Source organism: Opisthocomus hoazin, chromosome Z (genome assembly GCF_030867145.1).
Source record: "Opisthocomus hoazin isolate bOpiHoa1 chromosome Z, bOpiHoa1.hap1, whole genome shotgun sequence".
In the NCBI taxonomy this organism is placed as follows: domain Eukaryota; kingdom Metazoa; phylum Chordata; class Aves; order Opisthocomiformes; family Opisthocomidae; genus Opisthocomus; species Opisthocomus hoazin.
Window position 1 is genome coordinate 38837222 of NC_134454.1, and position 121896 is coordinate 38959117.

At 44.1% G+C, this 121896-nt stretch overlaps 1 protein-coding gene across 2 annotated transcripts; it reads right to left on the minus strand.

Annotated features, from left to right (window-relative positions):
• Positions 1-17744: 17744 nt before the first annotated feature.
• On the minus strand, positions 17745-116516 carry DGKQ (diacylglycerol kinase theta). 2 transcript variants are annotated; one of them, XM_075447246.1, is made up of 24 exons: positions 116309-116516; positions 91582-91661; positions 80158-80257; positions 74762-74847; positions 73917-74042; positions 72356-72509; positions 67828-67896; positions 54654-54754; positions 52925-53148; positions 51996-52086; positions 48207-48261; positions 46991-47052; positions 46583-46733; positions 45691-45729; positions 43898-44013; positions 37007-37158; positions 35477-35625; positions 34709-34890; positions 33840-33940; positions 30294-30440; positions 28996-29107; positions 27005-27157; positions 25702-25839; positions 17745-20496 (listed from the first exon to the last, which is right to left on the minus strand). In XM_075447246.1, the coding sequence occupies exons 1-23, from the start codon at positions 116514-116516 to the stop codon at positions 25741-25743; spliced, it is 2757 nt and encodes a 918-aa protein (XP_075303361.1). In that variant the 3' UTR covers positions 17745-20496; positions 25702-25740. The 2 variants fall into 2 exon arrangements, with proteins under 2 accessions (XP_075303361.1, XP_075303360.1); XM_075447245.1 differs by having other exon boundaries at positions 17745-25839.
• Positions 116517-121896: the final 5380 nt, after the last annotated feature.

Sequence of the window (121896 nt, forward strand, 5' to 3'; positions counted from 1 at the left end):
CCTTCAATTTCTGCGTAATGACACAGAATTGAATTCTATGGATGCATCTCTCTATTGACACCTGTGCAAAACCATTGCACGGGTGCACTCAGTCAAGGCAGGGCTGGTAGGTGCCTGGGCATCACCTGGGCCTTGCCCACAGTCGCAGCCTTTCAGCGGGGCTGTGCCTGCTCAGCCTGTACCCAGGCAGCTGCTGAGACACTGCATGTCTGCCTGGGCATCTCAAGAAATGCTGCATACTTTAATGCTTAATATCCCACAGGTTCACCTTTCATGATGTCCTCCAGTGTTACAAATAGGTGGCTGATTAGTGCTCCACCCGCAGGGGCAGAAGAGGGTCACTAGCTGTATGCCATCAGGCCTCGTGAAGTCGGCTCTGCTGCTGGCTGCCAGCGATGGAGAGCCTCTCACCATCCTGCCGTCAGGGCATCCTGCCACCCTGCAGCTCGCCTGCAGCACCATTCCCTGCTTTGCAGATGTCGTCCACTCCTGAGAACCAGACTGCATCACAACAAGCTGCACAGTGGCGGAGCAATGGAGGGCTGCCAAAGCCAGGCCAGAGGATGGCCCCATGGAGGGAGGCTGCAAGGGCACATACCAGGGCAGAGGTGGAGATGCTGAACCTCACCTGGGGTGTGCCTGCAAAGGGCTCCTGATGATGACTACCAGCAAGACTTGTTGACAGCTTTCTTCTGCCACGACCATGACAGCTTCCAGCGACTGCTTCCTGTCAGAGTCCAGTATTCTCTGACCAGGCTTTTCTAGATTCTCCACACGTGGAAGGTCCAATGTTTAATACAAAGTTTACAGCTGTTTGCATTTACAAGGTTTTCCATTTGGTAGGGTGACACAGCAATCACACCGTAAATACATGTTATATTTTGCAGACTATTGCATTCCAGTATGCTGTGGAATCACAATATAGTTGTGAATCTCATTACTGGTCTCTAGAACACAGTTATTGTCACAACACTGGCTGCCCCGAATTGCCAGGAAGAGATATGCGGGTGGCAGCCAGCCCTTTCTTGAATCTTTTTGACATTTTTGTGCTTGTTGTTGGGATGAGCCACTTACACACTCTCTGTGCTAGTCTGCTTGAGTTTACTGCCATGGAGTTGGTGATATGAAGTCTATGTCTCATCCTTTCCTACTTCATGCCTGTACTCCTCTGTGCTCCTTGCTGTAACTTCTCAAGGCCTTCAGTATCACACCACACCTGTATTTGTCTCACCCCATCATTATGTTAGTGTTGCAAAGACTTCATTTGACATAAAACAAGTGCTTCTAACTATTCTTCTTACAAAATTATGGTCACACTGGGCAAAGATAAAGAAAAATCAAACAAATAGCCATATCAACCCTGTAAGTTTAGCTGTCACAGCTAAAACAAGTAAAACAAAGTGGCAGACAGGGCAAGAAAAGTTCACACAGAGCAAGCTTCACGGCCCCCAGCCTGAGGCCTGGTAAACTCAGTACAGAGTTGAGCCATTACTTGTTAAGTCCTTCACATAATGCATATCAAACACAAAACTATTATACTTGCTAAATCACTGTGATAAAGTGTAGAGCCAAGCTGAGAACTTGTGCGGCTAAAGAGACTTGTCCAGCAGGCACCCTGGTGGGGAGCATATTTCTTCCCTCCTCACCCTCTGGGTCTGGCGGAGCAAGCCATATGTACGTGGAACTTGAAAGTACAGCCATGGTGGAGTGAGGTTTTTCTGGAAGAACACGCATCTCAGCTCCTCAGCCTTGCCTCGGAGTTTGTGGTGTTCGCACTGCTCCAGCTCATAGCTGTAGGTGGAGCCACAGCAGGCAAAGTCCCGTGCTGAGAGAATGACAGGGCTCTACAGGAGAGTGTAAAACAATAAGCTAAATACCAGTTGCGGATACCTGTGTTTAAAAAAAAAAAAAGATTGAAGTCATAGCCTCATAGCATTGAGCAGATCTAATGCATACACAAGCTGTGTTATTTAGCAACAAGTATACCCCTAAAACGAGTTACATTGTTCTGCTTAAAGTCTGTATTTCTTTAAGTCAGGGACAGACAGTTATACAACTGTTCTTTACGCTTAGCTGATTCAGCCAGTCTGCCTGAAACAAAGGCATCCTTTGGTTCCCTCTGGTACTGAAATAAGTTTGGCTGCTTTTGCAACAGTTGTGGTCAATCACTCTGTTATTGTCCGCTACGCCTCTAGGACATGGAGCCTCTCCTTAACTCTTCAAAGTGTGACTCCCCTGCGTGTTGGGGGCAGGGGGGAGGGATGCTTGAACCAGTCACAGTCCTGTGACTGCAGCAGGAATTGAGAGCCTTCTTGGAGCCTACCAGAAACAGCGAAATGTCCGGAAGCTTGCTGTCCTGATGAACATGAGGAGATACAACCTGGACCACCAGGCCACTGCTGGGGACACACAGCTGCTTCTTTATGAGTCGTACCAACCAGCTCCTCCTTGAGCTTACCAGCTTTGCCCAGTCCTTGTGCAGCATGGATGCCTACAACCGCATGCAGCTGCCATGGTCTTGGCAAGCATGAAGCAAGTCCCTTGACCTCACTGAGCCTGGCTGCTGCCACAGTGGCGGCCACACCTCCAGCACCAGCCCAAAGTCCATCCTGGACCAGTAGCCCTCAGATCCCTGGGCACAGGGAGCTTCCCAGCACTTCATACATCATCACCCATGAGATCCCTGCAGCACCATGGTCTACCCAGCAGCTGTGGGGAGGCTCTGATAATGGACCGTGTCCATGTGTCCAGCTGGAGCCCTGGCAGAGCCAGTGGGGTCTCCTCCTCGCAGGCCCCTCCTTGATGAAGGAGACCCTCCGGAGCTGCTCTAGCAGCTCCCTCACTGCCCCTGAAAGGAGATGGAGCCATGGGTTAGGCTAAGGGAGGACATGGCTGGTTGCTGTGTGGGAGGCTGCAGCCAAACTTGCTCCGCTCCCAGCAGGAGCAGGCAGTGCTTGCCTGGAGTCCCCAGCTGCCCAGGATGAGGAGGTCGAGCAGTTCCAAGGCTTGTTGCCACCATGGCAAGAAGTAGCTGTGACTCCAGCACGAGGAGGGAGTGTGGGATAAAAACCACCAAGCCAGCGACAGGAGCAGGCAGAGGAAACAAAGAAAAGGGCAGAGGAGGGGGTCAGGACACTGGGAAGTCACAAAAAAAGTCAAAGAGGCTTTGAAAGTTGTGAGAGAGGCTGTCAAGTCCCAATGCTGCAGAAGGACTACAGCAAGAGCTCCTGAAGGAACAAAGACAGAAACCAGAAATCTGGAAGAAACAGTGCCCAAAGCAAGTCTGGAAGGTGGGAGTGAGGGAACACTCTGATGGATATGGGGCACTCAGGGCGCAGGGTCAGGGACAGAAGACGTAGAGAGGATTGTGTTCAAGGAAGAGTGAAGGAGCACCCATTGCCTCGGTTTCCCAGACAGTGTCTTTGTCTTGCACACCAAAATCTTCTTTCTCGTGGCTCCTCAAAACTGTGCATAGGAATTGGCCTGAACTTGGTGTCTGCAGGGTGCAGCTCAACTCTGCCCTTATCTGTCCAGTGAGGACCTCCTGTCTCTCTCTCTCTCTAAGTATTTAGTGCAACTTGGTCCTGAAGTCCAAACAAAATCTTAGGGAAAGACAGGAAAGGGAGGCGTTTCTTAAATGTGAAATAATTGTTTTCTGTTTCTTGGGCATATCTGCACAGTTATAGTCGTGAAGCCCTGGGCACCGAGCAGAAGCTTAACACTTTCACCATCTGTTCCCAGTGCTTTGCTGTAAGATGACCACGAGATAGAGAGCAACCTGGGCAGACTGCTGAGGATGCTTGCAGCATGCAAACCTGAACAGCTGAGAGAGACAGTTTAGGAAGCTGCTCCTGGATGTTTACAGCTGTTGGCGAGTGAGCCACAGAGCTGGGAAGGCTTGCCTTCACCCTGATCTGAACCATGGTCTGCCTGCTGGCATAGTGGGGAGTGGGCAGGGGCTGCTTCGTGAGCTGTCTTGCTCTACAGATCTCTGGGAACACATCTGTTTGTGCAAGTCCCTGGGTTACGTAGCATGAGCTTGCTGCAGACCAAGCCTAACACAAGGAGCAAATAGACAGTTACTTGCCTACAATCATTTGGTTATGCTCCGTATGTTCTTTAGCCCTGTGCAGGCAGCTGAAGAGCAGTGGAGACCTGGGGGAGATCTCACCACGCTGGGTAATATCGAGCACTTGTTATACAGGTGGCTCTGTATTTGCCCACACTTTAAAAGGCTTGCCCATTCTCAATAAACACACAAAAGAATCAATAAATGTGTGAAGGTAAATGTAAGGTTTGGTTTGCAAAGGCTGGTGCTGGCCCTCTGCCAGCCTGAGCAGGTGAATAGATATGTTCACCCAGGGCACAGTCTGTTGCAGGCTTGCATTTCTGGGACTCTGAGACAAAAACCCGGAACAAAGGAGTTTCACAACACTGACCTTATGCACCCTGGTAATCAGGTACACCACCAGTACCAGGTCTGACAGGAAGTTTCTGCTGTGGGAAAGGCACTCGGCACAGCTGTGGGAGTAGCTGCTTCACCCAGTCCCCTAAGCCCACCATGGCCGTGGTTTGTTGGAGAGCACAGGACTAAAACGCGCACCGACAGCACGACAGCTATGCAAAACTGTTGCCAGTGATAGTGCAGTGCCAGTTGCCTCATTTCCCTTAATGTTGCAGCGTTCATGAGATCCCCTGACTATTTCAGCATGGGGTGATGGGCAGGCAGATGCAGAAAAGGACTTTGGATGCTTTTTACCGTTGAAGCTCTAATAACAAATTGAGACTTATGCATTTGTCTGACACAACCGTGAGGGGTGCGGGGCTGCTTCTGCAGAGAGCAGCACAGACCGAGTTTACGCAGAAGCCCACACAGCGGTACTGCGGCTGCAGGCAGCTGCCTGGTGCTGCCGCCATTTGGAGGGAGCACCTCGCAGGTACGCCAGCGGCCGTTGCTCGCCTTGGTGTGCTTGGAGGTGAGAGGTGCTCCTGCTGTGTCCTGAGCTGGAGAGGCTGGAGGAGAGCACGGTGGCCTTCTCCCGAAGCACTGGCTCTGCTGGTGCTCTGCCTTAGTTGCTGGGGGTGAAGACGAGGTGATTGACGCAGACGAGCGTGCTCGGTGTCAGGAGTCGGCCCTGTGTGCAGCCCACGCTTCGAGAGCGGGGCTGGTCGTGGGTTGTGCGGGAGCTCCGTCCATCTTGGGTCCACGGTCATGGCGGGGAGGTTTCTCTGTCGAGACTGCCGGTGTGTGGAGCGTGCGTCTGCAGGGAGAACGCCCGCCCGGGAGCGCAGAGTGTGGCCGGCAGCACTGGCGCCTGGAGCTCCCCAGCGACTGCCGAGTGCCGCTGGCTGGCACTGGAGAAGGCCGGAGTGTGCGCACGCCTGTGAACTGAGCGGGGCCGGGGGGCTTTTGGTGGCTGTGGCGCCCGCTTTGAAACTGCCTGCGGTGCTGCCCGGCCTTCCCTGGCAGGAACCCTTCCTGGCAGGTTTCATGGAATCATAGAGCAGTTTGGGTTGGAAGGGACCTTTAAAGGCTGGGAATGCAGATCTGATGACAGCAGCATATCTTTAAGCATTGACTCTGTTCCTCTGCTCTTTTCTGTGCCTTTGGAGCAGCTTCACATTGAGGACTTCACAGAAGTACCATCCCCTGTGGCCCAAACTCCTGGGCAGTTCAGCTAAAAAAAAAAGGATGCAAGAGAAGAGCAAACATTTTTTGCAGTCAGCAGCATTTTCTGGCACCTAAACCAACTGACTTGTTTCTGGCACCATTTTGTGGGAGGGACGTGCCATTTTGTTCAGTGTCACAACCCCTGCTTCATTTGTACCAGGAAGTGTTCAGATATAAAAATATGTACATTTATATACAACACATACAATATGTACATAGTTAGAAATATATATATAAAGGAGTGTATTAGTATGTCTTTTTATTTATACATAGATACGTTAATTATATTTATAGAGGTCTATAAATTAAATATTTATAAATGTAAAATCATAGGTATGAAGTAGATAAACCGGTCTTTATCAAGAGCTAATAGAATGAATAGAATGAATGAATAGTAGTCCTGCGTCCAGCTCTGGAGCCCTCAGTGCAGGAGAGACATGGAGCTGTTGGAGCAGGTCCAGAGGAGGCCACAAAAATGGTCAGAGGGTTGGAGCACCTCTGCTGTGAGGAAAGGCTGAGAGAATTGGCTTGTGGCACAGGCTTTCGACATTGCATGGCCCTACCAGATATGGGCAACATAGTCTGCAAAAACAGAAGGCCAGAACAAAATTCCAGTGTCAGAGGAACATGTGCATGGGGACGGTGAGGAAAAGACCTGAAGAGGATCCCAAGAAAGACCGCATGTGCTTCTTTATCCTTAGGTCAATGCCATAGATACAAGCCAGAAGACTGAGCATGCAATCAAGACTGTCCTGTTAGGCAATAATTACTGCAAGGCCTTGGGGCACAGACCGTAGTCCTGTGCCCTTAGGGACCAGAGCTCCTGCAGAAAGAGCAAGTGGATCAGTACGAGTCCTGGGGTGTGGCAGAGTTTTTCATCTCAGAGCAAGATTATTTTGGGGCCCAGAGGATCAGGGTGATGGTGATAGAAGGACTGGTGGGGCTTTTAGGTTTGAGTAACAGAGATGATACTCTGCGTTTTGCTGGGAGTCTCATGGTGTGTACGGCTGTGGGGAATGTGACAGATGCACAGCTGCTGAGCAGGACGAAAGGGCTGCATGGCAGACTAATGCGGTCTGTACATAGGAGGGTCATGCCAAGCCACATCCCCTCGTCTGAGGATGTGCTACATGTTCATGCACACAGCATCCTTCTGTCTGAAGGGATTTTTAGGGAAATTACAGTCTTAGATATCCCAAGGCTGGTTCCCATCCATCCCTTGAAACACATGCTGAAGGAGTGTGTCCTGGGTGGACACTGCATGGGGGTACTGAGTGCAGCTGTGCATTAGCGTGGGCTGGTCACAGCCTGGGACTTCTCCTGCATGTTTTGTGCAACTCTGTGAAGCATGGAGGGAGGCAGAAGAGGGAATTCTTTGCCTCCCAGGTCATACTGCATGTGTGCAGTGTGCCTGTCGGCATTTAAGCACAGACAAATCTGCCCGTCCAAGCTCTTACACTGCTGGTGAGCTTTTTGCATGAGTGTTGACTGTGCAGTGGGTACGCTGTCCAATTCCAAAGCGGGAGCTCCTCGGATGGGAGAGCGGTCCCTCAGAAGGAGAGGACCTCCCTCCACTGGGTATATGCTGAGACAGCCTGGTGCAGATGCTAGGTGCGAAGTGGAGGAGGAAGAGGAGCGGAAGGACGAGCCAGAGGACACGGCTGGAGGCCAAGAGTGTTACCTTGTTCCTCATGTTGTCGTCCCTTGCCCATTATTTCCTTGGGCTGTGTGGGTCAGCATTGAGGGACTGAGGAGAGCTCTCGAGCAAGCTGTTCCTGCTTAGCAATTGCTTGCTTTCTTTCTCTTGGCACTTGGTTTTTCTGCTTTGCTTGCCATGTCTTGTATGTGAGTAAAGTTTCTTTCTGGAGCAGCTGTTTGCTAAATTTTAGAGGTGCTGGCCAAATGCCTGAGTGTCCCGTGCCCCACTCCTGTGCTAAACTGTCAACGGCTGTGCTTGTCACGGGCCAGGGTGATGAGGGTAGCGGTGCTGTGAGAGAGGGCCCTTTTTCAGCCCCTGCCTGACCACCATATGAGCAGAGCTGGGGTGTGGAGAGTATAAAGTGTGGGGTTTTGGAGCATAGGGCCTGTGTGTCTGTGAGCTGTGGGCACTGGGTGGCTGCTGGAACCCGCATAAGCTGTGTACGTAGGCTATTTTTCCTGTCCCTGTGGAGTCTGTTGTGTTGGCTTGGGACAGAAGGGCACAGGGCAGTGTTGTGAAGCGAGATGGTGGGCCTGTGGGATGGGAGTGAGAAACCAGGCGGTTGCCCCTTGGGGCCCAACATAATGGGGGAAGGTGATGGAGAGGCTGTGGCTGTCTGCTTCGGTGATTTTGGAGGTGCACTGCGGAAGGCGAGGGAGGTCTCCGGGGTCTGTGTCTGCTGCTGAAGCCTGTTGTGAGCTGCCCGTCAGCCCACACGACCCAGCAGTTGCAGGCGCGGAGATGGCTGCGAGGCCTGGTGAGGGTTGTGGATGGGCTTGGGGCTCACTGGCTGTTTTCCTCCCTGTTCCCTTCCTACTCCAACAAGGTCGTTTGCCACGCTGTTGCTTGCAGCGAGACTGTGTCACTTGCTCAGCTGGTGGCCCGGCAGAGGAGTTCCAAGAAGAAGATGGGAAGGCAAGTGAACTGCCAGATGAGGCTGAAGAACACGTCTCCAGTCACGTTGACAGGTAAACCCAGGCAGCTGTGGCGGGCCTGCCTTTGTGAGAGAGCTGTGCATCTGCTGAGCGAAAGCCTTGGCCGTGAGGGTGTGTCACGAATGGGCGGAGGTTGGGTGGTCCCGGTGGGGAGCTCCTGGGAGTGGGGAGTGTTGTGGAGGAGGATGCTTGTGCTTGCAAGCCATGGTCAGCGAGGCAGCCCTTCTGGAGCGTGTGTGTGACGTGTGACTGATCTTGAAAAAAGTGCTGTGGGAGGATGCTTGGCTTCACTTCCGCCTGGCCGTGCTTGTGTGAGAAATTTGGCTGAGCTGTGGGTAGGAAGTGTGGCAGGGAGCCTGCTCGTTCTTTGAGGCCGAGGTCAGCCCATGGTGGAGAGGCAGGGCTGAGCCATCGACCGCAGCGTCGTCTGTGATTGTTGCTCCTGTTGCTGCGGCGAGTGCCCTGATGCCACGAAGCTGCTGATGCCCAGGGGCTGCCCTTGTACCTGTGTGCCTTTCTGCGTGAGCTGCTGCAGCAGCAGCATTTTCGCAGAGGGTGGGGGTCAGCTTTCCCTTGTGGCGGTGCTGCTGTTGTGTTGCCGTCGGTGAGGTGTCCCAGGATCAGGCCCAGGCAGGGCCCGCCTGCGTGCAGTTTGGCAGCGTGGAGCAGCAGTGGGTCTCGCGGTTGGATTGTATTGCGCTGTTCCTGTCTCTAGCGAAGGGCTGGCTGCCGCTTGCTCTCCTGCAAGCGTGCCAACAGCCGCCCCTGTAGCAGGGAGGCTGGGCTGGTGAGCTGTAGCCCAGGTAAAGGAGGATGAGGAGGGTGCTTGCAAGGCAGGGCAGAGAAGCAGCCCTCTGGGCGGCGGTGCAGGAGGTGGCGGAGGAGGGGGAGTTGGGCTGGATGTGCTGCACCTCTGGGAGCTGCTGCTGGTGTTGGGCGGTAAGGGGCAGCCTGAGCGTGGGTTGCATGGGAGACGGGACCTGCTGTGGCAGGCCAGAGGTGCGTGGCTTTCCCGAGAGTGTGCGAGGAGATGGGTGTCGTGTTTGTTTCCCTGCTGCAGCGTGGTGGTGAAGACTGTGGCTTGTGAGTCCGTGGGTGCGAGCCACGATGCTGTGGCTGTGACTGAGAGCATCCTTCGTAGGAGTGTTTTGGAAAAGCAGGGTCTCCCTGGAGGGAGTTGCCTGCGGTGCTTGAAGTCTCTGTGGGTTGGGCGGAGGAGAGCGCGACTCACGGCTACGTCTGCAAACTCTTTAGGAAAGCCCAAAGGAACTTTGCGACAGCCCAGGTCTTTGAGCGTGCCAGAAGAAGGCAGCAAGAGGCCTGTTCCTCGCCCGCTGCGAGGCAGAGGAGTGGCGTGTGGAGTGGTGAAACCCAGTACGGAGAGTGCCCGGTCCACCTTGCCTCCAGCCACCGGGAGTGGACCGCCTAAGGAAATTCCCATGCAGAGGCACGTCACTGTGGTAAACAGGTCAGTGTGTGCACGTCTGCATGCGTGTGAGCGAGGTGGAGCAAAGTGTGGTGGACCCTCGGGTGCTGCCGTGCCAGCAGTGCGGTGGGAGGTGGGAATGCAGGCGCCCACCCTTGCGGAAGGTGAGGTGTGAAGGTGGGCCGTTACCCAGGAGGCGGACGGGTGCTCCTTTGCCTTTCTGGGTGCCGGCATAGGTACGCGGTGCTCTGGGCCTGCTGCCGTGTGTGCTGGCAAGAAAGGTGCAGGCAGGTGTCACCCCAAGGGTGTGTGGGGCTGTCGCTGCTTCCCAGGCCCAGGAGAGAGCTGTTGTGCCCAGCGCGGTGGAAAGCAGCAGGAGGTCGGTGTGTAGGGGAGGGGCAGTGCTGCGTGTTCAGGGTCGTGGTTGTCTGCCGGTGGCTGCTCTTCACCTCCTGCCCTGCGTCTGCGTTGCGGCGTTGGTGTTTGTGGCCCTTCTGGGCGTGCTGGGAGCCAGCGGCTGCGCAGCGATGTGTGGGTGAACTGGGACGAGGGCCAGAGCTGTGGTTTTGCGGGGTTAGCGGTACCTGCTGGTTTTCAGGCTGCCTTGAGCCTCTCTAATCCAGGTGGCTTAGCCAACTGCTGCCCTGTCATTTCTCTTTGTGTGTTGTTTTCGGATGGCGCGGGCCGTCAGCTGACGGTGTCGAGAAGGTGTTTGCTGTTCGCTCATTGTGGCTGCTCTAAGTCCACTGGAGCTGTGATTGTGGTGGTAATCCTCTGCGGGTCACCGGGGTGGGGTAGGAGTCAGCCTTGCACTGAATGGACATGGCAGCAGCGTGCCGCTTCCATGGCGGCGTGGCTGCAAAGTGACACGGAGCAGAGTGACAGCTTAATCCTGCCATGGTGCCTGCTCTTTCTGGAAGGCCCGTGGAAAGCAGGCGCATCCGGCCCCGGTCACCTGCGTGAGTGCCTGTGCGAGAAGGGTCTGGGTGCGGGAGGGGCAGAGGAGGATGCGCTCAGAGCACTCGTGAGAGCGGCAGCCGCGTCGGCTGTTGTGCCTGAGAGTGTAGTGTTTGTGTTACTGAGGGCTGATGGCCCTGGCTCGTGACCTTGCTGCTGCACAAAGGGCCCTTTGCCATGGCAGTGTTCTGCTGGCCATGCTTTTTGGGCAGCTCCCCGGCGTGCTGGTGGGGTGGGCAGGTGCCCCGGGGAGGGGGAGGCAGGCTTGGGGCTGCCAGATGGATCTGCTGGGGCTTTGCTCTGGGACAGGGCTTCTCTGGAGGGCGGGAGAAGCTCCTTGTGTCTGTGGGCAGTCGCAGTGGGGCTGTGGCCGCAGCTGCTGGGACGTGCCCAGGCAGAGATTTGGAGGAGCTGAGAGGTGGGTGGTGATGGCGAGCAGCGGCAGGAGCAGCGAGGAAGCCGTAGGAGCTGGCAGGGGCCGTGTGAGGAGTAGCGTGTTTGGAGGTAGATGCCAGGGAGGAGAGATGTGCTGCGTGCGGCAGGTGAGGGGAGCGAGGCCAGCGCCCCGACAAGAGCGGGGAGACTCGAGTTGGGCCCTTCTGTCTGCAGCACAGCTCCTAAAGACACGAGTGTGGGCTGAGCCAGCCCCTGGTCTTCTGCTTCTGAGCGAGCTGAGTGGGGCTGCAGTGGAGAAACGCGTCACCAGCTCTGTGCTCTATTTTGTGGAGGAGGCTGCTGTGGAGAGGATAGAAGGGCTAAGCCATCCTGCTGTGCAGGACAGATTTGTTCTGCAGGTCGTTCCACCTCAGGCCTCCCTTGAGCCAAACACTGTGCAACCAAGTCCTCATACCATGCGGGCTCTGCCCCAGGAGCTTCCCCTTGCCTGCGCACCCAGGGGCCCGGTCGTCTGGCTGTTGAGGCCTTTGTTCCCCACCTGCCTCCATGCTAAGGCCCCTGGTGTCTGGCTTGGGGTGGTGCCATCACTGTCCACCACCTTGCCTTTAGCCATGCTGGGCTGTGAATTTCAGGTTCCAACTTGAATAGGACAGCAATGACTCCTGCTCTTGAAGGCAGGCAGACCTTTGCCAGCAAGGCTGCCCTGGCTTTCAGCACCCTGGGACCTAGCCCTGGGGCAGTGCCAGGCTTTGTTCCCCACTGCTGAGTGCTGGGGCTGGGCCCTCAGGCTAATGACTGAGCTCCGTGAGGCCTGCTCCCCGTTGGCTGTGCAACACGGTTCCCCAGCTCACCCCAAGCCCACACCATGGGGCCTGGCTGATTTGCCGTGCCTTGGGCTGCCCTGCGTCCCTCTGCAGACAGGTTTCAGAGAGCCAAACTCCCTGTGCTGAATGTTCCCCCATAGGGGACCAGGTCCCTTGTGCCCTTCCTGTGTGGGGATGCTGGGTGCAGGTGGGCCACCCCCAGGGCACAGCTTGCCAAGATGTCCCCAGCATGTGTGCCCCGCTCCAGAGGGGAACAGCACCTGCAGAGCAGCACCCCACACCTTCCTGCTGCTGCTCCCAGCTGTGCTGCCTGCTGCTCTGGTGCGCGGGCCACCTTGCTGTCCAGTGAGACACAGGAAGACCCGCTGGTGATGGACTCCTCAGCAGCAACAGTCCCTGGCAGGGGCAGGACAAAGCAGGAGCCTCTGGGGACGCTACTGTGGGAAAAGGTTCAGCTTTCTGTCTCCACCAAGGCACAGCCCCAGAACCTGCTTTCTTCTTGGGGTGGGATCAGAAGAAGCAGGCCAGCCCACACTGTCCACGCTGCAGCATGGTGTGGCACCACCGCTGCTCCCAGCGTGGGTGTCTGGGTTCAACAACATGTGCTGGTGTAGGGAAGCAACCCATGGCAGGGACGGAGAGAGGCGCCATGGAGAAGACAGCATGAGGGACCATCAAAGAAAGCTCTGGAGATGCTGGGAGAGCAGCCTCAGAAACCTGTGCCCTCAGTGCCCCAATCTACTGCATTTTTTTCCCTACCCAAACTGATGATAATTTCGGAGGAGGATGACTTAAAAAAACAGAGCAAGCTTTTTTGATCCATGAACAAAACAGTTGCAGTATAAGCATCTTTGCATAACTATACCGTTTCTCTTACAATAATTTTTAACCCACAGCACTAGCACACCCAGTGCCTGGGCGGGTGTTCCTGGGAGCCTTTCTTAATTCCGTGGAGAGTTTTGCTGTGCTCAGTCAGAAAGCAAGAGGGCAGCAACCTCCAGTTTAACAGTGAGCGCAATTAACTAGATAGCAAAATGGTAAAGGTGTGCCCAGCAGCGAATGGCCATTTGTTAGAAAAGAATTGCCGGAACTAAGGTCCCTGTTTTAGTAGTGTGTAGTAGTACTTTAATGACACTGCTTTGTTGTGTGCCAACACTCAGCATAAAACTTGGCAGGGTATTTGTAGTTAACAAGCTAAAGCAGCTCCCTCTGACAGGCAGATATAACTGAGACTTTGCACAAGTTTTAGCAGGCTGCAGTTTAACATTCATGACCAGAGCTGCTGACACACCACAGTTATAAATTTAAAGAGGTTGAAAAAATGTCCACACAATGCTCACTTACAACCCAAAGAAGCCTGAAAAAACAAATGTTTCTAGAGAAGAGGGAAGAAGGAAATGGCTGATGAGGAGTTAGGAGGAGGGTGGAGGTACGAGCAGGAGCCAAAGGGTGGGAAGCTGAGGTGGAAGAGTGCAGAAGAAAAAAGTGTCTCCCAGTTGACTGAAGCAGTCTCCTCTCCTCTAACAGGGCTGTTAGAGGCTCTTCAGTTCTGGCATCTCCTAGGTGACGTCTGTTTCTGCACCTTAGTTGCAGATGTGCTGAGACTCTGTCAGACAGCCCCCTCAGCACCCAGTAGTTCTGTCTGGACAGGAGATGTCAGAGGCAGCTGTGAGGACTGTGGCTTGTGAGACTGAGAGTTGTAGGAGACTTGCTACCAGCTCTGCTCTGTGTTTTGTAGAGGTGGTTACTGCAGCAGAGGAGAGGACACCAAGCCATCCTGCTGTGACACAGAGATGTGGGAGCAGGACCTTCAATGCGAGGCTGTGTAGTGGTCCGTGTGATTGGTGTAATTAGTTTCAACTTGGCCAATTTGAAGCAGGACCGGCAAGATCCACGGCTGATGTCCTTGCTGCTGGGGATGTTTTGTGCCCCCAGAGCCGCTGTAGTTGCTTGTGCTTCGGGAACTGCAGGAGGGAAAGCCACTTTGAGCCAGGAGGTCCTGACCTCCAAGCAGTGTGCCAACAAGCAGAGGTGTGAGCAGCGTCCCCAGAAATCCTGGGCTCACAGCAGCCTCCTAGGTAGGCGGCACAGACTTGGGGCCACTGTTCCAGCAATAGTGCCAGCGCTTGCCGGTGAGAGTGGCTGCTTGTGTAAACGTTCCAACTGTATCCTGGGCTGCATCAGAAGCAATGTGGCCAGCAGGGCAATGAGGTGATTCTGCCCCTCTGCTCTGCTCTGGTGAGACCCCACCTGGGGTCCTGCATCCAGCCCTGGAGCCCTCAGCACAGGAAAGACATGGGCCTTTTGGAGCGGGTCCAAAGGAGGCCACAAAAATGGTCAGAGGGCTGGAGAACCTCTCCTATAAGGAAAGGCTCAGAGAGCTGGGGCTGTTCAGCCTGGTGAAGAGAAGGCTGCGGGAAGACCTTATTGTGGTCTTGCCATATATAAAGAGGGCCTATAGAAAAGATGGGGACAATCTTTTTAGCAAGGCCTGTTGTGATAGGACAAGGAGTAATGGAGGGTAGATTGAGACTGGATATAAGCATGAAATGTTTTACACAGAGGGTGGTGAAACACTGGAACGGGTTGCCCAGAGAGGTGGGAGATGCCCCATCCCTGGAAACATTCAAGGCCAGGTTGGATAGGGCTGAGCAGCCTGATCTGGTTGAAGATGTCCCTGATCACTGCAGGAGGGTTGGGCTAGATGACCTCTAAAGGTCCCTTCCAACCCAAACCATTCTATGATTCACAGCACAGGTTGACTGAGAGAAGCTCTGAATGTGATGGAGCTTGTCTCTGCCCCATGTCCCCGTCTGGGGTGAGGCACTGTCCGTGTGCAGTTTCCCTGGGTGTGCCTTCTGACACGCACCCTGACCCCCTTCGTGTTACAAGGGCCCCATGTTAAGCCAGCAGGCTCCTGGTAGCAGCACTTGTCTGGCCAGACTCTGCGCCTGATCCTTGCAGGCTGTTCGATCTCCTTATCAGGCTCTGTCTGTAATTGGTTTTCTGTTGTTGATGTTGGTTTTCGTCTTTGTGTGATCCCCTAGCAGACTTTTAGAGCTGGATTTCTGGGTTCAGAGGTGTGAGAGCCAGGTTCAGGATAGACAAAAAAGAGTATGGTGCCAGCTACAAGAGGCCTAGTAAAATTGAGAGAGACGAGAGATTCATTCAGCACTGAACTTTGAGCCCCGCTGGTGAGAAGGCACAGGACTGGCACATTTGTATTAAACTCATGTCAGTGCTTCTTGCCTGTATGTGGGTGCCTGCAAAGGCATTGCTCTATGCCTGTGTTGGCCTTTTTGCAACAGGCTGGTCCTGGGGATGAGGAAACGCAGCTGCCACCACCGTGCATTCCAGCATTTGATCATTCAGCTGCAGCAGAAGGAATCCCCTGGGCGCTACAGCCCACCAGTTGTCCGCAACAAGAAAGCATCTGTTTTATGGGGCCAGAGATGTCATCTGATGATCAATTTGATGTCCAAAACGGCTCCAGCTGCCCTTGAATTTAATTTCCTCGTGACTTAATTATTTGTCTAAAAGCTTTGTGCTTAGCTGTACTTCAAAATGTATTTGTCTAACTGGTGACTAAATTGACTTAGCAGTCAAACTGGGATTTATCACAGGACACAATCTTTCCCATTCTCAGACACCAGTTTCCCTTGACGGGAACGTGGCACAGCCAGATTGCAAGGCACAGTCCTACATGAGCAGCAAGGGAGGGACTGCTGGAAATCGTCCACCATGCTGGCAAACCAGATCCTTGCTGTCCTCTCAGCTCAGAGGTGGGCAGGGGTAAAATTCACTGGAGGTCACCATCGATACAGGCAGAACATCATCGTATCTTGGAAGTACCCGAGTATGTATATGGAACTGTGCAAATGCGCCACTGAAGCCTATGGTGCCTCACCCTGAAATGGCAGACAACTTGACCTGGTGTACTCCATGCACTTAAAACATGAGTGCAACCCTCTGGATATCCAAACACCCCCTTGTCCGCCAAATATCTCCAACAGTGAATTTGTGGGTCATGTGGAGCCCCAGCTAGGATGCTCCTCCACTTGCATTTCTTTCCTTCTTTTCCTCTTTCCCTCTGGCAGTCAGAGCACTTGCATTTAGGGGTGAGTAAAGGTTTTGAGGCCTCCCTGCACATGTGTGGGACTGAGGATGTGCCTTTACGCTCGCCAAACAACTTTCCAAGAAGCCTCACATGCCACCGGCATCACAGCGTAGGTCTGCTGGCTGCCTCCCGCGGACAGGTTGCGGTGAGATGCCCACAGCTGCCAGATGTCTGTCAGGCGTGATGCCAGAGCCTCTAGCAGTGGTCTGCTAAGGAGCACGATCGTGGTTTCATCACTGCCTGCTTCTTCTCCATTACTGGAGAATTAGATCATATTCCATTTCTATTTCAGGGCTATCTATGTACAAGGATGAATTTTTTGGTCACGTGTAATGAAAAACAAAGTTCACCTAGCTCACTGCATGCTGTTGTCTCACAAAGGTGCACCACAAGCGCACGTGCAGCATTTGGAAGGACTTCACCGCATTCAGCACCTACAGAGCTTTCGCAGGTCCTCCAGGTACACGTGTGTTACCCACTGGACAGCCTGGCTGGCTCCTGTAACTGTGTATTGGAAACAGGTGCTGGATTGCAATGTGTAAAAGTTGAAAAGAAGTGCATACAATGTGAAGAGCAGTACATTTTAGCGTGCCCCAACACGACTGGGACCTGAAGAAACAGTAAGTGGAAGATGCTACTTCGCTTTCCCCAGTCAACAGCAAAAGGGCAATTTTTCTTCCGTTTTTAAGGCAAGCTATATAGGCATAAGGCTCGGTTAAATCATGAACACTCCACGTCTGGGTGTTTCACGGTGGTTTTTTTTCCCTCTACATGAAGGTCAATATTTTGTTTGCTTCCCCCTTTCTCCCAGAACAGCAGTCCTGAACTGAGTTTCAATGTTTTTAAATGTGCTTGTAGCTGCTTCAGAGCTTGTTGATTTGCAGCCCAGCAAGGAACAATAAGGTTTACCCTGAGATGCTAGGGCAAAAACAAGCCCTCCCCTGTTCTGCAATCAACTGTTGAGCAGAGTGGGGAGGAACAACTGCCCCATGCCAGAGGATGGGTTACTGCAGCAGGGCCATCCTAAGCGGAGGTGTCACGCTGATAGACCCCGTCAGCCGTGAGAGGCAGGCCAGGAGCTGATGGGTGTTGACCTCCGGGGAGGGGTGGGCCGTCGACCCACAGCAGGACAGCTTCCATCTGGGCTCTGCTCCCCGGACAGCCCTTCCTCTTGCCCCAGCTGAGTCCCTCCAAGCCAAGGCCCGTGGGGTCTGGCCCTTGGCATGTGCAGGCCAGCTCCACCACTGCTCACCCGAGGCAAGCACAGTGGGGCTACGCGTGGGCCTCTTCCCCACAGCCTGAAAACACCAGGCTGTGTGTTTCCAGAGGAGTGCAAACAGGACAAGCAATGGTACAAAACTGCCACGGAAAATCTGGATAATCGTTAAAGTAACTCACAGAACAAAAATGCTTAGCACTCTATGGTGCTATCACAGAAAGTTTTTACCAGTTACAGTAAGCACTGCCCACAGAAGTAAGGGTTCTGTTAGTGCTTCAGTGTTGCAGGGGGTCAAGCTTAGTGTGTAGGTGTCATCTCAGAAATGAAAGCCTATGAAATAACACTGCTACAACACAGCCACCCTCTCATGGAGCATGACCCGATCTCAAACAGCAAGGCTACAGTATACCTGTATAAGTAGTGCCCAGCTGGAATAATGTACGTCTGTCTCTGCAGAAGTGTATTTCACTATTTTTAAAGCACTGACTTCTCCACAAGCATTCATGGTAGAAGAGATGTTGTATTTTTCACAGACAAATTCTAGTTACAGATCTCTGAAACTTGTAAATAATACTTAGAATAGAGAATTTCAAATCAGTGCAAAATGTACAACCAAATTAAACATAAAACACATATTGCAAAATATATACAGAATTGTTCTAAGAACATAACCCAAGGACAAACAGATGTTTAAATACAAGAGGAAAGTCCATCTTTTATAAATGACTTTTTTTTAAACCAATTAGTACACCAGGTATGTTATTTGTAGACAAGTTACCACAGCATAATGATGCATCTCATTTGCAAGGCAGACATCAAGAAACAAGTTACATTATTAAAAGCCTGTTTCTGAGACCAATCCACAAGCAAACATGGGTGATAATGCATTACTAGTTTGAGGCACACAATGTAGAAACAGTTTTCAACCACTTTAATGCTTATGCTTAGGCCTTTTTTTTCTGAGAATTACTAGGCAGATGCACAAAGAATAAGCACTACACAATAACTAAACTGTTCAACGGTTAGCTTACCTTAGCTTGCTGGGCCAAGGTGGTTTATTACCAATGTACTGGAACATTCACAAGAAATGCTATAAGACATATTAGAGTATCTTGATATTAAAATAGCATTCATAAAACTGCTTGAAGTTGGATGATTTAAATAAGCAGAAGTGAAAACCAGTTATTTAAGCAATAGTTGAACTATCATTTGGGAAGAGTTAAGACCTCACGGGTAGTTCCTAAGTAGGAGGGACGCTGAAATCTATAGTGAATTACAAACTCTGTGATGCTTTGCATTCAAAGCAGAGATGCTCCCTTCCACTAATCAGAACTTGCAGCTTCAAGGTCTTGATTGCTACCATCTACACAATTGCTAATTAAACTATCCTAAGGATAACTTTGCTCTTGGGCACGTTCAGAAAGCTGGACTTATACAGCTACTGCTACGCTACAGATCCCCATAATTTTGCTTTAAAATAGCAGTGAAGGCTTTATAAGCACCTAAAATGACACAATAAATACTCAGTAATTCTTCAAGCACCTCTTGCTACCCATTTTGGCAAGACCAGCAGCACAAAGAAAGGGATGCCATGGCGAGGCAAGCCGTTAACTGACACAGGCACACGCCGATTCGTGCCTGCCTTCCTTCAGCAAGCTAAAGGACTACTGTGTGGCACACCCTGCTGACAGTGAGGGACCACTGAAGTGCCAGACAGCCACCAGACTTGCAGCATTCCTGCAGTCAAGCACAAGGGCAGGCTCTCTGCTCTCTAACCTGCAGCGATTTGTAGAGGGAAAAAGTTCTGCCTTACACAGCTGATGTTTATATTCGGAGCTGCTTCCAGAGGTGCGATACAGGATATGCACAACATAAATGAAGCCACATCTTCTGAAATCCAGTCGTCTCCTAAGTAACACACAGTGCACAGGGCTGTGCACAGTGACTTGTTAATACTGTGTTGCTAGGAGAGCTCAGAGGGGTAACTACACCAGCAACAGTGCCCTATTAAAACATACTTTGCTTTGGGATACATCTTTAATATCTACACACATTTATTTCAAGACTTCAGACCAACTTTTTCAACAACACTGATCTGCTTATAAAACATTCTCATAAATTATCTTCACTAAAAATAAAGTCAATCTTTCGGAAAACATGTTCAATACAACACTTGTATCAGTAGAAATTCTGTCCTATGAGTCCATGGCAGAAAATTTGTAATCCAAATTTAAATCTCTCCAAAAGGACATAACCAGGAATCTAAACCAGAAGGCAACCATTTCATTGTCAAGGGAAGCAGAAACAATGCTTCCAGAACACAGGAAGAGTGCGCTGTTTCAACTGACATGTATGGGTTTACAATCAATAGTCACTGTCCTGTAAACATTGAAACTGCTGGTCTAATTGCAGGTTAAGATTAGTAATTTGCATTCATTTCACTGCATTCCACACATACAATGGCTACACTGTTAAAAAAAATACATTAAATACCAAAGGAATGAAGGCTTCGAGCTGGATCTCTCCTACAAGCCAAGTGTCAAATCAGCAAATGTTGACATTATAAATAAAACTTTAACATTACTTTTATGCATTATAACATCACTCTAATAAACCTAAATCTTAGAATAGCAGCCAATTTGTAATTGTTTAAAAGTATATATGAACTTTCAGTCAGTCAGCTATAAATACAGACTGCGACGGGAGGAAGACACCATCTCTCATTCCCAAGCAGGCTTTCAGGGAGAACACAGTATTAGAGATGGAGAATCATCAAGGAACGCTGCAGTCAGAGAAATTCCTAACGGTTGCATTCTACAAACTTCTTTTCATCGTTACCTGAAAGTGCATCTTTGTATCTGTAGAATCATCCCCATATTTACAAAAAAGTACAAACATTGCAATTCTGCCACACCTTAAGCCTATCTAAGCTGCATTTTCTGTTAAGTGCAAAAAGTATATGAAGGATACATGCACTGGTGCGTATAAGATCAAAGGCTGAAGATGAGGCAATGCTGTCACCATTGAGTCCAAGGTAGTTCGGCAGTTGTGGAGTCTTTGCTGCACAGCTGTTAAACGGCTGAAGTAGAAGCTGAAGTAGAAATTAATGAACAGTCCAAGCCCAATAACCAGAGCGGTGTTTTAGAGCAGGATCTTCATTCCCCCGCTCCCCACACATGCCCACCACCACATACTCATGCCTTTGTCACCAGTTTCAGTATAAAGGCTGGGCCCAAGGGGCAGGAAGGCAGCCTAGCAGAAGAGGGAAATGCACAATTACTATGGAGGTTGTAAGGAAGAGGTATGAGGCGCAGACTGACAGAGGATCTACTGCCAGGTCTCTCAAGTGCACAACTCCAGTGCCGGAGTATGGACCGGTGGCCATGCAACACAGGGCACACCTGCCCACACAGTCAGTATGTTACAAAATACCTATGTGGCTGAACCTGTTGTGTCTTCAATGTGAGTTCTTTTTAAGTGTCGCAACAGCTCCTCTTACCTTCTACTCCCACAAAATGAGGCTTCATCTGATGACACATTTATACGCCAACAGACTGCTGCAGAGTAATGTGCACGTGTAAACGCTTAGCGATTCCAAACAGCTGATACTCAAAACAAGTACATTACTTGCTCTTTCACGAAATGCAATGGGTGCAATACTTGTAAGAGGGTAACTGTGAAGATTAATGAGCAATTGTCTATAACAGTTCATTTAATTTTGTTCCTTAAGTCTTGCAATGGACTATGCTACAGATTCTCCTAGTTTTTAAAATGCTACAATACCCTCTGCCACTGATTGCACACATAGGCTTGACTAAAACCTAGAAAGAGCAAGAGGAGCTCAAACTGTACACATGCAGAGACTGCACTCTAAACACAGCTGTGCTTTCACTATATTGCCATCACGTCTTGTTGGAAAGCACATGTCCATTAGAAATGTGCGCTGGGAACTCCAGTGGGACCAGTAAGAAAGCAAGCTCTGCCTCCTGTCCAAAACTGGTGAAAGAAAGATCCAGAGGTGAATGCTATCAGAATGTAACACAGCAAAAGCTGTACAAGTAGGCACTGCGAAACGAAATACAGTAAGGCTTAGAGGGTGTGCGCATATGAATGTATACACCTACACGTACACACACATATACACACGTACATAAATAAACAAAGTTTTTGGCAAAATAACACCTTTTCATTTAAAAATCAATGCAATGAAGACATCAGCAATTTAAACTACAAAAATCATGTGTAAAAGCCATGGGGAAAAAGCAGCAAATTTTCTGAAGTAGCACCTGTATCTCAGGGACGAGCTTTTGAATTTCGATCTCCTAATTCAAGACAGAGGTAATGTGCTTACCCATCAAAACAGATTTTAACTAGCTGACCACCTTCTCTTGTATGCAGTAGCAGCGTATCTGAAATGTACCACGATTTTCAGGACCCTTCTCTCGCCTGTGATGGCAAAACCTAGTAGGACACTAGTAAAATGTCAGGACCACATATCTCAGCAGAAGAGATGCTAGCTGTGCTATCTGTGCCTGCCATGGTTTATAGGCACAGTAAGAAGGCGGGCAGTGGAGAGAGGATGAAGGAGCGTGCTCTGGATAGCAATGAGCCTGCATCTCCTCCCTGCTGATAGATTCTGGTTCTTGGTCCTATGTCCCTGATGTTGATTAACATCTGCCTTGACAAAGCTGAGCCTCTTCCCCAACTTTTTTGTTATTGCATTATTTAAAGCACTTGGCCATGTGACCACTAGGTTCTCACACAATGTTAGTTGAAGATTCAGTGCCAAGAATCATTTATCTGCCCTCTACCATATAAACTATACTGCATTGTTTTGTTCAACTTAAAGGCGAAGTCAAAATGTCTCATAGTAAGTGCAAACAGTTACCTCCTCTCTTCAAGGAAGTCTTACATACTATGGAAGAAAATACTGGGCCTTCTCAGATACTATGTGTGGTGAAAATGTGAAAAAAAAAAAAAAAAGAGTATATACGTATTCTTGATATACTGGCCTTTACAGTATCTGAAACTGGAACATCTTAATAGAGGGGTTAAATAATGAGTTTCTCCTTTTAAAAGCTTTATAGGAGCTTTCCTATCAACTGCTCAGGAACCTGTTTTGTCTTCAAAACACACTAAGCATCATTTTATGAGGCACAGAGACCTGAAATGCCAAGTATGTTTTTCTTAAGATACATTTTCATTCCACTGTGGCACTCATCTGCTCAAACAACATGTGGGAGTTTGTTTCTGGAAAAAAAGAAAAGGGAAGGAAGAAAGAAAACTCAAAACCTTTCTGTCCTCCACCAGGATCCCCTCTGGCAGCTGCAAGGAGAACACATTCATACCTCTGTGACACCTTGCTACCAGGACTCTACCCCAAGGCAGGCTTGTGCAGGGTTCCACGGATGGAAAATCCCCATGGGAGGATACACCACAGTAAGGGGCCCTCTGATTAAACCGCTGTGACCCAAGAGTTTTGTGTTATTTCACGTAACAGATATTGAGCAACAGAGAGAGACAGTCAGGCCTTTAATGAGCCAAGAACATGAAACACTGCCAGCTGCATGCTGCAGGATTACGTGTGTCTGGAAAAATAGTGAGACAGGTTTATTTGCTTGGGCTGAAGAAGATGGTCAGTACCAGCAAGCTTAAAGCTTATGCATGTATTCTGTAACAGAAAATCAAGTTTTCTTCTCCATTACTCAGTTAGCAACTGGGAAGAAGAACAATGTGTTCTTTCTGCTGACCTGGAACATAAAGCAGTTTCTCTGGCTCTCTGGACAATTATAAGCAGCAGTCTATTTCAGATTTCCTCTCTAATTTGTGAGCTTCATCCTGAGAGGGCATACCCTGAAATAGAACACTTGACCCTTCCTACTTGTAATGCTGGTACCAGGATGCCAGAGCTCCTTCATGCCCAGGTTCCAAAGCAGAGACAATTCTGCGTTAAATGATCAGGAGATGAGGACTATCCGTACTATCTCCTCCATAGCATGAGTCCAGTCTGCATGTTGAATAAAAAGATAAGTTGTAGTCCACATGGTGGTACCTGAAGTACATCCCTAATATTAAATCAACAATTTAAACAATTAATAGCAGGCTCCATTGAAAGCAGGAGTTAGTCCTCCAAATGCATCTCTACCAGAACACCAAGAACAGAACGAATCACTGGACAGGAAGGAGAGGCTGCAGGTGGCTGCCATTTTTGCATGGCTGTTTTGACTGTTTATAGCTTCAGCTCTATCATTCTGTTTAGCATCTTTGTCCGGGACATGGACAGCAGGATCGAGTGCACCCTCAGCAAGTTTGTGGACAACACCAAGCTGTGTGGTGCAGTTGATGTGCTGGAGGGAAGAGATGCTGTCCAGAGTGACCTGGACAGGCTTGAGAGGTGGGCCTATGTGAACCTCATGAAGTTCAACAAGGCCAAGGGCAAGGTCCTGCACTTGCGCTGGGGCAATCCCAAGCACAGATACAGGCTGAGTGGGGAACGGATTGAGAGCAGGACTGAGGAGAAGGACTTGGGGATACAGGTTGATGAGAAGCTCAGAATGACCTGGCAATGTGCACTTGCAGCCCAGGCGGCCAACTGTATCAACAACCAGATGTTGCTGAAGCTGGCACAGTGCTTAAGAGTACAAGACTGATCAACAAGACCCAGCAAGAACTGCCTTAGCACCTAATTAGCTCCAACACAAAACGGCTTTTGCAATTTTCAAGTTACACTGAAGTTCCCTGAAGCTGGAGATGTTTTTCTAGACACACTGGCAAGAGGAACACTCCTAAAGCTGCCACTTGAGTGATGAATTCATGCCATCCATAGCTGAGCTAGTCATTACCGCGCAACAGAGGACAAGTAAGCCCACTGCCTAGCCAAGTGGGCTCTGGCCATGGCTTAAATAGCTGCCAGCAGTAGATGCATACAAGTGGCAAAACCATACAGGCCTCCTGCACTGCAGCTGGCTCAGAGGGCCGCTTGTGCATAATGCTGACCTGAAGTGAAAGGTTCTGTAGGTTCTGTCACCGGAGAACTATGGTGAGATGACACCAGCAGAGATGTGAGTGAAGACCAGCACGACTACATCCAAGGGCAGCAGACACAGGTAGTGCATGACAGGACCAGCATGTCTGCTCTAGTGCCAGTCTCCAGCAGGAAGCTGTAAGAGAAAGTATTGGATCTCCACATCTTTAGCAGATGGGTAAGCACAGAGAGGTGATCTTGGTCTCAAAGCAGCTCTCAGAGGAACAGCCTCTGAAGAGCACACACTCATCCAAGTGACAAAAGACAGTCACTGTGTCCCCGGGCCCATGCCTGATAACAACACCCACCCAGGACTTGAGAAGGCTTGACCAGGTAAATGAGTTTTCGTGATGGCTATCGCATTCCCAGTTATCTGAAGCCTACAGCACATGCACACTACAGGCTTCAATAACTCCTATGGCTCCTCAGTGAAGCTACACTGTACTTCAGTTCAGCTCTAATATATGACTGTGCTAATCTACTTAAGTGAACGCTAAATGGTATTTCTTTTACCCTAATTAGTGATGCTTCTTTCAGTCTTTGAGCTTGTTGTTAAATAACAGTCCGACTGTGACAAATTAATGAAAATGAAACAGCACAAGTGAAGACAAGAGGAAAAGTCTGGTGTCAAAGATAATGGTTTCAATGACAGAAAAAAATCAGTATAATGGAACACTGCCTCAGATATTCTTGTTCCTGTTTTATGTTACAGTGATATCTGCTGAAATTCAAATGCCTTTTAAAACAGCCTTTGGCTGAATAATACAGGAGAAACTAAGCTGCAGTTGAAAACTTGCTCTACAAGCTGTTTCCCCTTCATTCACACTGTCCAAATACTGTTGAAGTAAACAGCCTGAAATAGTCTGACTCAACCGTTCTAGTACTTTCTGTCTTCTCAGTGCACGGGGCTCCTTTTACACAAATCATCTCCCCTGCATTTTGTATTTTTCTCTTTACTGCAGTACTGCTTCAGCTGTGCTGTTCGGACCGAGCCAAGGAGTTCTCAGCAGCTCATGTCTTTGCCTTTTTTTGGTTATGAGTCTACTGTGAGCATTAATTTAAAGGAACACATTTTCATTTATGGAACAATGCACCAAAATTTATCTATGGGATGATTTTCTTTAAGAAAAAGCTGGGAGGAGGTGAAGAATCTTTGTGAAGGTAGATGCAGAAATCTCAGCATCTTGGAATTTCTGTTTGGCCTCAGTTGCTATATATGTGAAAAACTGGGAAATGGCTTATGTAAAAGCAACCCAAAGTAAACTTTCAGATGAGACAAGTGGTACGTAATAGTTACTTCTAACAATGAGGCACTATCTTTGAAAGACGAAGTAGAACCCAGTACTATCAAAATGTAATGAAAGGCACGCTTATAAGCAACGCTCTTCACTAGTTGTCTGCACTCAATTTTACTGAACCATCTTGGTATTTACAGTAGGTGTGCTGCATCACTTCGGAGCACAGGTCTCCCCTCAGCGTCCTCCTTCAGAGACTGACATGCTATCCACTCTCATCTCTCTCAGGCTTCCAGTTTTTTTCTGTTTCTGCTTGGATTTTTTCAACATATGGACCTAAAGTGGAAAGTTTTAAAAGAAAGTGAGTATTAAAATATCTGCAGTCACCTATAATTAGATCTAAGGCAACTAATAAACAAGTAAAACGTTGGAACTGCCACAGAAAAACATATAATACACAACTATCTGAAGCACCTGTCCTTATAAAGCTATAGGATTAACTGCTTTTTTACATGAACATATATAGACATGTATGTATATGTATATAGACGTATATGGGTATGTATGCGTGTGCATGTATATTCATGTACACACACACATATACATACACATACATACAGATAACACTGTTAGTCACTAACCTGACAGAATGATAGAAATATTTCTCACTGGAAGGACAAATTAGGTTTGTTCTCTCTCTCTTTCTCTTTTTCCCCCTTTCTCTCAGGAAAAGAACAAAGTTTAACATATTCCAAAACATTTGAGGTATGACCCTCTTTTTCACCCATTTTTCCTCTGCAAGGGCCATTGTTCTGGTAGCCCTCTTGGCAGGGCTACATATTCTCCAAGATTGCCTGTAGCAACAAATTTCTGTGAGTTAAAAAGGCATCCTTAAGGTAGCAGACAAACATGTAGACTGGTGTGCACCAGAGTCAACTACTGCAAAGCGATGATTTCACAATTTCAGTGTCAACAGAGAAGTCAAATTCTTAGGTAGCAGATGCTCTTTTCCTTCTACACATACGTTGAGGTATCAAGGAAAGACAGACACTGATTACTCCAAAGTCTCTTTTTCTAAGACCCTCCTCCTCCATTATTCAGTCTTCTCCTTTGCTGCCCTCCGACAGAGCTTCCCTCCTCCAGCACTGACAGCAGACTGCTTCCTACCTCGCACACCGCAGTACTACCACGGCCCTCGTAACTGTGATCTGCTTCAGTGCAAGCAACACTGCCTGGAGATCTCAGTACAGGGGAAAAAATTAAGTCACTAGGCTGAAGCTCATGGACTATCTTTTTAAACAAGAGCCTCATCTGAGCCAGTGGAAAGGGCCCTCAAACCATCCTCTGCAGAAACTGCTATGTATTTATCCAATAGTTACCACACTGTTCCTGCTAGCTCCTCTAAAGTTAAGCATCAGAAGACAACAAAAAAGCAGGATAATACGATAACATCCTCTGGAGAAACAAAGTCAGCTTGCTAAGACAAACCTATAGCCAGTACCTTTGGTCCTGCAGCAGAAATAATAATCTGGCCAGGGGCCTGAATCCAGGGCTCTCCATCAACTTGAACTGGAATTGGCTTTAGGAGTGTTACACGAAAATATGAGCCTTGGGCTATGCGGATTCCTGATCGAAAACCACCTTGGACTTGACCCTGTTATAAAGTAAAAGCCAGGAATCAATCACCCCAATAAAAGAGAAGCACAAATATTAGCTGCACTTAAACTGCGTCGACAGAATTTCATTCTCACAAGACATTTTACGTTTCAAGTAAAAGAACTGCTCAGGCAAAATCTGCATAAGATGCCTTTACTGACACAGCATTAACTATTGAAGTTAGTGTATGAAGAACTGACACCCCTGCAGGCTGCCAGAGGCAAAATGGCAAAATACACAGTGAAGTCGTTAGTACACCCAGGTTGGCCAAGGCGCAGGCACTCACAATGGTTTGCTTCTACTTCTCCCCTCCACAATGTAGTAAACACATTTTCAGAACAGCTAACCGTGCATGCAGACTTCAACACAGGTGCAACTCAAAAGTCTAAAAGCACTTTATCAATAGGGAGAGTTTTGCCAAACTCAACTTCATATACACACAAATATATACTCAACTACATATACGTACACATATACTCAACTATAACTAATGGCTGAGTATTAACTGTAAAAAGTGAAGCAAAGTGAACTTTGCTGCTACATATTCTCTTGGGGAATGTGTACAGACACCAAAGGCAGGGGTAAAAACCTTGACAGAAGATCACAAAATCAGAGCATGGGTTTGTTAACATCTGTGTCCCAAAGCAATGGGTACACTCCTTGTTGCTTCCAACTTCACAAAAAATGTAACGGTGTCTACCAAACCACTTCTTCTAAAGGAATGTTTTATATCTGTTTTCCTTAACAGATCTAAATTACAAAACAGTAAAGTTGCCCAACACCAAAGATCGAGCTGTGCAAACCATTTTAAGCACCCCCCTTTCCATTTTTGGTGGTTGCATGGATTCGTTGTCTCTAGTTACTTGACCACATGCACTTTTTCAGAAGCAGCTTTCTTAAGGCAGTGAAAGAAACATGAAGAAAAGACAAAAATAACTCGCCATCCCGCAGGACTGTGTTGCTAATAGCACACCATTGTAAAAATACGTAATACATGGCAGAATTAAATTGCATAAATTGAGTCATAATATTCTTTGCAGAACTGGCGTATCATCTGCTTCACACAGCATTTGGATAAAGAGCAGCTAGCATCAGATTGTCAGGGACAGGTGTTGGAAAGCCTGTGGCAGACAATTATAAAGCCACCCGTCTAGAAGGCATCTCTGCCCTGATTGTGATGAGGTATGGCAAGATTTTTTGCAAATCTGCTAAGTGAAGAGTGGATCATTTTGGTAATATTAAAATAGAATCTTGTTTTCATCCCAGGAACTGTGTGGTTTTGACACCATGATACCTGTTACAAGAAAGCTAGTGCATTCCATAATACATATATATATATATATATATTTGCATTTCATATATATGTATGCGTGTATGTTTCCGGCCTTGGTTCAAAGCCCACTTAAGTCATGAAGCATTAGCCCATGCACTGTTAACAAGTTCTCCACACTTCTATTACTTTGCTTATCCAGCCACAGGTTTCTTCAGCTTCCATTCCACCTGTCATAGTCTGGCACCTAAATGTGGATCTTCAGTGCAGGACAATAAGCAGACAACAAGAGGGCACTGCAGTCCACGAACAGGCACACCAGCTGCAGCTGAACTCCCACCATCCGAATGCTTTGTCCACAGACAGCTGACGCTGCCCATGAAATCTGTTTATGGTCTACAACCATTTCTGCATGACAAAACAAGCACCTGAACAAATGATGGTATAACCTCAACATCGATGCACACTTCTTAGGACTGTGCACTTGCAATGCACTGTTCATTACAAAAATAAACCAGCCTGAGAAAACATGTGTTTTCTCTGTTCTTACTGGGATGCCCACTTACCATGTGAACGACGCCGGTCACACCAACAACCTCCAGCAGGCCGTCATCAATGCGCGGTTTCTCAAAGCGGTTATCACTCTCGGACCCCCAAAGATCGGCTCCGGACCCCCAGCTGTGCAGAGAGCACACCACAGTGACCTGCTGCCTGTCACGGAGCAGGTATTCATGCACTTCACTGCTCTGAAACACTTCTGACAATTTAACACCGTGTTGCTTTTTGTGCAGTATTGACTCTCCTTACTCAGATCACTCACTCACTGTTTCAGTGCCCTGACTGCTCAGTACTAATCGCCATCTTTTGTTCTCTGCAGTTCTCATGTGCAGCGTATACTTATGTCTATGTGCATGTGCACATACGTGTGTGTACATGTAAATAAATACAGTTTAATAAAAAGTTGAAACACTTTCAGACTAAAATGGAAAGAGATACAGGTAGTTTGAGATATGGGTGTACTTGAAAAGATACTAGTATGGCAGCACTAATTACCTGATGGTATTGAGCAAACAAAATACCTGCCTCTATCAACAGCACGCCTAAGGAAGCCAGATTTCCTGCAGATCTGCCTTCCTTCCTCCCACAGCAGTAACTCTAGCTTCCTGTGGGCGTCAAGGCAGCCCCAACAACCCCGCGAAAGGCACCTGAGCCATAGGTTTTCCACAGCCACCCGGGCAGCATCACCCACTCCACATATACTGACCAGCTGGACAGTGTTTGACAGCTGAAACCTGGCTGGCCTTCACTGCAGGAACTGCTCAGGCACCTGGTCTCCAGCACGCCAGAAAGGGTGTGCATCTCCGATTCTTCTACAAGCCACGGTGAAATCCGGTGGAGCAATCAAACAGTTTCGGGGACAGGGAAAATGGTAGTGGACAGAAGCCACAGGCCTACAGCCATGCCTAAAAAGTCATGTTTTACTAGAAAACTGGTCCAAAAGAAGTCTGAAGACCTTTGGTGAGGAAATTATTCCAAATTACTCTTAGGACACAGAAGAAATAGCAAATGTATGGGGTTTGCACTGGGAAAACAAGATTGTACCACCTTCAAGCAGAGTGAGATCGTGAGTTTCAAAGAATCAGAAAAACAATGTCAAAAGGGCATTAAGAGCTAGCTCCTTAGGCACAGTTGCCAAGCCAGTGAGTGAGGCAATAATCAAAAATACCCAGTAACAACCATCTATTAATCTAGACCATTTAACATTGTATCTAACCATTTGACATTTCATGCTCAAATACCAAGCAGCATTTCCACACACACAGCCAGATGTGCATCCACACAGGATCCCTCCTCTCCTTTTTACCTGGGTATATTAATAAAAATGAGTCCTTCTATACTTGGTAACTCCACCTCGTGCTGGTCCACTTGAAGCTTTATGTCTTTGTGAAGATTTCTGGTATGACTTATCTTCTGTAGCCCAACTTTCACGTAAACTCCTTTGTTGTGAAACCTAGGAGCAGACAAGCATCCTCTAACTAGAAGGTAAGGCCCAGCACAGCACTTCTCCTCCTACGTATACCAGTACTGTCCTCTAGCAGGCACCTTTAAAGAGTTTTTCAATTAAAACCCTCCGCAAACTCTTCTAGCTTTACTGCAGAAACAAAGCATAAGCCACAAAGTGCCACCTTACATATCTTTTACTTAAGGGATGTTTGTGCTGTTGAGGCATGTGGATATCTGTGAAATTTCATGATAGAAAAATCATCCCTTCTTAAAAGCGTTGCCTTGATGCAACGCCTCTTTGAAATGTAAACTTCTGGGCAGGAAAACTGTATTTTTAATTAAGACCTAGATGTCTTCATGAAACATTTAAAAATGTTTCCTGTTGCAATGCTAAAATAATTAAGGCACAAAAACTTTGTGAGTCTGCTTTAGGTATCGCTAATTCATTTGAAATATACTCAGAAACTTAAAACATGCTTAGTAATGTCACCCTGTGACAGAGCTCTAACATCTCTCATTTTAGAGTAAAAGAAGATGAGGAAGCTTTTATGGCATCCTTAGAAACGTCAAAATATTTTAAGACTAACATAAACAAATGTTAGTCAAACACGCAGAATATTTTCTTCTATAATGGAAACCTTTGGATACATGGCTTTCAGGGCAACCTCAACACAAAAAGCATAAATTTCCATTATTTGACCCTGCTAGCACATGGGTGTCAGTGGAACCCAACAATGCAAAATCTCTCTGGCATTATGTCTAAATGCTGTAGTAATTGAAGTGGGGAAGACAGCCAGTTTAGCATGTGGGTTATAGTCAAGTCTTCAGATAGAGACTGTTGAGTTCTTTTAAGTCATTACATTGGGAATGAATAGTCCCACACGCTAACTGTTTTAACAGCACCGTGTTAAGGGTACCTGATGTAACACCATTTAACATATGCTTAACATACGCTTCTACCCCAGACAAGACAGTAAGGTGTGTCTATGCTACGACAGGTTTTGTCTAACTTGCATACAACTGAAAAACAATGGAATATGGGTAGGCAACACAATACTTTAAATATCCCCGAAAAGTATGAATTTTTGCTGCATGAAGAAGGAAGCCTGCAGAAACCGAAAGACTACAACACAGTGCCGTAACTGCAGACACAGTCCTGAACTACATGACTTCTAAGAAACACTTACGGACCACTGAGGTCCACCGGATCCAGAGACATTGGGTACAGCACCCCGTGATGCACAACAAGCGGTAAATCTGTCAGAGATTAAATCCTACCACTGCATTCCTGCAGACACAATCCATTCCACCTACGTATCCTATGCAGACACTGTCACTGTTCAGAGCAGTGAACAGAGTGGCAGATGCTCTCTGTCAACCCCAGCCCCCCACCATGGAAAGGGAAAAAGGAGGAAAAGGGAGAGAGACTTACTAATTGAATATTAAAACAGCTTTACTAATAACACTGACTGGACTCAGGAATGCAGTGATCAGAGTCTGGATCAGGATTGCAGGCAGGACAAGGAGCAGGGACCTCCCTCCTCAGAAGCCAGCCATGGACGAACAGAGCGAGACCCTCGTGTTCCCCCCAGTAAAGAGACTCCACAGCATGAGGCCAGAGAGCACGCAGCTTTTCCACCAGCTCATGGCCCCGCGCCCTTCAGAAGAGCACCCAAGCCCGCTTTCCTTCCAAGGACCACCTGCCATTTCTGTTGCGACTACCTGAAACTTCCCGTCCTGCACGCAAGAGCAGACAGTTCACATGCCAGCAGCTGTTGCATCTGGCATTAACCAGCCACCCTTTGTAGTTAATTTACTGAAAACAGTAATAGAAAAAGCTAATCTGGCTGGCAAGAGCGTGTATTTGCATATGCTGGGAAAGGGTAAAGCCAGCAATTTTAACAATCATCATCACAGGCAGCGACAGGCAACATTCATGCATTGGCACTGTTAGCCTGCACAAGCTGTTTGTCTCCTGCAAAACCGTACCTCAGCACCAATTCATTATTTCATGTTTCTTTTCCAGATCTTGAACCACATAAACATAAAGCCCTTCATATTTACAAAAAAAACCCCCCAAACATCTCTCCTTTCCCACACGCCCTTCAAGACACCCTGCGTGCATGGTGTCCAGATATGCACGTAGAAGGTCTGCAGGAATGGTACTGAGCCATCGCCCGCTGCACTGCAGGCACTGCACACTGTGAACTGACTGAGATAAAGATTCAAGGAGTGAAAAGCACACAGGGCAATAAAAGTCAAAGTATCACCCTTAAATACAGTGCAATAAGAAAAGGATGTATCTTTTAAAGTGCTGCAGCTTTGCAAAGTCACAATAGTGCATTTTAAAGGAAGAATGAACGTAACTCTTCGATTATATTAATGGCACAAGTAAATCTAGAACAGCTTTACAGACTAGAACAGGCACTGCTACACGCAAACATATTGCCCGATTTACTACCTATGATGTCTTTAATCCAGTGGCTTGAAAATGCAAACCAGTGCCTTATAGTAACTTACGTACCATGGACAATACCCTGCATTATTCCACTTTTTAGAAAAAAACATGAGCAATGCCTGTAATGATAGACAGAACACTGCAAGACAGGTGGGACTACACATCACTCCACTTACAACTGCAATACTCAGAAAATATTTTTAACAGTTAGGATTTGAACACTGCATAGCTGTAACTGCATGTAACTCTCTCCGGAAACCCAGAGACAACTTAGAGGACATTCACTCACAAACATCGGGGAAAGCAGACAAAAACAGTTTCTACAAGGAATTACTGATTAAGTACAGAATTGCGACCTCTTTTTCTCATCAATTTCAGTGATTATGGGAAGAAGAAAAAGTACTATTATTGATTGATCTGCATGCCAGGAAGGAGGAAGGTGTCTCTCCATACCTTTTTAATCGCAGTCTCACTGAAGAAACAGGGATCTTTTTTCATCCTTATTACCAGCACGCAGGTGCTACCACAGCATTATGCAAGGGTGGGAAATACACAAAAAAGTTCTGAACAGCGTGTTTCTTGCTCACATAGCAGCACTGCCCTCCCTCCTGCTAGAGGCTTTGAATAAGAGGTATTTCCACTACCTCAAAATTTCACTGAACTCAACGTTGTAGTTACTGGCCAATAAGTACACTGAATAATAATGACAGGGCTTCCAAAAACTGTTTTGGTGCTCTTTCTTGCGAGGGTGGAAACAAAACAAACAAAACCCCTGAATTCTGTGTCTTTCAGTTCCTGGCTAACTTCCTTCATCCCTGTGCCTGCTGTGCCTTAAGCAATATTGTTTGTGCATACCTGTAGCATTTTAAGATAATCAGCCATAGTGTAAGCTCGAAGTTATGCAATACCACAGACTTTGCCCTTCACCCCTGGTTTCCCCAGGATTACCTGCTATTAAATTTCCCTGGTTCTTCTTCTCTAGCATGATGAAAGTCCAAGCTCAACTCTGCGTCAATGCCAAGACCACAGTAATTGTTCATCTGTACAATCTGACAAAAAAAATTTGTATTATTTCCTCCTTATGTTTATAAAAGATAAGTGAAGAACTTGAATTCACATACTCAGCTGCATTTTAAATTGCTCCCTATATGCCAATCTCAATTTTCTACAGATTTAAACCATTTCTGCAATTAATTCTTCCTTTGCATGCCACTTCACTCCCTATCTTTTCTATCCTACTCCTTGGCTCTCCCACCTACCACGTTTAAACAGCAGATTAGGCACTCAGGGCAAATCAACCCGTCTCCACCAAGTGAAAAATACCTGGAACCTAAGTAACTTTAAAATCCTCCAACTGACACATAATGCCTAGGATTTTCTAATAACTAGGATAATACCTCAGACAATCGCTACCACTGTTACAAAATCCTACTTTCTTTTTGCCACCCCTTTGTCCGATTTCTTTACTTTGTGTGAAGATAAACAGAAACAGGACTCACACAAAGCTCTGAAGTCACCATGTACAACCAACATTATAATTCTCCTAAACAGAAACAAGTAACACGAACCAAGAGACACTGACTTCCACTCCAAAAAAATAAAACAGATGCCAAAATAAATGATGCCACATACACACACACGCAATGGCAGTAAGATGATATCTAGATGCATGCTGTGTTCACAAAGGAATAGCTCACTAAGGCCCAAGCTCAAAGACAGGTGAGCAACAAAAGGTTAAACTAAGTTAACATCTTTCTTTGTGATTTTCACTAGAACAACGGTTCCTAAGAATCAAAGCCAAACAGTGTTCAGCTCACCTTTGGAGGCTCAGGGTCTGCAATGCCATTCTCTGCACCTTCAGCTGGCTCTTCTGCATCCAAAAGGATAGTCCAGCGATCCATAAGAACGTCATCTGCCTCATCCACAGAAACCAAAATCGAGTAGGGGTCCTCCCCACTGTAGCCAGCTCCCCAGCGCAAGACCCTCCCTAGGTCGTTACCTGGGCAAAAAAGAACCACCCCAAAATATGACTGCATTTCGTAAGTTAGCCAAAAGCGTCAAAAAGTGCATCAGTCCTGTTCTACAAATCAAATCGCATTAAGGTGCTCCAAACAAGTCACGGCAGTAGTTAGACTGGACTCAAAAGTTAACAAGTAGCAAAAATACCTAGATGCTCCTGTGGTTGCACGTGTCCTTAGTATCACACACAGACATGCTGTCTCTTCTGAAAAGTTTTCACAAAAAGTGATACAAAAACCTGTCACAGAGTTGAGAAGTCAGCGAGCAGCTGTATTCACTGGTTTACCGCAAGGGCTGATGCACGTATGGTTGTCCGGGGAGAGCCGTCTCCAACTCCTACTCACTCACACACACCCATACCAACACTCCCACTGCATGTTCCTCCTTCAGAAAGCATGACTGACATGTCCTTGAAAAGCTGGTACTGCATTTGGTCTCCAGCCCCGTCCAGAATGGAGTCATGGCATCTCTACTGCAAAACTGAGCTGTTTGTCAGATGGATAAAGATAAACCTTCTGGAGGACTTGTGCCCTCAGAAGAAGAATGGTGCTCGCTGTGATTCTCACCTGTTCCTAAAGGTAAGATGGCAACTGAGGGTTCTGAGCACACCAGCTTATGCCTGATCTCCTCCAGCGCGCCAAGGACCCAGCCGACAGTGCCGTCCCCTCCGCACACCAGCACTCGGAAGGAGGGGACTTTAGAGAACGTGTGAAACCTTCATTGAGAAACGAAGCAAAGGGGAAAAGAAACGTTACAACACAATATAGCAAAAGCAACGCCTCTTAATAGGCTGTTTAAGAAAACACAGTATTATTGGATTCTCCCCACCCCTTACCATCACTTTCGGGATCAACTTCAACAAAATGAATGGAAAAATAGCAACTTACAGGTAACGCTGTTTAAAAAGAGTGAAAACCACATTCTTCTAAGATTCTTCACAGCTAGAGTTCAGTTGTTAAACAGTTCCTTCATCACCAAAGACACAGAGATCTAACTATTCACAATTTCAATGTGAACATCTGTAACTCTCTAAATCCTAGTGGAGATGCTGATTAGTGGTGTTTTTTTCTTTTTTTTTTCACTTAGTCTTAGGACTCATCGTGCATTTTCTTCTTCATAGTACTATTTTCCTGGTCACTCTTACCTTTTGTGGCTTTTCATCCTACATACCAAGATATCCTGCAAAGGAATTTTTACTTCCCATTGCACAAGAAGCAATGAACAACTGGAAGCATTTTGCCACACAGCTACAGAAGGATTCCATGGGCAAAACAAAATGAACGAATTACCGAAGTTGCAGCTTGAACTGCATTAGAACAACAACAGAATTATACAGTTCTGACAAAAAACTTAGTTTGTACAGCCTGTATTTCTTGCTGCCTGCATAAGCTGTGTTTCTCCCACAAAAGCTTTTGCTTTGAAGAGCTTGTCACGACAGTTCTTTGTTAAAGCAGTGCTGAAGGAATGAGGCTACTCCGAGAAGGCTCAACCATCACTTTCAGTTTTATGGAGCTGGCAACAAAGTGGTCTTGATTAAATCAAGTAATCCGTTCCTGCCTCCCTACAAGCACATTATGTTCTGTTCCTTTTATTTAGAAATGTTGCAGCTGTGACCAGGCAGGCCCTGTTAATTCTGCAGTTGTGGCCAAGTTTCAAGAGTCAAGATAAAAAATTTTATTATGCTTCCCTGTTAAGTTCCCATTAAACATTAGAGGAAACAAAAGCAAAAACGAGCCCTCATCGGGCAATGTGACATTTCTCTTTCCATCCCCATTTGACTACAAATTTTTTTTAATTTTTAATCATTATTAAAACTGTGTTACTGTAAACTGCATACGACTTTCCCAGGACTGGACCCTATATCAGACTTGATACAGGCATGTACATCTGGAGCTATTCTATTCGCTTTTCTTTGGCAAACCTCAACGTTTACACCTGTTTTCACAGTGAGAATCAGTCAGGAGTAATCCATTGCTCAGGTCTTCAGGCACAGAACAGAAGCAATTTAGATCTTCATAACAAGTGGATCTGATCCATTCTTTCAAAAAATAACAAAGCAACATAAATAAAAAAGAATTTAAAATACGATGACTTACCCAGGCAGTGGGCCACCATTGGTAAGTTCAAAGACCTGATGTGGGTTTAGCAGCTTTCTAAAACTGTACAGTAGATCCCGACCTTTTAGACCACCACTTTTTGGATTGACAAATACAAGAAGTGGGCAGCAGTTCTGTGGTATCTTGGACGCCTGAAAGAAGACAAGAAAAAGAATTATCCAAAATCATGACTAGGCAGGAAAATTACTGCTGCATCTCAGAAGTATTTCCTGATGCTTCCTTGATGCCTAATTAAAAAATCCAGATTCAATAAATAAACAGATTCATTGTCCAGACAATGGACAGGTTAGCTGCTGATCTTGTTTGCCTGGTAACTGAAGTTTCTTTAACCCAATTACAGGTAAGCCTAATTTTAAAAATAAAAGCACTGCAAGTAGTCCTTCCTACACGTTTTCAGCAAACGGTCTATGCCAAAAAATAGTGTGAGGGATAAGGCACCCTGCAGAGTCACGTACAATTCAAACACTTTCCTTGCAAAGAGAAAACTTCTTCCAAAAACAACTCAAACATTTGTCTTAAGTTTTGTGGTCATCATAGAATACATGTTAATTTACAAAAACAAAACATTTCAAAACGAGGGTGCTCGGGGCAGACACTGAAATAAGAGGCTTCCCATGAAATAAGAGGCTGAAAGCTTCTTTTAAAAAAACATATTTAAAATTTTTAATCAGGAGGATTTGGTGCCAGTATCTCACGGTCCTCCGCACCTCTACTGAAGCTGCTGCTGAAAGGGCTCTCAAAGCACGGCTGTGCTGCAGGGGAGCCTGGTACCCATCCAGACACCGCTCCAAGGGAAGCCATTGCACACGGCAGAGGAGAGACTTCCTGCGGTACTCCACGGACCGCATGGCAACGGTACCTGCAGCCTGAGCGGAAGTCAAAACTTCCAGTCACCACAAGCACCCCCTCGGGACTGGCTTTCAGCCAGCCAGTCTGTAACTGGTTCTGTAAAACAATTTGTAAATGGTTCTAGCAAGATCAGAAAACGCCAGCACACCGTTCATCTGCCTGCCATGGGGGTGTGGGGCAGGTACATGCCAGAAAAGTCCATCTGGCACTTCAACAAGCACGCTTTCAAACAGAAATGTTTGCCACAGTCCCTAAGTCGCGGTAATTTGTATTTACAAATTGGACAGCATTCAGGGAACAGCAATTTGTCACGCAGCTGACAGGATGGATTCAGGGAACAGAACAACAGTGCTAAATATAAGTCAATTTAGACAAGAATGATTCAGGGGGTGGTGAGGCAGCAGCATGACTGCAGCATGCAAACATGCAGAGAGATACCAACCGCTACAGAAGGGAGGCGACAGCACTCCCAGAGCCCATGGCTTTCCTACCAGAGCTGGGTGCTAATCCTCTGCAAGTCACACCCTGCCAGATGTGTCAAGATACCCGCAAACACATTAAAATCCTTCTCCTCTCTGTCACGACCTGTGTGAGAAACGCCCTCTGCCATCCAGCGCGACACGCAGGCACAAACAGAAAACACACCGGGAAGGGGAGCGGTAAGCAGGGAAGAAGGCTGCTGGAGCCGACACACACTTCTCCTCTTGCCCTCTCCTTCCTTGTCCTTTAGATTCTACCAGAGACACTCAGTTTGAAAAGGCACATGTTTTCTACAAAAAAAAAAAAAAAAAAAAAAAAGCAAGCCAAAGAAGGGCTACTTTGGCTGACAAAGAAGCCAGAAGAGCCTCAAAATTTTATTTTACTGGAAAAGTTTCACTGCTGGCAAAACAACTAGGTTGGTGAGACAAGAGGCTGCAAAGCTGTCCACACCGCTTTCTCCAGAGGAGCCACCTTCACGCTACACTGTACTAGGTCAAAACCCCTCTCACCTCCATATTCTGGCTTTACTGGGAAAGGTAAACAACTATTCAAAGCGTGCCCAATGTATAACAAGGGTAATGCATTTAGTTCTGTTCAGCACCAGGAGAGGCTATTTGTAGCCAGCAAAGGAAGTCCAAGGAAAACAATGCATGCCACTGTCATGAAAAGGAAGGACTTCTTGAGTTGTAAGGTAAACAACTCAAGGATCTACATATCCCAACGAGACAAGTGTATTTCCTCCCCTCAAGCCATCACAGGCATTAATAAAAACAGTAAGCAGAGCCCTCACTTTTCCAGAAGTAAAGCCCTTCTTGTTACTCCAACAGTTCCTGCGCCATCATCTGCCATGACCCATTATGACTGGTCCTTTGAAAATCCCACAATCAATGAATGGCAGAGCAACTCCGAAAGGAAACGCCACGTCCCTTGGGGCAAACTGCTCCCTTCCTGCATCCCTTGTTCCAGCTTCTACTCCGCCCTACCTTCCCACCTGACCACTTCCCATTTCTTCCTCTTCAAAGCTTTTTTACTACCTCAATTTCACCAACAGTCATTTCAAGTTTCTGAACCATACTGGCTGTCTGAAACCTCATGCTCGGTCCAGGGCCCGGAAACTTGTGGGGTTTATAAAAAGAAGAGTAAGGGGATAAGAGGAAGAACAAATACTCGGTTCCGCCACTCAAAGGAAACAAAAGTTTTTTCAAAAAAGAGTAAGAGAAAAGAAACCAGCCCAACATTCAAAAATACCTTACTTGAATGTGGACAAGAACATTTGATTACCTTCTCCAGATAATCAGTTTCTAAAAATACTGGTTTTGGACATTGAGAAGTGATATGTTGAACATATGTTTTATATTACTTGCTTTTGCAGGCAAGTTCTAATGTACCGGGTTTAAAACCAGGTAACTAAAATAATTCACAAGGAACTTTTGGGAATCACAATGACTTTTGCGACGTGGTAAGTTCCAAGGCATTCAAAAGCACAGCTGTGTTTTGGAAAGTCCTCTGAGATCTTACCCACGTAAATACATATTGTTGCAAATATGTATTTACAGTTTCTACAAAACTGCGATCTAAACTTCCTACTTGTCAAGTGTCAATATCACATCAAAAAAAGAAAAAAGTGAAAAATTTACCCTGAATGTTACTAAGACTCACAAGCAAATGTGGAGAATGCCTGGAGCTAACAAAATAAACTGAGGAGAATTACCACTCAAAGTCATCTTTGTTCAAGTATCTTCTAATGTAAATCGCTAACTATACCTATTTAGGACTAAATGGACCTACGCAGAACAAACATAAGTATTCCAGAAAGTGCTTAGCCTTACAGCTAACTTTCTTCCCATCATCACTCTTCATTACAGGAGTAAGGAACAGTGCTAAACCCCTAGGTAAAGGCCAGCTTCTCAGAAAATAATTGCTTTTCAGTAGGGGTTAAAAACTCTGTAACAGTTTGTACAGCAGATCAGGGCTGCTGTGTTGCTTTCTGAAAAGTACACCCTCCGCTACAATTATAGATGGCCACAAGGGTGGTACTCTTATGCTGCACATTTTTTTTTTAATCCCTTAATAAAGCCCCAGTGGGGACGTACAAATGAGCTTGTTACTGGGCAGAGGGGTTGTGTGACTCTCAGCCTGAGGACTCCCTTCCCCCTTTAGCCCTGCCTTCAGTGCTCTGCTTGAGGAGTGAAATCTGCAGAAGGGTTTTGCGTTGGCTGGTGTTCAGGAAGGAATTTATTGCTCGTTTCTTAGAGACAGCTGAAGGAGGCCGTGTGATTTAGACACTCCGACAGTCACTCTGGATTGCTTAATTTGTCAGGATTAACGCAACGCAGCTTTATTTATTATCCACGCTAATCCCCTATCTGTTGAGTGCATTGTGTAATCACATCTCACGACGATGCAGAACAAGGCGTTCTGTGCCACAGGCCTGCCAGCACGACAACCACAGTGCATCTTCCAGGGTGGTGGGCTGTCTCCGGTAACCGCGGAAATCTCTAAGCAAGAAGTAAAATTCAACATTTGCAAGCAGGCTGTCTGCAGCATCTCCCGTGTGCAAGGACTCAGAACGACCCAAGCACAAACCTCCTCCACGCTGGCCAGAAAGGAATGATTGCACCTGATGAGGAATGATGTGCAAGGTGTGTCAATGCAACTGGAGTAGCAGCTGGGTCAACACAGCAGGAGCTAGAGCCTTTTCTTTACTTTCTGGGGAAGGGCAGCAGTGGAAGAAGGGTGGAAAGCAACTCCTCACGGTGTTTTGGCTATAAGAGGGTCATTAAACTCCCGCTTTTAAGTTGGACACATCTGTGTGAGGAATTAGTGGAATGAATGAAACAGAACGTTTCACCCATTTGGGAAACTCTCATATCTTTTTCTACTACTCTTAAGGAACCTAAATACAGTAGGTCAGAGGGCACTCCATTTGCAAGTGGCATTAGTGCCAAAGCCACAAAAACTTGTCACCTTTATGCTGATATTGGCCTCATACAACTCTCTGTTCACTTCCTTGTTTGCCAGTACAGAAAAAGGAGTTTTGGTAAACTAGCTTTCAATCGAAAGACTCAGCCCTGCAATGTCTGTCACTCTGACACGCTACCAAAGCATCATACCAACTGCCCCTGCAGGTCCTCACACACAGCAGCAGAGCAGCTTTGTAAGAGACTGTATTCTTTTCACACTCTAGCAAAGAAAGCATTTTAATTTATTTGAATATTGTGAAATGAAAAAGTGCCTGATTAAATTCTTAAAGGTCTGAGATCATGAAACAGCAGAACAGATCAACACATCTGATCACGCTAACTGCTTGACTTTCTAATAAGCAGTTAGTGGAAACTGATTCTGCGTTCAGACTTTTCAGTAATGATAGCACGAGGATGAATTGCTTCTGGCAGACCTGACCATGCCAGAGTAGAACTGGGCCCCCTCCTTAGAAGTTGCATCAAACACAGAGTACGCGAATTTGACCTTGGGAAAATGCAGGACTAGCAAAACACAGATGAGATGCTAACCACCAATTTACTTCTGTGATTTTAATGGATTTTAAAAAGGGTTGTTTTGTTTGGATTTTTATGTAAGTTGCAAACTGGAAAAATCACTCATTAACCAAAGCACTGTGGCCTTTGTTTTATCACCCATTCCTCTTCTGAGACTACATATTAGACCTTCATTCCCAATTTTGTTGTATTTCATCAACGAGAGGAATGTCAAATACAGTATAAATTTAATATTGTGCTCAGTTCCTGTATAAGTATTTCCTGGAGCTGTATTTAAATAGTCACATATATAAAGTATAAACAAAGGATAACAGTATCACAAGATAAAAGGATAATCTAGGTTGGAAAGTACCTCAAAAGGTCATCTAGTCCAACTGCCACCCAATGTAAGGTCAATAATCACTCAGCTTACTCTGGGTAATTAGTGAATGGCATAAGCTGGGTGGCCAAAGCACATATGAGCAACACTTGAAATATTATTTAAATTAACTCTCAGCTCATTTCAGTGAGATGAGCAGATATAAACAACCACGCTGAAACAAAAAAATGTGTGTGCACATGTACAGCCCCCCCTCTCCTTTTAACACATTAGAAATTCATCCCTAGCAGGCTCTTGAACTGGATTTTCTAAAAAATATCTTGCATCAGATAACAGACAGCATTATCCGTATTCTCCTGGCATCCAGAAGTTCACTTCAAACTTGTCTACTGTCAGAAAACCAGACACACATGATCAACAGCGGAGTACATTCTACTTCACATACCGTGCACCAAATCTAGGCTCACAATGCATTTTCCTGAAAACCACTGAAAACCAGCTTCCAAAAGCAGTCCCATCTTCTTGCTGGCTTCTGTTTCTGATAACAGAAACTCTGACACCTAGTTTGGATGAGGGGAGACTTTGATTTCTAAGAGTCTCCCAAAACATAATGCCTATGCACTCACTTTTTTTGGAGGGTTAGTTTTTAATCTTGCCAGTTTCACCTAAGCACTGCCACTAGTATCTGCTCATATAACAAAGTAGTTCAGAAAACCTTGACAAACATAGGACTCTTTAAACGCTAAAAGCAGCCACAGAAGTATGCAACTATGACTACCGAACTTGAGACCCTCCCATCTAAAGTTGTTTCATAGTTCCCACTAATCATGTCTTTTTTCAAGTCTTCAACCTTCTGTGAAGTTCTAGGAAGTCGAACCAAGACCCTTCTCACTTCACTTGCCATAATGCAACTCCAGAAAGACAGTAACTGTAAGATACACAAAAGCTCAGCAGAAAGTAACTATGGCTACAGTCTCTTTTGGACAGAACCTACATCATCCTCATTAAAAATCACTTTGCTCAGTGAACCATTTCCCTCTTTTCACTTTGAATCTGCTTTGTTAACGTAAAACCTATTATTAAACCAACTGATTCATAGGAAAGTTATTTGTAGCCATAGTAATTAATAAATCAGAATCAAGACTGAATTTGTGAAAGGACCCTTGCACCAAGTTGTCCAGAAGGCTGTTTTCCTCTGAAATCCACAATGCAGCATTTAAACAATTCAAAATAATTTAAACAAATTCAATCTCTGCTACAGAATAGGGGAAATGAAGATACCGTAAATGTGAAGATCAGCAGTAGTACTTTACCTCATGGTTAGTGAGGAAACACACAGTCCCCTAAACAAAAGCTGACGTAACCATTTTAAGACAGGCCAGCTAAAACTAAAACCCCGCCTAACTTCTTGATCATTGAAAAAAATAAAGAGGAAAAAAACCACATTTATTTTGCTCCGCTTTATAATTGTATAGCTCTGTAGTTATATAGTTGTACAGTTATTCCTGACAACTAAACAGCCACAGGACAAGTGACAACTCACAGAAGTGTATCACATACATGAACTACGGGCCCTCAAGTATTTATTTTCATCACACTACTTACAGAAACTCACCACAGGGCTCCTTTGCATAAAACGTATTTTCATTTACTTCCAGCAGAAAAAGTTTTAAGGTCATTGTTTTTCATTTAAAGACATATTTTAAATTCAAACCCATCTCTTACCATAACTTCAGGAATCACCACGGCATTCAGAGGCTTGTCATTGACAGTTGTATCTTTAACTAGCATATATATTCTTTCAGCTTCAGAAAAGCATGAAATTTCGAGTACAATAGCACCTGTAAAGAGGCATCAGCACTGTTTTTTACATTTTATATTATTATTAGGAAATCAGTATCATCATATCACAGCAAAAGTTTACTCAGTTTTCTCAGGACATTATTCAGTAAAAGTTACTCTGCAATGCTTGTGTTGTTGGTTATCAGTGAATTGGGCTGTTGTGCATTTTAAGCCTTCCTTCATACCCCCAAACACAACGCAGATTTTTGCTAAAGCAAAGCAGATTGAGGATAAGAACTGCAGCACAGAACTGATGCACATTTAAAGACTTCCTCTGGGCTTCAGAAGTATGGCCTATCTCCATACTCTTTATCATGACTAACACGCTGTTCTCATCATGTAAAAGTCATAAAGGTATTAGGCTTCATTTTGTATCTCATTATTAAAAATCCAGTAGTTCCATTCATTGACAATAGCTCAGTAAGACTTATTACAAGAAAAGATTTGGTCTGAGAATCAATTTAAGATCTTTCTATCTGCTTAGGTCCTGTATGGGGAAGTTGAGGAAGAAAGGAAGACAAAAGGGAAAAATAAAAGCAAATAAAATACTGACAGGTTAGTTTAAAGTAAGGTACTTCGTGAGGAGGAAAACGGGGCAGGACAAGATCAAAGGGTATAGCAGACAGCATATGAGATGGAAGCTGGTCACACAACCTGGCTGCGACCAAAAGGGAGAGTCAGAAACTTAGCGGAAACATAAAAATACTCATGAAGTGAAAAAACACAAAGAAAAATAAAATCGCATACAAGCAGAAACATCTAAAAACACACGCAGGTAAACTTGGTTAAATGAAGCTGTGACATAAGAAGAGTATCACAAGAGCAACTATCGTCCACTGACAAATATGACAAAGAGGCGGCACTTCTGAAAGATTTAACGTTTTCCTGATGAAAAGTCAGTATTAGCCAGCCATGTGTATACAGCAAATACACAAAGGAAGCACACATCAGTCTTCAAACCCACACTACAGAAAGATTTCATTTAGCAGTCATGTGAAAGTTAAGCCTGCCAAAGGACGCAAAACATCTTGGATATGAACATCTAAACATACAAAAGATAAACTCCACATTTATAAGCTTCATCAAACACAAACTTCCACCTGACCACTGCACCAAAGCTGCGTAGAGCCACTGCTCCTCCGTCCCTCAGTAGCCTCACAGCTTCTCTGACCTTGCTGAAACAAAATTCATACAGCAAAAGCAAAGCAACAGCTCAAAGGATGAATGCAGAGATGAGCATACTGATCTTACTCAGACTTCCAGCCACTAAATCCCCACTTCACTCTGTGCTAGGAAACAGTGACTGTGAAACAATCCCATCAAGTCCAAATGCAATATCAAATTTTAGTATTTTAGAAGTCAAAGAGAGACAACTTCAAGGGTTCTTAACAGTTCAGTAGTGTTAGACTATTCAGCTGAAGTGCAACTTCAAAACTCATTTTTATGACGAAATATTACCACTTTCTGGCACATGAGGCACAAAGCCAACCTTTTCACTTTTTTTAATAAGGTAACACTAATCCACTGTTCTTCACATATACAACGTGTTACATTTTATCTGAAGGGATTTTTGCTTATGCAGTAAAACTAACACATTCTGAGCTTAGACCCTCTAGTGTCAGGCTGTAGTTTTGAAAATAGACATTGTTTGCAAGACTAAAAATGTTAATGCTTACCTTGTGCTTGATAAACATGACTCACAGATACTACATTCGCTGCAAAGGGTAAAAATATAAACACATAAAACCTTGGGTACATTTAGAGTAAATATTTAAAATATTTTTTAAAGTTACATAAACACAATATAAATAAATATTAAAAGTTATACAAATATAGGGAGAATCTTCAGCTAACACTTTCCCTCTCTTAAGTTTACTTTGCAAGTTAGAAAAGCTAAACTGATTTTCATAAAAGGTGACTATGAATTCCTTCTGGCATATAAAGTTTAATTCCTCTTGAAGTTACATAAATGACTGGGAAAAATGCTTCGTTTCCTGAATCAAAAAGCATGACACATTCCTGATGCTGTTTATAGAACACGTTGGTTGAAAGAGTATTATGAAAAATCGATTACACTTCCTTGAAAAAGAAAAATAAATTCTTTTCACTGAGTGCTTGTCCATATGTGTGTGTGCACACACTGCTCATAATTCTCTGTGACCAGGCACAGAGCTCATGAACAACATGGAGGACAGCCCATACAAAAAATGTCAGCGGTTAATACAAGGGGAGGAATACTCATGCACAGTGAATTAAACTGCACTGCCATAATTTCAATGGTGTAAGGTACGTAGAGCTCACTTCTAAAAAGTGATGCTTTTTCACTAAAACAAAAAAAAAATGTTGTGGTCACATATAACTTATGTAATGAAATAATAATTCTGTGAATAATCAGCTGTTCCATCTCTTATGCAACCATTAAAAAAGCCCCCTGTGAAAACACAAGGCAGACTGATTTTTCACATAAGGGCAGAAAACATTAAGAAAAAAAAATAAAACGAGCAATAGATACTACTACTTTTTAATCTGCACAAGCGAATATATTTGAGAATGCACCTGTTCACTTACTTTTGACAGCTAATTCATCCTTGAGAATGTTTGTGTATTCTTCAGGGGAAAGCTGAGGTGGGAGGCCACCGACAAATAAATTTACTCTTACAATAGATTTACTGTTTTCTACAATGTAAAATCTTGTTTGATTCATCTGACGTATTGAAGTCTACCAAAATAGAGAAAAATACATGACGAGACATTTGGCAAAAAGACACGTGAAACAAAATCCCAAATAGTTCTGAACTTAGCAATCAAGTCCTCTATGCCTAGAGAACATCACGAACAGAAACAAACTTCAATTCAAGCACTTAGTGTCTCTACAGATGAGCCAGCTGGAGGTGTAACTGATTACTTAATTTTTCTGTAAGAAAGGGGACTCCCTACTTGCTATAAAAAACGATCATGCTTCTTTTTCAGATTTACCTTTCTTATGTCCTTCAGTCTGTTAAGAATCAGTTCCTGATTGTCCAAGACCATGCGCTGAACTAGAGACAGCAAGAACATTAAACATGTTTTAAAGCACTGTAAGTAATTATTTGGCTTAATTAAACAAAAACAACACAAAACGTTTTAGGGAAAATTCACAACTCTATGTGCAACTAACATTAACATAAAGGACCACGCAGACCTGAACTACTCATTATTCAACAGAAAAACCACATAGGTGCTTTGAGCAGTCTGATTTTGTTCACAGTTCTTAAACACTACCCTCCTTTAAAAAAAGGCAGAAACAGCTTAAAGCCACTAAAAAGACAAGTGGTACTTTGATAATAAGCTAACTGTTTGACAGAAGCCTTTAAAACTACATTCCCTGACAACTACAGTAATAACCAACTTCCATATTTTATTAAAATATTAAAACAACTGTAACAACTTCCAGCTGAAGCGAGGTTGTAAATGATGCTTTAGACCAGCACCAGAAATCAACGAAGGTAAGACAGTCACAAGGCTACAATAACCTAATAAATCAACTTACTGATAATGCTCACAAAGCAAGTCAAATATAAGGCCAGTATTTGAACTACAAAGATATTTACTCAGGTGTGGCCAGGGCATCACCTGACTACTTCAGTGGCTTTATTTATCTCTCCATGCAGCCTCATAAATAATGAAGCACAAAGGGAGGTGAACTTGGAGAACACTAGCTCAGCTCCTGCAGGATCACCAACCTCCTGAGCAGTGCTAGGACTGCGTGTCATAACGCACACACATACTCCTCGGACTATCTCAGGACTTGAATTTGCTCTGGGGGCAGTGTCAGAGGAAAGAGGACAGAAGGAAGGGATCCAACCGAACTTTAAAATTAATCTTTACTAAATAACTGCGGTTAAGTCAATTATGTCAGTTAAAGGCAGATCCCAAAACAGGGCTCTCTGCCAAAGTGCCAACACCCACCAGAAACCACTGTTAAACCTTTTTGTGATGATGAAAGAGGGAGAAGGGAACCGTGTTCCCACAGGACACACAGACCAAAAAGAAACAACATCACTTCTGATTAAGTATTTCAACATGATAGTGAAGTTTCATTTGTGAAGACATTCACTGTAAAAAATTAACTGTGACTGTGTTAAAAGTGAAAAAAAAAAGAGGCTAGAAGATCAGTTACAGATGTGCCTTTGGCCAATGCTCCTTCACTTACCTTGCTTACTGCCCATGAGCACTTCCACCAATTTGAAATTCTGGAGGCTCTCCGTCTGCCAAAAGATGCAACATGTAAATGTAGTTTTTGAATGAAACATAATTTTGCCAGATGTTTACATTAAAGTTATGTTAGAGACAGCACACACAGAGCATGGAAAATTAAACATTTGAAAACCAACCACGATGTTCTTCCCCTAACCCACTCCTCTTGAGCCAGGAATAATCTTCATTTTACACACTCCGCCTCCCACACATGGCATCAGGCTCCTGTGCCCCTAACTACATCGGCCTCCTCACAGCCCCATGGTGAAGGGGCACCTGTAAAGCATGGTTAACTCTGTTCGCCTTCAGTGACCAGCAGCTCAGCTAGGATATTTCCAGAGCGTCCTTCCAGAGAAAGTGTGCAGGACTGGGAATGAATCTGCTCTTTGAGAAGATGGCCCAGGAACCAGCAGGTCAACCAGACCCCATCTCCAGGGGCACTCCACCAGCATTGATGGAACGAAACCCTCTTCACATGTGCCACAGTCCCTTCTCCAAACTACACTGCCAGGGACCACCCGAGTCCCTCACAGCTGGACAAGAACAGCTGGCACAGCCAAGAGTTGAACCATTTACTAGGACTATTGCAACCCTGGAAACATGTGACACTCAGGATTGAGGAAGTCTCTTAATTTTTGGCCTTGAGACTCAGAGGACAAATTATGTTGTTTCACATGTTATGAACAGGGGTTTTAAAAGCCTCAAATGCCTACATTTGCTTTGCCTGAAATTTGATGAGGGCTACTTGGAGAGGATTGTCAGCACAGGCAGTTCTGGGTACTAAAAAGAGATATCTTGTATGTGCACCTACACACTGAAAAAGGAGAAAACCCTTTAAAAAACTATCAATATAAAAAAAATTGCAATTAGGCCAAGGAATTAAGTCTCTGACAACATAAAACTAGCTTCCTAAACACAGAGATGTGAAGATCTTTCCCAAACAGGGTACTCGCCTATCCCCTTTGACAGTTGCTTTTTTTAGATGAGACAAGACTTCAGACAAGGTTTTTCAAGTTTTGTTACAGGGTCCACAGCACATGAGGAAAAGGACTGAAATCAAATACTAGAACCATCCAACGGCACAACATGAGCCGCATGCACTGCGTAGCTGCATACACCTGGACAGACACCGACAATTATCACCTACCACCATCACTAGCCACATGCATGTTCCTATGTAGCCTGTAAACAACTGTAAAAGGCGGTGGTCGCCCTCTGTGAGCATGGCTGTTCCCTGGGGCAGCAGAAGCGTGCTGATCTGCTGTTGTGCTCACAAGCCCCAGCTGCTGAATGAAATGCTCATGCTATAGCTTCATGCATCCACACCTGTGTGTCGGACTGACACTGCCAGCGCCTTGGCACACTTGCAAATTCTACTAACATGTTTCCTAACAGTCATGCTATCTTGGCACCAACTGTAAGAAAGACAGGCAGAGTGATAAAAGATCATCTTCCAAGGAAAACATGCGCGTCTACACGATTACAAGACGTATCTAACAATTTCCAATGAGTAGAAGGAATGCAGATAGTAAAGAACATGGGTCATGCAGCATTGAGTCCTTCCTTGTAGCCCTTGAGGACTACAGAAATGCTGTTCGCCACTGTAGGGAGAAAATTCATGTGGCCAAAGCTCGATTACAGCACTGTGAAGGACAACAAAAAGGGCTTATTAAAAAAATATTAACACCAAAAGAACGATCAGAGATAACACTGGTCCCTTAATTGATGAAGTTGGTCACTTCACAAATAGGGGTGTAGACGAAGCAGAGACGTTTAATGCCTTCTTCGCCTTTGTCTTCAACACCGATGATGGGCCCTGGGACCCCTAGAACTCTGTGTTGGAAGACCGTGACTGGGGGAGCGATAAACTGCCAGCCAACCCTGAACTTGTTCGAGGTCTGCTGCTCCAGCTGGATGCGCATAAATCTATGGGGCCTGATGGGATTCATTGCAGGCTACTGAAAGACCTGGCCACTGTCACTGCAGGGCCTCTCTCCATTATTTTTCAATGGTCTTGGGAGTCCGCAGAGGTCCCAGGCAACTGGTGTCCCACTTTTCAAGAAGGGTAAGAAGGAAGGCCCTGGTAATTACAGGCCTGTCAGTCTCACTTCAGTGCCTGGTGAAATTATGGTGAAGGTTATTCTGGGAATTACTGAAAAACACTTGAGAGACAACACAGTCATTGGCCATTGGCAGCATGGGGTTCACATGGGGAAAGTCCTGCTTAAACAACTTAATTTCCTTTTATGACAAGGTCACCCATCTAGCTGGACGAGGGATGCCAATGTATGTGGTGAGTTTGGATTTTAGCAAAGCTTTAGATACTGTCTCTCACAGTGTCCTTCTGGATAACCTGCCCAGCACATGGCTAGACAAGTCCATAACACGCTGAGTGAGCAGCTGCCTGAGAGGTTGGGCTCAAAGGGTTATGCTAAATGGGGTTATATAAGGCTGACTGCCAGTCACCAGTGGGGTTCCTCAGGGCTCAATTTTAGTGTCAGTGATCAGTAATGTTTTTGTAAATGATCTGGACACAGGAATCGAATGCACATTAAGCAAGTTTGCTGACTATACTAAACTAGGAAGAGCTGTGGACTCCCTTTGGTTATATGTACAAATTGGAGCACAAGAGGCTGGAAAGCAGCCCCGCGGAAAGAGATCTGGGGAGTTGGGTTGATGGCAAGTTGAATAGTGTGCCCTGGCAGCCAAAAGAGCCAGCCATGTCCTGGTGTGCACCAAGTACAGCATAGCTAGCCAGTTGAGGGAAGTGATTGTCCCACTCTACACGGCACTGGTGTGGCCCCATCTCTAGTGCTGTGTGCAGTTTTCGATGCCTCAATGTAAGAAGGACTCGAAACTATCAGAGTGTGTCCAGAGGCTGACCAAGATGGTCAAGGGCCTCAAGGGCAAGACTTACGAGGAGCAGCTTAGATCACTTGACTTGTTCAGCTTGGAGAAGAGAAGGCTGAAGGGTGCCCTCATTGTGGTCTACTCTTCCTCAAGTGGAGCAGTGGAGGAGGAGCGGATCTCCTCTCTCTGGTGACCAGCAATAAGACACGAGGGGATGGAATGAAGCTGCGTCACAGAAAGTTCAGACTGGACATTAGGAAAAGGTTCTTCACTGAAAGGGTGGTCAGTCATGGAACAGGCTCCCCAGGAAAGTGGTTATGGCACCAATCCTGTCGGAGTCCAAGGAGTGTATGGATGTTTAGCTCTTAGTCATATGGTTTAGTTTTAGGCAGTCCTGTGAGGAACACGGAGTTGGACTCAGTGACCCTTATGGGACCATTCCAACTTGAGACAGTCAATGATTCTATGATTTCCTTCGCAGAGCAGCACAAAGAAGTAGGAGACAAACATGATCATTCCAACAGTGATTGCCAGTTTCCCAACAAAGTAAGATTAGCAGTGTAGTTACATACCAGTGTATCTTACATATCTCAAGACATAAACAACCAGAAAATAACATAGTGTATACCAAGAATCATTGTGTTCATACAAGTAAATCTGCTTGACCCAGTAAGACTGATGGTGACTTCCAGTAAAGAGCGACCAGGTCTACCACCAAAACTGCAGAAAGTTTTGAGCATCGCACCGGTCACAAGAGATCATCTACCAAACATTAACAACATTCACATTAACTGCCAATGGACCAATTAAGAATTTTTCTAACGAGAAAAACATACACACTCCATTTCAGGGTCACTCAGGTGGTATACAGACATGCTTATCATCTTTTGTTTACCTGCCTTCCAAGTAACGGAAGCACTTCTTTGATCACAGTCTGCGCAGTGCTATCCTTATTTACGCGTAGAGAAACATATGCCATTCCCACTCTAAAGAGAAACGAAATACTTATTTTAGGACAATCATTTGACATATCCTGTGTGTATCTTTATTACCTAAGTGGCATATTTTCTACAGGGGTAGGCAGAAATTTGTGATAGTTGAAGAAGTTGTTCACTGAGGCTCATGGCAGATGCAGTGTTAGCCCCACAGACAAGCAAAGACTTTCCTCTCAAGGAACTGGTCATTACAATTGTAGCACTGCAAGTTAGTTTCTTCCTATACGCAGAATTACCTGCAAGTCTTCCAGGACATCTGGCCGTGTAGTTGCATTAGTAAAATGAATAAATGTTTAAATTTTATCCCATCGCTCTTAAGAAATGAGCAGGTCACCAGTCAGTCTTGTTTCCACTGCTATATATGCCTAAAATGTATATTGTCTCAGTGGTAAACAGAACAAATTTTTTTTTCTTTATTTTTTCCTCCTATTCTCACATCAGAAGCTACACTGAATTCTTCCTACTTAATATTCCTTAAAAAAGCCCATCAAGCTTTCAAGTGACACATGTACGTAGTCATTTGTTTATAGATGTCATTAATGTAAAGTTGCATCTTCTTGGCCAAACGCACGATAATAGAACTGCACAAGTTGCACAGCATGTTCCATATGTAAAGAAACCCACGAGCATATTTCCAGACATGGAAATGGATAATATAAATGTTACTAATTCAGAAAAAAAACCCAGAAGAATGTGGAAATACAAAAGAAGAAACTACGTTCTCTGTTATACTTGTGCGACTTCCATAGCTGGAACACACAGGGCTAGACTACAGAGGACAAATGTAGCCAAGCAGGATAGCCGTGTGATAAAGGAGGAAAACACTCACTTCAGCCAGGCAGGATAAATTCTGATCACTTCCTTGTCCTTTGGTCTGGCTCTGATGATCCAAGCTTCAGGAACAGATTCTCGGAATACCGCGCCCAAGTTGCTGTCCTCTGCAGCATCGTTCCTGTTGATAACATCATCGGACAACAGTGCCTGCTGTGTAAAGGTCTGAAGCTCATATTCCTGCTGGTCATCATTTATGTAGTACGCTCTCAAAGCAGCCTCCTACAACACAGCAAGATAAATTAACACTTTCTTGAAAAGACACCATTAATGCCTGTATAGCCATAGACATTTACAAATACCTTCTTTATGGAACCAATTTTTCATGCATGTTGTAAGTGCAGAACAGTAGGTAAATAGCAACAGCAAAAACCAAAACAAGAGTGAAGCTCTGAAAACAAATTTTAGTGGAAGATACAAAAAGAAAACTTGAGATATCAATGGATTTCAAGACAGCCCACAGTATTTTTGTCACGTGATAGTGATTTTAACTCCATAGATCAAATGTAAAAATTTAGCACCAATAAAGCTACGCTCACTGTACGCAAAATTTACTCCACAAGGAAAATGGTAAATTCCACTTCATTGTGGCCCACTCTGCATTTTCAATCTTCTTGCACTAAGAGGATGCTGAAAATTAGTGAGCTTCTCGGCCACAAGGCTGCCCTGAACCCACATACCTGTGAAGAGGAAAGGCAAGGGCTGTCCTCGGAAGATGCAAGCAGTCACAGGAATTTTACATACGCTACTGGCCCATGCCTGCAGCACCTCTGCTAACACAGACGCTGCAGTAAATACAGCCCAGTAAGTCACTTATGAGAACTGCTAATAATCTGCATTGGTATTATATGCAGCAGCCTGACAAAACGTACTTGAACGGCAAGTAGTACTCCTAAATAAGTGTTTTCATCACTGTACACAATTTTCCTTGAAGATCTTTGACATGCAGAACACTACAAACAATTTTCAAAACTGCTGTTGATTTTGAGCGCAGTACCAAGACAAAAATCTTAATGAGCTGTAGGTTTAAATTCTCAAAATTCTGATGTAATAAATTCTCCAGACTCCTGTGTCAAGTCTTTTATGACTTTGAGTCCTCACCATGCTTAATTCTACTATGCGTCACCCCATACCTTCTCTGGGCTTCATTTCTGTACAGTATGTGGGTCTCTGCCCAGCCCAGTAAATTAAGTTCTCTACAGAACATTTTATTTAGTACTGAGTCATGTTTCCACCCCAGACGTAGCACTGGCAAAGCTAGAGAGTGGCTGCTATGTGACTGATAAGTCATTACTTTCACAGCCAAGGAGTGGAGATAACTATGGCATGCTTCAGTCTTCAAAGCCGACTGGCTGAAGTGCAATAGCAGTGGCCGTCCACGATAAACATCAAACCACTAAATACTATAGGAGAGAAGCAAGATCTAAGGAGCCAGTTATCCAGTATTGCTCACATCAGTAAAATCAGACTTCAGTGTCACACAGGGAAGGAGAACAACTGCTTAACATGTGATATGCCCTGATCCCCATTATGGCCACAACTCTTCAGGTGCTCTAAAGTAAAACCAATACATGAAGAAGTCAAATTATATTGCACTATTACAGCCCATTTACAGATTTTGTTCTTGTTGAGTTACATCTGTAAAACTGCCAGCTTTTGACTACTGTAATATACAATCATGTGCCCCTTTATCACACTGGAATATTGACCTTCACCAGGTATCTTACCACAACTTCTTCATTTTTTGCAATCCTTGGAACTGAAATCAGTCGAAATTGATTGCGTTTCACTGCATCATTCCCATCAAATATCTTTAATGTTTGTTTACCTGAATGAAAACAATTATTGTATTTCAATGACATACCCCTCAAATCATAAAGCTATCTGAATAGGAAGCATATAACAGAGCTATTAAAAACCTGCTTTTAACCCACTGAACTGTTTCTTCATCACAAGCTTTGAAGCTGAATCTTTTCATTTTTGTTTTGTTACTGTTCATTTAAAACAGGGGTACATTCGTGGAGGAAAGTGTGCGAAGTACTTCAAGTAATCATAGTTTTATCCTGATTTTTGATATAACTGCTTATATATAACTATACTGCTTATATTATTGCTTCTTCATCCTCATCATTCAAGACTGCATTTATTATTGACCAGTTCAACCACCTGAAAACCAAGACAGAGTGCCATCACCTTCCTAACAGCTCCCAAAGCACTGCCAGTTCTGAGAGCATCCTTCCAAAGAAATACCCTGAAGTACCTGGTCAACACGACAGACAACAGGAGAAAATATAGGAACAACAGAAAAACTAGGAGAAAGAAGGTACTTCAAATGAAGAACTATAACCTTCTGCTATGATTCATTTCAAAAATGCTTCATCAGATCAACCCATGCTCACACCGTGGAGCACAGGTTGTTGCACAGATGGCTCTGCAAGGGTGAAGAGTTAAGGATTTCAGGTTCATCTTTCACAAAGATGAGTTATGACTTAGTCTGGTACAGTCCACTGTATGACAAAGATTCTCTCTTATTTAAGCGACTACTTTAAGAGCAATAGCAAAGTGTAACCAAATTCTCATAGAATGGGCCGTTTTTTGAGACATTTTAAGAAAAAATGAATGCTATCAGTCCATTATGTGTATCCTTACCGCCTATGGAAAGGAATCAAGTTAATCAGTCGAGACCAAAAAGGAGATTCCAGCAAGACAGACCTTGTGTCCTCTCCAGATCACATCTGTATGCAGGGACTTGACGAGCTGTTCAGTTTTGCAGGTTCTTTCTGGTACTCCCCAGAATGCCTGTGCTTTATAACAGACATGACTGTTCTTCACAGACAGAATTTAACCTTTTTATTGCAGTGTTTGACTGAACTGTTAACAAAGTTCACTCTTTGTATAGCACAATGTTAGACTCTGATCTCATTTGTTAATCTGTACACCTGCATTCATCATGTAGTAATAAAATCACTAGAAGCTATCGCTTGCAGACTTGAAATGTTAGAAATGTTAACTGAAAGCCACATACACCAGCTGTAATGTTCACACAACTGGCTAATCATGCAGTCTGCCAATACACATTGTAAAGGAGAGACAGATCATATGCTGGAGTCTACATCCATCTTTCTCTCACAACTTGGAAATACTTTGTAGTACAGTAGAAAGCACTGAAAGACTTTTGCTCTCAAATAATATTGGCACTTAGGTTTGAAGAACCACATTAGCAAACTACCATTTGTCACAGAAGGATTGAAAAGGAGGTCTGGAACTGGAGGAACAAAAACCCAATCCATCCCTCACTGGTGGCTGAAAAAAGCAAGCCAGAATTCCAGGCAGAGAAGTGTATCATTGGGTATCTCCATGCTGCAGTGACAAATTGTGAGGAAAGACTGCAGCGAGTAACTGCTTTGCAAGGACACATCAGCGATGCTCTGCTAGCCTTCTAGAGCCACCTGAAACTCAGGTATGTCATGTCTAATCCACTTTTTCCTGTTTCAGTGTATATTCTGTCACTTCAATCAAAGGCAGACACTGTGCAGAACTAAAGGTTCATCCAATACAATGTTTGAAAGCAGCCTTTTTCAAACAAGACTAACCCTCAAGGAAAAATCCTGCTACCTTCATTCTCATTACCTTTATTAATCATTATTTTGAGGTAAGAGAGCTATACTTTAGACTTGTCCACTTACTAAAGCCTTTCTTCATTAACGATTCCACTGGGCATGGCACAATGTGTATGTAACGACATTGTCATCAGGTAACACAAAGATCTAATTGCACAGAAAAGTAATCATCAGCACAGCCTTCCATCCTACTCCAAACTCATCTTAGTCTCTCCTGGGACAAAAGTGGCTATGTTGATCAGTGGGCAACTTCATCATCAGCAGCACGTTCCCTTACAGGAGAAGAAAAATGAATGGGATCACTCCACGAACAATCACTCCTGACATAGTATTTGGGCAGTAATTCAGTATAAACCTTTGCTCTTCTTCTGCATTTACAGAACCATGATAAACTGCACAGGAGAAAAAACCTCTTTTATGTGAAGACCTTAAGAACAGAGCATACAGTCAAGGATTTCAGGTTCACCTTCCACAAGGATGCTATGACTCCGTCAGGTGCTGTCCACTCTGTGACAAAGTTTCTCTCTTACTGAAGTGACTACTTTAAAAGCGAGGTTGCAGGAGGCAAACAGGGATGATCAAGGAGCTCCTGACTTAACTCTACCAGTAAAAGCATGTGCATAAGAGGCAGAAGCAGAACGGGCTGAGGTGGAAGAAGTATAGAGACACTGTGCAAACATGCCGGGATGGGCTCTGGAAAGCTCAAGCCCACATGGTGCTGAACGTGGCAAGGGACCTGAAGGGCAACAAGAAAGATTTCTACAGGCACGTCATCGGCAAAAGGATGACTAAGGAAGATGTGGGTCTGCTGATGAATGGGAATGGGGACCTGGTCTTAAAGGACATGGGGAAGGCTGAGGCACTGATTGCCTTCTTTGCCTTTGTCTTTATAACTGGTGAGACTAGCCATCAGCAATCCTACAGCTCCTGAGACCAGTGGGAAAGTGCAGGGCAGGCAAGACTTACCCTCAGAGGGGGAGGATTAGGCTAGGGAATGTTTAAACAACCTGGACATGAACAAGTCCGTGGGTCTGTTGCAATGCACCCACGGGCTCTGAGGGAGCTGGCTGATGTTGTTGCAAGACCACTCTCGATTATCTTGGAAAGGGCGTGGTGGTTTGTGGGAGGTTCCTGAGCACTGGAAGAAAGCAGCTATCACCCACACCTTCAGGAAGGGTGGGAAGCAGGATATGAGGAACTGCAGGCTGATCAGCCTGACCTCGATCTCTGGGAAGGAGATTGAGCAACGAATCCCGGAAACTACTTTTAACCGTGTTAAAGAGTGAGAGTAGTCAGCACAGAGCTATCAAGGGAAATCATGCTTAACCAACATGGTAGCTTTTTATGATGAGACAACTGGCTGGGTGGATAATGGAAGAGCAGTGGATGTTGTTTTTATTTACGTTAGTAAGCCTTTTGATACTGTCTCCCTTAAAAGCTTCATAGACAAATGGCTGAAGTGCAGACTAGGTAAGTGGAGAGAGAGGTGGACTAAAATCTGGCTGTACTGCTGCGCTGAAATTATGAAGTCCAGCTGTAGGCCAGTCACCAGTGGAGTCCTCTTGCAAGTTGATATTGTTTAGCCTCTTCATTGATGACCTAGATGAGGGGGCAGAGTACATGCTTAGCATGTCTGCAGAGGACACAAGACTGGGAGGAGTGTTTGACAGACCAGATGTGTGCGGTGCTACTCAGAGGGACCTTGAAAGGCTGGAGAAATGGGCCACCAGGAACCTCATGAAGTTTAATACGGTGAAATGCCAAGCCCTGCACCTGCACTGGAATAACCCAGGCAAGGGTCTGACTGTCTGGAAATGACACCCTGGGGTCCTGGTGGACACCAAGTTGACCATAAGCCAGCAACATGCCCTTACAGCAAAGATGGCCTACAGCAACCTAGGCTGCATTACTAACAGCACTGCCAGCAGGCTGACACAAATTATTATTTCCCTCTAGTTAGCCTTGCTGAGACCTCATCAGGATAGCTGTGCCTAGTCCTGGGCTCTTCAGTACAAGACAGACATGGATGTACTGGAGTGAATGCAGGGAGGGCCCAAGAAGATGATGATGGAAGTGGAGCATCTCTCATACAAGGAGAGGCTGAGAGAGCTGGGAGCGTTCATGCTGGAGAATGCATTGGTGTGGGTGGGGTGTCTTATCCATGCATTTAAGTAATTAATGGGAGGGTGTCCAGGTGAACAGACAAGAAGCAATAAGCACAAACTGAAACACAAGAGATTACATTTAAACCTAAGCAAAAAACTTTTCCACTGTGAGACTGAAACAGGTTGTCCAGGGAGGATTGTGAAGTCTCTGACCTTGGAGATATTCAAAACCCAACTGGACACGACCCTGAACGAACTACTCTGACTGACCGTGCTTGAGCAGGTGGTTGGCCTAAATAATCTCCATACTGCCTCCAACCCCAGCCATGCTGTGACTCTATGAAGGCAACCCTGTACAAAGAAAAAGAGAGACAAACAGAATAAACAAGATCATAGAACAGTTTGGGTTGGAGAGGCCCTTCAGAGATCATCTAGTCCAAACCTTTTGCCATGGACATGGACATCTTTCACTAGAGCTGAGATTGCTCAAAGCCTCGTCCAGCCTGACCTTGAACACTTCAAATGATGGGGCATGCATGACTTCTCTGGGCAACCTGTTCCAGTGTCTCACCACTCATATAGTAAAGAATTTTTTTCTTACATTCAATCTATATCTACGATCTTTCAGTTTAAAATGGTTGCCCCTTGTCCTGTCACTACAGGCCCTGGTAAAAAATTGCTCTGCATCATTTTTATACACTCCCTTGAAGTACTGAATGGCTGCAATAAGGTGCCCCCAAGTGTCCCCAGAGCATTCTCCTCTCCAAGCTGAACAGCCCCAACTCTCTGAGCCTTTCCTCATAGGAGAGGTGTTCCAGCCCTCAGATCTTGTTTGTGGCCTCCTCTGGACCTGCTCCAACAGGTCCATGTCTTTCCTGTGCTGAGGGCTCCAGAGCTGGACACAGGACTCCAGGTGAGGTCTCACCAGAGCGGAGCAGAGGGGCAGAACCTCCTCCCTCGACCTGCTGACGATGCTGCTTTTGATGCAGCCCAAGATACAGTTGGCCTTCTGGGCTGTGAGCACACATTGTCGGCTCATGTCCAGTTTTTCATCCACCAGCACCCCCAAGTCCTTCTCAGCAGGGCTGCTCTCAGCCCTTCATCCCCCACCCTGTACTGGTGCTGGGGAGTACCCTGACCCAGGTAAAGGACTTTGCAGTTGGTCTTACTGAATCTCATGAGGTTTGCATGGGCCTACTCCCTAATCCTGTCAAGGTCCCTCTACATGGCACCCCTTCCCTCTAGTGAGTCAGCTGCATCACTCGACTTGGTGTCATCCGCAAACTTACTGAGGGTTCACTCAATCCCACTATCTGTCATTGATGAAGATAATAAATAGCACTGGTTCCGTATGGACCTTTGAGGGACACCACTTGTTACTGGTTTCCACTTGGACATTGATGTGAAAGGACAAAGGGTTTAAGCAGGAAGCAAATGAACTAAAATCCTAAATTAAAATCAAATTGAAGAAGCAAGAATTAGTGCCTTTCTAAACGGTATCTACAACTTGATAGATCTTTGGGCTTCTGGTTTTGCAGGTTTACTTCTGGCTCCTGTCATAAAGAATGAACTTTGGAAGCAGAGCTCTAATTTCTTCCTTCCTGTATGACTATTCCCAAGTACTATTTCAAGAGTAGTTAGCTGAAACCTTTTCCAACATCTGTTTAAGAAAAATAATCACACAACGTCCACATGCAGTGTACACTCTTTACAGCAACGGAGAGTAAATTATTCCACTGGAGAAGCGAGCTTGGGATATATGATACAAGACATTGGTACTTTTCAAGTATCTTTTTTAATATGAAAAGTAGTATTACCAAGTGGATGTGGCTTTTCCATTTTCCAATTATCAAGTTCATTGTTGTGTCTGTTGTCTATTTTTTTCAGTCACAATTTAACTAGCATCAACTCTCACTTCTAAAGTATCCTTGAAACTCTATTGCCATTGCATTGAGACTACAGCACATGTCAGAAAGTGATACAGTCCTTTAAGCCCTGCTGGATTAATGCCAGAAAAAGTGAAATTCTTTTAGTAACAGATTTCTGTCATAGTGATCTCCATGGTGACTTTAGCATAGACAAATTTTAACCAAAAGACACACTGTGTTCTGGGTGACCTCCTTCAGCGCTAATGAAACTTGAGAAAACACAGCAAATGCTGCCTACTGACAGCACAGCCAATGTTCTAAGCATGAACTTTCATAACATTATCAAAATCTCTACTGTTTTCTCTAGCAATCCAGAGGGTAGACAATCATCTGAGAATAAAAACATTCATCCAAGTTTTAGCACTTGTTTTCATTGAAACTGCTTTTGTAGTCTGCATGTGAGATACTAGCTGGCCTGAGAGAATCACTAGGAATTTTCACTGGAGAATTTTTTATAAGGTCTCCACTTCCTGAGACCAGTCAAATGTTGAAAAAAGTTGGTTTGACTCTTAAGATAAACTGGTTTGCAAGGAGAAGTTCAGATCTACAGACCAGTAGTAATGTCCTAAGCTCAAGTACATTCCTTAGCTAAATACACAGTATGCTCAGTCCTGCTTTCCTTAAGGCAACCTGGTTATCCGTCATACAAAACAAGATCAATTTATCAGTGAAAAAATCATGTCTAATTTTGTCACAGTCCTCATCACAAGGGTCACTTTTATTGCAACCTGATGTGAGATGCCTTTCTTGCACATGAGCTTCTGGGGGACACATTAACAAAAATACAAACAGCCATCTATTTGACTACAACTAGTCATCCATAAAAACACTTCCCAACTAATTCCAGTGTACATACACAACACGAAATTTAAGGGGTGTCTTGTGCCAGTCTCATTCGCCTAACTAGCCTTGGAAAGAAGCTCAACTATAATAACTTTTAAACCTAGATAAAGCTCTTTCTCCCTCCTGTTCCAAATTTTAAATATTGGAAAATGATCCAGTTGTAGAAATGAAGTGCATATACCACTGCTTATTATAAAAAAGATGCTGATGATATACCACAGATACACATAACAAATTTTGGTATTTAAAGGAGCTGTAATATTGACACTTCACTGCTGAATGTCTTTTATCTTTTCCTGCTGGATCAGACTACACAGTATCAGGACCTCCTCCTGAAAAACAAACTACTTTTTTTTCTTATCATGGGATACCGGGTTGAAAAAAACCCCCGTTTTCTTCATGCTTCTGTTTTTCAAGAGCAAAACAACTACAAGAAGGTCAACTCCAGGCATAATTTACCAAACCATGGAATTTAATTTCAGAGGCTAAGATACCAAGTTTTCCTGGGAAAAAGACAAACAGCATTTGATGAGTCCAAAGTTCACATCCTTTGACTTCCAGATCCCCAAAGACAGGACACAGCTTCTGAAAAGACTTGTGTGCAGCTTGTGGCAGAGACAGGAAAATGATGTAGTCTTGAATGTTTTTGCCGCTGAGGAAAGCTAGAGGCCTACACCAAATATACTCGTGAAATTTACTCTTAAAAGACTAAATTCTAGCAACACCGCTTACCAAGAGTCATTCTTCCCAATAAAACTTTTGCTTTCTGCCCTCCCTTCTCTAGTCACTTCTACACGGTCTGGCAAATTTTGGTTTATTTCAGTATTACCACTCACAACCTACAAGGCAGCAATAAAGCAGATAAGAATTGTGTATTTTTTCTTTTCTTGGTCTTGAAGAGAGCCTTTCAGAATCCCAGATTCTTCCTTTCTCTAGCTGTTCCTCTTCCAGGAGAGCCACTCTCAGGCTGAACATTTTCATAGTGCCTTTAGAGGAAAAATCCCTCAAATCCACACACAGTCTCTGCTTCCTCCTGAAAACAATTTGTTCCTGCTTTCAGAATTACAGTAAAGGTCTCCCTGACTTGGCAGGTGAACAACTACCTGAGCAGAGCACTGCCTGGCAAAAGAGGGGCCGTGGAAGGACATGCTCTGAAAAGCATGTTTGATGACAGCACTGTAGCCCTCATTTCTCTCCTTGGTCAGATTCCTCCAAAACCTCCTTCAGAGAGGGTTGCCTCTTGACGGTTGCATTTTGTCCTGCGGAAGATGGGCGTATGCTGAAGTGGACAGTTCACACGCAGCCAGGGAGTGCTGAGAGACACTCACAGGGCAGAACAGCTCCCAGGTCAGGGCCACACACTTCACTCTTCGCACATCCATGTCTGACAAACGGGTTGCACAAACAGACGGCCAGAAAGTCTGCTGAGCCCTCAGTACACCTCCTGAAATGTGTCTGTGCACATTTCCAGTGGGCTGCTACAGAGAAACTGTACCCAAGCATCAAGACTGGCAGGATGTTAAAGCAAAGGGAGTGCGTAATCACAGACACAACCCAAAAAGCATGGATGTCTACGTCATTCTTACATATCTACCAATAAGCTTTGTCGTAAGGACCCCTAAGGCAGGGAATAAATTTACACTAGCTAACAACATTTGTGAACATCTCCCCATAGCCTTCTGGCAATGATGCTACAGAACTAGAGGAAGATTTCTTCCAACCATTCTTCTTGAAAAGATTTTCCATAAAACCCCTTTACATTTTCAGGAAGTAGTTAAGAAGAGGTGCTTGCCTTCCCTGAAACAGAAACCTACAGCAGCCAACGTTCTGACTACCAACTGGTGTGAGATGTCAAGGATGTGTGGGGAAGGGGTTCAGGAAACAACAGAGGGACAGGCAGACTAAAAGGGAACGAAGCCAAAGGGGCAGCAACACTGGGGAGTAAATGTTTTGCTGGGGGAAGTAGGGGAACTGGGAGAGAGAAGTTGGGGAAGACCAGAAAACACAACTTGGTGATAAATGAGAACAATGGTAGACACTATCAAGTGTCAGAAACGCAGATGAAGGGGACAGAGGGAAGGAGAGGAAAGGAAGATATGCACAATGGGGTAAGTCAAGCAGAAGAAAAGTAACATGTGATTTTTCAGAACACCCATTTTTCTCTTCCCAGGCAATTCAAACAGGAAAAGCAAATATACCACCTCTTTCAGAACTTAGGCCACTAGTTCATTCAAGATAGTTGAGCATAATCCTCTTTTTCTAAATATCTTCAAATGCGGGTGAAGCAAACTGTCTTGAAAAAAATGTTTTCAGCATGACACCAGATACTGCAATTCAACTTGTAAATTAGCACCTCTTCAGGTACCACCAAACAGAAGCTTTTGTGAGAAAAGAAGCTAAGAACTTCTTCACTCTGAGGGTGATGGAGCCCTGGAACAGGGTGCCCAGAGAGGTTGTGGAGTCTGCTTCTCTGGAGATATTCAGGACCCGCCTGGACAAGGTCCTCTGCAGCCTGCTGTAGGTGACCCTGCTTTGGCAGGGGGGTTGGACTAGATGACCCACAGAGGTCCCTTCCAACCCCTACCATTCTGTGATTCTGTGACATGAAGAAGCAACATTCCTCAACCACCATCTATGATGTATAAGCTTTGAAATAAACAAAAGCTGCCTAGGCCTACAGTAGCCAAGTACCTTCGGCTTTTATTGATTCTAGTAAACAATTAGGGCAGCACCTAATGTCTTTTCATGTTCCCAGATCCCTGCAGATTGACACACAAGTTAGAGCTCTCAATAACTCACTTTTTATTTCAGGAATTACTGAGATGGCTCCTCTGGGAACCATCTGCTGTATACATACAACAAACCAACATTTTTTTTCCCCTCCACTAAGTCTTCATATTACCATGAAACAATAGGAATGATTTTCAACAGTTTGCCTTTGACTTCTCAAACTTGACAGATTACATCCGTGCTTGCATCTTAGTGAATTCTTTCTCTGGGAAAATAAGAATATTCTGTGCTGGTTGAAACCTAGATCAACATCACATCTCAGAAAGGACAGAGAACGCACATCCCTGGAGATGCACCCCTAAGGAGCACTTTTAGTCCCATTTACCTCCACCCCCAGCTATCTGAGGTCTGTCAATACAGAGCAGTTTCAGTTGTATATTCCTAGAATGACCAAGAATTATTTCAGTAAGAAAATGGACTTTAGGGCTCAAGTCTTTCCCCACGAAATACAACTAACTACACTAATAAGAGCATCCGCATGTTTATCCTTCTATCCCTGTAACATTCATCTCTCTTCAAGTTAATCGTTCACTGTGTAGGCAAGTCCTTAGAAACTGGCTCATGTTCTCAGACACAAGGATTTATAGTCCTTTTCCAAACCTCCCTGTAAGTCTGTTAAATCTATCATCTCAGAAAGCATAGGGTTGTTTTTATGGTCATTTTATGCTTCTGGCTTCAGTATCCTGGTAGGCTAAGTTTCACGGCTGACTTAACATATTCAAGCTCCCAAAATCAGGATTTAAAACTTCTAACTTTACACTTCACTATGCAGACCACTAATTCAAATTTTTTTCCAGTATTCATCTACAGACTTTGCATCCTTTCCTATTGGTTTCTTTCCTACAGAAAAGCATACCTTTACAAGTTGATATTATTCAATTTGTTCTCACTTATTTTCACTGTTTTTAAAAATATGCATCTGTAAAACATGGAGAACTGGAATTATGAGAAGCTACAATATTCTGGAACATAATTCAGTTCAGACACAACAGGCAGACCATGGTAACATCCTAAAAGATGTGGCAGATGTACTGAGTTAACACACAGAAGCTAATGAGCAGCTCACTCTTGAACCACATTACACAAATCATGTTATCTAGACACTGGTGGAAGAGATCCAGCATGCTACAACCATGCCTCTGTCATGTTTGATTTGATAGGTTACAACTCCCCACACACATAGAGGCACAGAAGCACAACAACAAGCAGGTGAACCCCAATAACTTTGTCATATAAGTTATCAGGAAAGCCACGCCCTGTCTTCACGCAAGGGCATCAGTCCCATGGGCTGTGGGTGGCACCCACCAGGTCAGTCCGCAGGAGAAGCTCTGTGGGTCATCTCACCAACTGAGGAGGTCACTCAGGGTGTGGGGTTCTAAGAGGTGCATGGGAAGAGCACTGTGGGATTGTACAAGAGTTGTTAGGGGATGTTTAGGGGAGGAACCAAAGGCAGGGGAAGAGAGGAATCAAGGTGGTTTAGAGAGGAACAAGTATGGAAAAATAGATAAGGAGAAGGCGATAAAAGAAGCTGGTCACAGGTGAAGAGGTTGCTGGCTGGTGCACCTGCCTGGCCATGTCCTGCACCTGATCAGCACAGTCTGTCCTGTCTTCTCATTAGATGCTATTTCTAACTCTTTTTGTGGGTGTGGTTTCCACTCTTCTGCATGCATGTGTGCATATGCGTTCCTGAGTGCAGCAACTGGAGCAGGACTGCAGGTCACCATGACCCACATGTCCATGGTGCCAGCAACCAGAGTGACAGTAGTTGTGTGAGCACCAAAAAAATTCAGGCTTGACTCAATGGCACACGAGGTCAGTGGCCTGGAAGCCACATGTGCGTGTGTCCCTGTGAGTGAGGCACCAGGCCAAGATGACTACTAGAGGACTGGGAGGTCCAGGATGACTGCTGGAGAGACCACGGGAGTTGGGGGTCCACCAAGAGACCTAGCCGGGGAGAGAGGATGTGTGCATGCATGGATGCACACATACATGCATATAACCACATAAGCAGCTATATATACACACAGAAGTATGTACCAGAATACGTGTACGTATACACACACACACATTCCCACTTACAACCCTTCATCCCGCTTGGCCGCACAGGGGACAGGATGTTGCAGCAGCTTCACCTCTACTGGGGTACCAGGTTGAGAGACCCCTAACATCATTAAAGCCTTCAAACATTTAATCTTTTTTGTGTGTGTGAATGCTTTGTTTTCAAAGAGACATCAGAATCACTCCCTACCTATTGAGCTTTCTATGTCATAGCAAAGCTCCTGGGCTCTACACTGACTTCTGTTTTGTGAAAGTGTATTAAAAGGAAGCAACTTCCTTTAATGTCACTGTTGTACTTAAAGCACGACTTATGATCCTTTACTTGAACCTTGAAAATGTACCATCTACTGCTGCTTTCTCCAGTCCACAGATGGACAATGTATATGAACAAAAGACAGATTAAAGTTCGTTTCCTGTCCCCAATTTTCATATCTTATTTTCCTTCTTTTTGGAAGACTGTCTAAAGCTGAACTGTCCTGTACTAGTACTTTCAATCAATCCAGACGAAATATCTGGATGCGTAATTTGCTGTCTTTGACCGTCATGAGTAAGGGAAATAGCCTCAGTTAAAGTATAGAAGTCCTGACACTCAACCACTTATGCCACTTAAAACAATGGAAAAAGTGAAAGTTTCTTAGATAAACTGCAGCTAGGCAGAGCCTGGTCCCAGAATAAGGGAGCATGGTGGTGGATCACTAGTGATCTCTTAATGATCATAGTCATCAAGAGACACCAGCTTCAAATTTTAAGCAGTGAAATACAAGCATGCTTGAGATCACTTCCACAACTAAGTTCATTATTTACCGAGCTGGATTTTTCAAGAATCCAAACAGCATTTGGACAATTATCCTATTAATTTTTTAAGAACTTCAGGCTAAAAACAAAGAAAAACAAAAAATCATATTTCTTGATATGAAATTCTAGTTTTTACAGCTACATTAGGTACCAAGTACCATATTTTTCTAGTTACTAGTATGGATACAGAGGGGTAGGATGTCCTTAAATTGCAATTGGCTTCATCTTCTGAAAAGTAAGAATTTGGCTAACCAACCTCAGAAAACTCCATGTGCATCAGAATTTAACTGCATAAGCAGCAATCAGCCCAGCTCATTTCTAATGCACAGGAATACACACACTTTCACTGCAACATGCCCAAGAAAAAAAAAAGTCACCTGCTGTCTTCAGCAAGATTTGGATCCAGCTATCTTAAAAAAAAAGGCTTTGAAAAGACATGCTGTCTGCCCTTTAAATTGGTTGCTTATCCATGGATTGTTAACACCATGCTTACTTGCTTCGATTACTAAGTTGAGAGAAATGATCTATTTGTCAAGCTAATGAACAGCTTGTCACTTATGCCAATCTACCAGTGGAAAATAGTGATGAGAGATTTGTGAGACCCTGGATAAATCTGTAGTATCAAAACTCTGAACCTCAAACTGATACCTGACATTAGAAAAATAGCCATTTAATATTTTTTCATAAGGCAAAGCAAGTTAAGATTATATGAATGAAGGCTGGAATGGGTGACTATTCACCTTTTACTAAAATTCTGCTTACTTGAATCTGTCGAAATTTGGACATCTTTTGCTGATCCCTGTGTTGACCCATCAACATCATCATCTTCATCTGTGAAAACAGGAACATTTTGAGAAAGAATTCTTTGTAATTTCAATGAGGGGGAAAAAAAAAGTGTCAGTTAAGGATGGTTAAGGATGGTTTCCAACAAAGAAGCTAACACAAAAGAGTTCAGTCAGACAAGCACAGTTTCTTCTTTTGCCTATTTTATTATAATAATCCATACTATTAAAACAGCATTAAAAAACCCACACCTGCATTGTTGTGTAACTACAGCGAAGGCAAACCTGAAGTCCTTCTACTCTTACCTTTAATATTGCAACTACTGCATTTCACCCCCTTCTCAAGCTGTGATGTTTGCCTATGACCAAAGTATATACAGTTTCCACTAAGTTTTAGATCACCACATCAGTCCAGTGACAGCTTTCCAGTCAGAAGTATGGGTATTACATAAATAATTGCCGTAACTGAAAAACAGACTTGTTGACACTCAAAGAGAAAGAAATTACTGCACTCCAGAAGAGGACTTTGACAGTAGCTCCTTGCTCTCACGAAAAGCTAGGAGGTAACATGTCAGATAATGACACAGCCTGTAAAAATCACACATAAAATACTTAGAAAAGATTAAAATAACAGCTACTAACATTTACATTTGCTTCTGTGAAGATAACACCCTGACTGCATTCTCATTCCTGACTCTCAGGTCCATATAGCAAGACTGGTGCAAATCCAAATGTGACAAATCTTTTGTCTCTAAGGGTAGCAGTAGTGTGCAACATACGCAAACCCAGTGTGCTGATCATACAGCAGTACTCATACTCCCACCCTTTGGAACTCCCAGTCAGTTCTGACTGGGATGAAGACAAAGCTCCCAGAAGATACAAACCAGGCAACACCTTTACAAAAACTATGCCTTGTCATCGAGGGAGCAGGAAATCAAAGCACAAAGCAAGAGTGAAAAGATAAAATAAAATCAGTAAAGACAGATTTCCAGAGCAAAAGAGGTACTAGAAAAGTCAGAATCCTAATGAGAGAAAACTTTCCAAGAAGCAGAATTACAGCATGTCAGGGAGGGTACTTAGCAGGAGTCCTAAACTGGAGACCACGTGACTTACTGAATATTTGGGTAATGCCTCAACTGACTACAGCAAAGACCAACAATAGCATTTCTGGGTTGAGGTTTTTAAAATCTAAAAGAAGAGTCAAAATAATTCCCATGTTATAGTTGACAAACAGATTAATTTCAAATTGGAGAGAAATTTAGACAATATGGTCTTGAAACACCCTGAAATAAATGAAAGTTGAATGCCTTCTCGAATTTCAGTTCAGACAAAAAGCAAATTAAAAAAACAGTAAGTAAACACAACAATAAGAAATAAAAGAATTGCTGACTGGTCCCAACCCTCCCCTTTTTCTAAGTTTAGATAGGAAGAAGCTGACATCTTTCTTTTATTACTCTTTCTCCCTCAGTCTGGATAGCAGGGAAATTGGCACTTAACAGCATCTTGAAACTGTTCCAGTGAAGTTCAATGACTTGTTTTGACATATGCTAAGACAGGAATTAGTTGGAGGAAGGGCAGATAACTGCTCTACCATTGCTTCCCCTGGTAGCCCAGGAGTTTTGGAAAGCCACTTTCAACAGAGAGATGTTCACTGAATGGTGGTCGTGAAGGTCAGCATTTACTCAGTGGCAAAAGCTAATCTGGACAAATGCTCCCGAGTAGGTCAACGATGATGTGCTCATTCTCTGCCCAGGACAAGTCACCTGGCACTTCACAGCCATGAGCTTGGGAAGAGCTGTGCCTGTGGCAGTTAACTCATCCAGGCCAACACTTCTTTGGTACCACAGACCGGTCTTTTCAGTCTTCTAAGTGATGCCCTTCATCAGCTGTGGCAACAGAAGAGCATCCTCTGTGCATGTCATGGTGTGAGGACTTCTGAACAAGCGTGTCTGCATGACACGTCCCACAGAAGTCAGGACAGAAGTGCTAATTACCTTCCAACAAAGCCAAAATGCTCCTTGCTCCCCAAAAACATCCCTAACATGCATGCAATCTTTAACCAGATCCGCCACTCAGAGCCTACGCCTCCCCCTCTAAGAGTGGCAGCAACTTGCAGGGCAGGTGTCCTGAGCTGCTCCAAGGCCAGAGGAGCTTCAAACACATCCTGAAGAGTGTCAGGGAGCTGCTGGACTCACCACGTGTCTTGGTAACTTTCGGCACATGCCAGGAGCTAGTGGGTTTTTGAAAGAAAATGTAGGTCTGTTCTGCAAACATGGGTAACAAAAAGGACTACCAGGCCAGAGCACTGAGCTCCCTCGACGCACGATGATGTGAGAATTCAGGTAATTTCCAGCTGTGCCTTTAAGGAAGAATCTGGGCAGAGGGAAAGACCTGTGTAGCAACAGTGTCTGCTGCCTCTGGCAGGCACCTGCAGACACCTGAGAGCAGCAGAACTCCAGTAACAGGTCTTAAAGCAAGCCTCAGTAGGATGTGAACGGTGTAACAAGCAGACACACGTGGAGGCACCAGACGTGTATCTGAACATCAGTGACCTAGGTACTAAAACAAGCATCACATACCATCATCAGCTAAGGAAAACCAGAACAAAATGCCTTATGCACAGCAGACTGTAAGGCAAGTACTGCACCAGAAATATTATTCTCCATGCCTTGTGCTGAGCTACAACCATGACGCACCGACCACGAAAAAAGGAAAGCATCAAATACTGGGGCCAGCCATCAAGTTCACAGGTACACCTGGGATGAGCAGCAGGAGGAAACGGGAGCGTCCCCATGGCTCGGCCCCTGCTCCCCTGGGTGTCAGCAGCTGGCAAAAAACAGATCTGGTGTTAGAAACAAGATTTTTCAGGGTGTTGATATATTTTATCTGGTTATATTCAGGCTGAGGACTACAAAAATGCATTCTGGCTTTCCAAATCCGGTGGGGTTTCTTTGGGTTCTTTTGTATCACATTAAAGTGCTAGAAATAGTACAAACTAAATTACTGAGTATTTCCCCTTCCCCATGCATCTTTTTCTGACCACCAGCTAATGACTGATCTGCACTACATTCTCTCAATTCAAACTACAGGACATACATTTTAACTAAAGGAATGCAAAAAAACATTATTACTTCAAAAAATCTTGAATATGAGTAACACGCACTCATACACTTAGCATGTAGCCTAAGGCCTGAAACTGAAAACCTTCTCATCCATCACGTAAAATAACGAAGAAAAAGACTAGCAGGTGCAGCTATAACCTTGGATTCTTTCACTCAAGGTGCTCCATGTTCAATTTTTACTTAAAGGTGATGTAAAAATTTAAAAAGGAAAAAGTTTGACATATTAAAAGAACTCATCACTGTTTGAAAGACAAACTTAGTTAACATCAGAAAAGTCATAGCCAAAGAGGCTATTTAAAAGGTTTGTGATTAACTTCTGTTAGTAATATTACAACCGTATCTTCACTTAAGCCTTTTGGACACTTGCAGAACATCTAACAATAGACCTGAATCTAGGTTCACAATGAGTCTTCCAGCAAAACCAAGCTCATCCAGATTTTTTATTTCCGGTATTTCTTACGTTGGAAGCACTAAAAACTCCAAGACATGAGTGCTGTACTTCACTTTCTCCCACCAACAAGCAAATTCATTAAAAGGAAAAATAACTCACTGAAAAAAACATGCCAGCCAAGAAGAGCAACATGATGCCTCCCCTCCCCCTTCACACTCTTCTCATTCACTTCAGCATACCTAGGCTATGTAGACATAGGGTCATGCAGTTGATGCAGCAGCAGGACTTCTGCTGCTGCTTCTGCACATGAGAACACATAGCTCCTGCTAGCGACCAGTTGCCTTCACCAAAACCAAACCTACACATTCAAAGCAGGAAGTTCAAATACAACCTGCCACGTTGAGAAAAGTGTAGCTGCAAATACTTAACTTTCACCAGCTACACACTGCCTACCTTTTATTTCCTTTCCTATTGTATTCAAGCGCTGAAAGAAAGGCTTTACATGAACACAAAAATCAAAACACAAGTTAGAAAATACTTCAGCGGCTTAAAAAAAAATCTCATCCCTGAAGAGCTGTTAAACACACTCACACCCTAGATGGCAGCAGAACCTTACCATGCTAAAACCAGGACTTCCTTTCAGCACAGAAGTCTTAAGAGGGCAAATGCTTAATCAAAGAGGCAAATGAAAATATCCGTATAAATGTTATGCCAAGTAAAATACAACACATATATTAGCAAGTGTTAGTAGCAATGATAACACTAATCCACTAAGCAAATTTTTGAATTTTAGGCTTTCGCTTTCTGCATGCTTGCAATTTAAAGAGTTATCATATTGCCCTGCACCAGCAAACAGAGGTTTCAGCGTTTTGCATACAGTCTGCATTTAAAAATATCTATCCTGTACCAGAAATAGCAAGAAGTTACAGTATTGCCAAAGCCAGTGAAATTTAAAAAGCATATGCTCAGTTGCATTCAACTTTGAAAGTTTTTACCTGATTCTGTTTGCAAATTTTCTGATATTCGAAAACAATGTAGTTTGCTGAAGTTGCGAGAAAATAACTGCACACAGCTTGGAGGAAGAATCATATTCCTTAATCTTCCAAAAGTACATTCTGGTGTGACAATTACGTAGCAAGCAGCATGAGCCTATAAATAGAAGCATCAATTAAGAACTTTGTGAGACACAAAGGAAGTAAATTTGTTTACAACAAAATATGCACTGGAACTGAATAACTCCGGCTAGGAGACACACAGACCTTTTGTAAATCACTTTCATGACCTGAGCAACCCATCTTTCACCCTAGATTTTCATTTGTTTCGTTCAGTTTTTATGTAACAATAATGAAAATTCTTAACATGTGAAGAAACTCCAAATTCTACAAACCTGCTCTATTAAAAATGGAAAGTTTCTCTACAGCTATGTGGTGAAGTTTAAAGTTTTGGTCTCAAACCCCGTATCTTCCATTCTATAGAGATATTTACTGGAGGAGGTGGGAAAGGTAGGTGGGTTATACTGAATAGTTTGAAAATAGCAATTTCCTCTTACACAGCTGTACCCACTTGCAGATTCAGAGATAACACTGTTTCGAGTTTTATTCCAAAACATGACTGGCTATTTTCTGTCTCTATACTTGTGTGAGATCTGCCATTACTGAAAATGCATAACTTTGTATGTGCAGCCATATAGCATGTTATATTTGTCAGCCTGTTCTCAAAGACAGATCCTCCCACCTCAGAAATTACAAATCAGATTAAAAATACAAAGCCCACAATATTTAAAAAAAATTTTAAATTATTCAAATCATACCTGAATGACCTCAGTTTCATTTTAAATTATTATTACATAGAGCACCTCATCTTCATTAAGTGGCAAATTAATGATGTATTACATATACTCTTCAATTCCCACTCCATCTGGTGCTACTTTGCACTTTCATCATATTTCAATAAGAGGTAGCATTCAGTGGGTAGACCAGTTGTTATGTACACAGCGGACTGTGTATCTGTATGTGAAAAGTTGTGGCTTTCATGATGATTATTAAAGGATACCATGATGTTGCACGGGAGTTAAACATGCATCATGTGAACAGCAAAAAATCAGAAACCAATACTGACAGCTTAAAAAACATCCTATTCTACTATTCTACACTGGAAAAGGAATAAGCATATTAGAATAGTTAAGTCTTTGACTTTGCAGAACTCACGTGAGTTGAAAGAAATTCTGATTTCACACAGTAAAAGTACTGCAGGCTTCTAAGCAGACATCTATGACGCTTAGTCCCTGTTAAATGTTAATTCCATTGGGTTTACATAAAGTTTAACTGTGATTTTGAGGATTTCTCATGGGCGGAGATTTAAAAAAACCCAGATTTTCCATCTAACTCAAAAACATACATGTTTTTATATAAATAAGTGCATAAATGAAGTGAATTTATAAAGTGTATATAAAGTATATTTATAAAGTGTACAAATAAAACATGTTTATATAATAAGCATTGCATATATATGTATATATACATGGTTCCCACAAATATAGGCAACAGCACAACCTACCAGGATGCCACACCATTCACATCTCATGCCAGAAAGCACCTCCGAAGAGCCACAGGTTTTTTTGCAAACTTCGCAACGAGCACTTGAAGAAAGGTTTCCCTCCCTCCAGTGGTGGTGATAAGTATCCTGGGGGAACACATCACGACTTAGCATTACATCAAACAGATACAGAAGCATCTTCCACCTAACTTTAAAATCAGTAATTCAATCAGCTCAGAGGAAACAGCAACACAGAACAGGACATTAAGTGTTTTCTCATTATAAATACAAACCTGAAAAATCTTACATTTCACCGAAAGTTTACCAAAATAACAAAAAACATATGACGTAGTACTTTGTCTTCACAGTCCACCAAAACTAATATTCTTTAAAAAAAAAAAATCCTGAAAGGTCAGTATTATGTATGTATTTTACAGTGAGAAGCTGGCCACTCTTGCCTCAGACAGACCGTGGGAAGCCTGAGGAACATAACAATGTTTGCCAGGGACGCAATGCAGCCAACAGCTCAACATATTAGAAAAAAAGAGTTCCATGCCAGCTTCTGCAATGCAAATTTTTAGATAAGATGCTTGATTTTATTTATTTTCAATTAGTATGTTGTATACATTACACAGACTTTTCAGCATGGCTTCAACAAGAATCATGAATATGTCAAAATTTAAGTCCATCTTGTTCTCTGCGATACATGCTGAAGCCACAAGTTTCCTTTGCCTGACAGTCAGAAAAGTGCTTTGATAATTAGCAGCATGCAAAAGAAAAGGCCAAAACTCCCCACCCCACCCCAGCCTACATTCTCACATGAAAAAAGCATGACCACTTTCTGCTGCAGAGGCACTTGCACTTACGTGGTCCTGGTGCCCATCCTGGTGACACTGCCGGCAGTCACTGCAAGCAAACAGGATACAGTCTGTGTGCACATGCAGCTCACAAACTAAAAGCATAAAAACAAGAAAATGTCTTTAAGCTGGAAACCCCCGGGTGTTCGCAGCCCCTGCCTCCCTCCCTCTCTCCCTCCACCCCTCCAATACTACTGCGCTAACTTTTCGCACCACACTTTCCTTCCTTCACGCTCTTTTCTGTTCAGCAAAGATAGGCAATACAAGAAGCTTACCAGCATTGTCCTATGTGTTGCTCCATTTCCTTTGTGTTAAACCAATGCAGCAAGTATGAGGAAAGGCTAACCTAATTTTGCTCATAAGCACTTGCCATGCTTCCACCAATACAGTAAGCTAAATTTGTAACAACTGCTTGGCTTATTACAACTTTGTCTCACAGTTTAATAGTGCCTGAAGCCTGCTTTAATTTAATCAAATCCAAAAAAAGCTGAACATTAGAATAAGTAACACAAAGAGAGAAAGTTCTCCTCCTGCATCCAAATACCACCAAGTCTTGAGTGTAAAGTAATGGCCTTCCTGAAGCAATACTGCATTCCCTCTACACAACCTCTTCCAAACCCCAGTGTAGAGCAAGCTGGCACTTCACAAGTGTGCTCAAAACAGCAGATGCTCTTCTTCCAGACAGCCCCTCTCTCCATCCCAGTAGCTTTCAGAAGCGCAAGGAAATAAGACACGAGGAGTGCAGAGCAGGGGGCACTCCCGCCCAAAGAGCCGCAGGGCTGGGGGGCACCCTCTGGCACAGCCACCAGCCCGTCGCACTCATGTCCCATGGGACTCGTGGCAGGGGTCGGACCCACCACTGACCCACGTAGCACATCGGCACCGACACGGACTTGCACATGCCTGCAGTGACACGAGATGCTGAGGTGGGAACACGCAATGTGACTGGGGGACATCATTCTCAGGAAGACTGCAACAGCCAGAAAGTGTGTATTACTCAGGAAATAAATCCTTTTTGTCACCAGATGACACTCAATGGATTTAGTTTTAAACCTGACCAGATTAAACTGGTATGTTCATCTCAGAGAAGATTTGTTGAAGATATGTCTGCATACGGTAATTCACCATTTCATTGTCAGGAAAATAATAGTTTTTTCAGCGCATTCTCGTATGTAAGCTTAACACTGTCTTCCAAAATACCTGTTAGATACTGTAGCTGGAAGAAGAATCCTATAAAGTTTTAGGCAAGTTTGGTTTTGGATGAAGTACCTTCATTATTTAAAAGCTGACTTGATGTATCTGATATGAAAGAAAAGAGAAGCTACAAACCCCCCCCCCAGCTAAAATGCTATGCTGCAAAGGATCAGTCAACAAAAAAAATACAACATAGGTATCTCAACACCTAGCTTAATTACTGCAAGAGTTAAGAAAGTTCTCTGCTGACCTCAGAGACAGATGTATGAAAAAGATCCTCCTCTTGCTGCTTTTTAAAGACTTGTATATACAAGTGCTCCGGGAAGGCATCCAATTTTTTGTCGAGTAAATGGAAGTAAGAGGTAAGTGTCAAAATTCTTCAAATATTACTTTCTGCTCTGCTCAAACAGGTTATTGCTCCTAGCACATTATAAAAATCTGAAAACTGTAACCTGAAGATTGGAAGGTGGCAACTGCACGTTAACCACCTTTTCTGAAAGTGTTTTGAAAACAGTATTAAATTACATAAAGACTAATACCTTATTATGAAATCACTCTCTGGACTCTACAAAAGGCAATCAGCACTAACATTGTCTTATTCTAACCCCACAGAAGATCATGATCTACCACCACACCAAAGCAAAGCCTCTTTTAACAGGGCTTACTAAGCCAACCACAAGCTTTCATGTACAGCCCCCCCAGTTCTCCATGTCTTCACTCAGGTCAAGAACTTCTGCGTAAGTTGTGACATGGCCCCTCCTCCGCCCATATTTCTCGGCATTCACAGATGTAATAGGAGTATTTTACAGTTTTGCCAATTCAGCTACCAGGCAAGCTAGATGCCTTGAGTCACAAACTCACTAATGGTAAAAAGTTTCTGCAGACCAAATTATGGCTTCAAGGAACTAACAAAAGCTTTGGGTTCTTTACTGTCAGTTCTGCTAACACAGGCACACATTGCCCTTTGCTATACTTTGTAAGAACACAGAGGGTTTTTTCCCTTGGTTTAATTCACATCTACTGCTTCTAAAACCAACCAGAACTCAGAATTAGTAAGAAAATGTGTGCATATGAAGGGTGGGAGTGTCACAGGAGTTAAACTCTCAAGATAGCTATCCTGCTGATAGGAAGGACAAGTTTTTAGTATGTAAAGATCAAGTCAAAATCAGAGGGCCTACAAAAAGAAGTTCTATCTTTATCAGCCCTTTGTTGGGGTTGATGTAGCTTGAGAGTTAGCACGACTAGGCCGCTTAAGCAAAACAGTTAGCATAACTGGACAGGCCGCTGGAAAGGACAGCTAAGAATAACAACTGAGAAAGTTCTGATAGTGCACATGATGTGGCTTAGCAAAAACAAGATGTGTTCAAGGACATGGAGGCGGCCTGTTGCTATTGGCTTTAGTGCATAGTTACCAATCATAAGGGAATGTGTGGCGTATGAACAGTGCGTGATTTATGTCTGTAGCCTATCCGAATAAGCGTGATTGTGTGTGCAGATATGAAAAATGTATATAACCACACAAGCGGAGCAATAAATCGAATCGACTGTGCATTGCATCAATGTGTGAGAGTCATTCCTGTCCCTGCATGGATGCTGAAACTCAGCAGCCCTTCCATAATCTACACAATTCTTTAACTCGTAACAGCACGACAATTTTCTGTTCCAACTAGTCATGAAAGTGCTGTGAATTCCTTTATAACTGCCAAAAACCCAAGTTTGTTAATTTCAGATACATAAACTTGCAGAATATCCTTTAAAATGTTAACTGCCTCCCTGCCCAGTAAATTTGCTGCTCCTGGTTGATGCTTAATAAGAAACTTTTGTAATGGATCCAAAACTAAAAAAATATTTGCGTTACTCCCTTTCCTCTTTTTTAATTTCCAGTCCTTCCTCCCTTGTAAAGAAAAGGGAGAGCAACTCTCACCATCATGAGTCCAGGTTCAACTGTTACCCGCAAATTCTACAGCAAAAATAGCTATCCAAAGCAATGAGTAACTGTCAACAGAATTTGGAGTCCAAATATTGTAATTTTTGCCAACAAAGTGCATGTACTTATCTCACCAGTGGTTAAGGTACATGCATGCTCATTTCTGAGAACAGCAGCCCCACCACACACCTACAGTGTGTAGTACTTGTCTGAAAATCTTCAATTTCTTTTCAAGAAAATTTATTTTGTCATAAGATATGAAGAGTCCAAAACAAGTTATTTAATTTCTTCCACAAGTACATCTAATGATGTCAATCATTTGCTTGAAAAGGTAACTTAATCTTAACCCTCTTTTCTATCTTAATTATGACAAAGATTCCAGGAAAAGTTCTTTAAATTTCAACATCAAAAGAGAACATTGTAACCAACAGTAGACTTGTACTATGAAGCTAAGTCATCAGAAGTAAGCTAAAAAAGGAAGAAAGTTCAGTGTCTCCATCTCGATTTAAAAGCTCTATAGCTTAAAACAGCTGACTTCTAAAACAAATCCTGAAAGGATTTTCAGAGATGAAAGGAAGAAGCTTGAGCATTTTATGAACCTCAACTGCCCCTGTTAAGCTACATTTTGGAAAAGTATCAGAGAAACAACCTGTAGACTTACTGGTGTTCAGGAAATGGGACAGCAAACAAGTCACACCACACAAAACAAAAAAACCCTGTTTAATCCATGTGAGGAACACAATTCACAGCCTTCACTGAACTGGAAAAAAAAATGTCCAGGCATTTGTAATACCTAAACATAACACGCAATTTCATGTGTTTCTTGTTTAAGAACACTTCAATGGAAGTGTCTGAAAAAACAAACATTCCCTCGCAACAGGTACAATGCTAATACAGTAGAATTACAAGAGTAAGAATACAAACGCAAAATTTAGAAAGATTTAACTAAAATAGATCACTAAACTAAAGCTATTTTCAAGAGTTAAGACGACATAGCTAGCGAAAAGTTTCTTTTCAGATTCTCTATGTTTATCTCATGCGACGCAACTTCTGAGGCTTATAAAGACAGATCGTCAGAAAAGACTCTGTGGTATCTGTAGCTCTTTCACCATCTCACCAAATCACTCAACTCAGATGGCAGCTCTACTAAGTGACAGATTCCCACTAGTCAGAAGAACATAGCTTAGTTTCATTATGCAACTCACCAGACAAAAGTGGAAACAAAAACACTGCATCATTGCAAGTCTAAATGCCCTGATCAAAGTGAAATGTTTCCCCTACACATACACTTAGGCAACCATATTAAATAAGACATTATCTTCAGCATAACAGTAATTTTGAAAGCATCTCAAAACCCTACAGAATGGTTCTTCTCTGTAAACATTTTTGGGGTTTTTTTGACACTTCACAGGTAACAGCCCTTTAAATACTAAACTCTATTCAACCTCACAACGTCAAATGAACAACAACTACTAGACACTTAAGACAGAGGAGACAAGGGAGAATTAAGGAGTTGCCCCATATCAACATCAGTCAAGAACTCATGCCAACATGTATTTCAAATAAAATTTCTGATGTTTGGGTGATTTCTTTAATTACTGTTTTTTCAGAGAATCCATGTCAGAACACTCAGAGCAGTACTATTTTGACAAATAATATTTTGAAATATCTTTCCATTGCAGGCACCTCATCATCATTACAAGATATCTGATTTCTGAGACCAGTAACATAGAAAAGTTGTATTATATTCTTTTGTAGAAAGGACGAGGTTTTAGAAACACAAATACCTGATGATTCCATGTGTCAAAAGCTTCCACTGGAAACAGAAATAAATTACTTTAACAGGAGAAGTCTTCCTTTTGCTGTAAGAGCTTCTAATTATTTGAGCATCTTGGGCATGGATTCATTGCACACCGTCAACACCACACACTTGTTCAAAGTAAAATGGAGGAAAGATGAAAAAGCATACATCACAGAATCACAGAATGTTAGGGTTTGGAAGGGACCTCTGTGGGTCATCTAGTCCAATCCCCCAGCTGAAGCAGGGTCGCCTACAGCAGGCTGCACAGGACCTTGTCTAGGCGGGTCTTACTGAAGGTTATTGATTTATTATTCCGTAAGTTGAAGTACACATTTCCATGATCCAGTGGATAATAAACAACCCCAAAATCTCTCAAACACAGTAAGCGTGCACGTGTGTGTGTACACATGCACACCCTCAAGGTATGCAAGCGTACATTACTGGGTAACACACAGATGGCTATACAAGAAGAGTTTAGGTTACCTTCACATCGAAAGGCAGGTGACTCTAGTGACTTTCTGCACACAGTGCAAAACTTTCTTTTGTAATGTCCTGGAGGCCCAAAACAGTGTGCAACTGGAACCTGCCAATGAAGAATGCATAAGACATTATCAGCCACAGCTTTCTAAGTGCCAGTTACAATTCATAGAAACTGCTTTATCACGCAAGACAGGACTGTATATACAACGTAAACTTAACTAAGTCCAAGAACAAATACACATGCAAATCATCCTTTAAAAAAAATTTCATACTTAAAAAATTGTTTGAAATACTTTATTTTAAATAATTATTTTTTTAAAAAAATCTCTTTCAAATTCTTCGGTTTTAATATGTAATGCATATATTTCTAAGTGCTGGTCAGCTTCTTGATGATTCACAGTGCCATGAATCCAAAGGTTTCCTTTGGGTTTGGTGCCATACGACTTACCTGGAACCACAGTTCCTTTCCCAAGTATTCCTAATCAAATCACGGATGATTAAAGAGTAATAGTTGCGTATGTACACAAAATACCCTAAAGACAAGCTCAGGACAATTTTTAAAAGCTCAGTGCTGCCACAGCTCAGTACTCTCCACATGCCTTTCAATTCTTCTTCCAGTGCAGCCCAGTCAACTGGCTGATGAGCAAAAAGTCATTGGTCTCCCCTCATCCTCCCCAAAGCTTCAAAGCCTGGATGGTACAAAGATCCAGCTCTTGAAGAACACCCATACTGAGGTTCCTGCTGACTGTAGGTGGAAGATGACACATTTCAATATCCTCCTCCCAAGAGCTGTGCCAGCAGTTTTAGCAAAAGTGTTTTTCGTATACTATTCACTTACACTGAAAAGGTGGAGTTTTTTTCTCATTTAGTAACTAATAATGAAGACTGGAAGTCATGGTACCAAAAGAACAACAGAAGAAAAGATGAAAAATTAAGAATAGGAACCATACTTGAGCTTTATACTTGTTCTAGAGACCACTCTTCCCACAAAACGTACACCTTTGTTAAACTGACATTCACATTAGAAGGAAGAAGCATAACTGCAAATTACTTTCATAGAAGTTTGTCATGACTTATTTATTTAGTATTATGCATTTCACATGCCCTTCCTGGTATGACAGACATATCAGATTTATCTTCTCATTCTCGCATTACAAAAACAAGAATTTCTAGTAAAGGCTGACAAACGGTTATTCAGGTGTAAAATGCAATTATAATCATTCCCAGTAAAGCGTTGAAAACAATGACTTAGGTTACACGTAATCATAGATAGCTTCTTTTCCTCCCAGATATACTAGTAAACAATGCTCCAAAGTTATTGAGCAGGATTTGAATTTTTCTCCTTGTATATTAGGGTTTTCCTGGGAACAACTAGCTGCAAATCTGACATGTACTACTGGGACCACAGAATTTGAGGAACCAGAAAGTTGCTTCCAGTTATAAAGGTCTAATTCCCACCAGTGTTTCTGCTGCTGAAAGCGTGGAGAGGGTTACACTAAACAATCCTATACTTAAGAGCATGCACAATGAAATAAGTGAGAGAAAGCTTTGCCAGATGTGACACAAGGAGAAAGGAACATCACTAGAAGTTTAATCAAGAAAAATGACCAACTCCAAAATTGCAAAGCATGTGGTTCCTCCAGTCCTTCTCAGAATTAATCTCTGTGAGGTAAAGGATGAAGAGAGGTGTGAAATATGCATGTGTTATCATCAGACATGAACAAGATCATGCACAGCAGCTGACCGGTCAAGCAGAGCCACTAGCTCCTTGCCCAGCAGACCATGTTGTCTGGAGGAACCCCTGGTCCCCAAATGACCAGGAAACTGCCTGTCCAGATCCCAGGCTCCCCACCACGCTGGGCCGCCAGCCAGCCTACCAAAAGGATTTCATATCAGTATCTCCAGTGTGATATTCTACAAAACACTCTTGTCTCCAAAACCTTCCAATTTCTACTTTATATAAGACTTTGTAAAAATACAGACAAACCATGTTTTGGGGTCTGTCTCCTACTCCCCTTAACCCAAACAGAAACTGCACTCTCTGCAGCCCTCCAGCTGTAATTGTCACAAAGTTCATGCTTGGCTTGCATAATTTTTTTCTTTGTTTAGATCAGAATATTCTAGTTGTATAGTGCATGTTTATAGAAAGAATATATGTCCTTGGGGGGGGAATCCTGGAGGGCCTGGGGAACTTTAATCAAACTATCTCAGATTAACTTCAAGTCTCATAATCCCTGCCCACTTTTCTTGCACTTTCACACTACTTCTTCAAGGGAAAGCAAAACCCAAACCTCCCTGTACATTAACATCCAAGTTACCTGGCTCAGCTATTCTGGAGGTGAAGTGCCAGAGCTGTTTTCTTGTTCTAGCTGCTACAAAAGTAAAAGTCAAGTCCAATCCCAGCTTGGTGGGAGAAGGTCACTTGCCCAAAATTCATCCCACACAATTAGTTCAGGCGCAGTAAGAGTAATCAGAATAGCTACGCGAGTACAGTCCCAACCAGCCACAGCAATTACAAGGAATACTGAAAAGTCCTCGTGGGTTTTTTTCAGGAAACCTTTTCTGCACATCCCAACCCGTCTTCAGGTTTCAGGTCTCACCTTCAAGTCACCTGCCTGCCCTAGTCCCGCCACAGCCTCAGGCACAGCGGAGCCAGCTGTCCCCAAGGCAGCAGCATTCACCTTGAGACCTGCAGAGCAGACCTTCTCCAGCGCTGGAGTGGCGAATAACCCGCTCTGGACACCCAGCACGGGCATCTGATCCCCTCGACAACCCATGTTTGATACACAGAGAACTTTTCTTTCTCTTGCCATGAGTCTGGCTATTTTATCTCACACCTGGCATAGAAATGCAGGCTTTTCATTATTGACACAAAACAGTTCTGCGGAAGAAAAAGCACATTCTGTAGATCAAAAGGCCAAAGTAGAGTTTTGCAAAAAATAGTGTTTATTTTGGGAAAGACTGGGAGAAAGGACTATGACAGGAATCAAACTTATTCAGTGTCTGACTACACTTATCTACAAGACTCAAGGGAAGGAGACCAAGTCTAAATTCTGCAGTTGTTCACACCCTGGTGACAATTCTCTGAAGTCCCAAATCACCACCAAAAAGAAGGGAGCAACTTGCCGAATGAAATGTTGGGTGGAAAAAAACAAAAAAAAAAAAAAAAGAAAGAAAGAAAAAGCCCTGTTACTTCAACTTCATCCTTTCTGAAACAAGCCAAAGAAACAACCACTGCAGAGCCTGGTGGGAAATGGGATGGGAATAAGACAGAAAAAGAGGAAAGGTAAAAGAGCAAGTACAACATAACTAACTCATCGATCGTATCATGTTTCTCCCAGCAGCTCCCTACATTTCTTTTGTTGCTGAACAAGTTCCAAGCATCCAACACATAAAAAAAACCCAGTCAAAGCAAGGCAGCATGTCAGAACATGACATATTACATATTATTCTTTAATTTATATCTGCCTGTATAAGTACAGCAAAGTACAGACATATAAGGTGGCCTATAGAAAGTTAGTAACTGATGAGTTTAAAACTGCTTTTCTAGTACAACTGCTTAAATTACTTTCTGCAAACCACTAAAATGAATTTCTGCAGAAAAATACAGAAAGTTTCTGCTAGTAATACCATTAAACAACATTAAGTATCCTTATAGTATTGATCAGAAGCCAATCAACAGAAAGTATAGTGGTAACACTCCAGCATAAGCTCCAGAATGACTTTGCACTCATGGACAAGACACTCCAAGCTCTTCTTTTTTTTCCTGCCATCTGTTAAGAAATCCAAAGCATTACAGAACGTAACACAATTCTGTAAAAGTTCTTATCAGTCTGTAACAAAATTTGATCCTACAGAAACCTAAAACTTAGATTCTAACCCTTTCAGCACAATCTGTGCAAGCGCAAAGCAGTTCTGCATCACACAGAAAAAACAGCAACAAACTGCTCTTAATATCCAAACTTTGGAAGAAACAGAAATAATTGCTTTCTTTCGCTAGTGCCTTTTAAAATTGTTCCTCATCCTGAAATGTCACAGGGTACCAAGCATGTGGCCACAACAGATGATGAATTCAAGTGCTCTTCCACTGAGATGGAATCAGACTACGTACAGAGCAGCCCAGCTACCACCCAAACCTTCTGCTTCACAGATGGAGTCAGGCCAGGTCAAGCCTTACCAGTCTGTAACATTCTGGATACCTCAGCAGGGAAAAACACAGCTCCATGAAGGCCTATTCTTCACCCAGCTGTACCTGCTTTTCTACCAACTCAGGCAGAAGAGCAGACTACTGATGAGTGGTGTTCCTCAGGGGTCAGTACTGGGACCAGTGCTGTTTAATATCTTTGTTGGGGACATGGACAGTGAGATTAAGTGCATCCTCAGCAAGTTTGTCGACAACACCAAGCTGTGTGGTGCTGTCGACAAACTGGAAAGAAGTGATGCCATACAGAAGGACCTTGACAGGCTTGAGGTGGGCCTGTGTGAACCTCATGAAGTTCAACAAGGCCAAGTGTAAGGTCCTGCACACGGGTCGGGGCAATCCCAAGCACCAATACAGGCTGGGTGGAGAATGGATTAAGAGCAGCCCTGAGGAGAAGGACTTCGGGGTGCTGGTGGATGAGAAGTTCAACACAACCCAACAATGTGCGCTCACAGCCCAGAATGCCAACCATACCCTGGGCTACATCAAAAGCAGCGTGGCCAGCAGGGCGAGGGAGGTGATTCTGCCCCTCTGCTCCGCTCTGGTGAGTCCCTACCTGGAGTCCTGCGTCCAGCTCTGGAGACCCCAGCACAGGAAAGACATGAACCTGTTCAAGTAGGACCAGAGGAGGCCACAAAAATGATCAGAGGACTGGAGCACCTCTCCTATGAGGAAAGGCTCAGAGAGTTGGGGTTGTTCGGCCTGGAGAAGAGAAGGCTCTGGCGTGACCTTATAGCAGCCTTCCAGTACCTGAAGGGGCCTACAAGAAAGCTGGAGAGGGGCTTTTTACAAGGACCTGCAGGGGTAGGACAAGGGGTAGTGGCTTCAAAAAAACCTAAAAACTTCTCTTAGGCCCATGTCTAAATACTATTTTGTCCATCTATCTCCTTCCCCATCACATCAGAGAGACTCGCACTTGGCAGGACTTTGTAAAACGTACTGGAGAGACTGAGAAAGCAGGGTGCAGGACCTACACTAGCGTGGGGCTGATGAGCCTCCAAGCAGAAAAAAGTACACAGAAATAAGGACACGAACACTCTCCTCATAGCCTCTAAATGTTGAACAAAAGGAAGGTAACTTAAGGTCACTAGTTTTCAGCTCAAAAACACTGTGGCATTTTAACGACAAGCATAACCAGCTTGGAAGCAACCCTCTTCATGAAATGCCCACAAGGGTAGTCCCATAGGGTCTTTCACAAAGACTGCTCTCAACATAAGGCCAAAAAACAAATTCTGATACAAATTAAACTGGTGTTTCTCAAACAAGAACAACTTCTCTGGATTCTGATGGTTCCAGTGCAAAAGCACTTACTTATCTAGTGCTCCTAAGTTTCACTATGACACCAAAAACCTTTGCTCCAGAGGTAGGTATGGTGATCACATCTGAGCACACTCCATGATTATTCTGCCCAGGTTAATTAAGTGTCTTGACCACACCCTCTACAAGAGAAGGTCACAACTTTGTGAGTGAACTTCTTCCCAGCATTGACATCTTTCCAATTACTTACTTATTAGTCAGTAATCACAAAGAGACCTTTTATTTGCTTGAAACCTCTCTGCTTTAGTAGCAAAAGATTTCTGCAACTTAAATACACTGCATGCACTTGAATGCACTCTATTTCTACTTTTTCCTTTTAGGGAAAATGCCTGTCAGTTACTCGCCAGTTGTGTCCAGATGACATTCTTCCTCTAAGCACTCGATATATCAGTTGGTGTTAAAAAGCAACCTTAAGTAAACATTCCTTATGGAAGTTCTGAAACCAGGTAAGAATACAAAGTTAAATTGTGTCTCAACATATCATAGGACAGGAGCAACAAGAAAATCAACTACTCAGTTATCAAAATTACAGTTGGGGCTAGTGCAAAGGAATAATGCACACATCCATATGTAAACTTACCATATCCAGGAATTATTATCTCCATCCACAGATCTCTGTGACAGGCCTTATCTACAAGCTCTCAAGGACACTTTGTGATGGGAACTACACTGTGAACTCCATACTACTTCAAAATGGCAATTTATGACACTTCTACTAGAAAGTGAGACTTTTATAAGAGCTTTCCACCGCAATTAAGAGTTCCTTGTACTACCATTTTTTGTACTGGAAAGAGAAAATGCTATGCAAAAGACAGTCACTCCTCACTTTTGTTGCTACAGAGGAAGTCAATGTCCTTCTCCTTTTCCTGAGATAAAGATCAAGAATTAAAAGAATCACACACAGTGACATCCCATACCACTTCTGATAGAGCTACAGGGCTCGTCTGGGAGTTTGCAGGCTGCCAGGCAGCTTGCATCAAGTTTCAATGGCACATAATAGGCTCTCCTGAGTTTATGAACTAGTTGGTACTAGCCCTTCCCTTTAACCTCAGGTTTAAAGGGACTGTCACTCTGAGGAGGAACAGGAGGAAACCTTGGTGTAATGTCAAATTTACCAGCAAGCTGTCTTACACCTCGTTTGGCTTCTAAATTATGCCATGTGGCTGCTGCACACCAAGCAACTGCCTGGCTGAAACAACGCAGGTATGGGCCAAGTGTCAAAGAACTACAGACGGACTTTCTCGGTAAAGGGCGTCAGGACTGTCCAGCAAGCACTCAGGTATAATCATAGAATCATAGAACAGTTTGGGTTGGAAGGGACCTTTAGAGGTCATCTAGCCCAAACCCCTGCAGTGAGCAGGGACATCTTCAACTAGACCAGGTTGCTCAGCGTACTGTCCAACCTGACCTTGAATGTTTCCACAGAGAGGGCACCTACCACCTCCCCGGGCAACCTGTTTCAGTGTTTCACCACCCTCATGGTAAAAAATTTCTTGTGTATCTGTAGCTTGAAACTACCCTTTCTTAGTTTATAACCATGACTCCTTGTTCTATCACAACAAGCTCTGCCAAAAAGGTCAGCATGGGGTCCAACCACTGTTAGCACACTGTGTGAAAAAACCCTCACACCAGCAAAGACTCTTTATCACAGCCAAATAAAAGGGAAAGAGAGAGAAAAAAGAACTTTCTCCAACTTGTTTTGATAATATTTAATATAAAAGAGAAAAAATATTAAGCATATATATTATGAAGTCGAGTCCATGCTACAGATCTAACTCCACCACCATCACCATCAAAAACACAGAACAAGAGGGGCAGGATAAAAAGTCCCTTTACTGATGCATACCATATATACAGTAATTTGAAGATGAGATGTAACAATAGTATGCCAACCAGTTTATTCACTAACATTGCATTTCAACTTGTCTTCTATGACAGTCTGCTGGGAGAAGCAGTAAAAGTTCAACAAGCATTCACTGCAGCATGTTCTAACCATGCTGATATAAAGCCTCCAACACCTGCAACTACCACCAAGGAATGATCTTCCAAAATCAGATTCTGATTGTTTTCCCCTGTACTCTCCAGAACTCCCACTCAATCCAACCACATCAAATTCTCCTTACCAGTTTGCCAAGCTCTCTGCCATTTGTTAAAATGTCTATGAGTCATTTGCAACAACATTCCTTAAAAGCTAATTCTCCGAGGCAGTCACACAAAAATCCATCAGACATTTCCGACAGCTGAATGAGACTGGGGGATTTACTATTCCAAGGCAAGGGAAGCAGTAGCCAAACCTTGAGGATCTTTGTCCTGCACTTTGTTGGAGCTTCCCATTGCTTCTTAGGCAGTGAACAGAAGTAGGGAGAGCAAGTAAACAAAAAGAGGTTGCATCCCAGTACAGAAGTCCTTCATCTGCAGAAAAATGAGATGCTCCTGTTGTGTATACAAAGTGTCCAATACAGAACAGACTACCAGAAGACAGGTTAGGGGGACTTACCCCAACCCGAGTATCCTTTTTTCATCTCTTCTACTTTCAGCTCATGAAGAACCAAACCAAATAACCACCTGCACACAGCTGAATCCAGCAGCCAGAGGGAAAGACTCAGGTCAGCAGGCAAGGGCAATACTTGCCTGCCCGAGCAGAGACCTCTGTGAGCACCACAACCCTCCCATTCACTATCACAACCTGTGAACACAGCAGCTATCCACATTCTGAACTACAAAGCCAAGTTTTAGTTTTAGCATAGAAAGCTTCAGGAGAAGCTTGATGACCTAAACCATCATTTTTCTGTTCTTGACAACCTGCTTTTAAGAACAAAAGCACACAATAAGTTTCACAAGCAACCCTTCTTGAAGTAGACATGTTTAGAAACCATTACAGCAATGCACCAACACAACAAGAAGGAAAAACAACCACAAGAAATGCCTAACTTCCACTTGGCTTTCAAAGAACAGTTATAGAGAAAACACACACACGCTTCTATGGCAAATCTAGAGGGTTAAAAACTTGTAATACAGCTTCAACTCCAACCTAATAAGGGAAAATAAAACTTCACATTTCATACCCAATTAAAGACGTTTTGTTTTCACTGTTATTTTGGTTTTTGTTGGGTTTTGTTTTGGTTTTGTTGGTGGGTGGGTGTTGGGTTTGGGGATGCATGGTATTTTGGGGGTTTTTGTTTAGGGTTTGTTTTGTTTGGGGTTTTTTGCTGTTGTTTTGTTTTCTTACACATACCTTAGAGCAGGCAATTACTTATGGGAGTGTGGGGGAGAGAGGCTTTGAGTCCAGAAAAGGTGCTGAGACCTTACCAGTGAAACAAATCATATCCTCTGCAAACCATAAAAAACCACAAATTTATTCAGGAGACTGATCCATGAAGTCTTGTTTTGAAACACTGTGACCTGGATCCAGTCTGCAACACTAAAGGGAAGTGATAATGATTAATAATAGTGCAAAAAAAGTCTTTGGGCAGTCTTAAAAGTGAACTCATCGAAAAAGACCTGAGGCTGGATGCACTCATGGCGTGCTTGTGACTCTGTGGGCCTTGCTTGACCCTAGGAAGGAAACTCTGCTCTCAGGAACAAAATTTTCCATGAAACATCTGCTGAAAAATTTTCTCTGACAATTTGACTTAGTATCAAATGACACACACACTCTAATGAGCTTTAACAACTGCCATCTTCTTTAGATGAAATCCAGTGGGTTAAAAAAAAAATCTCATTTCTGTAATCCACTGAACACTGACATACTAAAAAGAACTATCAGAAAAAATCCCACCAGTATTCTCCCCTATGTCAGACCTTTAATAAATAAATAATAAATAATCTGAAAGGACAGCAGCGAGATTAAGAAAATAAACTTTCCACACAGTCTATAAATGATTATAATTTGGTTTTTGCTCTGTTATATTTTAAGCAAATGCCAAGTTCCATATTTACTTTGACAGAGCCGGCACGCAAAACAATGTCTCCCATATGGCAGACTTCATTTCCACAGGAGACCAGGATTATTGCAACTTGGATGACTGCATCAAGGAGAACAAGATTGTCCAGAAAGAATACCACAATCCAGTATTTTCAAAACATAATCATTATAGATCAACACAGATAATGCAGAAGACTCTTTGCAGCTAAATACAGCAACAGCGAACTGCAAACAGCTTTGAGGGCTGACAATACCCCTCAGATAAAACAAATTTTACTGCAAAGCAAGGATAGCTAGATTTTATGTGTAAACAATAAACAACTAGTTAAAATTCACATGTTGGGACAGGTAGAGAATGGGGCCTGGCAAAAGAAGAAAAAACTACTGACACCCATTATTGATGCAAGTGGAAACTTTAGTAAGTTTAAATGCAGAACTTTTACCACGCACAAGCAAAGGAAAGCATGCTTGTTTTGAACAATGACTTATATTCAGAGCAAATTCACAAAAGAAGCAGTCACAAATGTTTACAACTCTGACACTCTGCATTAAATGAATGCTTTCGAGTTGGACTTGTACCACCCCCCCAAAGGCCCCTGCAATGATACCTCTCATCTGACTCACTGTCCCTCTTCCCATACTACAATGACTGATCGCCAGCATACTGAAACAGTAGTAGGTGACAATTCTTAGGAATAGCATTTCTCACTACCTACGTGTCCCTTTACTGTGGGTTTAGAGCAATATTTCTTACTATTTCACTGGCAACTTTCTATGTATCAGACACTGTTTTGCCACCAAAGTTATACCTCTCAGGAGGAAAGGGAAGAGCAGGCATATAGCAAAGCCTAACAGCGTTATCATCTAGACAAAGCAAATTTAAGAAAAACAAGTGGTTAATTTCTCTCTTTCCAATTCCTGTAACTTGAGTTACACATTGTTTTAAACCGTCCCATCTCATCCCCTACATAGATTTCAACAACATAAAGGAACTCGTAAAGCTTTTTAGGATAGAAAGAAGGGAATCATCTCCTCTTCACAGGCCTACACAATGTGCTCCCATAAATGTGCTTATAGTCAGCGAAGTCTGTAATGCACACAATTCTGATTTTACAGCCACGTCTCAGCTGACTTTTGCATTTGGCTCCTTAAGGTATTTTAGTAAGTTTCTTATCTCCTTCTTCCTTTTTCCTTCTCTGTCATCTTTTCCGAAATGGATAATACACTTTGTTTTCTCCTCAATTTAGCTTCTTATCACCTTAGTTGCATCCTCTTATCTTCTTTAAAGTTGATCCATCTTTCACACCCTTTAAAAGCAATTGCTTAAGCATGAAGTCTTGTAGGAGGAAAAAGTTACAAGACATCTGAAAGCACACACTTTATTAACTACCAAAATAAATAAATTTTAATTATCACCACCAACTGAAGTCCTGCCCTCTGACTTTTTCGCTTTGAAATCCTATGCTTTTAATGTAATGACTTTATTCCCTGGACACAACAAACAAGCAAACTCTTAAGATGCAGCAATCAACAGAAGCCGAATACAGCCCCTTTGCTAGGCAAAGAAGCTTTAGCATTCTCACAGTAAGATGTAATTGCTGTAAAAAATGTGGTGGTGTACAGAGTTCTTCTTTAGTATGACACACAATACAGTTTTCTGAGACCACTGACATCAATCAGTCAACCCACTCCACTATTGCAAGGCTTCTAGGTAATGACACACAAGTAAGAACATCTAGTAATATTTACAGAATCCAAATAACTGCTCTTCAGAGAAAGACTATCCACTGCTGCCCATAGCAGGGACTTCTCGAAGGACATGTAAGCTTGCCTTTGAGCAGCTATAAAAGCCTCAGTGATGACTAACACAATTGATCTAAGCATTACGATACTAACAAGCCACCGCTGTGCTACACCATGTTCATCAGTGATAAATCTGTGCTATTATCCCAAGAAAGAGACAAGGCAGTGTGTGCTTACTCACCCTTACAAGGCTGGGAGCAATACATGAGCATGGTATCTTGACATTCTTGAGGCACTTTTCATGAGACATGAAGTTGCAAACTGCCGAAATAAAAAAAGAACCGTGAGCAAGCCTTCAAAAACAAGGGACTTTGTGAAAAACAAACAAACAAATCGTACGGAGTCAAATACAATTAGGAACTCATCTTTTTAATCACATTTGCTCTTACCTAGGTTTGAGAATGTATGTGACTGTCACACTTCTAGCAGTGCATGGATTTCAGCTCGTTTTGTTACTGAGATGTTGGCAATGGAAAATGATGGAGAGGTTATACCAAGGCATTACAGGCCTACAGTAAGTCAGGCCATCCCACAATCTCTCTCACAGAATCACAGGATGGTAGGGGTGGGAAGGGACCTCTGTGGGTCATCTAGTCCAACCCTCCTGCCAAAGCAGGGTCACCTACAGCAGGCTGCACAGGACCTTGTCCAGGCGGGTCTTGAATATCTCCAGAGAAGGAGACTCCACAACCTCTCTGGGCAGCCTGTTCCAGGGCTCCATCACCCTCAGAGGGAAGAAGTTCTTCCTCACGTTCAGACAGAACTTCCTATGCTTCAGTTTGTGTCCGTTGTCCCTTGTCCTTCCACTGGGCACCACTGAAAAGAGTTTGGCCCCATCCTCCTGACACCCACCCTTAAGATATTTATAAGCATTTATAAGGTCCCCTTTCAACCTTCTCTTCTTCAGGCTGAACAAGCCCAGCTCCCCCTAAGCATCAAAATGCGCTCTTGAATTTCAAAAGAGCTTTTAAACAGTCTAAAGTCAAAAATAGCTCTTTGATGTAGTCAAAGCAGATGGACACGTTTGAAAGTGAATTATTCTACGTGCTAGTGCACGTGACAGGAATAAATGGGAGAAAACACAGTATTGTTACACACTGAGTGTAATGGATGGAGGAGACAAAATTAAAGGTCACCAGTTGCACGCAGCTTTGAAAGTCAAGAACAACTAATTATTTCTTTTACTGTGGAAGTACCAGGTTTAGAATTCCATCCGAGCTCCACAAAGCATGCTTTCAAGCAAGGCAGTGTTTGAAAAAATAATTTCTCATGGGGGTGATATTCTCCACAGCTTCTTACCATGGATTTAGATGATGTTAAGCTGTGCAAAGGAAACATGGGATTCTTTACTTCATTCTCACCACCTCCTATTAATTGGGAACTACCAAGCCATGCAGCTATGGCTTTAGTGTCCTCCTCCTTTCAGAATTACTCTCTATCAGTTGAAGTGTGAAGCCTTGCACCGATGCTCAGGCCCTGATCCCTCCCATGGAAGCACAGACCTCTCCCACTGCCCTGGCAGAAGATCACTTGCCAGTGGCAACTGCCGCTCTACACTGCAGGCTTCCGCACATCCCTGCTTTTCAGAAGCATGCAGTGCCGCTTCCTACGTTTCACCAGCAACTGAAAAAAACCCCATGTGCTTCAAGCCTCCCATCTGCAGCTGCTACTGACTGTATGTGCTAGTGCCATCAAAGGCAGATAATCTTCCTCTCCTCCCCCTTCTCCAGCTCATTGACTGCTGATTTCACAACAGTACTCCTCCCACGCCAACTCGAGCATTAAAATCCAGGTCGACTTCTCTATGTGGCTCACTGCCAGTCCATGCAACGTAGCCTTTCCTTTTGGTGGCACAAAAAGCAGGGTGACCCCTTTCACATTGGTGCTCATCTTAATGTGAGCAGTAGGCAAACATTTGCTTTTCATTTGTCTGCAAGTCAGAAACAGAAGCAGCACTGCAAGATTACTGCTCTGATGAAAGAAAGTGGGAACAGAGCAGATCCAAGCCTTCTGCGGAGTGCTAGGAAATGTTATCTGCATCTTTAAGGCTGATATCACTCCTAACTAAATGGGGCAGATAAGTGAACAAACGGATGATAAAGCAGATTCTCAGAGCTGAAAATGCAGATGCCCAACACATTTGGAGGTAGTCACTACAGGGGAAGGAGGACACAGCCCACCAGCACAGAAGAGAGCAAAGAGGACAAAGTTATTGTCCGGGCAGAGGACAGATGCATCTCCTGCTCCAGAAAACAGGTATGACCCCATTCAGAGAACTGCTGAATTCTCATCAGGCTTACATATGGGCCCTGGTTTCAGCAGACGAGTATGTGGTGACAGTATGAAGCTTCAAATATGAACAGGCAGCTGTCAAGAACTTCATAAAGGGGTGAGGGCTACTCAAGGAGATAGCATCAGTGACTAATGAAATTCAGTGAAATGGCGTTGTTTTCCCTTGTTTTTCTGATTCAGAAGTGGGCAGACTAGAAATGAAAGAACAGAGCAAGGCGCTGCAGATTGCTCCCAGAAAATTTATGATCTGCAAGAAGCAGAAGGCAACTGAAGTCTGCAAGATCACTATCTCCCGGTGGCTACTACCTTTATTTTAGGCGCACACACAACAACTCAATACACAAGTTAACCAAGCCTTACACAAACACCTCAGGGAATTCAGAGAAGGCTCCGAATCAGCCGACAGAAGCGAGGCTCCTTCCATGGGTATGGACCTCAACAGATGTTCTCCAATTATTCAGACAGTTCAAGTTACTACACAATACCAGTCAATATTCTCTTTGTGGTGACAGAAGCAACAAAACATGGTCCTGCATAAAGACAGGGGGACTTCATGTGGTCTCTCTGAGCACCTAACTATACAGTTAGGCGTACAGCAGCAACTGCATTTTACAACTTTCCCTTGCTCCCCTCCTCTACTCAATAATAAATGACTTCATATAAAGAATTAGATATTCCCAATGCACAGCAAGAAGCCAGGTGGCCATCAGGCACCACAGGACTGCTCCCTGTCCACAATGAGCACAAGACATGGCTTTACAGCAGTCTCTGCCCATAAGCCTTCACTTTTCAGGACCACTTTCCCTCTCACATTTCGACTTGGTGACTGTCCTGGTTTCAGCTGGGATAGAGTTAATTTTCCTCCCAGTAGCTGCTGGGATTTAATGAAGAAAAAGGCAATGTGTATGTACGACAACATCCAGTGAACATACAGCCAGTAGCGGTCTCTTCCTCCACTTGCAAGGAAACAGAACTCTCTCCAGCCCTCCCTAAGAAGGCAGGAGATAAAACCTGGGCATCACTGTGTAACTCCGGAGCTCTGTAACACTTGCTAGCAAGCAAGGGCTATTTAAGTCCTCCAATATGCAAAGCTTTTTTCCATATAACCCTTTTCCTCTCTGTCCTCAAGACAGACTTCGAAGCAGATCCCAAAAGTGGGAAAAAAAGAAAGGTGGATTATGTCCTGTACGGACTCTAGCAATGTGTCCGTGTCCCACGCAAACGATGTCTGGGTGAGAACTGCTTATGAATACCAAATTTAACATATAGTCTTCTCCCACTTTTGAAAAGACCATCCAGTCCTGAGCAAAATCCTAGAAGATGTTGAAAACCACATTTGTTTCTTCTTTGAGGAGATACTCATCATAATTCAGGTTTGCTGTTTTTCAGACATAAATTTGTTGGTAATTTATATTTTAACATGTTAATCTTTATTTAATTTTTAATTTTAACTTTAACACTTGTATTTATAAATCTAATTTTACATTTGCTAAACATTTTTAAAAGCAGATCTAACAAATTGCACTCCAAGGAGGATCAACACAAAGACCAAAATGGATTTGATCCTCTCCCGGAAGTGTGATCAGTTTAACGCAAGGTTTACTGTGGACCTATTCACACGTGTGTTCTTCACCCAAGAGCTCTTCTCTCATTTCAGTAAGCACTCATTTTGAGATTAACAAAAGCACCTGCAAAGCAAATTGCAATTCCCCTTCCAAGCCTCTGTTGTCTGGATTTGCAGGCCTGCCAGTAGCCTCCTGCCCCTCTGTCCCCGGTTCTCACATGTCAGTTAACTTGCACCAGCACCACAAGCAGCAGTAATGTTCCCTCCTTCTTTCAAGACTTCCCTCCTGCTGTCTCCACAGGTTTTGCAGGACGTGGTCTGGTACTAACATGGGAGCCATGACCCTTCTCGTGCCGCAGGTCACGCTGAGGACTCTCAGAGAGAGCTCCTGCACCTGAAGGCAGAGGCAAGTTCCTGCAGCTGAGCGCTCCCTCCATGCACACCTTGCATGGCAGACCCACAGCAAACTTCCGCAACTCCCAAGAAACACCACAGTATTCTGGCCAACTGCCTGTCACAGAGCCAGCATTGGGAAAATTTCATACACTGACATGAAGAGACAACACCACAACTCCTCAGTATTGTCTGGATGACTTGGAAAATAATAATTTCATTTTGTTTAGTGTTATCTGCAAGCGCTGTAACTCACTTTTTCCTCACCTGCACAAATTGTAAGTTTGTCCAGCAAGTGCCTGCCAAAGTTTCTTCTAATCTTTTACCAAAGGTTAAGGATTACTGAATGACCTAGCTGACTAAAGGGCTCATTCTTGTTTTCAAAACAAACCATTAGCTCAGCCAGGAATGGCCTAGTAACTCAGAATTGTTTTCCCAGCTATCAGTGCACAATAAATTTTTCATTCTGGAAAAAATTAAGTGCAATACATTAAAGAACATACTCAGCTCATTAATGTGAATATAAATAAAAACAAATGAAAAGCAGTAATTCTCTGCGGCATCTTGTTAAATGTAAGACTTGGAAGAAGTTGCTGTCTTGGAGAGTTTACTGGACCAGATAGCCTGCTATACATAGGAATGTTACATCAGTGAAAACTCTCTAAAATCCTCTACAAAAAGCCCTATACATTTACATAGATTACATGAAAGAATTACAGGGGGAATTAAAAAAAAATTGCAGCTCAGCCACTGCACACAGACAGTACACGCACACTGTGAGTCTGTATTGTGGCACAGAAGTGGCTTTTGTGCCACTCCTCCCCATTCCTTTGCTAGTAATGTCTAGCATTCAATTTGCCTTTTATTGACAATTACAGACTGGGCACATATTTCCCTACACGCATCATTACAACTCTAGCCTCCTTTCCTGTCTGATCTGTAAAGGCTAACCCAAGGCTCACCAACTTGTAAGAATATTTTTCTCCCTTCATACACATCACTTTACATTCATCAACCTTAGGCAATAAAACGGTAGATTATAATTAATTGACTTAAAGATTCCCCTGCAATCCCCAGCAGCTGACGTCCAGTGCGAACTCTCAGCTCACCACTGGCCTTTGCAGAGGGAGTGGTGGGTTGCTAACGAGAGCTCAGCAGCATTCGCCCTAAGACACCACTGCCTTGAACCCACCTGCAACCTTGCTCAGGTTCACTGCTTCCCTCTGCCGCTCTTGTCTGCCACCCAAACCCAGGCCTGCAGTCAGTGTGGTTTATTTTAGCACTTCACATGTCGTGAATGCCAACTTCCAGTTCCAGAGGGAACCTTCCATGCGCAGTACCCTCGTTTACATCTGTCTTCTGCTAAGATGCTCAGAAAAGCAAGACAAAGAAAAGGCTGTGGTTATGGCTAGCAACTGACTCTGGCACTGGACCACCCTTTGGGTGGCCAAGGGAATGTTGTCTACATTTTCCTGAGCATATGGAAATTGTGTCAGACCAAAAAAAAACAACTTCTACCAGATTAAATATTAGGCAGTGCTTTTTTCAACAACAGGTGTCTGCAAGCATTATCCAAACACCTGTCATCTTTAAAAGGTTCTATTTAAAAAAAGATGGAACACAGTAGATGGAGGAACACAGACAAAGTCGTCATCAGGTATCTAAAGCTCAACTTTACTCCTCCCACCCTGACCTGGATTGTGTCTCTGTACTCACACATATTTCAGGCTTAAAAATTTGAAGTATTCATTTTAAAAATCAAACATAAATGGACCAGATGCAGGTGCTACAATTATGTTCTCCCCATTTCCAGCTTTACGGCAATTTCTACTCTTTATCATAAACCCCCGCATCCCAAGATTCTCCCTCCTCCTTTTTCACATGACAACTTTCAAACCATTACTGCATCTTATACATCAAATAAAACTCCTCTGTAACCAAATTTTTCTTTTTCTATCTGAACAAAACGCAGCAGCTGCAACAAGGAATGTTTTCTGTCAATCGAAGGCAGGCAGGTCTCTCTGAAAAAATTAGGGCCATGACCCTTAATGCTTCCCACCACACATTTCCAGACTTAGCCATGGGTAGACTGCAACAGGCCACAATTGCCCCAAAGTTTGATTGCTGCAAGACAGGGGCAACTGTTTGAAGAGAAGGGATAGACAAAACGTCCATCTCCTTACAGGTGGCAAAAGGTCAAGATCAGAGACATGTGCCTTGTGATAACTTTGGTCAGAGCCCGCACTGCTAGTGGGTGGATCCAAGCACCACCCATCTCCTGGCTGAAAAACCAGGGTGATGAGCACCAGGAGTACCACTCTGTTGGTGTTTCTCCAGGGCTAGGTGGACTGCTTGGGAAGCTGACAGCAGAAGTACGTTGTACAATAATACCACACGCCTGGCGCAGCAGGCCACCAATCTCGCTGAGGAATCAGAGCCATCGAGCCTAGCAGCAGTCTCAGGGCAGCACAAGGGACATGCAGGGCAGTTTTAAGCCTTGTGCTTCACAGCAAACAGGACTATATTTTAAATGCAACAGGTACTACAGAAAGAGTAATGGCTCATGCCATTTACTCCACAGGGGCAATTTGCTCCAGCAGGGTGAGTTTTTCAATTCCTTTTCAATACTTTCCGTAATTTTTATTAACTCCAGTAGAGAGCATTACTGTCAAGCATGCAGTACATCTACACTATCTAGTCTGAAGAGTTAAGGTCAGAATCTCACATGCTGTAAATCAGCACGTCTCCTTTCAGCTTGCTAAAGCACAATTTACAGAAGCCAAGATTCTTTTACTTCAAGTCAATACACCAGATTATAAGTTACACCATGTAACATACATCTTGTTTTTATAACGATGAAAGAATGTATTAGGGATAAATCATACCCTCAGAAACATTCCCAGGCTTCCTGTCAAGTCTAGTGACAAGAAGAGATATCCATCAGTACTTCTAGCAACATAAATATTTCTATCAAAAAGACACAGTTATTACAAATTTGTTACGTACATCACCAACTTATATAAGGCACCAACAATCCAGAACCAGGGGAGTATTTGAAATTGCCTATGCTACACCAAGCCATTATTGCAACCTATTCTGCAATTACAGGCATTTCCTCCCCCTGAAGTCAGAGCCAATCTTCAGAATATGAACGTTCCTCAGCATTACAAAATGGTCTCCTACTCCAGACGCCAAGCCTGAGAATGCTACAGATTCATCAATTAACAGAAAAGTCTCAGCATTTACCAAAACAAATGACTGTGGGAATTCAGAGGTCACGCATGATTTGCTGCTGACACGACACCTGCCGGGAAGGAAGCGATGAGGACATTCCTGAGACGAAACGATGAGGGAAGCATTGGGATTTCCATTCTTTTCTCTTCAGATCTGCAAACCACAACTCATTCTAAGCAGAAAGACAGAAAAGCAGTAACAACTCTGCTCAGCTGATGTCAAACATTCACATGTTATAGTTTCGACAGCATGTTATTTCTGTGCCACATACCTACACCATCGAAATAATTTCTGCAAAAATATTTATTACTTTCAGCATGAATCTCAGTATGTCCCAGAGGTAACTGTAATGAAAGCACGTAGGTAGCGCATTAGTTTTTACAGAAAACTAGGCAGCAAGTGACCTCAAGAGCTCAGCTACTGTGTTCCTGACAAGTGTCAGGCAAACCTGATCCAAAAATCCACCCAGGAGAGACAAAACACAGCCCCTCTGCACAGTCAGCTCTACTTCCTCCAAAGTCCTTAGTTAGGAGCCTGGTGCTTGATGTCCAAACCAAACCTCGCTTATTACAACTCATGTCCAGCATTTCTTGTCCTGTGTATTACAGCCATGAAGAACTGTTCATTTTCCTTTCCTTTGCAACTACTTCTGCAGCTAGGTATCTTAGCAAGGCAAGGTGCTGGTTATTTTAACAAGTCAAAGAGGCTTATTTTTGGCACTTACTGACAGCAGAACAAAAACGACAGCAAACAAACACATAAGGTAACACATCTTCAAGTGGTTATTCTCACCCTCCCCCCTCCAAAAAAAAAAGAAAAAGGAAAAAAAAGACAGTGCTCAGCAAGTGAAGAAACAGCTCTTTTTTTAAGAGCACTGGCAATCACTGCTAGAACAAGAGAAAACAAGATGTTCTGTTACTACCCCTCTTACTAACAAAGAGGATGCAAACATTTATTCAGTCCAGCCACTTTCCCTGAAACACAGCAAGGTCCTCTGCCTCCTGATGGATCACCACACCAAACTACTTTAGTCGAGGACCTGGAAAGGCTTCCAAAATTCCCATTTTGTTTGCCAGCATTCGTAGAGATGTCTTAGCTTCCACTCCTGTTCTGCCAGGGCTTGCAGGCATCAAACAGCAACACTGGTTAATAAAGAGGCTGGTTATGAGTGCTTGGGGAAGGAAGACCGGTACAGAAAAGCAGAACATGGAAGAATTAGTTTGCTCAAATTAGTTTAATAAAAGTACACCCATGCCTGCAATGGCAAGGATGCCCAGGTGCAGGAGACATAGCTACTGCAGCATACTTAAAAAACAGAAGGAGGAAGGACAACTGCCTATAGATGGACAAACAAGAAATCTAGCAAAGCCAGGGAGTAAACCAAAGCTTCAAAGTTGTTATACAAGACAACAGTAACAGTCTCTACTCTCCAAACAATGAATCAGTGGGACTTAAAGGGCATATCAGCACCAAGACAATTCAGGCCACGTCAGTCTAACTTCATCAAAACAAAGTTTTATTTTGGTCAAAACTAAGTAGATTATTTCCTCCTCTCTTCCTGCTCTTCCATCATAGCATGTGCGTGACATGACAGAATCCAAACCACAAGCTTAATCTTACAGTGCCTCTGCCCTTCAGGGGCTTTTTCACTCACTTCTGAAGTTGTCCTCAGTCCTGCAAGCAGGCTATTCTGTTTAGCAGGACCAATCCATTGACAATTAGAAGACAATAGCTTTGAGGAAACACCCACAGGCTAAGTAGTTACAGATCGCAGAAAAATACCTTTTTTTTTTTTAAATCTCAATGTTTTTAAATTATTACATAAACCACACTGTTATCAGACTGCTTATGCGGACAGGACCATTCAAGCTGATGGAAGAGATGCAATTTTCATGAGTAACTTGAAAGTAACACTCTCTTTTCACTGGAAGTCCCTGGGTCTTAACTTTTACATTTGTTACACAGCTTTGAGCTCCTTTTCCCTTGTAGCAGCTTGCCAACACAGACATACTTAGCTTTTTTGTTCAGGATCATGACCACAGGCCAGCCTGCATACTGTGACTATTCACTGAAAGGAATGCTGGATGCAGTATATGGACCTTGCCAGCTGATTTCCCAATTCAGCAGAAACCTGTATGCAATACTGGTGTGCTCTCTCAGACAAAAACACAACCTAGTTGAAGTTTAGCAGTCTGTTGTGCAATGCTTGCTAAATGTCACCAGGAAACCTGTCACTGGAAGCTTTGGTTTTTCCAGAACATTTCAAACAACAGCAAGATAGGAGTGGAAAAAATCTCTGAAAGCTTTAAGAAGTCATGCATCAAAAACACCCTCCTCTCACTGCTGTGAGAAACCCTGGGCCCTTGCTTGTCTTACAGTTCAATGAGACCACATTGTGGATCCTCCTCCTCTGAAAATCCAGAATAAATGAGAAACCTGTTAAGGTTTTTCAAATATTTACTGAGCATCCTTATAGATCACTTGTACTTTCCAGGTCCTTTCTCTCTGCAGCACTCTCCAGTCTTACCAACTAACCAGCCGTATCTGCCTCTGCTTTAAATGGAGATACCGACATATATCCTATCTGATAAAAACACAGTTTCCCCTCACTCAGTGTGGACTGCATCATACTTTATATTACCAAAATTGTTTACATAGGAGCAAGCTCTATTTACAGGTATATATACCCAAAAGAAATGTTTGTGTAACATCTCAGCTCTGTAATTTCAAGGCACCACATTTGAACGCCTTATTCATTTGTATTTCAGATATGCTGTTAGGCGATAGCATAGCAACAAGTCAAATGAAGACAAGACAAGCTACTGAATAATGAAAGTCAAATGAGTTCAGTGATATACTTGAACTATCAATCATAAAAGCACCAATCTGGTTATAGCAGGTTTGCTTGAATAGTGGTAGCCTTACAAAGCCCCTTACAAAGGGCTACCTTAGGGACCTCTCGCTCTCTCAACAGTAAGGCTGTAAATATTGTGAAATCTAACAACAAACTCTTATCTTGCTTCTCCATTGTCCCTGGTACAGTAAGCCCAGTACTGACAAATGAACTAACAGAACTTTGCCTGTCCGAAAAGCATCCTCCCCACCCTCCCATCTCCTGACTTCACCCAGAGCAGGTTTCCTATATCCTGCTGAGCAGGCGAAGGTAGAGCAGCTACAGCTGTAGAGACAACAAAGGCACCGACACCAGGCGCTCAGTTCCACCAGGGCTTCACACTCCAAGGAGCAAGTAACAACTGCACTAGGAGCAAGTAACAACTGCAAAAGCAGCCGTCTCCTTTTGATAAGATGGATTTCGTAGATGCCCCATCCCTGGAAACATCCAAGGTCAAGCTGGATGGGGCTCTGAGCAACCTCATCTAGTTGAAGATGGCCTTGCTCACTGCAGGGGAGTTGATGACTGTCCTGGTTCCGCTGGGATAGAGTTTATTGTCCTCCCAGTAGCTGCTGTGTTTTGGATTTAGTACAAGAAGAATGTTGATAACACTGATGTTTTCAGCTGTTGCCAGGAAATCAAGGACTTTTTACAGTTTTTCATATTCTGCTAATGGGCAGGTGTGCAGGAGCTGGGAGGGAGCACAGCCAGGCAGCTAGCCCAAGCTGGCTGATGGAAATATTCTATACCATAGAAGTCACGCTCAGTTTACAAATGGGGGTTGACCAAGGGGCAGGAACTTTTCCTTCTCATTTCCATGAATTCAAATCCTCTCTTGTCTGGGAGTGCAAACTTTTTCAGGAATTTCGCAAAATTCATTTTCTGCAGTTCCACAATCACTGCTCGGGGACTGGCCATCAAGTGGTGAGAAAAACTGTATTGTATATAGCTTGGTTTGCATATTCATTATTATCATCATCATCATTAGTAGTAGTATTAGTATTCACTTTGTTGCCTTATTAAACTGCCTTTATCTCAACCCACAAGCTTCCCCTTTTGTCCATTTCTCCTCCCCATCCCACTGAGGGGGAAAGGGAGGGGTGGGTGGCTGTCTGGTGCTTAGCTGAGGGCTGCCGGGCTAAATCACAACAACGACCTTTAAAAATCCCTTCCAGCCCAAACTATTCTGTTCTACGAAATTCTACGAGAAGCACAAGTTTGGTGTAGATATTGCCTTCTCCCTCTTGAAAGACAGCTGGATCAGACTTCACACCTGTGAAACGAAGGTGGGCACAGAATTTCGAAGGTGTGTCATGTTAGCACAAAACAGGTCTCTGACATTAAGAGCTTCTTCAGACAGAGGGAAGATGGCTAGTGACAAATTTGCATTCAGATCCAGAAAGCAACAAAAAATTCTCTTTTCTTGAGGATTAGGCCAAAGACAGGACAGTGCCCTGGGACAAGGCACTGATTCACTGATGGAAAACCAGAGATCTCCAAGAGGGCTACATCAGCAACTCATCTCTTGACGGTTCCCCAAAAAAGACGCTCTAGAGGAAGAGGCGTCCCACTCACAACGTGGAGTTGCACAGGGAGCCTGGAAGCACACAGTTGCTGCTCTCTGTCCACTGAATTAATCCTTTCACTGTGTGGCTTTAGCATGCTAACACACTACTGGGAAGTTGCACCCACGATGCAATGGCCACAGACCACTGGGACAGCTGTGATTCTCCTTCCAGAGAGGAGGAATCACAAGCTCCCAATCTTAGGGGGCTAGCAGTGGTACTCACTGATGCTGAAGACAGGGATCCCGAAACAAAATAATTTCTGAACCACAGAAGTCTGTCTGAAGGTAAACAATTAATCATTCCAGGAGCTCTTTGTACAGGCTTGAGGATGAATGTTGCCCATACAAACCAGATGCCAGCTCACGTAACACAGTTGTGGCTTTTTGCCAGATCTTCCAGACTGCAGCCTTCACACAGCTAAAAAGGTCAAGCCAGCTTGAAGTCTGACAGAAAAACCTGTGATCACCCTCACTGCACCTGCAGTGAAAGGCTATAGCTCCTAACACCCTTGAGGGGAGAAGAGAGGTCTCCCAGTGACACCCAACCCAAAATTTCAGCAAGATGCCACAGGGGTAAGAAGAAAAATGAAGTACCAGATACCAGGACAGACAAGCCTCTTGAACACCACATAAACATCGATCTTTTCCCCTGGCTCTGTCTTAAGATGGAGCCTCTTTTGAATTCTGCTGCAGATTGCCCATGCGATTAACCAAACCACAGATAAAAAACAGTGACTAGAGGACAGAGGTGCCAGCTCTGCAGCATCTGTAAGTGAAATGGGACAGCATGAGCAGAGAAACATGTAATGGTTAAAACCAAGAGAGTGACAAGGAAGACTCAGCCTGACCACAGAACCACTTACTGTAGGACATGCAGACCAGGGTCACGAATGCTAAAGACATGGTACTCAACTCCCTGCAGCGGTTCTCTGCAACAGCTTCTCCAATTCACTGCTTTCAAGGTGATGCTTTACAAAGCGAAACTTTGTCAATTGTTTATCAGCACTCTCAGCTGACTCACAGCTACTGGTCAAAACAAAGAGTTATAGCTTACAGTATTCAGAACAGAATACCGCAACAAAAACCACAAGGCAGCATGAGCCAGCCCTCAATTTTAAGGAAAATCCACTAAAACAATTTGACTTTTACTGCAAGTGTCCTTATAACTAAAACTTCATCACACTTAGGGAACCCACATAAACCCCACAGACTTCCAGCCCTCACATACATGGCCCCCTGCATCGCTATCACTTGTTGCCCAGTATAGCGCATGCAACTTCACACACCACAATGTCAATGTCACACTTCAATCACTAGTTTCTGAAAACCGAGCTGGATGACACGTCTCCTACAAAAATCATCCCTGTTAACACTTCTGCAATTTTAGACATATTCAAGCCAAAATGCCTCCCCGCTTATAAAAGGGAAATAACAGTGGCACACCTTCAGCTTTGAAAAAGAAGAATTTGAGTTACACTTAAATAAGCAGGACAGATCATAGCAGAAATTAATGCACGGTAGGAATTCATAAGTCATGGCAGCACTTTGGCAGAAAACTGTGACGTTGACACAGTTGCCTGTAATCCCTCACAATATGCAAAGATTTTGAGACATTGTGAACGCTACAGCATGCAGAGCAGCCGTAATGTAACCCTGCACCTAAGGAGCATATCACCAGGGGCACACAGTGTACACTGCACATGCATCCCACGTACACAGAGCCTCAACACCTTCGCTCAGTGCTCTAGGGGGTAAAAACCCAAGAAGTCCCTCCAAAACACACATGTGCCTTTGCATGGACAAAGGTAGGAGAGACGGGCAGCATTTTAGGCAAAACCAGCCTCCTCTGCTCAGTGATGTAACCAGCTAGCAGGAGGGTTACAATGCCAAAGAGGTTCACCTCCTTCCACCTTGCCTCTCAAAAACTGAATGCAGAAAATACAACGTAACAAAAGACCCTGAAAAGACTAGAATAAAACCCACTGCTAATCTCAGCTCCAATAGCACCCACCTACTGCCACAGCACGGTTACCATTTTAAAAGAAATGCTGAGGACAATCAAAATGTAGGCCAAATTATTAACATATGTAACCCCAAGATAAGTGTTGTTCCTCTTTTAACTTGGCTAATCTCAGCATTATCTAGGGCACCTCAACACTTCCTATCACCACAAAACAAAATAAGCGAAGGGAAAAAAACATCTAAACCACCCCAGTTGCTATGGCAACCTCTACCTCTCATACCTGCAGGGCTTCATTTCCAAGCTGCATCACAGAAGTGTACAAAACTTTAGGATCTGAGTGCAAAACAGAGCTGGAAAGAAGAGAGGGGAAAAAAAAGGCAAAAAGCAAAGAAATAGGGTCCCATGCCAGCTGGGTAAATACATACAGTATTTTCTTCAACGTGGTTGCTAGAAGGGTATTGACATGGCCAGGAAACTACAGGCAAACAATTCACACAGTGGAGAATCAGAGGAAAGCAGAACACTCACAAGTCGCTATTTCGAGAAAAGTTAGCAAACTGACGGTGCTAATCTCTGAGGTACTTTTTCTCTTTTTAATCACCATTCTTAATTTTAATCTGAACTTCAAGCATTCTAAAAAGATTCTTGTTAAGAAAGAGTGAGGATTTCAATTCCACCACTTAGGCTTCAGGCACTGATGAGACTCAGGACTAGATTTCTCTTGAGTTTAAGGAACAGACTCTTTCACATGAGTAAAATCACATATAATTCATAGAAGCTGAACTTTTACATCTCTCTGGAGAACAGAAGCCTGCAGTCCCAAGTTATACAGACCACTTCTGAGCACACCAGCACTTCCAAGGTGCAACAGCTCTGTTCACAAAACAGTAAAATTCAAAAGCTACCCCTGAGAAACTATTCCTAAAGACGGACCAAATGTTCTCAAAATTTTGTTTATTTTGGTTGTTTGTTGTTTTTTTGAATCAATCAGACTGTCAAACCAAGCTCTTATAGCACTTGTTTTTAATTTGTTGTGTAACATAATCAGCTATTTATACACATGAATTACCAATGCGTGCTGAAAGGTTCCTAAGGCTTCCCATGAGACTGTATTTGGGAAAAAAGTTACACTGAGCAAAAGTATTGAATAAATATAATACATCTCCATTATGTTTCCAGACTCGGGAAAAGGAAGGGAAGGAGGATTTATTTTTTTTTTTTAAATAATCTACTCGCTTCTCCCAAAGAAAAAGCGCTCGAATGAAAAATACAATAGCTTCAAGAAATCTCAAGGCACGTGCCAGACAGGAGCTATTCTGGAGCAAAGAGAAGGTAAGAGGAATGGAGTAAGAGATGTCAAAACCAGAATGGACACGACTATATTTAGCTGTTTTGAAGGGTATTTTTAACATTACAGTATTTTTACCACCTACTTCGACCTGTTTCTGAAAAAGGATTAAGCTGGGGAGGGTCTGATAGTCCCAGGTGGTGCTGGGATTATGCGGCACTGGTTAACTTCTCTTCTTTACAAGAGAGACTACAGGCATGTCAGCCAATGGCACAGAAACCAAAAGAGGAATCTTTTTGCTTGTTTTCGTTTTGAAGGATCTCTCTCTCTGCTTTCACACCTCCTCATTTTGGGTCGTGTGCTCGGTTTCTCACTCAGCATCTTCTATTTGCAGAGTTAGGTCTCATCAGCATCCAGACAGAGGGCTGGAGCACCAAACATCATTGCAAGCGCCACCTTCCTCAAGCTTCAATCTCTTCCAGGATCAAGGGGCTGTGATTACTTTTTGGAAGGGCTGCCATTGCCACCAGTGACAACACTCCAGCAGTGAGCGCAGACACAACGCTTGCAGCTCACGTGTACACCTACCAGGCACAACTTTCCCAGTGCAGTACTATGCCACCGGTACATCCAACACCATCTGCGGCCACCCAAAATTTGTGCATCAACTTGCAGAACTGTCTTGAGAGTTTTAAACTCTCTAAATCTTCGTGAATATCCAAGAAGTTTGAAATAAGCTTTTCCACACCTCCGTATCAACACTGTTTTGAGAAGAAGTTTAATGTGAAAAAGCAGTTTTTCCTAGGTCATGCTACTCACCCCACACCTTTGCTTTAAGTCTACAGGCTTCTTTCTACAGCATATACATTCCAGGATTGCGAGTCCTAATCAGCTTCCCGTGCAAATATGTGCGATGATTTCCAGTCACTCTGGCATATTAACTAGACTCTGAAGACTATCTTTCAAGCTCACGAAAGGCATTTTCTGTTCTGAAAGAGAGCATCCACAGTCCCAAACAGGACTAGCCTTTTCACTTAACGTTCAGATCCTTCCCTCATGTCCTCTTCATGCTTAGCAGAATCTTAGCAACTTCCTTGTGTTCTTCTGCCTTATTTGAAGCTCCCAACCATGCAATGGTTTCAGCACTGAGGAAGTATTTTTGTTTGAAACACTTGAGAAACTCACTGGTTAACAAGGTGTACCAGCTCTTATCTCCACATGCTGTAGAGAAAGTACTGCAGCAAAAGGACAGACTCATTTCCTGAATTACATCACAACAAACCAAGGCATTAAAATGTGACACATTCTGCCGAGGAGAAAGAAATGGAATGAGGAACAGAGATTTTTTTGCTACATGTTCTTGCACTTAAACTGGAAGTCCTATTTCTTAGCCATTGTAATCTAGTACTACCCTGAAGAACAACACGCTGCTCTTAACACCTGAAGTTCCAGTCATTCACTTTCTGCCAAGCACCCCTGCCTAGCAAAGTACTCAGAATGTCTCTAGCAGTCTTCTGTATGAAAAACCTCCAGGGATGGATTAAATTCTGGTCAAACATAGTAATTGATATTCTCACTTTTAGCTGCTTTATATCTTAAACAACATTGTTTTTACATAGCAAGTGGCATGACATTCATATCATGCCATTGGTATTTAAAAAGAAGCCAAGCAGGCCAGTGATATCAGCATATTACATTCATAATTTACATGCTTTTACATGCTTCCAAATAAATCACTCATATTGAATTTCAAACAGAGTAAAAGCAACATATATAAACACACAAATACATGTATTCTTCACATGTGTATATACATGTATGAATATATATACACATGTATGAATATATATACACACACGCACACACCCACATTCTTCTGGAGCCAAGCGAACAAAAATGTCTAAACAAAAACAGGAAGTGAAATTAGGAGTTGAATGTACTCTAGTGAATAACAAACTTCCACAAGTGAGAAAATAGTAGGCAACCATATGGTTTAAAAGGAAGAATACTGTGGTGGCACATTTGGAAAAAAAAGTAGTATACTTCCACTGAGCTCCTTATCATACCGTGATACACAAAACGTTAGTATTTGCTCTCTGCTTGGGAGTGTTTCCTAACAGGCTTCTCTCAAAACTGAAAGGCGCTATTGAACAAGAAGGCTGGGAAAAAAAGAACAGGAGGTGATCAGCACATATTATTCTATCCTTTAGAAAGGTCTATATGCTATACATACATCCTGTTATTTCCCCACCGGAGCTCAGTCAAATTAAATACACGAATGTAACTTAGTCACCTGTTTCAATAGGTGTTGCAAAAGCAGTTTTACCAAAGGGATTTTCCTGAGCCAGCCCAGGAACGACCTAATGAGCAACAAGTCGCCCAGAAGGAAGACAGTCTGAGCTCACGAAATGCTGTTTTAGAAACCCCTCTGGAAGAAACTTGTCACATAACCAAAAAGTAAAGGTCATCCGGGGACAGCTTGATTCAAAGACAATTCAAAGCTGCCACCTGAGAAAAGAGCTTCAAAATCAGGAAGAGAATCAGCCTTCTATGTGATAGTAAGCAGAAAAGCAATATTATGGACAAGTTATAAAGAGCACAAAACCAAAGAGGAGAAAAACTACAAGAAACAGGGACCCTACCCAGAGGGAACCCACTGGAAACAATGCAGCAAAATTCCTTATCCCCGGGCTTGGAACTCAGAACAAGGGCCAGCAGTGGGGGGCGGGAAATCAACAGAAACATTCATTACAAACTGCCAAGAGGAGAACGAAAACTAAAAATTTTGCATGTCACCCTCCATGGCACTATAAGCAGGAGACCCCACCTCAAGATCAGCGTCTACGCTTGGGTAACAAATGGCCGTTGTACATAACACATCCTTTGTTATAAACCATTGTCAATGCAAAGTGATTGCTTAATGGGGTTATTTCACACAGAAAACCCCAGCATACTGTCTAATATTATCAGGACAACACTGAAATAAAAGTAACATCACTACCAAAAAAGACTGCTGATGACTAAAACTGGATGAGGACAGAATAACCACACACAGAGGTGTGCGTCGCTGAGTAAGACGCACTGCATCCCATTTTAATACAAACTTCTACATCTATTAAGAAGGAACGCACACCATCTCTAGAGAAGGGGGGTGTGTGTGTGTGTGTTACCAAAATGTACTGTTTCCCAAAATGAACCAAACCTGAAATGGGAGGAAACACACCCCTAATGCAGGCAAACATCACAGAAAATAGGAACAGGCAAATGCTTCTGCACCCATGAAGTACTGAGGTCACTCCTGATTGAAATGCTACCCAAGTTTTAAAGAAAATGCCGTTAAATGGCTCAGAACAGTGCTTAGAAAATGCTTTATGGGGAAAGATTTAAAGTTCAATGTCCTTTTGCTTATCAGCAAGAAATAACCAGTCAGGCATTTATCTCCCACACAACTTCAAGAAAGAATAAAAGGCTTTTTAGACCCTTAGCACAGCACTGCAAGTACTATAGTCCGTGGGAAACTAACCAGAGGCAGACTGAAAAATTTTACACAAGATGAAAAAAAACAGAGGCTATTTAGCCTGGAATACAGCTGAGGAACACTTGAACATACTAAGTTTAAGCAGTATTAGATGAAAGATCACCTGGAAAGCAAACCTGCAGAACGCCAGACACAGCTATTCCACACCACGATGGATTGACGAGCACCTTCTTTATGGCTTTTGTCATTTATCACTGAGTCAGACTGAGGCAGTAATACAGATGAGATATGAAAGTCCTGTGCAAAGTCTGGTATTGGATTACTGGCTTTAGCACTTTCTGCACTAAGTTATTTACTTCCTAACTGAGTTTCTGGACTCAAATCTGGGATAACATTATCATCACAAAATACAGCTTCCAGCTACAAAAGCTGTGTGCATCCTTGCAAAGCCTTCTGTCCTTTCCTCCACATCATTGATGGCGACAACGATACTCTCCTCTGGAGCACTGTCAGAGGGAGGCAGGGAAAAGAAAATTGTAAAATCTCTTCAGTACAAAATGGATTATACCTCAAATCTGGACCAGTAAGTTGCACCTTTCAGTGTGTCAGCCAATGCAGCAAACATTTTTCCCAACATGTGTTTCACCTTGACCAGAACCGAGCTGTTTCCATGTCAGGGTTTCTTTTGGGGAGTGTTTTTTGGTGGGTTTTCTTCTTTTTTGACAGTCTTTGTGTTTGTTCCTGAGATGGATTCAGTCACATGGACCCATCTAAGTTTTAAATGAGGCAAAGTCATATACACTCAACAACATCTCAACCACAAACTCACACTGCACCTCAACACCAAACATGTTATTGTTGCACAGAACAGCCCTGCCACTGACAAGGAACCCACGAAAGAACGAAGCCACGAAGTCTTGAGCATTCAAACTGATTGTGGGATAGAAGCAAGATTTTACTGCGGTTTTACCTTCTTGCAGCTTTTATTTTCAGTTCAAAACGCACCAAAAGCAAGCCAAGCTCATCAGAAGGAGGAAGAATCTGTTTTCCTTTTGCAGGCATTAAGACTTTCTGGGTAATGTCATACATCATTCACTTCCTTCAAAACTGAGCTGAACAAAAACAGCAGGGTCAAGGATGTTCGAGCTCCCTATCCCGACAACAGTACTAACTAGAAAGGATGAGAGTTCAAGGGGATTGCTTCCTGTCCCTTTATTGCCTACTACTATTTCCATATCCCTACAAACTCCCTGTTGGTCTAATTCCCAGCTTTAAACTAAAACACACCTTCCCTATCTAACTCCAACTTCTCAGAAATGAATTTCTTAGAAACGGATTTAAATTTCTTTAAATGGAGTAGACTCCATTCAAAAAAAAGGCCAGAACGTGCATCCCCAGTCCACTGCACAGATGCTGTCTGAACATCTCCAGGTTCTCCTTACACCAACTGGGCACAAGACGGCTTGGCCATGTCTGGGACACACCTCTATGAGTCACAGCAGCTTTATGGCTGTCTTGCTAACTCTGAGATTTGTGGCATAAACACAACTCCAATTCACCATTTACATTTTATTCTGGAAAAGCTGCAGTAGTGTTGTCAGCCAACATCTAAAACAGATTAGGAGAAACAAGGATTTCAGCATCTTGGTAAGTCTGGAGGTTCTGCTTGGAATACAAAGCCTGAAAAACAAATAAACAAACAAACTACAAAAATACAAAAACAGAAAACATGGACGCTATTTCCCAAAGTACTATTTGGCTAAGCGCCTTCATGTCAAGGCAAGGACCCTGTCTGCTCAAATGACACTTCCCTAGTAGAAATAAACACAAAACATACCAAAAAGTCCCTGACAGCAGCTTTGAATAAATGTTCCAATGAAAGACAGATGTCTATATACATGTGGGGGAAAAAAAAGCAAGCACCTACAGATGGCTAAATAGTTCTGTTAAATTTTCTAACCAACTTGCTTATTCCTTAATTCCCTTACATTTTACCCTCGGCTAAAATAAACCAAACTGAGTTCACATTAGAAGGATTTATAGCACTGGAAATATTTGTAGCCCCCAAAATGTACAGATTCACAGTTCTTTCTACATTTTTTAAAGTCTTTTATGGAAAAAGTACTGTGAAAAGAAATGTATTCATTGTTGGCTAAAATAAATCCAAAACTCATGGTAGCTACTTTTTTAGTGTATGAAATTGGGTCCTCTGTGCACTACCAACAAGAACTCAACTCTCCTTACTTCTTATACAGGCTTCATGTATTTAATACTTTTCATTTCTAAGATGCACACACACATGCACAGAAACCCATTTACTTACACTGCCTCCTCCTTGTCAACCCTGAGGAAATTTAAACCCACTCAAAACTGAAATGACCAGTCTTTGGAAAGCAAGAGCAATATAAGAGAGTAATTGTGCATGTTACAATCCAAACATCACTTATTCTTTCACATGCACACACACACACACACACACTTATCAAAGGAAGTGACAGCTACAAAGACTAAAGTGGCAAGAAAAATAAAGAGTAATCTACAAAGGGTTTACAGAAAACAAATGGGTAGAGGGAAAGAAAAAATAAACCACAGCTGCACGCCTGGTTGACTGAGATTACAATAAATATGTGCACAAAAGCTTAATACAGTGACAACTTCAGACCCAACTGGACACCTAATCCACATAGGAAGACTACTGCCTTACAAAAACACCTTGCCAGTCTACAGGAGAGCTGCAGATCTCCCCAGGAATACCTTCTGTCCTGTACAAGGTGCTGGTAAGAGTGGTACTGACCCTGAACTGGAGAAAGAAGCAGTGTCTTACCTTAAAACAGAGATACTAGGTTCAGCACACTTTGTGCCTTGTACAGAGAGCATCAGAGCATCTCTCCGATGTATTTGTTAGAGTGCACTAGATGAAAAGGAAAGGACCACTTATCCTGGCCCGTGCTGCCAGAAATGTGTTACGAATTCATTATACTTTCTTGTATTTTTGCTACACAGCCACACAAGCCACACAGACATGTGCAGGTCTGACAAGTAGTTGGTAAGTTTACTGAAGAACTCCACAGACCTGATCATTCACATATAGAAGTTGTCACTTTCCAAGGGTCAAAAGCATGATCACAATTAAAACTCAAATCTGGGCCATTTAGTTCACACGAGCTTTTTTTCTTTCCCCCCTTTCTTTGACTGGTGAAGTCCTATCATCAGCATGCTCAGTCCCCTTCAAAGTTTGGAAACTTTCTGACTTGATCAAGACCAACTTCAGGAACATCAACACAAATGGCATCAGCAGACTGAACACTTGAACCCACAGAGTTGGAACAGAAACCACTGCAAATTCACCTAGAAAATGGCTTCTCCACGGCTTCATTCTGAAGCCTGTAGATGGTTTATCACAAGGAGTCCAAGTGATGACAACATCAGCTCAGCTGCAATTACACCCAGAATCCTAGTCTCTCTGGGGAGAAAAGAAAGGAGCAAGATTTTCCAGTCCACTGCAAATCTTTCCTTCACTAAAAGCTGGGGGGTTTTTTTATTTTATTTTTAATCAGCATGACACTCTTAGAGATCACTCTTTCATTACTTGCTAAAGAACGGTGACCAAACTCCATCAGTTAAAGCAAATGTGACACAGAGGTAATTATTAAACAGAATTTACTTAAAGAATCATTCAAGAAATCATATTAGCATCTGTTAAATAACTTGGAAAGAATAAGCTGCTAAGCTATTCAACAAGGTTCAAGGGTGTAAGCACAGCTATGAAAAGCAGCCGCTGTCAGCAAATTACCCACCAGGTATTACTGAAATTTGTTGTTTAGCAGTAAGTTGTCAGAAAAGACAAACATGACACTGAGCACAGCTGGTTCAAAACTGATAAACAAACAAACAAATAAACAAAAAGAAATCAGCTCTTCACCCAAAGGAGACACTGACGTGCCAGGTGACATTACAGGGTTTTTCCCCACACTCTGAGCAGGGAACGTAACAGCTAATGAAGACGAGGAGTATTTTTCTCTCTCTCATTACCCCTCACAGGCATGACTTGTCTGGGGTGGAGGTGTCAGACATAGATTTAACATACAGATTTTAACAGAGCAGCTTGGAAGTGACTCATACGCATGGTCACTAGGCAGTGGTGCGAACAATCCTTACCCAGACTTCAGCCTGAAAAGCCAAAGGGGAAAAACAATTCCAGACCACGAACCATCAGCGCAGTTTTCAATCTAGGAAAAGACCCTATATTCAAGTTACAGACATGCATTACCTTTATGTATGTGGTATGTGAATGGAAAATAAATTGAGACATCCTGGAGTAAAGCCTTTCACGTTTTCTTACCCGTTAACCTACGAGAGCTGCTCAGCTCTTCAAGTAACAAAATGGGCACCTGAATGACCACTTCTGCGACTCCAGTAATTTGCCTTTTTTTAAGGCAGTGGTATAATAAAAGACTAGCTTTGTGCATTTTTACAACTTATGGATACTTCACTCTAGTTTGGGGTTTTTTTGCTGTTAGGTTAGGCAGTGACTTTCTGCTACGCAGAAAGAACGACACATCTCTCCGCAGACTTTTAAGCAAATATAAAACCATTCTCGGAAGACTTTTTTTGCACCACACAGGAATATGACTTCCACCCAACTTAATCCCACACACTTTTCACCCACAATGACGACAAAAGGCAGAAGGTATCTCAAGCACTGCAGGGCACTGGCTCTACAACCCCGGCCTTGTTTGGCACAACCTGAACAACGAGGGTCTTGTACAACCCGACTCCTCCAGACGTGGTCTTGGAGATGCAACCCAAGCCAGCTGGGCTGCACACGCTCAAAGAGACATCAAGGTGTTGGTTTGGGGTTTGGTTTTTTTTTTGAAGTGGAACATGGAGAACCTCTCTTTTCCCTACGACACAGCTCGGTTTCACTGCACCAGAACAAGCCATAATTTCATCGCCTCTGGGAACCTCAGCTGCCATAGGAGCTGGAGAAGACACTCAGCGATTCCTTCTCCCCTCTCACGCACCAGCCCAGGTTTAGACAGTTCAAATTCCATGCAGGCTGGAGATCCTCCATGCCAGTCGGGCGTTTTGGTAGATAAGGGCATCCCCGGGATGGATCCGCTGCGAGCCACCAACGACCCCAGCAGTGGATCCATCCCAGGATGGGCACAGGCAGTGCTGGACCCTCCAAACGCCTGTGTCACCACACAGGAGCAGGCAGTGCCACACCTCCCTTTTTTATTGTTATTGTTAGAATTTTTATTATTACCACCAGAATTTTTACTATTTTTATTATTGTCATAATTATTTAGCTGTAATTCTATTATAGCACTACTATTGTTATTAATATTGTTAGAATTTATTATTATTGGAAATTGTTAATAGTAGAATTTTTAGTATTACTGTTGTTAGAATTATTAGAATTTTTTATTGATAGAAATTGTAGACCTATTTGTGCTTTTAGACATCCTGTTAGAATTTATTAATAGTAGAATTTTCAGTATTATTGCTGCTTTTGGACCTTTTTGTTGTCAGAATTTGTTATTAGCTGCAGAATTTTTAGTATTACTGTTGCTTTTGGACTTTTTTGCTGTCAGAATTTGTTATTAGCAGTAGAATTTTTGGTATTATTGTTGCTTTCAGACTTTTTTGCTGTCAGAACTTGTTATTAGCAGTAGAATTTTTAGTACTATTGTTGCTTCCAGACTTTTTTGTTGTTAGAAACTAACAGTAGAATATTTACTATTATTGTTGCTTTGGACTTTTTTGTTGTTGGAATTTGTTATTAACAGTAGAATTTTCAGTATTATTGTTGCTTTCAGATTTGTTGTTAGAATGTTATTAGCAGTAGAATTTTTAGTATTATTGTTGCCATGAGACTTTATTATTAGAATTTACCATTGCAACTATAATTTTCATTATTACTATTGTTAAGATTTTTTTTGTAGAACGGATTATTTTTATTATTAGAAACGTTAGTTAGAATTCTATCTTCAGCGTCTACTGTCACCACTATTCTCACCCGCAGTATTTTCAGGCATTTTCTCCTCCACCCCCACCCCGCCCAGGCCGCGGCGGTCGCTCCCCGCAGGTCCCGCACGACCGACACCCGCCCGGGGCCTCCCCCGCCGGCCCCGGCCCCGGCCCCGTCCCCGGCCTGCCCCCCACCCCGTCCCGTCCCGTCCCGTCCCGTCCCGTCCCGTCCCGCGCCGCGCCGACCCCCGCCAGCCCCTCACCCTCGCACTGGTAGCCGGCAAGCCCCCAGATGAAGTCGGTGCAGTAGTGGCAGAAGGTGGGCTTGGTGAGGGTCACCCTGCGGAAGCCGTGGCCCGGCGGGCTGCTCCCCCTCGCCGCCGCCGCCACCGCCGCGGCGCGGCCCCGCCCGCCCAGCAGCGGGCTGGAGGCCGGGCTGCCGCCGCGCACCGAGCGCGCCCCATCCGCCATGCCCGCTCCTCGCGGCGCGGCACCGGCCGCCGCTCGCCCTCGCTTCCGCCCGAGGCGGCGGCGGCGGCGGCGGGAGGCGGGCGGGGGCGGTGCCCCGTCAGGGGCTGGCCGGGCGGCGCCGTGCTGCCCCCTGCCGGACGCACCGCGGCACTGCGCAGCCCGCGCGCAGGAGGGGCCGCCACCACCCCGCCGGCTCCCCTCACGCCGCAGCCCCCCCCCCCCCACCGCCTCGGGGCCGCCGCCATTCTGCCCCTTAGCGGGCCTTGCTGGTGAGGGATCGGCTTTCGCGGAGGTGTCCCCGCTCCTGCCCGACCGCGGCGGCTCAGGTGAGCGCTGGGGGGGGTGCGGGTGTGTGGAAGAGCGCCGGGAAGCGAGCCCCGCTGCTGCGGGGTGGGCGGTCGATGCGCGCCTCGGTGCCCGCCGCCGCTGCCGGTGCGTGGTGGTCGGTGGCGGAGCGGCGGGGGCAGACGCTGGGCCGGGGCAGAGAGACCTGCTGGTGAGGCGGCCTCAGCCCGCACGGGCGGCGGGTCCGGCCGGCGGCGCGGGACGGCGGAGCTTGGGGAAGCCCCCAGCCGCTGACCGCGGCCGAAAGCGGGGTGGTTTCGCTCCCCCACGGAGCGCACCGAGCTCCGACTCGAGAAGTTTACTGGTGATGCGTTGGGAGGAGAAGGTGGTTCTCCGTGGGTTTTGCCTTCTACTGTCAACATCTCCGCCTTTAAGAGAAAAGATAAAGGGTTCTGCCTAGCAGTCTCTCTCCACTCTAACCCACCCCCCCACCCACCCCCCCTTTATTTGCACGTTCTTCTTGCTAGTTTTGAAAACAGTTACACACCGGGGTGTTTCCATGTTGCCAGTCTCCTCCTCTGCCTCTGAAATGCCTCGGTTTCTTTGACTGCCATTAAATGAGGCCAAGTGTCGTGGGTGGAGCAGGTTGGGGCAAGAAAGGAGGCTGTGCCTTTGGATTCTGCGTGTGCAGATGTATGCTGTCCATATGCCCACTTGTCTGGTCGGGTCCTAGATCCCAGCTTCGCATGAAGCGAGAAACTCCACTGAGCTGTCTGAAACAACGTCCAGGTACCTTCCTTAAACCATGACAGTCAAGAAAAGAGTGGTTTAGATTTTCAGCCCTGACTCTGATTTATCTGTATTTTGGTGAAAGGTTTAACAAACCATCCTGTCCTGCAGATCAACACTGAAGTGCTTCTAAAATTTCTTAGCGCCTTCTAGTTTCTACTGTTAATATGAACATATTTATAATCAGAAGCAAGAAGGATTTGACAGGTTCAAGGAGAAACAGCAAAAATAACTTCAAGACTCAAGAAAGCGTGGTATGTCTTTATGGCTGGAGAGTGAGCAGTTAGATGCAAAAGCTTTGAAATATTTCTAATTGCTTCTACAAACATGATTTAGAAAACAACTTTATGGAGTCCCACATATACAAGAGGATGGGGGAGAGGAAAGTGGTGTGAAACCCTTTCCCTGGAAGACGTGTGCCTGCTGAATACGATGAATGAGCCAAAAGCCCATAGTGACAGGTCCCATCCTCCACAAACTCATCCTCGCTTTGGTCTTTGCGAAGATCATAGAGGAAGTCCTCTCGGAGCACGTTTCTGGGCACGTGGAGGAGAAGACAATGACTATGGACAGCAGTATGGGTATGCCAAGGGTCAGCGATGCTTGACCGACTTGATTGCCTTCCATGACAAAATGAGTAGATCAGCGTAGGAGGGGAAGCCAGTGGAGCCTTGACTTCAGCAAGGTTGATGATATGGTCTCCCACAATATTCTTGTATCCAGACTGGAATATTATGGTCCAACATGGGTGGACAACTAGATGGTTAAGAAATTGGTTGGATAGTGGGGCTCAGTGGGTAGTGGTTAATGGGTCATCCTTGAACTCTGCCTGGAGGCCAGTAATGGGAATAATACTGCGGGGGTCTCTCCTGGGACCTGTTGTGTTTAGCATCTTTATCAGCAACATGGAGAAGGTGACAGAGAGCACTGTTGTGAGGTTTGCACGTGACACCTAGCTGGGGACAATAGTCACTACAATGCCATCCAGAGGGACCTGGAGTGGTGGGAGAAATGAGCAGACAGGCAGGGGGGCAGTGCTGTGGAAGAGGTCCTGGGTGTCTTGGCTGGCAATGAGCTTGTGCAACAATAGCCAGGGTAAACAGCATCCTGGGCAGTTCAAGAGCACAACCAGTAGGCTGAGAAGGGGTTCTTCCTGTCTCCTCAGCACTCATTAGAGTATTACATCCAGTTTTGGCCCCCACTACAGGAAGCACATTGTCAAACTGGAGCAAGTTCAGTGGAGGGCCACCAGGATGGTCAGGGGCTGGAGCATTTGTCTTGTGAGGAGAGACGGAGTGAGCAGGAATCACTCATCCTGAAGAAGAGACAGCTTCATGGGGACCTCATAGCAGCCCCCTGGTACGAATGCAGAGGTTTTCAAGAATCACAGAATCACAGAATGTTCGGGGTTGGAAGGGACCTCTGTGGGTCATCTGGTCCAACTCCCCTGCCGAAGCAGGGTCACCTGCAGCAGGCTGCACAGGACCTTGTCCAGGCGGGTCTTGAATATCTCCAGAGAAGGAGACTCCACAACCTCCCTGGGTAGCCTGTTTCAGGGCTTCGTCACCCTCAGAGGGAAGAAGTTCTTCCTCATGTTCAGCTGGAACTTTCTATGCTTCAGTTTGTGCCCATTGCCCCTTGTCCTGTTGCTGGGCACCCCTGAAAAGAGTCTGGCCCCATCCTCCTGACACCCACCCTTGAGATATTTGTAAGCATTTTTAAGGTCCCCTCTCAGCCTTCTCTTCTTCAGGCTAAACAAGCCCAGCTCCCTCAGCCTCTCCTCATAGGAGAGTTGCTCCAGTGCCCTCATCGTCCTCGTAGCCCTCCGCTGGACTCTCTGCAGTAGCTCCTCATCTTTCTTGAAGTGGGGAGCCCAGAACTGGACACAGTACTCCAGATGGGGCCTCACTAGGGCAGAGTAGAGGGGAAGGAGAACCTCCCTCGACCTGCTGGCCACACTCCTCTTAATGCACCCCAGGATCCCATTGGCCTTCTTGGCAACCAGGGCACACTGCTGGCTCATGGTCAACTTGTTGTCCACCAGCACTCCCAGGTCTCTCTCCACAGAGCTGCTCTGGTACTGGTGCATGGGGTTGTTCCTCCCCAGGTGCAGGACCCTGCACTTGCCCTTGTTGAACTTCATCAGGTTCCTCTCTGCCCAGCTCCTCAGCCTGTCCAGGTCTCGCTGAATGGCAGCACAGCCTTCTGGTGTATCCACCACTCCTCCCAGTTTTGTGTCATCAGCAAACTTGCTGAGGGTGCACTCCAACTCTTCGTCCAGGTCATTGATCAAGAAGTTAAACAAGACAGACTGGGCCCAGTACTGAACCCTGGGGACACCACTAGTTACCGGCCTCCAACTAGACTCAGCGCCGCTGATGACAACCCTCTGAGCTCAGCCATTCAGCCAGTTCTCAATCCACCTCCCCGACCACTCCTCCAGCCCACACTTCCTGAGCTTCCCTAGGAGGGTGTTATGGGAGACTGTGTCGAAAGCCTTGCTGAAGCTGAGGTAGACAACATCCACTGCTCTCACCTTATCTACCCAGCCGGTAATGCCATTGTAGAAAGCTATCGGATTGGTCAGGCATGATTTCCCCTTGGTGAATCCACGTTGACTACTCCTGATAACCTTCTTTTGCTCCACTTGCTTGATGATGACCTCTAGAGTGAGTTGCTCCATCATCTTTCCTGGGCTGGAGGTGAGGCTGACCGGCCTGTAGTTCCCTGGGTCCTCCTTCTTGCCCTTTTTGAAGATTGGCGTGACACTGGCTTTTCTCCAGTCCTCGGGCACCTCTCCTGTCCTCCACAGCCTTTCAAAGATGATGGAGAGTGGCTCAGCAACGACATCTGCCAGCTCCCTCAGCACTCGTGGGTGCATTCCATCAGGGCCCATGGATCTGTGGACGTCCAGATTGCTTAAGTAATCCCTCACGCAGTTCTCCTCGACCAAGTGAAAGTCATCCTCTCTGTGGGCTTCTTCTCTTACCTCTGGGGCCTGGGATTCCTGAGAGCCTGCCTTGGCACTGAAGACTGAAGCAAAGAAGGCATTCAGTAACTCTGCTTTCTCCGCATCCTCCATCACCAGGACACCCGCCTCATTCAGCAGCGGCCCCACATTGTCCCTAGCCTTCCTTTTGCTGCTGATGTAGTTGAAGAAGCCCTTCTTGTTGTTTCTGACATCCCTTGCCAGATTCAGTTCCAGGTGTGCCTTGGCCTTCCTCGTTGCATCACTGCATGCTCTGACCACGTTCCTGTACTCTTCCCAAGTGGCCTGCCCCTCTTTCCACATTCCACGGACCTTTCTCTTCCCCCTGAGCTCCGCTAGAAGCTCCTTGCTCATCCATGCTGGTCTCTTGCCTCGTTTTGTAGATTTCTTTCTCAGGGGGATGCACCGCTTCTGAGCATGGAGGAAGTGATGTTTAAACAGCGACCAGCACTCTTGGACCCCGCTGCCTTCGAGAGCCCTGGCTCACGGGATTCCTCCAAGTAGCTCCTTGAAGAGGCCAAATTTAGCTCTCCTGAAGTCCAAGGTTTTGATCCTACTTATCGCCCTGCTTCTTCCACGCAGGATCCTGAACTCCACCATTTCATGGTTGCTGCAGCCAAGTCTACCTCCGACCTTCACATCCTCAACCAGTCCCTCCTTGTTTGTTAGTATAAGGTCCAGCAGAGCGCCTTTCCTTGTTGGTTCCTCCACCACTTGCCTCACCTGTTCCATTGGCCTGCCTCGCCTTTCTTTTCCACATAGACTGTCCTCTTGAACTGCCTTTCTTTTGTGTGCACCTGATAGTCCTTCCCCTCTCATGAGACAGAGGCCCGAGAGTTGGAAAGCTAAAGCCCATGTGAACAAATCTCTGCTGTGATCTGAGAAATACACTGAACTGCGTTAATAGGGCATCAGAATTTGGCCCTGTGTCAAAAGCCTGAGGAAGTAATCAGTACATTCTTTTATAGCAATTCCATTAACAAGTTATTCAGATACATTACCGCATTATCTGCCAGTGCAGGGTAGTCACAGGGTTTCCTTACTAGAAGTTACCTGTGGAATGGTAGTTTTTATTGTTAAGGTGTAAATGAACATGTGAGATTCTGGCTATTTTTCAATATCTGACTCCCCAGATACATATTTATGTGCTGTAACATACAGGCATGTGTCACCTACGCGTGTTGTGCTTTAACTTCCCTGCTTCTCTCTGAGCAACCAGTCTAACCAGGCAAAACAACCTAAACCATCTGGTGATTTTCTTCAGCCAAGGCTGCTGCCACCTCTGCTGCCAGCAGCCATGGAATATGGCAGCAGTTG

Coding starts and splice junctions, on each gene's coding strand:
- DGKQ (XM_075447246.1), bottom strand. CDS start 116,516: ATGGCGGATGGGGCGCGCTCGGTGCGCGGCGGCAGCCCGGCCTCCAGC. Junction 91,662..116,308: donor TGCCGGCTACCAGTGCGAGG/GTGAGGGGCTGG, acceptor TTATTTCGGCAG/TTTGCAACTTCATGTCTCAT. Junction 72,510..73,916: donor GTGAATGGTGTGGCATCCTG/GTAGGTTGTGCT, acceptor TTCTATTTATAG/GCTCATGCTGCTTGCTACGT.